A 125,281-nucleotide genomic window follows, 5' to 3' on the forward strand; every position below is an offset into this window, starting at 1 on the left:
GTGTGTAAATACTCAAGTAGGTGACGCATCTGATCTTCGTGTAAATTAACAATAGTTGATAAAGTCGTGTCGTCTAGTAGGAACAAGTGGCAAACATGAGTCTCGTATAGGGATTGCACATAAGAGTAAGTCTCATCAAAACATGGTAAAAATCAACAGGACAAAGTCCATAGTTCAATGAGAAAAAGGTAAGCTAACATCTTCATGATGCAAGTAGTGGAAAACGCACATAAGGATATGACAATCCCAATGTGGGTGCCTAGTAAAAACCTCGTCAGGTTAGTAAAAACCTAGTGGAAAAAATGCTCATGATCTAAGAGAAAAAGAGTACATTAAGGTCAAGCGAGTATACATCAAGACACTCTCTCTCTGAGTTCGACAAAACTCCCTTTGAGAACTACAAGTGTTGCAAATGAGTTAGTTATGCATACCAATGCCTCAGACAAGCTTCTAGAAGGTTGCCTTTGACTGTTACTTCGTGAAAAGGTCGACAAGGTTGTCTTAGGTTGCATATGCTTGACTTTAATCTTTTAATGCTTTCATGAAGTGATGTAGACATAATAAGCTTGTTTTTTACTTTGTTGATGTATCTTTGCTTGGTCTGGACAATACATGCGGCATTGTCTTCCTACATTGTCTTTGGGACTTAACGATGGATGAAAAATCGCAAGTACTTCAAATATACTCAATGAAAAATTGCAGGTACTTCAAATACGCTCAATTAGAGCTCTCAACCATCTCTCTCACGTGTGATCTAGGGAGGTGTAGTAGGCTTGGCATGATTCAAATATTTCGTAACCAACGTCTATTTCGTGGACCTTCAAAATATTACGGTATTCTTAATAGTAATGACATAACCACTTGAGAACGTGCTTTTTGCGGATTTGATAAGTAACCTACATCAGCATACAAAATAGGCAAGCATCGGTCCAATGATCAATGAAGTTTGATCCACTCCAAATGCGTATAGATGAGCCCAAATCCATAACAATGGAAAAAATGTCTTTAATACCAATTTAATGGCGGCGTGTAGGCGCAATGCTCTATCTTTACCAACAAATCGATTACAAATGAGATGTCTTGCCTAAAGCAATGAACTAAGTACAATAAAGTGCCAATTGAACTTAGATATTGAACTTTAGGTTATACAACATCTTCAAGGGTCTCATTTGCATCTAACATATGGGTGATCATAGGTGTACTCAAAGCAACACTTTTAGGTGTAGTTTGACTGGTGGACCATAATATCGTCAGAGCAACGATTGAACTTTAGGTTAATATATAAACAAGTTTTTCCAAGAACCTTCATCTCAAATTCTGATTTAAGTGTGAGGGAATTTTCTCATGCACTTCAGAGTCTTAGTGAGATTTATATCATCGACATAGACTGCAACTCTAAAAATTTGGAATATGACTTCTTAATTAACACGCAATGGCATAGTTTATTCTCATTTCCCAACTGATCAAATAATCACTTAGACGAGTAAACCATATCCACCCAGATTGTTTCAATTCGTAAAATGAACACCTCATTCAAATTGATAGGCTGTTATGTGATCTAGAACTTTTTGAATTAAACCCTATAATTCTTCAATGCTTAGTATCAAGTTCAACATAAATAAAAAGTCCATCACAAAAGAGTGATTGAAACGCAGTACTCACTGGATTGAAGATGTACAACTCTCTTTAGTGTGGTGTTAAGAACATGTTGATAATGTGTTGTGACATACATTTATAGAGAGGGAAATCGATAAAGAGCGAAATGGGTGTGTGATTTCCTCACAAATTGTGCTGGGAGACAGAAAATTGTTTTCCAAAGTAATACAAACTCTAATAGGAAAGATCTTCCTGATCTTATAAGATTACATAGTGTACTAGGATCAGTGTTTTAAAATACTCACCTCGGGCGCACCTAGGCGACATCGGAAGCTAGGAGGGTGGCTTGCCAGCTCTGTTTTGTGGGAGTCGGCGGAAAACTTGCCTAACTTCATCGAGGCACGCCTCAGAGCGTTCGATTGGGCATTAGTTTTGTATAAAAGTTGCCGAAATCTGGAAAAAAAAAATTGTTCAAATCTGGGTTTTGTTTTGAGTTGCAAAGTATTTTGAAGAAGATGAAGAATTTGAGAACTTATTGGCTGATTTTTCTTTTTCTTTTTTAATTTTTTTTTTCAGTTTACTAACCGCTGTAACAACACATTATTTTAATATTCTTTTTTAAGTTTTGTTTTTCATATTATTTTATAGATATTAAAAAAACTAAAGATAAGTATAAAGATAATGTTTTTATATTTTTGGCTGTTTAGCCAAAATAGTATCTGAGATTTGCATAACACATCACTTTGGTTCCTGAGATTGAAAATCAATAGAAATGGTCACTAAGATTGTCCATCATCCATTATTTTGGTCATTCCACTAAAAACTCCCCTAAGTGTGCTAAAGCTCTTTGCCGAAAGTTCAGGAAATTTTCAAAGCTTCATAACTCAATCGTTTCTTAACCAAATTCGACCCATAATATATCAAAATGAAGATAGGAAAAAGTAGAACAAGATTATCTCTATTTGGAAGCCCAATGGTTGCCAAAGATGGCCGGAAAATAGCCTGAAATGTGACTGGTCTGTTGGAAAACTGGAAAACTCGCCGGAAACTAGGTAAACTTTAAATGTTCATAACTTCAATACTCAACAAAATCAAGTGATTCAAAAACGAAAATCATACTTCTCAACGAGATAAAGAGAATGGTACCTTTCTTGATGGCTATTTTGCCATGGTTTCGCCGAAAAACGGCTCGAAAGTGGCTAACTCGAGACCAAGATAGCCACATTCGAGCCGTTTTCCAGTCAAACCACGATGATTCAGCCGTCGAAAAAGGTAACTATAAATCACTCGATTTCGTTGAGTATTGAAGAAGTTATGAATGTTTAAAGTTTACCCAATTTTCAGCGAGTTTTCCTGTGGACTAGTTACCTTTTAGGCTATTTTCCGAATATCTCCGGCAAACATTGGGCTTCCAAATAGGTATAATCTTGTTCTACACTTTCTTATCTTCATTTTGATATATTATGGGTGGAATTTTGTTAAGAAACGATTGAGTTACAAAGCTTTGAAAATTGCCCAGACTTTTGGCCAAGAGCTCTGGGACACTTAACGGAGTTTTTAATGGAAGGACCCAAAACAATGGATGGTGGACAATCTCAGGGATCATTTCTATTGATTTTCAATCTCAGGGACCAAAGTGATATGTTATGCAAATCTCAGGGACCAATTTAGCTAAAAAGCCTATATTTTTTTATATATGCCTAAAAAAAACTTAAAAAATATCTATACATTTTAACGTTATATGTTACCCTTTATTTTTCTTTTCAAGACTCCACATATCCTGTAATACCCTGAAAAGTTAAATATATGAATTAAATATTCATAATTATGAATACGTAGAGAAAATCGAAAATAAATCGATTTATGGTTATGGAAATAGAAGTGGGAAATTATTACAATTAACGTAATTGTAGTATTGAGCTTTTATTTGATTTTTCAAGAATTTATAATAATTGATGTGAGTTAAGTTTTAAATTAAACTAGTTACGAGGTTTAAAGTTTGGAAAATTAATTATCTAAAATCCGTAGCCCTCTCGAGGTCACAATTTATATTTTTTGAAGAGAGCTCGATCTCACGAATGCGTAGGAGTAAACCGTTTGTGAAACGGAGTTATTAACATTTAAAGTTAGGGATATTTTATTAATTTTATTTCATTTTAGAAGGCTCCAGAAAATTGGAGCCAATGTGTTGTGCCACATGTGTGGTTGAGATGGAAAAAAAAAGGGGAATGAACGGCTGTGATGAAAAGAAAAGGTTGGAAATGAGAGAAGAATCGGGAGGGAAAGGAGAGAAAGAGAGAAGCATGGGGAAACCGGGTTTTTCCCCAACCCGTGACCCGACCCGGCCACCTTTGACGATGGCAAAGGTGCCAAAATGACATTCATGTCATTGCCATTCAATCTCCGTCCTAATTTCTTTCTAAAACAATCAAATTTGGGGTTATGTAAAACACTCAAAGAAGGGTGCGTCAGTTTCACCAATTATGAAGGTAACTCCTCCAACTACTACTACTACCAAAACACTCTCCTCAAACCCAGGAACAAAGCTTATGCATTGGTTGGGGCGTCGAAGTTGGTTTGGAGTTAAATCAAGAACACCCAAAAGCAAGGATTCCAGCGATTCGTGGCCAAATTGAGGTATTTCTCGGCCAAATTACACTTGGCCGCCAGTATAAAGTTTGCTCAACTCCTTGGGATCTTCATTTCTGTAATTTTGAGAAATGTTAGACATAGTTGAGTTTTCCGGCGAGTTGGGACGGCCGACTGCCACCCGCTGCAGCGAGTGCGGCGGCGCACGGCCAGGGAGCCGACATTGTGTTTTGATGCAGATTTCGTTATTATAATTATGCTTCTGAGACCTAACTGCTATGGTTTAAATGTCAATACGATTGTGGTATATGTTGAACTAAATGATATATTCGGGTTTGGTTTGCATTTTTGAAAATGTGAACTACGAATGGCTTGATCCCTATTTGGGGTACGTAAGCAATCTAACGAGACGTTAGATGCAACCATAAAATAAGTGAGATTAAATACTTCAAAAATAAATAATTAGAATGAGATTTGATCTATAAAGGAAGGTGGTGACAAAGTGTGAAAAGAAATAGTGCATTTGACATAGAAATTGTGATTGTGGACCATGGATGGAAACAAGACCTATAAGTAAAGAAACACGATAAGTGGGAGCTAATTAATCGAGTTAAATCTTTTGTTGAACGATTGTGATAAGAGAAGAGAGTTTGGGTTAATAACTTGAGTTTTATCCTTATGCTTTGATAATTAAATGTTGGTTATAAATTTATTGTGAGGGTTTGTGTTTAATTGGGATTAATGGTATGTTAACTAAACAAGAGTTTAGTTCGGGCCTATCACCAATATACTTATTTTCCCGAAATAAAACAAATATTTCGGGGTCGGGGCGTGACAAAATGGTATCAGAGCAAATGATCCTACTCTGTAATGTGCAATGTTCTTGAATTCTTGTTGGTATTAATGATGATATGCATTATGGTTGCATGATTTCACAATCTTTGTGAATAAAGTGGCATGCATGTGACATATATATGTGTGAGATACATATATGATTGGCCTTGCGTTGTGGTGCAATTTCCATGGTGGTTATGGAGTTCTTATAGTAGAAATTATTATTGGCATTGCTATTGCATTATTCTCTAAGTTCTTTGTATAATGAGGAAGTTATGTGGTGTGTGTGTGTGTGTGTGTGTATATATCGTGAATTATCACGAAATGAAGTGACTTGGATTGTTATTATGTTATGCATTATGAAAATGTTGAATGTTAAGATGATTATGAGGTGGTGATAAGTAGATGAAGAATTTGTATTATGCCTGGCACTTAAGAAATTTAATTGGGCAAAAAGGCTTGTGGATATAAGGGTGGATACGTAAATTGGGTAAAAAAAAAAAAAGCCCGTGGATATAAGGGTGGATATGTGAGATTGGGCGAGAAAGGCCCGTGAATGTGAAATGGGGCAAAAAAGGCCCGTGAATGTGAGATTGGGCGAGAAAGGCCTGTGAATGTGGAATTGGGCAAGAAAGGCCCGTGAATGTGAAATTGGGCGGAAAAGGCCCGTAGATGTGGAAAAAAAAAAAAGAGAAGAAGAAGAAGAAGAAGAAGAAAAGAAAAAGAAAGTGTAATGTGTATTGGCCAGCTATATTACAATCTTTTCCAACCTACTAGTCATTAATTGAAATAAAAGAAAATGGTGGTAGAATCATTGTGTTGACAATGATAAGTGTGGCTAGAAATTTAAAATGTTTGGCAATGATAATTGTGGTTGGAAATTTGGTATTCATTAAAGTCATGACAATTTATCAAATGAAAATAAAAAGTATATGTTGTGGTTATGGATGAACATGAATGAAAATATGGAATGAAATTTTGAGTTCATTTAATATAAATGTTTTCCAATGAGTTTTTGTGCTTGATGAGGAAAATTTGACGAGAAAAGTTTAAAATTATAAAAATTGATTGGTTTGGTTTGCCATTAATGAATTATGGCGTGAAATTCTAGTATTTTGTTAACCACGATAGTTATGGCTTGAAAGTTGATATTTGATTGTGCCAATATCGTTTATAGTCATAACTTATGGTATTCGTGTTGCCAAAACTAAGTGGGAAGAGAGATTACCAATAATTACGATGTAAATTTTCAAATAGCGAGAATAGATTTTCGTATGAAAATTCATTAGGTGAGAATGGAATCATAAACTGAGGTTATGATTTGGTTATTATAATTTAAAAAGGTGGAAAGACCATGAAGTTTTCTTCATTTATTATTGGTGGATATGAGTAAAATTATGAAATGAAATTTTGAGTTCGTTTAATATGAACGAATTTTCAATTGTGTGAGACGTGAAATTTTATGAATTATGGAAAGAATTGATGGAGAAAGGGTATAATTATAAGTGTGTTGTTTTGGTTGCCATGGGTCATGAGTGGTCATTGTTGGAAATTGATATTGTGAACAAAACTGATGATGAGCATATATTCTCTTGGCTATGTGACTAGTAAGGATTAATTCCGTTGACCGTTAAGGTCATAAAATGTAAATTTCTCTTCTTTGATTGGCGAAATGTAAATAGTATTCTGAAAGTGCAGCTCACTAATTTATTCGAGTTGTGGTTACATTTTGAAACAATTTAAAAGGGAACAAATTGACAGAAGGGAAAAAAAAGGGGGGGGGGGGGGGTGGTGTTGCCATATGCAAGAGTCATCATTGTTGGATTCGATATCAGGAACTGAACAAATGAAGAACACATGTTCTTATAGTTATGCAATCAATAAGGTTTAGTTGTGTTGGCCAATTGAGTTGTGATACATATAAATTATCTTCTTTGGTTAATAGAATGTGAATGGTGCACCAGAAGTGTGAGTCGCTAAATTTTGGAAGAAAAATCGTAGTAACGGCTGAGTATAGCAAATGATGGTGAATGATTTTACAAATGATTGTGATTATTATATTAGTAATTATTTAGCCAATAATGGGTGGCGGCTTGATGTTTGATGTTTATTTTGCCAATGTGTATGGCCAAAATTTTGGATATTCTGTCCTGCTAGTGAATATGGGTATATGGTGTGAATCATTATGATTTTATTCCATACGAATGGAATGGTGGGATTAGTTCTAAATCCCTTTTCGTTATTCGATGGTTGAAATCTCAGGGACAAGATTTATTTTAACTTAGGGGGGGGTGAATGTAATACCCTGAAAATTTAAATATATGAATTAAATATTCATAATTATGAATACGTAGAGAAAATCGAAAATAAATCGATTTATGGTTATGGAAATAGAAGTGGGAAATTATTACAATTAACGTAATTGTAGTATTGAGCTTTTATTTGATTTTTCAAGAATTTATAATAATTGATGTGAGTTAAGTTTTAAATTAAACTAGTTACGAGGTTTAAAGTTTGGAAAATTAATTATCTAAAATCCGTAGCCCTCTCGAGGTCACAATTTATATTTTTTGAAGTGAGCTCGATCTCATGAACACGTAGGTATAAACCGTTCGTGAAACGGAGTTATAACGAAGAAGTTATTAACGTTTAAAGTTAGGGATATTTTAGTAATTTTATATCATTTTAGAAGGCTCCAGAAAATTGGAGCCAATGTGTTGTGCCACATGTGTGGTTGAGATGGAAAAAAAAAAAGGGGGAATGAAAGGCTATGATGAAAAGAAAAGGTTGGAAAGAAAAGAAGAATTGGAGGGAAAAGAGAGAAAGAGAGAAGCATGGGGAAACCGGGTTTTTCCCCAACCCGTGACCTAACCCGGCCACCTTTTGAATTTCCGGTCACCTTTGACGACGGCAAAGGTGCCAAAATGACACTCATGTTGTTGCCATTCAATCTCCCTCCAAATTTCTTTCTAAAACAGTCAAATTTGGGGTTCAATTTTATGTAAAAGCCTCAAAGGAAGGTGCAGTGGTTTCACCAATTATAAAGGTAACTCCTCCAATTACTACTACCAAAACACTCTCCTCAAACCCAGGAACAAAGCCCATGCATTGGTTGGGGCGTCGGAGTTGGTTTGGAGTCAAATCAAGAACACCCAAAAACAAGGATTCCGGCGGTTCGTGGCCAAATTGAACTTGGCCGCCGGTATAAAGTTTGCTCAACTCCTTGAGATCTGGGACAGCCGACCGCCACCCACAGCAGCCGACCGCAAATAGTTGAGTTTTCCGGCGAGCTGGGACAGCCGACCGCCACCCACAGCGGCAGGTGTGACGGCGCACAGCCAGGGAGCTGAGATTGTGTTTTGATGCGAATTTTGTTATTATAATTATGCTTTTGAGACCTAACTGTTGTGGTTTAAATGTCAATACGATTATGGTATATGTTGGACTAAATGAATATATTCGGGTTTGGTTTGCATTTTTGAAAATGTCTACGAATAGCTTGATCCCTATTTAGGGTACGTAGGCAGTCTAACGAGACGTTAGATGCAGCCATAAAATAAGTGAGATTAAATACTTCGAGAATAAAAAATTAGAATGAGATTTGATCTATAAAGGAAGGTGGTGACAAAATGTGAAAAGAAATAGTGCATTTGATATAGAAATTGTGGTTGTGGACCATGGATGGAAACAAGACCTATAAGTAAAGAAACACGATAAGTGAGAGCTAATTAATCGAGGTAAATCTTTTGTTGAACGATTGTGCTAAAAGAAGAGAGTTTGGGTTAATAACTTGAGTTTTATTCTTATGCTTTGATAATTAAATGTTGGTTATAAATTTATTATGAGGGTTCATGAAATTAAAGTGTTTAATTGGGATTAATGGTATGTTAACTAAACAAGAGTTTAGTTTGGGCCTATCACCAATATACTTATTTTCCAAAATAAAACAAATATTTCGGGGTCGGGGTGTGACATATCCCATCTAAATAGTATGTGTGTGTGTATATATAATTATATATATTAAAATATGTTATGCGAGGCTTAACTTCACGCCTCAAGGCTTTCGCTTAGGTGAAGCTATCCATGAAACACCTCACCTACGCTTTTGATGTGAAATATTCTAGCACTCAAATTAAAACCCTATGATTGTAGTATATGAAAGTAGAGATCGTTTTAGGCCGGGGATTAGAAGGGATGCTAATCTACTCTAAACTAACTTAAAAACACAAAACTAAACTTAAAAACACGTAACTAGACTTATATTACTCAAAACAAACTAAAAAGACTCAAAACAACACAAAACATTCAAATAGACTCAAACTAGACTCTAAAGGGTGATTTGGACGAATTCTAACTTAACTTTGACTCAAGACACTTTAAAACATAAATTTGGACATATTCTAACTCAAAGGCACAACCAGGTAAAGGGGGATTGGATTTTGGATGAAATTAAGGTAAAAACAAGTAGATTGTAAAGACTCTAAACAACTTGGACGAAATTGGGTGAAATATGGGTGAATGGCTAGCTAGAGGGTTCATCTCCACACATGACAAATATGCATACAAAACGGTTTCCAGTTATTATTTCTTTAAACCATAAATGACAATACTCCAAGTTAATTGCATCACACAACCAACCATCAGATTTTCCTTATTTCATTGAATTGAATAAATACACATTACAACCAAATTATCTTTCTCAAGTTCCCTATATGAAACGCATGATAGAGATACATATCAAAAGTCATTAAGTTCTATGAAAATCATAAGCATTGACAAGGCATTCATCACTATGAAACACATGAGACTCCTGCCAAGGATTCACTTAACACAATCATGACTAGTGACTTCCACTACTTATGAATATAAGTTCATAACGATTAGGTGAAACTCCCTTATATTCTAGCATCAAATTCATCCATGCAAACTAAGTAGGCCTCCTTAATCAACATACAAGAATAAGTTATCAATCAAGCAGTTAAGCAAATTGCATTCACGATTTATGAAACAATAATAGGATGAAATCAATTCATATCAAATATATGTTCATGGCTTTGAATTTACCTCTAACTAAAACGAATTTAGTTCATCATGTTCGCAAAACAAAGATAATTAAATTTAAACATTGAAAACAAAGAATAGAATACACCTAGAAATGCTCCAACAATCCAACGTTTTGAATGGCAAGCACGACTCCATATGTGGTAAATGGTGTGGTGTGAAATTGTGGTAGAGGGTGGTGGTTTATGAGTGTTGCGGCATCATGTATTTATAGGGTGAAGGGAAGGCATGAAATTGGGCTGAAAAGGAGAGGAATTAGGACTCCAAATCACCAAAGAACAAGGACACTTTCAATCCGATTCCAAGGAGGACAAGGAATGGTCCTTGTGGCAGATTCCAAGCTCAAAACTGCTCCAAAATGCTCCAAATTGCAGTTTCTTGCCAACTTTGTCATTAGAACCTAAAAACACACGAAAATAATTTAAAACACTATAATAAGTAGTAATTAGCTAACTAAATGGAAGGAAACAACATAACTGAGTAGCATAAATATGCTCATATCAGCTTTCGCCTTTTAATACATTGACTAGGATTTATGCAATCACAATTCACACATGTATTGCAATTCCAAGTACTACATGCATATAAGGTAAATTGCCAATTTAGGTATTGAATTATCACTTGAGTGAAAATTAGGTCCCTAAGCTATTTTTTTTTCAGAAAAATTAGTCATTGAATTATAAAAATCTTCCAATTACAACGCTAATATTAATTTCGAAGCTCCCATATTCAATTTTCCGTCAAGTTAAGTAACGTTACTTGCATGTAATACACATTGGAGCGTAGATTGGTAATTTTTCACAAAGAAATAGTGTATGGAGTTAACTTTAAAGGCCAAATTCGACGTTAGATTCACAACTTAAATGAAATGTTAAAGGCTTATTGGCGAGAAAAGATCAGTATTACACTTTAAAGTGTGTCAAGTGACTTAAGTTTAAGAAAAATTGGATAAAATAACTTTGAATATAATAATAGAGATGAAATTAGCAATTTTAATGAATTTAGGGATTTATTTTACTTAAAAAAATAATTTAAAACCTATTTTTATTGAGCTAATAGTTCAGTAGCTTAAATCGGCACTTCACCAAAAAATTATTCAATTCACTAACAATAATTAGAGATTAGAGAGAGGGGCAGCAGCAACGAAAGTACATATCCTGGCTCTCTCCCTCTTCCCGTCCTTTCCGTTCTCTGCTTTCTCCCCTTACTATGTCCTCCGTCCTTCTCTTATCCCTGTTCGAACAACCGCGCGACTGTTACTTCTTGTATCAGCTAACTGACTCCGGAACAGCAGCTCCTGTCGCAAGATTTTCGTTTGAAGGCCGGCCAGAACAACAATTTGTAAGTTAACACAAATTATTGCACTAATTAGCATGAGCGGATTCGTCCACTCTGATCCCGAGGTGTGAATTCGGATGCAAAAACAGCGTGCATTATGGTAAAATTGGTTGCAAATTCGTTTGCTTTAAAGCGGTGCATATCAACCTCTCCTCATCTCTCTGGGAGAATTAATCAAACAGGTAATCTGCATTGTCTATGCTTCCATTTCAGCTTAATTATTTGCAAAACATTTACTTCCCCTTCAAATTTCTGCAACTGGGTTTTCTCTCTTTTTTGTGTTTTTGATTTAGGGTTGATAAGATTATGCTATATATGTGAACAACTTGTATTGCTACATACATACATACATGTGTGTGTGTGTAGTCATATATATCTATTAGCAACTGGGTTTTGATTGAATATACTTAGTGAATGTTGTGTGATTACTTGTTTCTGTGTTGTGATTAAGCAGAAGGTGAGATAGTCAAAATGTTCCAGTTGCCTAGAGCAGCATCTGGGGAAGAGCGAAACTTTCCCATGAGTAGAAACATGTCAAAGAAGGACCCTTCAGTTAGGATGTTGGATGAGAGATTCACAAAGATTTTAAAAATTTTCAAGTGGGGACCTGATGCAGAAAAGGCACTGGAAGTTCTGAAGCTGAGAGTCGATCACCGATTGGTTGTTGCAGTTCTCAAGATTGATGTAGATGTCAATGTTAAGGTTCAGTTTTTCAAGTGGGCTGGGAAGAGAAGGAATTTCCAACACGATTCAACCACGTACATGGCATTGATCCGCTGCTTGGACGAGGCTGGTGCGTTTGGTGAAATGTGGAGAACAATCCAAGAAATGGCTCGGAGTGCACGCATTATTGAGCCAGCTGAGTTATCTGAAATCATAAGAGTCTTGGGCAGGGCTAAGATGGTGAACAAGGCATTATCTGTGTTTTACCAGGTCAAAGGCCACAAGTGCAAACCAACTGCAAATACTTACAACTCCATGATCTTAATGCTGATGCAAGAAGGGCATAATGACAAGGTCCATGAGCTCTACAATGAGATGTGTAACGAGGATAACTGTTTCCCAGACACAGTTACATACAGTGCGCTGATATCCGCATTTGGGAAATTGGGTCGTGATGATTCTGCCATTAGGTTGTTTGATGAGATGAAGGATAATGGTTTACATCCAACTGCAAAGATATACACTACCTTATTGGCAATTTTTTTCAAGTTAAACAAAGTTGAGCAAGCCTTAAGCCTAGCACAGGAGATGAAAAAGAAGGGGTGCCCGCCTACTGTTTTCACTTACACTGAATTGATAAAGGGGCTTGGCAGAGCGGGGAGAGTAGACGATGCTTATGCTATATACAAAAACCTTCTGAGGGAGGGTTGTAAGCCTGATGTTGTGCTCATGAACAATTTGATAAACATCTTGGGAAAGGAAGGTCGTATAGAAGATGCTATTAAGATTTTCAACGAGATGTCATCTTTGCATTGCACACCTAATGTGGTGACTTATAACACTGTAATCAAAGCGTTATTTGAATCCAGAGCTCCAGCTTCTGAGGCAGCTTCATGGTTTGAGAAGATGAAGGTTAATGGCATTGTTCCCAGTTCATTTACCTATTCAATTCTTATTGATGGTTTTTGCAAAACAAATAGAGTAGAGAAAGCTTTGTTGCTTCTCGAAGAGATGGATGAGAAGGGTTTTCCTCCTTGTCCAGCTGCCTATTGCAGCCTGATCAACAGTCTTGGAAAAGCAAAGCGGTACGAAGCTGCAAATGAGTTATTCCAAGAATTGAAAGAAAATTGTGGTCGTTCAAGTGCTAGGGTATATGCTGTGATGATTAAACATTTTGGGAAATGTGGGCGTCTCGATGATGCTGTGGATCTTTTTAACGAGATGAAGAAACTCGGATGCAGTCCAGATGTGTATGCTTATAACGCGCTCATGTCAGGGATGGTGAGGGCTGATATGATAGATGAAGCACATTCCTTGCTTAAAGTCATGGAAGAAAACGGCTGCATTCCTGACCTAAACTCACATAACATTATTTTGAATGGCTTGGCTAGGACGGGTGGCCCAAATCGGGCTTTGGAAATGTTTTCCAAAATGAAGCATTCTAAGATTGAACCAGATGCGGTTACTTATAACACTATTCTTGGTTGTCTAAGCCGAGCTGGTTTGCTTGAAGAGGCTGCAAAGCTGATGAAAGAGATGGATTCAAAAGGTTTTGAATATGATCTCATTACTTACTCGTCAATTCTTGAGGCAGTCGGCAAGGTTGATGACATTCATAAGTCTTCCTCGGGGGGATCTGGTGTGACGTAGTTTCTCTTCTTTTACTAGTAAAATTGATTTTATAATTTAGCGTCAAGGCTCTTGCACTCTACCTACGCACGGTTTTAATGATTGTTTTGGATTTAAGATGGTTGGAGACTTGCTTATAAGAAAAAACATAAAATAAAAAGATGTACTTGTGAAAGGATGCTTTATCAGCTATTCGTATGATTGATTGCTTTTCGTAATTGCATTTGAGCTCATTATTTCATGGTAATCAAATTTTAATCGTTGCTGTTGTATCCCTGCTACTGTGTAATTAACTCACTCATGAAGTGACTAATTCTTCTGCAGGTCATACACCCTATTAAGTGCCAGCTGAACAGCATCACATCCTACAAATTTCTAGTATCGTCGAGGTTGGAACTTGGCTGAAAACGAAAGGAAAAGAAACACGAAATTATAAAGGTGATGCATTGTAGAACTTGCTACTAAACCGAAACTGATAAAGACGGTCCCGGAAGTGATAGAAAACCCCATTCGAATGCTGACTTTGTAAATACGATTAGAACGAGGGTTGCGGTTTGGCTTCGTAGTCTCTGCACAGCCTCACCGAACTTATCCAGGGGCTGGACAAATTCAGTGCTGAAATGCGGTAGCCTTCTAATTGTAGTATATAAAAGGATGTTATAATCTAATGTTCATTTCGCCACCTATTTTTGTAAGGAATAATTCATTCTGATACGTTTTTGATAACTCTGTTTCTTATAACCATACATATCCGCCACCTCATTACTGCTGAACAGGGTAGCGATTTTGACGCTCCTCGTCAAGCCATCTTACATCATAATTTATCGTCTTTGAGATATCTACACTCCTGAAAACAAACATTTGAAAGTGAATTGTTTTGTGTGTCGTTACCAAGGTTCTAAAAAATGTTAAGCGCTATGGCCTAGGCAAATGCTGGCAGGGGGAATCAATATAGAAAATAAACTATCAGAGTATATATAATGGAGCATTATGGCCTAGGCAAATTGTTAATCTTGCCTCTAAATTGAAAAAATAACTTCCAGCCCAAGAAATTTGCCCCGTCAGATTGATGCCTAGACATCTTGCGAGGCCAAACTAGCTCCAGCTCAAGCCTTGAGCGGCGTGAAACCCATATATTAGGCCTCCCTACTTAGCCGATGATGTATACAAGAGGGGAAGAAAACCCTTATTCTATAAAAGAGATCCTTCACCCTCACTTTAAAAGGATGACAAGAACGGAAAACCCTAGCCTCTCTAGCCTCTATTTACAATGTCACCAGCATCTACATAGTGAAACAGACATCTGTGTAAAAGTAACTCCAACTTAGGATGAACCATGATATGTCGTCGTGTTCTTGTGCGAATGAGTGATTTACGATCGGATTTATGCTGATTTTGTGCATCAACAACATTCTTAATCTCTAACCCTTCACCATTAGAACCAAAAAAAGTATTGATAGGCAATATCATCATTTGGAGGGGCTAAATTTTGCCTCTGGCTCCAGCCCTTCCCCAACACATTAGATATGCTCTTAATATGGAACAAAAGGGAAGATCTCTAGAGGCAACACAGTAGTAATTCGAAATTTCTAATTTCTAATACCATATCTGATATAAAATCAACAACTTATTTCCAAAAAGAAATAGAAAGGGGTTAAAGTCTCCCCCAATTGTTACAACAACAGCTAATAGTTATCATAACCAATTAATATTACAGATAGATACCGATATCACCCGCTCGCATTTTCGGCAGAGTTATCATTCTCCTCGTCATCGCCATGCTGTATTTTCGCTATCTCAGCCTGCGCTCTCTCCATAATCTGCCTCTTCTGCAGTTCCAAGTCCCTGTGGAAATCCATCCTCATCTTCTCTAGTTCTGCCATCTGCTTCCTTTTACTATTTTCAATCTTCTCATATATGTCACTGAATTTTTGAATGGAATCAGCAAGCAATCTAAAGGAACCCCGATCATCATTCTCCCTTCCGTACCTTCTCTTCTTGGGTGGTAGCCCATCCGAATCATCATCCCCTCCCTCAGCTGATTCTGAATTCCCTGGACTATCCCGCATCTCATCCAACCCATTTGCTCGGTTCAAATAAACTTTAGGGTTCATGAAAACATACTCCCCTGAGTCCAAGCCACAAGACAGGCCAGCTTGCTGTTGTAGCGATGACATCAACATATCCATCTTTGCGAAGTAAACCCACTTGCTCGTGGCACCACCAGTCTCTGCGAACTTGGCCCTCTCCTTTTTGTACTTTTTCTTTAAGGTATCCAACCGATTGCGGCACTGTGTGTCTGTCCTTTCAATTTTTGACACCTCTGATACTTTCTCTGCAACCTCTTGCCACTCCTCAGAGCGAAGACTCTTTTTTCCACGTTGAAGAAACCGATCACCCCAAGCATCTAGTAACACAAAAGTTTCATGTTCAGTCCAATCTGTAAGCGCATTCCGGCCACCAATTGATTGTTTTGGAGCAGAGGGTGCAGCAGCAGCAGCAGGAGGAGCCGGCAAACGAGGAGCAAATTCATAACTTGAAATCAAACTCTTCAACTTACGCTTCTTAGGGTGCGTTTTCAAATCATCATCATCCAGCCTTCTAACCATCATCTTATTATCCTCTTCATCATCCTCATCATCTTCATCATCACTATCATCCTCGTGATCATCATCCCCAACACCTTTGTGAACAGAAGGAAAACCATTTCGACCATTGTTATCTTCTTCTTCCTCACCCAACTCTTCATCGTCATCAGTCTCATCTTCTTCATCATCATCAGCATAGTCATTACGGACTGGCCTAGGATATGGACCACCACCACGAGCAGGAAGCTTGGGACGTTGTGAAGAACCATAACCCTGCTGGTGATTCCCACCGTACAGGTTAGGAGGATACCTCGCATCATCTTCGGTGTCATCCATTCCCGCACAAACTCAAGATCAACAAACCACAACGAAGAAGATAATCCTGCAAGACCCTAGTTCAAAACCACCGGTTTCTCCGTTGCAAGATTAAACTCCATCCACACCCGTTATTCTTTTTCCCCTCTGGTTTCTTAATCCAACCAACAACTTCTTCTCCTTCATAGGACTAAACTACCTCCAAATCATCATTTCGTTTCGAAAAAAAAAAAACACGAAAACAGCAAACCCCACATCAAAATCTTCCTCAAAACAACCTATTTTCCAATGAAAATCACAATCAGATAATATAACACACTTAGGTCAACAGAATTGGTAAGTAAACCTAAACCCCATCAGCCCTTCAGTTAAAAGTTACCAAATTTATCTTCGTGAACGCATGAATCCAAAAACAAAAAACAAACCCACGATTCAATTTTAAAAATTTCTTGAGCTATCTTGAGCTGAATTCAAATTCCAGGAGTTTCAAAAACAAGAAATGAACGAAACCCTTAGCTCTTACCTCAAAAATCGAAACGTTGCCACAAAATTTGTTGGGTCGAAAGCCAAATTGAAGCTTCCGAAAGAGGTTTAACTCGACATCTGCTCAGAATTTGCAATCAATTGTGTCTCGCATCAGGAAACTGAGATGGGAAGAAGAGAGAGAGATAGAGAGAGGATAAAAGAAGAGGGTCCCTGCATCTGAACGCTGCACGCCTGCTGCCTGGTACGTTATTTTTTCTTCGGTGCAGATGCGTTATTGTTGTTATTCAGGTGGGCTGGACCCTCCGGGTTTGGGCTTCTTTTCCTTCTTACTGAATTTTCGATTTTGACTCATTTGTGATCTGAAAATTTACAAACCAAATAATGTGTTACTAATAGAAAAAAGAGCTTTCAAGTTATTTAATTTACAAAATTTTGTCTATCAATTTAGTTTTCCTAGCATCACATTTTTTTAGTAGTGTGAGATTGGCAACAGATTGGGTTTAACTTTTGTGACATGTTTATGTAGATGTTAGTGCGGCTTTTATTTGTATTAAATTTGCTATTCGGGTTAGTGTTTTTTGTTCGAGTCTCGTGATGAAGTTGGTGCGGTCTATTTTAATGTAATTGACAGATTCATTTTTGTTGCCATTTTTCGTATATTATTTGTTATAGCAGTTACTAACTCTGTAGTTCCTCTCCGAAGCTTGCATTACTTGTATTCAAAGAGTATTACCTTACTAGTTGTGTTGATAGTTTTGTTCACAAAATCTTTCACGTGGCAGATTATGAAGTTATGAAGTTACTAATGGAAAACTCCCAAAATCATTCAAATTGCAAAATATTCTATAATGATATACCTTATGAAAAGAAAATAAAAAAATCCTCTTGATCGGTCGAAAAATGAGTTACTGAGAAAATTAGGTTAAGTGTTCGAGTCCCTTCCTAACACATCCCGACCCGAATGTCCACTAGGACTTTGAATCGAGCTAGTGCTGGCCAATACCTAGAAGGTGATGAAGCCATAAAGTGTAGTGATGTGGAATTGTGAGTAAATTTAAACCTAAAAGTGCCTAAATATAAGAGTGCGCTATGAGCGGGAATGAACTAATTTCATGCGTGATGTTAGAGTATAAGTAAAGTACAGTAAGATAGGATAAGGATTATACCCTCAAAGGTAGCCGCCTATACTGAGATTTGCCTAGAATCCTCGTCAATACAAAAGTTTAACAGCTAAAACCTGAAAGGGCGAACAAATGAGGGTGAGTGGGCCTAAAAATAAAGTTTTAATAAAAACCTTTGAAAATGTTGTAACCCCTCGCCATAAAACATGTATAGTTTTCAAAATATACATACTATGTATAGTATGAAAATACTTACCGTAACCTGCAAAACATAAATAAGGCATGATATCCTAAAATCACAAAATCTCAACAGTAATATAAGTAAAATTAAGTGCTCAACAACCTATGCTAGCACACCAGTCGGAGTCGCCTAATGCGACCTGTACGACTGACCTAGTACTCATCAATCTATGCTAGCACACGAGTCAGAGTCGCCTAATGCGACCCAAAAGTCAACCATCAGTCAAAGATTGACGGTAGGGTACACAACCCTACGTAACTCAATCCGAATGATCCAAACCTCGGATTTCTGATATGTAACTTCTAAAGATCCACATTATACTTATAGAACAACATCATAAAGTTTCGGAACGATCCAACGATCGGATCTTCGCCAATTGCTAAGATTAAGTGGCAGCCTAGATTTACAAACTTAAAAAACCCATCTGGGAAGATCCTTACGTCAGATTCCAGATCCGTCAATTCCTAATATCCTTTAATATATATACTATTACGTATTAAATTTTGATGATGATCCAATGATCGGATCGTCGAATCATACAATAGCCAAGTAACGACCCTTAACAGAAATATAACCAAACAACGAAATTGCGTCAATTAGATGTCTAATATGGAATCGGGGAACAAATTTTAGCCTAGGGAGGTTAAGTGGTGTCTCTGTCCACGCATCGTCGCATGTGATGGCCAGCCGCCCCAACTCGCCAGAAAAATCAATTATTTCCAAAAATTACCAAATTTCACAGAAAATAAGATCTCAATGAGTAGAGCAAGTTTTATACCTGTGGCCAAGTCCAATTTGGCCGAGAAAAGCTCCAATTTGTCTCAAACCCTCCGAAAACCCTAGAAATTGGTGGCTTCGATCAATCACCTTCGGTGCTTTGCCACCCCCAAACTTGATTGGCCTTTGTTCTTGACCTCTTGAAGAGCGTTTTGGTGGTGATAATTGAAGGAAAACGTTTCACAGTTAGAGGATCAACACCTAGACACCCTTGGATCTATTGGTGTTCCATCGCACAATCGAGCTCCAAATCTCATCGGGTTTGGTTGGAAATTGAAGGGAAAGTGGTGGGGAAATGATTTGGCAATGGTGAGGAGCTTTTATTTTCTCAAAAAACGTTGTGAGGGCATCGGAAATGGGTGCCTCCCGAATCAGGTCAAGTGAAAGAAATAGTTCAAGGGGATAGGTTTTTGATTGGGTGCCCCTCCTCTCTCTCCTTTCCCCTCCTTCCTCCTGCTTCTCATTGATCAATCTTCTTCTCTTCTCCCCCGATTGGGCAGCTCTACCCCCTCCTTCCTCCTCTGTTTCTCTTCCTCTCTCATTTGTTCTTCCTTTTCCCCTCATTTCTAACCAAATAATCTTAAAATAATAATATAATAGTTAGGAAAAATATATAAAATAATAAATAGTAATCTTTACAAAAGTACTTTTCAGATTTGTAGTTCTGTAAAACCCCTATCGTAACTCCGGTTTCTATTCAGATTACACTTACACTTTCGTATCATCAAGAATACGGTAAAATAAAAGCTTGTACATGTCACGAAATGACGGTCAACTAAAGTCAACTATCTCGCTTCTAGGGTAGTTTCGTCCTTTCACTCTTCCAAAATTAATAAAATCGTAAAAATAGGGACGAGTTATCACACGTCCATTATAACAGAAAAAAAAAATAAACAAGGAATATCCTTTGAAAAATCTTTACATGCCTCTTGAAGACAACGGGGAAATGAGTGAACCAAAATTAATAGGAGCATGTACTTTAATTGGATCTACTATCACTAGTCATCCAAAGAATCAAAGTCACACAAACACATTTTGTCACATCTCAGATCGGCTCCGTTGTAGCACGATATTGTCCGTTTTGGGCCCCGGCCACGCCCTCACGGTTTTGTTTCTAGGAACTCACACGAACTTCCTAGTGGGTCACCCATCTTGGGAATGCTCTCGCCCGAACTTGCTTAACTTCAGAGTTTTGATAGAATCCAAAGTCAGTGAGTCCCCAAAAGGTCTCGTGCTATATGGAGGTGGACATGTATATATAAGGCACATCACCCCCTATGTTGGTGGATGTGGGACGTTATGACGGCCAACATGCTTCAACCTTCCTAGGTCGGGGTGTCTCACATTTAGTTGATAAAAATACCACTAAACAATAGCATTATGTGTCTTGTCCTTGTAGATAAAATAATTTAGAAATATAAAGGAAGAAGGCTAAAAATGTGAAGTTTTCATAATATCAAAATTGTTCTTCCCTATTAGGATTACCAAAAAAAAAAAAAAAAAAAAAAAAAAACTGTATAAGGTAGTTAATAAGTAAATTAATTTTCACACTATATTTTAATCAAGAACAATAATATCTAAAATGTTGTAAACTTCGTATTAAAGTGTGATTGTGTAAATCCTAGATTAGATTTGATTCTAGTTACCCTTTCTTATTATGACTTGTATTCCTTGAGGATGAAGGATTTCTTCTTTCCCTTATTACTATAAATAAAGGCACTATGTAGGAGGGATAACACACACATTCCCCTACATTCCTACAAACACATTCTCTCTACAATTTCTCTCCCTCTGCCGCCGGCCCTCTTTTTCTCTATCAGATAAAATAGACCATAACACATTATCAACACGCTCCTACAGTTGCGCTTAGGAATCTGGCGATGAAGCTTTCTACATCAAACCAGTTCATCTATATCATCATGCAATCAGGTTCTTCCAAAACAACAATTTTTATCTCGATATTTTTGCAACCCTGATAGCATCAACATTCACCATAAATTGTGTATAACCTAACTTTAGCACAACACATTGGCTACATAAATTGTGTATGCATTATATTCATAATTGTTGAATTATGGGAATTTGATATTGTCATGAATTGCATCAAAGAATTGCTCATGCATTAACTTATATAATATGCATTGAATTGAATTGAAAAAGAAAGAAAAAAAATTGCAAACTGCTAGGGTTCTTCGAACTCATGACCTGAACTGTGCAAGCCGCTAGCAGCCTACGTCAGCCTGGTGAGCCTATCCTAGCAAGGAAACCCAAACTGCAAGCCCAGAACCGAAACGGTGCATTTAAGGCACCATCGTCCCAACCTTCAGCCTGAAGCCCAGGTACTCCCCATTGATTTTTCCAATGAAACACAACTGGCAATCGTGTAATTTGGACGAAACTCATCGTTTTTACCAACGATTTTTTTTCAAAATTCCAAAAGAATTTCATGAGTTTTTATTCGAATTTGATCGAATTCCTTCAGTTTTTCCACCCCCCCCCCAATGTTGAGATTACACCTCCGTTGACAAAATGATTCTCCGATGAACCATGGCTTGCACCGACCATAGAAATACCGTTTGAAGCAAAGCCGTCAACTAGTTTCTACAGATCCCTACACCCAGCACCGTTGGGGTGGCCTGAAGATCACACCTGAGCCCTAACAGGCCTCAGTTTCCATTCGGTCTATTCGCACAACATCCTTATTATTTGGGTCTGCTTGTGCCGAGAGTTTCGATTCACATCACTAGCCCTTTGGGCTTTGGTGATAACCCGACCTGAAAACCAGTTGAGCCTATCTGGGCTTCTGTCGTCTCTCCCATGCGCCGCATCACATAGGATCCCAGCTTCTGCTGGTATATGTATGCATGACGCACTAGATTTCAACTTCGCTGGAGTATCCATGTTCTCGTGTCTGCATCACAGATGATCCATGCCCTTCACGGGCCCTTATTTTGGGCTTGTGCATGCAGCCCACTTACTTTGTGATGTTGGTCCAGCATGCATGCTCGGCCCGAGACTAAACTAGCTCAACATTTGGGCTTAAGATGGGATGCACAACACCTATTTGATTAGCCCATCCGTAGGCTTTGACCTTATTTTGGGTCCTGAGTTTAATTGCCTAATTATTTTAGGCCCAATGAGTTATATATTTTTTCACCACTTTAAATTTGGCCCGAAGTAAAAATATGCCTTGTTTGAAAACCTGAAGTTTTCCTTAAAAACATCACCCATGAAAACTCGAAGTTTTTTTCATGCAAATTTAAACCAATACATGTTTATTAGAACCTGAATGTTCTACTCCTATGTGAATGGATTGATTTTTCTCCATTACACTAACCACATCTTGTCTATCTATTTTGTGATATGAACATGTCGAACTTGAACAAAATCAACTTCACCTTTTTTGAGGTCTCTAGAATGAACTACCTCAAGTGGGTCTAAGATGTGAAGCTCCACCTCACTGCAAAGAACTTGCGTCCCAGCATTGAAGATGAGACAACAGACAACCCGATTGGCGAAACTGAGAAAGTCATTGCTATGATCTTTAACCGAAGACATATTCATGACGCCCTGCAAACCGAGTACGTTGCTGTGGGCAAGTACTATGGGTCACTTTGGCTGATCGTTTTGATCACCAAAAGGACATCTTCTTGCCTGAAGCAAGACATGACTGGCAATATTTACGCTTGCAAGACTTTAAGTCTGTGAATGAATATAATTCTGAAGTTTGTTGAATCCGATCACTTCTCAAGTTTTGTAATGAGACTTTGCCCGAAGATAATTTCCTGGAGAAGACTTATTCGACTTTCTCTGCTACTAATATTGTCCTGCATCAACAATATAGAGCTCAGAAGTTCACTAAGTTTTCAGATTTGATGTCTATTTTACTTTTCGCTAAAAAGGAGAATCAGTTGTTGATGAAAAATCATCAAGCTCAACCTACTGGGGCGACTGCTGTGCCTGAAGCACACTATAGCACGAACCAACTGCCCAAAACGCCAAAAGAGGTGTGGTAGAGGTAGCTAGAAGCCACCCAGTCAAGGTCAACAGAGCCAAGGCTTATCTAAGGGAGGAAACAAAGCCCATAAGCTCCATAACCTCACTCCTAAGGCCCCAAACTTCAAGAATGAGGCAAAGCACCTGAAACCATGGATGCGGATATGTGTTATCGCTATGGTTCAAATGACCATTGGTCCAGTGTTTGCCGAGCTCCCTAGAAGGTTGTATCTGAATATCATTCTCGTCGTAAGAAGTTTAAATCAAACTTTGTGCAAATGGACGAACCAGAAAGTACAAAAATGGAGGTTTCTGACTTTCAAGAGGTTGTTACCCCTATGGAAGATTAGAATCTTAGACATAAACTATTTTTTTAGTTGAAATTGGACATTGCGGCCGAATTAGTGGCTGAACCCGCTTGTGTTTTGGTTAAATTTTGAACAATTTTCCTTTATGTTTGGATTATTTATTGGTGATTTGTTTTTTGGATATTAAGTTTTTAATTAATTACCATCCTTGAATACTTAAAATTATTTTGAATGGATATTTGTTTTTACAACTTTTATGCATGTGACTGATTTAAATTAATTTTTTCATTTTAGGTATGACTAATGAGGAAGTTAGTTGTCTGGCAGATAGTGCAACCACGCACACCTTTTTGAGTGAATGCATCTATTTCACTAACTTCATACCTAAAGATACACCTCTAACAACCTTCTCAGACTCATCCAACCTGATCAAAGGATACGTTAAGACACGTATAATGTTGTCCAATGGTACAATCTTGACCATTGATGAGGTACCCTATTCTCCACATTCTGGAAGAACGTTGTTGAGTTTCAAGGATATTAGAGATAACAATTACCATGTTGAAACCTATGTAGAAAGCATAGTTGAATTTATGTGCATAACTTCCTATGAATATGGCCAGAAGCGTATCCCGAGTGGTCTGTATACTATGATCATACGACCCATAAAATGCAATTATGTGGCCTAGCCCTACCTTTGGGACCGCGCACAAAATTACACTTTGGCATGATCATTTGGGACATCCTGGATGAATAGCGATGTGCCGTATCCTCAAATCATCACACATGCATCCACTAATCCAAAGTTGAGGTTCGATTCAAGGAATCGCATGTCAAACCTGCTCTATGGGAAAACTTATCATTAAGCCTTCTTATGACAAGACTCATTCGAATCCTTCCATTTTTTTACAAATGATTCTGGGGGACATTTGTGGACCTGATTCACCCTCCATGCGGACCATTTAGATACTTTATGGTTTTGGTTGACGTTTCCACACGTTGGTCACACGTGTGCTTGTTGTCCACAAGGAGCACTGCATTCTCCAAACTGTTGGCTCAGGTTATCAAGGTCACGACTCACCATCCTGATTATTTGATCAAATCTATTCGATTGGATAATGCTGGAGAATTCATATCTAAAACTTTTGATGACTATTGCATGTCGGTTGGGGTAGAAGTTGAACATTATGTACCCTATGTTCACACCTAGAACAACCTTGCAGAGGCATTCATTAAGCGCTTATAAATGATTGCTCGATCGTTGGTCATACGTACCGAGCTCCTAATCGTTGCTTGGGGCCATGCAATATTGCATGCAACCATGTTAATTCGCCTGAGGCCTGTTACGACCCAACCATATAGCGCATTTCAGTTGGCTACCGGATACAAACCCGACATATCACATCTAAGCGTTTTTGGTTATGCAGTCTATGTGTCTATTTCACCGTCCTTACGTACAAAAATGGGGCCTCAACGAAGGATGAGAATCTATGTCGAATATGATTCTCCTTTGATATTTCGTTACTTATAACCTTTGACAAACAATCTGTTTACTGCTAATTTTGCAGATTGTCACTTTTATAAGACAGTCTTCTAGTCGTTAAAGGGAGATAAGAACGTCAACATTCTTGAAGAACGACCTGAATTATCGTGGACGACTCCCATTTTGTCTCATTTAGATCCCCGCACCACTTAGTTTGAAACTGAAGTGTAGCGCATATTAGATCTCCAGAGCATAGCTCAGAGCATGCCAGATGTTTTCACCGATCTAGCGCGAGTGACAAGATCACATATTTCAGCTGCGAATGTGCTTACAAAGATGGAAGTACCAAATGTACGACGGACTTCCCTCCTGGAGTTCAGGGACGCCACTTTGGTCAATCCACATACATTAGCAGCTAGCCAATCATCTACCCCTACACATAAGCGTAACATACCTTTTGGTTTATGAGATTCACACCCATAGAAGAGGAAACCCACGACACAGGCACCTGAAAAACCTACCGTGAATCCGACTATCGCTTATTCATTCTATCCAACTCATAAGGAAATTCTAGATTACAGAAGCGTCCTTGAAGAGACGAATCCTCCTCCCAAGAATCATGAGATTTCGATCTATTATGCTAGCTTAGATGATGTGTGGTGTAGAAATGAGATGATCGTCGACGACGCATTAGCATATGCAGTAACTACTGAGATCATGTTGAGCAATGACATTAAACCCTGTTCTATTGATGAATGTTGACATAGAATCGATTGGTCAAACTGGAAATAAGCAATCTAAGTCGAAATTGATTCGCTTGCGAAACGTAAGGTGTTTGGATATGTAGCTCCTACTCTTCCACATGTGAAGCTCGTTAACTACAAGTGGGTTTTCGTTCGGAAGCGTAATGAGAAGAACGAAATTGTGCATTACAAAGCTCATCTTGTTGCACAAGGCTTCTCATAACGCCCCAGGATTAACTATGACGAAACTTATTCACCCATCATGGATGTGATTACTTTTCACTATCTTATCAGTTTGGCAGTTTCCAAAAAATTAAGTATGCAGCTGACGGACATAGTAGCTGTGTATCTCTCTAGAGATCTTGATATGGAAATTTATATGAAAGTTCCGAAGGACTTACATTGACTAGATCAAATATTTCCAAACCCCGGAACATGCTCTTAATTCGGCTGAGGTGTTCACTCTATTGTTTAAAGCAATCTGGAAGAATGTGGTATAATCATCTGAGTGCGTATTTGACTAGTCAGGATATGTGAACAATGAACGATGCCCTTGTGTGTTTATTAAGAAGTCACATTTTGGTTTTGCAATTGTTAAAGTGTATGTCGATGACATGAATCTCATCAAAACTCTTGAAAAGCTCACAAGAACTGCCGCGCACCTGAAGTCGAAATTTGAGATGAAAGATCTAGGAAATACTCGATACTGTCTCGGTCTTGAAATAGAGCACTGTTCGGATGGAATCTTAGTACATCAATCAAACTACATCCATAAGGTGTTGTCTCGTTTTAACGAGGATAAAGCGAAGCCTTCGAGTACTTCTATGGTCGTTCGATCGCTAAATGCAAAACGAGATCCCTTCTATCCGAATAAGGATGATGAAGAGATTTTGGAGTCTGAAGTTCCTTATCTAAGTGCGATTGACGCTTTATTGTACTTAGCTCAATGTGCTACACCCGACATCTCCTTCGCTGTTAAACTTTTGGAAAGATACAGTAAAGCACCAACATGCAAACTTGGACTGGTGTTAAAGACATCCTCCGTTACCTTAAGGGTACTATGGATTTGGGCTTGTTCTATCCCTACGAATCCTTGAGTGATGTCGCACCCCTTGCTTCTCGAGTTGATTCTCGCCTTGTTGGTTATGCCGACACATGATACTTATCTAATCCGCACAAGGCGCGTTCTCAAACGGGTTATGTCTTTATCGTTAAAGGCACCACAATCTCTTGGAGGTCAACTAAATAAACCTTAGTTGTCACTTTGTCTAATCATGATGAAATTCTCGCATTACATGAAGCAACTCAGAATGTTTTTGGTTGAGAGCAGTTGTGGGCCACATTCGAAGCTCCTGCGATCTTTACCCCGTTGTTGATGTCCCTACGACGATCTATGAATACAACGCATCATGCATCCAACAGCTTAAGAAGGGTTACATCAAAGGAGACGACACCAAGCACATTACGCTGAAGTTCTTCTTCTCACATCAACAACAAGAGCATCAGAAGATTGAAGTCACGCAAATCCGTTTACAAGACAATCTAGGCAACCTCTTCACCAAATCACTGTCAAAGACAACATTTCAGAAGCTTGTTCAAGGAATTGGTATGCGTAAACTTTCTAAGTTGTAACATTGCTAGTTTTCTTTGGAATTGTGTCAAACTCAGGGGGAGTATTCTGAAGTATACTTGCTTGATCTTAATGTATTCTTTTCCCCTACAATTAGGAGCATTTTTTTCGTTGGGTTTGTGCTACCTAACTAGGTTTTAACGAAGCTCCCACCTTGGGTTGATCATATCCCTGATGACGCCCCGTAGACATTTCATTTGATTTTGCATTGCTCACGCATTTTTCCTTAGACTATGGATTTTGTCCCTACTCGGATTTTTGCCATAGCCTTAGGGTTTTTTGATAGACTTACTTCCTTATGCAAGTTTCTACCTTATTGAGAATAGCATGTTCCCAGCATCAGTGCTGACGAGTCGACTTCCTCAACTTCTACCTGATGTTGAATCTACCTTGAGTATTTACACACTCAAGGAGGAGTGTTGTAAACTTCGTATTAAAGTGTGATTGTATAAATCCTAGATTATATTTGATTTTAGGTATCCTTTCCTATTATGACTTGTATTCTTGGGGATGAAGGATTTCTTCTCTTCCTTATTACTATAAATAAAGGCATTACGTAGGAGGATAACACACATTCCCCTACATTCCTACAAACACATTCTCTCTACAATCTCTTTCCCTCTACCGCCGACCCTCCCTGTCAGATAAAATAGACCACAACATAAAATAAGTAAAATAAAAAAAAAATAAAAAAGAGCCCATTGCCACACGTAATTTTGAAGTTAAGGTCTTATAAAAACATAAATAATAAAAAAGAATATTCACAATAATAATAAACAAAAGAATGTGGGAGGTTTGGATTCAATGCTCCTGAGTTGGTAAGTATGCTTGACAGATTCCCCATAGAGCTTGGAATGGATAGATAATCGTGGGTTTTCACCGGTTGTTCTCTTTTTTCTTTTTGGAAAAAAAAAAAAACAATGATAATAAAAATAATTAAAAAAATAAAAAAGAGAGGAAACAACCATGAAAGTTGTTTTCTTTAACCGTAAGCCATACGAACACCAACTGAAACTGAAAAATTGAAAAAAAAAAGAAAGAAAAGAAAAGCTCTGCCTCTGAGCGTTCAACACTCTATCCCTTTATCCCAACCGGTGGAGGCAAAGAAATCAATCAACCAAGAAACAAAAGCAACGGGCTTTCTCATGGGGAGCTCTTGCTTTTTGCACTCACCCCTCTCCCTCTCTCCTTTCCCCTCTTCTTCTTCTTCTTCCTCTCACCCCATTTTCCTGTGTTCCTCCTCCAGGAATGCAGATACCAGGAGGAGGACGACGACGTTGCCAATGGCGTCCCTGCGGCAGGAGGACTCAAACGACAGCGTTTGCAGCAGCAGGAGGGCTATTCTGTTTGTGGGCATTTCAGTTCTTCCATTTTTGCAGCTCAGGGGCACTGCTCTTGAAGGCTTGGCCACTAGTAAGTTGAACTTTCATTAGAATGTTGTTTTTAAGGCAAAGAGATTATTGGGTTTGCTGATTGCTTGCCATTGTAATTCTTAGAGATTTGGGTTTGTGGCAAGTTGATCATTGCACTTCAATTGTTTGCCATTGAAAAGATTTGGGTTTGTTGCAAATAGTCTTGAGAAACTTAATAGAATTTGAATGAGTTCTTTTTTCTCCTTATTTTTCTGTTTCAAGTGACTGGTGACTCAAGATTCTGTAAATGCATTAGGGGTTTTGATGGTGCAGTTTAAGTTTAAAGGATGCTAATAAATATTAAAAATTTGATGGTGATTAGGCAATTCTAGAGTGGTTAATTGGTTATGGTATATTTCGTTTTGTACTGCATCAAGTGGGAAGTTTCTACTTGTAAGCATAAGTGATTGTAAGATTTTCCGGTTGTTTAAGGTAATTGTGCATTGCATAGGCATTGATCAGAACAAATCACCTAATACGTGTCATATGGTAGTACAAGAGAGTTTACAAGCTCTTGGGCCCCCGTGCCTTACTAGACAGTTTTGTGCAGAATTTCTAACCATGAGTCATGCCATTTGGTATGAGGGTAGGTCTCACCATGCAATTGGGCTAGATTCCATGGCTGGGGCGACCTATACCAAGTCTGGTTTAGAGTGCGCATTGGTATTATGCACGGGGTATAATTAAGTCACTGAAAGTTGGTGGGTGGTAAATGAGTGTAGAAAGACAGGTAGACGAGGATGTAAGGCATATAAGTGTTGTTGACTGCCTCGTCCCAAATTCCCCATATTGGAACAAAAGGAGTTTGTTTGGATAGTTTATAAGCTCTTGGACACCCTTCCCTTACAAGATGGTTTTGTAGGGGTAATTTCTACCCATCATTCATGACTATCTTTGGATAGTTTATAAGCTCTTGGACACCCTTCCCTTACAAGATGGTTTTGTAGGGGTAAGTTCCACCCATCATTCATGACTTTAAATGCTTAATCAGGAGTAAAGAGAAAATCTGACCCTAATGTTTTAGGTTGTTATAAGTTTATTAGTTAACCTTAATGCCAGGCCAGCTACATAAATTTATTGTCCGATCAGCTGTTCTGCGAGTCAGTTTCTTCTTTAGCAACTCAAAATAGCAGCAGAATTTGGGTAGTCATGTTGGATTTTTAGTTTCTTTGTTCATCATGTTGCCAACCAAACGAAGGGAAAGGGATGCAGACAAGCAGGATTTTAGTAGAGTTCCACAAAACACAGTTCATATCCTTTAAATGCGCAAAGATAGGATGTAGTTGTGGATCTTATTAATTAGGCAATAATATTTCTGATGTAGTTTAGGGTATTACTATTTACTAAACCTTCTCCTTATATATTTTTTATACGAAGATTCTGACTGTGCTGCATTTTTAGTTCTTTTCTTAGCAAGGACTGATATTATAAATTGTTCTCTTTGATAACAAATTTCTGTCTCGTTTCATGTGGTTTATGCGTCAGTTCCTTTATTTTTTTTATTTCAGAAGAAAGTGAGCTAAAGACACGGGAGGAGAGTAAAAACGCAGAGGTATGAATTTGAATGTCTACTAGATTCACTATAAAATCTCTATTTAATAATTTTGCCATAAGGCTTAATGTTCTAAAGTGAGTTATTCATTAAACAGGAAGCACCTCAAACAAATGGAGCAACAAATCCCGTTTTGTCTCTCCTAAATGGCATTGGTATATTCAGTTCTGGTGTTGTCGGTGCACTCTATTTGTTGACTCAGTCGGAAAAGAAAGCCACTGATGCCATCGTCGAATCTGTAAGTCCCTATCCAATACCACAGAAAAAGCTTTTCTTGACATTCTGAGACAACATAGACATACCACAGATGCTGAAGGGAGTCTAGTCCCTTTGAAAAGGAACCTCAAAAAGTACTAAAAGCCTAATGTGTGTCTTTTAATTTGGTTCCCAATCTTGTTTTTGTAAATGCTTCCGTGGAAACAGATCCCCCATCCGGCGCTCCCCTTTTCTTTCCTTGTTTCTCTTATAGAAATGCGAACTAAGCTCAACCAGTTAATGTATGAATCTGAGCTCGGTTAAATCACTCTCCTTTAGTTTTGGTTCTGTTCAAGAAAATACTTTTATATGCTTTGTCTGATATTACCCACATATACTATGGTTGAAATGCACAGATGAAGACCAAGCTGAAAGAAAAGGAAGCTGCTATTGTTTCACTGGGGAAGAGCTATGAATCTAAGCTACTAGGTGAACAGGAAGAACGGAGCAAGCAACTCGCAAAGGCAAAGGAAGAGCAGAATTCCCTAACAAGCCAACTGAGTTCGGCAAAAAGTACAATTGCAAGCTTAAGAAAGGAACTAAATGGTGAGAAGAAATTGATTGAGGAGCTTAAAATTCAAATTGACAGTCTTAAAACCAACCTTTCAAGGGCCGGAGAAGAAAAGGTGGTACTTGAAGAAAATTTGAAGGAAAAGCAAAACTCAATTGAAGTCTTACAGGGAAGGATTGATTTGCTCAATTCAGATATCAAGGATAAAGAAAATAATGTTCAAAGTCTTGGCTCTTCTCTTGTAGCAAAAGATATGGAGTTGAAGGACTTGAAATCTATCTACAATCAAACGAGGGATGAACTAGCCAATACACTTACAGATATTCAAAAATTGAAAGGCGAAGTCCTGAAAAATCAAAAGGAATTGGATTTGAAGAATTTATCTATCGATGAACTGAATGCAACAGTTAGTTCTTTAATTTCTGAGATAGATGATTTGAAGAGGAAGTTTGTTGCTATTCAGGAGGAATACAATAAGCTGAAAACATCCTCCGCTAGAAAGGCAGATTTGGATTCTAAGCTTTTGGGAGAAAAGGAAGAGGAACTTCAGCAGCTAAAGGAAAAGCTTGAACTTGCTCTGAATGACACGAGTAGAAACAAAGAAGTAATTGCTGATTTGACCCGAGAGAGGGAAAACTTAAAGGAAATTCTGGATAAAGAACTGGAAAATGAAAAGAATCTGAAACATGAACTCAATAGTACTCAGGAAGCTCTTGTAAAATCAAGAAGTGAAGCTTCCAATTTGGAAAATCAATTAAAACAGTCAAAAACTTTGTGCACGGAGCTTGAAGCTGAGATCTCTAGGGTTCTGGCCGAGTTTGCTGGGGTCAGGGAATCGCTGCAGAAGAGCCTTGATGAGGCTACCTTAAGTGGTGATGCGGTTGCTGGTGAGCTTGCTGCAGCAAAAGAACTTTTGAAGAAGACAAATGAGGAGCTGCAAGTTCTGTCCCAGGACTTAGCAACTGTTGTGATAAAACGTGATAGCCTGCAGGAGGAATTGGTTGATGTCTATAAAGATGCTGAAAGAGCTTCTAATGATCTAAAAGAAGAAAAACAGCTAGTTTCTTCTTTAAAAAAAGAAGTTAAAGCTCTGGAGAGGCAGATTTCGAAAGATAAGCAGTCTCGTAAGTCTCTTGAAACAGACCTGGAAGGGGCTACCAAAGCACTGGATGAGATGAGCCGAAGTGCGTTGGTACTTTCCCAAGATTTTGAGAGTGCTAATTCTCTAATTTCTAGCCTTGAAGATGAGAAAAAGGTCGTTTACAAGTCCCTTACAGAGCAAAAGATTGTGTCCAAAGAGGCCCGAGAAAACATGGAAGATGTCCGTAATCTTGCCATGAGACTGAGCAAGGAAAGGGTTGGTCTGGAGAAGAGAAGCAAAAAATTGGAAGAGGAATTGGCATCTGCCAAGGGTGAAATATTGTGGCTAAGAAATCAAATAAACTCATCCAAACATCTTGTAAATAATCAGCAACTGCCGGAAAAGGCTGAAGAGCCTGTCACTGTCGCTCCAAGAAAACGTGGTAGGAGGAAAAAGGCTGCCGAGTAAAGGTAGTGAAGTACTTTAATTGTGGTAATCTTCTTTTCCCGATTATTTTGAGTCTTCCTGTACCATCATCCTATGAAGCCAGTTGTTCTTTGGCTCTCTTGTTCTTGGACTTCAAAATTTTTCCCCGATATGAATGCGTTTTCAAGTAGGATGCTGAGGGAGTAGTGAAAAATGATTTGTATGTAACACAGATGTGATCCCTTTTACACACATGTTCAGTGTATAGTATTGATTCTGGAGTTTAGCGGATGTATAGAAGAGTCAATATCCAATATTTTCTTGCAACTTTCTGCATCTCTACTATCTGTATGCTAAATAGATTCTTCTTCCGCACAAGGTTTTCGGATTATCCTCGTTTAACAGGAAAATCCATACACAACCCTACTCATTGGAAGCACGATTTTCTGTTTTTCATTTTTCCTAATGTGAAATCGTTATAAATAACTGTATCAGTAATCCGGCACCAATTTGAATTCATGCAGTGACTGCACACTCGAAAAAATAGTAGTCTAATTCGTGCATGGCTCGAAAATATATATATATATATATCTATAGTCTATTATATACTGATCAATGCCTCAAACCCTAGAAAGTTTACGAACTTTTGCTGCTGCATTGTGATTGTGATGTGGAGATGCTGAATTAAAATCCAGTGGAAATAATGAGATCCACAAATTGAATCATGGGAGGATAAAAGCTGGAATAAGTGCTTTTATTCAAGTGCTTTTGGAGTGATAAGTAAGAAACTAGCTCATCCAAAAAGCACAGACACAGACAGATACCTTCGAGTGGAAGATAAAAAAAAAACAGTTGAAGTGGTTGCGACGCAAAGCAGCACAAAATGCTGTAAGTGTAGCAGCATTTTCCGGAAACCAAAAAATTAAAAAAGGTAAAAAAATGAGAGCTTGAAGCGACCACAGTGGAAGTCAAACGTGCTAATCCAGAAGCGAGTACTTACAAGTGAGATTCGAGGAGCTTTTGACCTGAGGAGGAAGACAAGAACTTTGGCTTTGTTTTACCCTCACCGAGCCCTCATCTCATCTCTCTGTCGAATTCCGGCCAGCCACCGGCCCACCGGCCCACCGCCACACCATACTATCGTCTCTGACTCTCCAGCCTTCCTTCACCACACAGCCACGCCACCACTCTCTCTCGCAATCTCTCTCTCGTGCGATTTTCTCTCACAGACAGAAGACCTCTCGATCCAGCACCGAGTCTCACTCGCACCCCAAAGTAGGTAATTAATTTAGTGTTTTGAAATCTATTTTCTGTTTTGCTTTTGAAATTTAATTTAGGGTTTGGAATTATTTGTATGCGGAGTTCCCTTACTGTGTTGGTCGAATGAATTGGCATGTTTACCATTTGGTTATCTTTTTCTGGTTGATCCCCTTTTTGCCCTTTATTCTTGTCTTGCGTTTGGTAATTGAAATTTGGATATCTGTTGATTTTTGTTTTTGATGTGTTTGGTTAGTGAGAAAATGGTGGGACAGTAGAAGGAAAACAGGTGTTTGGTCATTTGGGTGTGTGCATATATTGAATGAAAGAAATTTGAGAAGGCGGTCCGCTCTTAAAAGAATCCAGATTTTAACATTCAGTTAACTTAATAAGCTGAAAATAAAATGAAAAATGAATCATACAGGGAAGTTAAATTGGGGTGATCACTGTTTGAATTTGCTTCAGTTGTACTTTCTATCTATAGGACAAGGTAATGGATGGATATCCCAGTTTGCCCATATAAACTATTTGGAGGTATGTGTCTGTTTCTTATATACATACGCCCTATCATTCATCTATTTTTTATTTTTTTTATTTTTTTATCATTATTCAGGAACCACTTGAGGAGGTTCATCTGACTTAACATGATGGTAAACTCAGCGCTCCACCAAAGGGCAGAATCCAGCTGTTGAGGCACCAGATAATAAAGTTCCTGCAGAATGCATTAATTATAATAATTGAGTTGCTGCAATATGTTCAGTATTGTTACGCTTGAACTCACAGAATCACTAGCATGTTTTTTCTTTCTGCTGTACAAAACCACCTGCAATCGCACAATGTAGAAAGAAATTATTGCGTTTGGTTCTTCTGATCACAGCATAGTAATTGCAAATCGTACTCAACAATTGAAGTTATTTGCCATTAGCTAAGTTTGCTGCATGACGGTTGTGATAACATCTCATTTTATGTACAAACAAACTTATTTTGTCCCTACATGCTTCTACATTCGCTAAGTTTACTTCTCTCTTGCATTTGCTAGTAGTGTTGGTGCTCATTAAAGCTTATGGCATACACATCCTGTTCATTAAAGTTTGTGTTGTCCTCTCTTTAGGAGCACGGTGGTTGAAGTATAGCACCGACTGCACCACTCCACTCCATTACCCGCTATAATAACAATTGTATTCAGGTCTACTCCAATTGACACTAGGAGGTCTTTCATCTTTGAATAAGGTGAAGTAGACCTTCAATTGAGCTTAAGGAGATTGGTCCTCGGTTTGAATTGAGGCTCTTTAAGGTTAGTACTATATCTTCATTTTGCATTCACATGTTTGTGTTGTTTATGTCGTATGGACATTAGTTAGATATGAATAAATATGAATTCTCTTTATGTTAGTGGTATTGCATTTGAATTGGATGTGTGATTTATTGATTGGAATTTGGATATATGCTGAACTGTGGTTGTGATATATTAATGTGCATTGTTATTTTATTTGTTAGGATGGACGGGTCTAGTAGCCAATCTAGTACACCTATGGTTTCGGTATTAGGAAAACGAAAACAAACCCAACCTAGTGGTACCCTTCAACTAGGCACTCCCTCACCTTAAGATTATTTGGATGATGATTATTATGAAGATTGAAGATTGTTGGGATGTTGATCCGGATGTGGAGGAGGATATTGCATTAGAACAAATAGAAGAAGAGGGGGAAGAGCGGGAAGAGGAAATAGAAGTAGTAGTGAGACAATGGGAGGGTCCTCCTTGGAAAAAGGGCAATAAGAGAAAGGTCCAAGTCTGGCGTGGAACGATGTTAAGAGGGGTAACGATCACCAATAATAATGGGGAGCAATCGTTCATGGCCGAATGCAAGCATTGCAAACTCTTAGTACCAGCACACCCTAGAACTCATGGGACAGCGGGAATTCTTAAGCATTTGAGGAAATTCCCTGGTTCTAGTCTGTTTGAGAATGTGGATCCGAACCAACCTACATTGATAGAAGCGAGGGAAATAATAGGACTAGAATGTGGATGCTAAAATAGGGAAATGCATGCTAAAATGTACCCTAATATGACTTAAGTTGACGAAAAATTAAATAAAATAATAGATTTGAATATAATAGTAGGATGAAATTTCCCAGCTTTTAATGAATTTAGGGACTTATTTTACCCAAAAAATAATAATTTAAGGGCCTAATTTTCACTGGAGTTACAATTCAGAGAATAAATGACTATTTTTATTAAACAAAAAAAAAAAAAAAATGGAATTAACGACTATTTTGATTAAACAAAAACAAGAGTCATATTTTTACAGACACAACTTGTATATAATTTATATATATGTTGTTTGATTAATGTCTATTAAATTCCGCTACTCAAATATAAGTATATGATTAACGATTCTAATTAGCAGTATGACAAAAATAATTATAAGATCGATGTACAATTTGTGCGCTACTTGTCCTGGCACTTAGCAACTCGTAAATATGATCAACTATATATGGCCAACCTACTTGTACAAGCTGTTTTGCTATATGCTTTGGATTATGAGGTTTTTTTTAGTTTGGTCAATTTATGTAAGCATTAGGTGAACAAACTCACAAACACAATTTATTCTCTTATAATCCTACTCTATTGAAATATCCAAATTTAGTTGGTTCCATATTTGCCTATGTTAGGTGGTCTTAGTTAATCTTATATATAAATGGGGTAATCCGTGGCACAACTCCTTTTACACGGTTTTTGACACGGTTTTGTGGAGGCCTCTCTGCAATGTATTTTAACAAAGCGGTATTCTTCTTCATTTGTAAGTGAATTCTTCTTCACTTGTAAGTGAGAGTTTTTAGGTTAGATTCTTGCCAAAGACGAAATTATTAAGTTATCACAGTCAGTCCATGCTCGCTAATTTCTTTAAATTATTAAGTTTCTGTATTTTAATTTCTGTATTTTTGTGTTCTTTTGGTTGATGTGTTCTCAATTCTTTTTTGTCTTTGTGTACAAATGTGTTGTCAAATTTCTCATACTTGAGAAGCGGAATGGTTATCAAGCGGCCGCTACTTGTTTGTGTTTGCTGTGTAGAGTGAGCCATTGAACGATAGGATAGTAATACAAGCATAAGGTAATATCACAGAAGCAACTATATTACAGGAGTCCCACAAATTAACCTTATATTGGTTTTCCTTTAACGATTGTAAAATGACTTCTGTTACCATTTCTGTACACACTTCGGGCTCGTTTTGTACACATGATTGGATTGGATACATGATTGCTGCTACCATTTCTGTACACATGATTGCTGTCTAGTGAGTTGGTAAATGCTTAAACAAATTCAAAATGTTTAGTCCTGGGTTCTATAGTACAAGTTGTGTATGTGTGTGTTTGAAACAATATCCCTAATGAAAGTTATTGCGTTTTTACGCTGGTCTAGTAATGTATCCCGTGCTTCAGGTGTATGATGGGAAGGAAAACAAGGCAATTTCCTAATGAAAGTTATCATATATGCTTCCTTTGTGTGTGAATGTGCTGTAGTATAGTTGAATACAGTTTCCAAGGAACATGTATTTCTTGTCATATTGGAAATGGAAAATAATATAGCAGAGCAGATGATGAAGTTCTGAGTTTTTAGGTATATTTTTGTACCAATGATTCTGCTATTTTGGGGACCATAAAAGAGAGGTTGGTAACTTGGTATTGAGGTCATTCTCTTACGTTTGCTCAAGTTGCCATCAATTTTGCTTTGTTAATTAGATGTAAAAAAGACAGGAGACAGATAAATATAAATATTTCCTGGCCTCCTAGAAGGTTGAATTGGGACGGAAAAAGAGTTAATTCATGTGCTAAATTTGTTTAAAAGTAATGAGGTCATTTGTGTTGTGTTTCTATGATTTTTAAAGAATTTTATCGTTATCTTCGATTCTTTAAATTACTTGTATCTTTTCTCTCTGCATTTCGCGTTGAATTGTAAGACCTTCAAGCTATTTATTAGGGCCAGCTAGCTGAAGTTCTGTTTGAAACTTGAACTATTGTCCATTGTTGATTGAATTTTAAAAATATAAACTGGTGTGTGCCTGTTTTTTCACTGGTGCCCAGAAAAGATCTTCTGGTGGGCGTTCGAATTTGCGGCTGGTTTAATATTGGTTTTCTTTTGTTAATTTGCAGGATCATAACGAAGTTGTTGTTCTGTATTCTAAGAAAAAAATTGAGCTGTCAAAATCAAGGAGATCCTTTAACACAATATCATCTAAGGACTCAAAGATTTCTCATCCAGATTCAGTCCTGGTTACATTACGGGATGTAGAAGATGATGAAAAATTAGACGAAGACGATGAAGAAGTAGAAACATCAGAGTCAGCATCGTACAAAATCTCAACTTCTTCTTCATGTTTCATGCATCGCTTCAGCGTCTCCATCACAACCATCTCTGTTTCCCACAAATTCTCAACCATTTGCTCTCTAAACACCGCCCGGTTCATCAGACCCAAATCATATCACACCTGTCCCGCACTACTAGCAATGAATTTCTTGACTTCTTTGAACACCTTCTTCGACAATGTGCTGGACCTGAACAGTGCAAACAAGTTCATTCCCAAATTGTTACCACGGGCACCTGTCAGTCAGCATTCTTGGCTGCCCGGCTCATAGCTGTTTATGCACGTCTTGGCCTCGTGTTGGATGCAAAGAAAGTTTTTGACACCACCACAGTTGAAGGTACATCAAATGTGCTCATGTGGAATTCAGTCCTTAGAGCTTATGTCTCTCTTGGGTTTTATGTAGAAGCACTCCAACTATATGACAAAATGCGTAAACTGGGGGTTTGGGGAGATGGGTTTACATTTCCTTTGGTTATTAGGGCTTGTGCATTTATATCAAGGCTTAAGTTATCCAGGAGTGTGCATGCTCATGTTATACGTATGGGTTTTCAGAATCATCTTCATGTTGTCAACGACTTGTTGGGAATGTATGGGAAAATTGGTCGGATGGATTGTGCTCGCTGGTTGTTTAATAGAATGGGTGTGAGAAATTATGTTTCATGGAATACTATGGTCTCTAGCTATGCCTTTAATTATGACTGCGATGGTGCTACTGAGATGTTTAGGAGGATGAAGTTAGAAGGGTTTGTGCCGAATCCTGTGACTTGGACGTCATTATTGTCAAGTCATGCTCGTTGTGGCCGCCATGAAGAGACCTTGGAGTTGTTTGGTAGAATGAGGGCAGGTAGGAATTGAAACTACAGCTGAATCGCTTTCTGTGGTGTTATCTGTATGTGCTAATCTGGCTGTGGTTCACAAGGGTAAGATGATTCATGGATATGGTATAAGGGGTGGCTTCCAAGATTACTTGTTTGTGGAAAATGCCCTTATATGTATGTACGGAAAGTGTGGTGATGTAGAAAATGCTCACGAATCATTTTTGGGAATGAAAAGCAAGAACCTTGTCAGTTGGAATGCTTTGATCTCAGCCTATGCTGAATGTGGTTTGTGCGATGAGGCCTTTGCAATATTTTCTCGGCTGAATGAACACCCATTAATGAGACCTAATATCATAAGTTGGAGTGCTGTTATTGGAGGGCTTTCTTCCCAGGGACGAGGAGAGGAGTCTCTAGAACTTTTTCGGCAGGATGCAGAATGCAGGAATAATTGGCAATTCTGTCACCATATCCAGTGTTTTATCTGTTTGTGCCGAACTACCAGCATTGAACCTTGGTAGGGAAATTCATTGTCATGTGGTTAGGGCTTTGATAGATGGTAGCATTTTGGTTAGAAATGGCTTGGTTAACATGTATACGAAGTGTGGAAGTTTTAAGGAAGGGCATCTAGTATTTGAGAGTATTGACAGTAAGGACTTGATAACATGGAACACTATGATTGCTGGATACGGGATGCATGGACTTGGTGAGACTGCTCTAAGAGTTTTTTATCAGATGCTCGACTCGGGATTAAAGCCAGACAAAGTAACATTTGTTTCTGTTCTTTCCGCTTGCAGCCATGACGGGCTAGTCACAGAGGGTTGTCGTCTTTATGATCAGATGATTAGTGTCTACGGTATAGAACCCCAGATGGAGCACTATGCGTGCATGGTTGATCTTCTCGGCCGTGCTGGGTTATTGCAAGAAGGAAGCAAGATTGTGAAAAACATGCCAATGGAACCCAATGCTTGTGTTTTGGGTGCTCTTCTTAATTCTTGTAGGATGCACAAGAATAGTAATATAGCAGAAGAAACTGCGACCAACGTTTTCAGCTTGAACTCTGAAATGACCGGGAGCTACATGCTGCTGTCAAATATGTATGCTGCTAGCAGGGAGATGGGAGGAGTCGGCGAAGGTGAGGATCTCAGCAAAGACAAAGGGTTTGAAGAAGATCCGAGGCCAGAGTTGGATTGAGGTGAAGAATAAGGTTTTTATGTTCTCGGCAGGGGAGACTATGCAAGCAGGGTTGGAGTTGATTCATGGTATCCTTCAAGACTTGGCGCTTCAAATGGAGAGAGAGGGATTCAACACAACAGGCTACAAATGTAAACATATTTTTCCAAATGATAAATTGGATTATGTTATTCTTGGTCAATATATTTATTAACTACTAGTTCTTGTGCACTATAGTACTAGTTTTGACTTTGCTTTAATTGATTGGTACCTTTTTTTTTGGATTAATATTTTCTTGGCTTTTCTTTTTTTTTTGTTGAATAAACGATATTATCTACAGTATGGAGTAAAGAGAAAATCTGACCCTAATGTTTTAGGTTGTTATAAGTTTGTTAGTTAAACTTAATGCCAGGCCGGCAACATAAATTTATTGTCCGATCAGCTGTTCTGCGAGTGAGTTTCTTCTTTTAGCAACTCAAAATAGCAGCAGACTTTGGGTAGTCATGTTGGATTTTTTGTTTCCTTGTTCATCATGTTGCCAACCAAACTAAGGGAAAGGGATGCAGACAAGCAGGATTTTGGTAGAGTTCCACAAAACACAGTTGATATCCTTTAAATGCGCAAAGATAGGATGTAGTTGTGGATATTAATATTAGGCAATAATATTTCTAACGTAGATTAGGGTATCTACTAAACCTGAAGATTCTTACTGTGCTGCATTTTTACTTCTTTTCTCAGCGAGGACTGGTGTTATTATAAATTATTCTCTTTTATAAACAAATTTCCGTCTCGTTTCATGTGGTTTATGCGTCAGTTCCCTTATTTCTTTATTTCAGAAGAAAATGAGGCTAAAGACACCGGAGGAGAGTAAAAACGCAGAGGTATGAAATTTGAATGTCAACTAGATTCACTATAAAATCTCTATTTAATATCTCTTCTTTTTATTTTGTTAAATGGTTGCCATAAGGCTTAATGTTCTAAAGTGAGTTATTCATTAAACAGGAAGAACCTCAAACAAATGGAGCACCAAATCCCGTTTTGTCTCTCCTGAATGGCGTTGGTATATTCAGTTCTGGAAAAGCAAAACTCAATTGAAGTCTTACAGGGAAGGATTGATTTTCTCAATTCAGACATCAAGGATAAAGAAAATAATGTTCAAAGTCCTGGCTCTTCTCTTGTTGCAAAAGATATGGAGTTGAAGGACTTGAAATCTATCTACAATCAAACGAGGGATGAACTAGCCAATACACTTTCTGATATTAAAAAATTGAAAGGTGAAGTCCTGAAAAATCGAAAGGAATTGGATTTGAAGAATTTATCTGTCGATGAACTGAATGCAACAGTTGTTCTTTCATTTCTAAGATAGATGATTCGAAGAGGAAGTTTGTTGCTATTCAGGAAGAGTACAATAAGCTGAAAACATCCTCCGCTAGAAAGGCAGATTTGGATGCTAAGCTTTTGGGAGAAAAGGAAGAGGAACTTCAGCAGCTAAAGGAAAAGCTTGAACTTGCTCTGAATTAAAACAGTCAAAAACTATGTGCACGGAGCTTGAAGCTGAGATCTCTAGAGTTCAGGCGGAGTTTTCTGGGGTCAGGGAATCGCTGCAGAGGAGCCTTGATGAGGCTACCTTAAGTGGTGATGCGGTTGCTGGTGAGCTTGCTGCAGCAAAAGAACTTTTGAAGAAGACAAATGAGGAGCTGCAAGTTCTGTCCCATGAATTAGCAACTGTTGCGACAAACGTGATAGCCTGCAGGAGGAATTGGTGGACGTCTATAAAAATGCCGAAAGAGCTTCTAATAATCTAAAAGAAGAAAAAGAGCTAGTTTCTTCTTTAAAAAAAGAAGTTCAAGCTCTGGAGAAGCAGATTTCGAAAGATAAGCAGTCTCGTAAGTCTCTTGAAACAGACCTGGAAGAGGCTACCAAAGCACTGGATGAGATGGGCTGAAATGCGCTGGTACTTTCCAAGATTTTGAGAGGGCTAATTCTCTAATTTCTAGCCTGGAAGATGAGAAAGAGGTCATTTGCAAGTCCCTTACAGAGCAAAAGGTTGCGTCCAAAGAGGCCCGAGAAAACATGGAGGATATCCGTAATCTTGCCATTAGACTGAGCGAGGAAAGGGATGGTCTGGAGAAGAGAAGCAAAAATTGGAAGAGGAATTGGCATCTGCCAAGGGTGAAATATTGCGGCTAAGAAATCAAATAAACATCGTCCAAAGATCTTGTAAATAATCAGCAACCGCTGGAAAGGGCTGAAGAGCCCGTCACTGTTGCTCCAAGAAAAGGTGGTAGGAGTAAAAAGGCTGCCGAGTAAAGGTAGTGAAGTACTTTAATTGTGGTAATCTTCTTTTCCTGATTATTTTGAGTCTTCCTACCATCGTGCTATGAAACCAGTTGTTTTTTGGCTCTCTTGTTCTTGGACTTCAAAATTTTTCCCTTATATGAATGTATTTTACAAGTAGGATGCTGAGGGAGTAGTGAAAACTGATTTGTATGTAACACAGATATGATCCCTTTTACACACATGTTCAGTGTATAGTATCGATTCTGGAGTTTAGCGGATTTATAGAAGATTCAATATCCAATATTTTCTTGCAACTTTCTGCATCTCTACTGAGTATCTGTATGATATATAGATTGTTCTTCAGCACAAGGTTTTCAGATTATCCTTGTTTAACAGGAAAATCCATACACAACCCTACTCATCGGAAGCACGATTTTCTGTTTTTCATTTTTCCTAATGTGACATCGTTATAAATAACTGTATCAGTAATCGGGCACCAGTTTGAATTCAGGCAGTGACTGCACACTCGAATAAATAGTAGTCTAATTCGTTCATGGCTCGAAAATATATATGCTAGCGATTGCCCGTCCTATTAAGGTGCTACATTTCAGCTATAGACTAGGCAGCTAAATGCCTCAAACCTTAGAAAGTTTACAAACTTTTGCTGCTGCATTGTGATTGTGATGTGGAGATAATGAATTAAAAATCCAGTGGAAATAATTAGATCCACAAATTGAATCATGGGAGGATAAAAGCTGGAATAAGTGCTTTTGTTCAAGTGCTTTTGGAGTGATAAGTAAGAAACTAGCTCATCCAAAAAGCACGCAGACACAGAGTGATACCTTCGAGTGGAAGATATAAAAAAAAAAAAAAAAAGTTGAAGTTGTTGTGACGCAAATCAGCACAAAATGCTGAAGTGCAGCAGCATTTTCCAGAAAACAAAAAATTTAAAAACGAAAAAAATGAGAGCTTGAAGCGACCACAGTGGGAGTCGAACCCACGACCTTTTGATCCGAAGTCAAACGCGCTAATCCACTGCGCTATGCGGTCCTCATGTCAATCAGTAAGTTTTATAATTTAGTTTATCTTAAAGGGATTTTTTTGTTTGGCCCTACCCGTATTAGAGCTAGAAGCGAGTTGACTGGATTCGTGATTATAATTTATTGTTTTAGTTTTAAAAAGCTTTTACATATTGATTAATCAAATGAAAAAAAATGTATAGTATGCCACCATACTTAATTTACATTTTATTACAAGAATTTTCATCATTTTTTTTGAGAAATGTGAGACAAATCATTATGTGAAAATGCTAAAATACATGGTAACATGTGTTTGATTTTGAATACAAGCACATAAGCAATTATATTCCTATTGTAGATAAGTTTCACCTGACGAGTTAAGAGTAGCTGCGCACGACGAGTTTTTATTATTTTTTTATGTGACTTTAGAGTAGGCGTGGTTTGGTATGGGGTTCCAAACTGAAAATAGAATCCCGATCCCAAATTAAAAATTTTCATGAAGGGAATTTGAAGACTAATCTCAAACCAAATTTTCATTCATACCAAGTCATATTGATGTTCCAAAGTTCCAAACTACTTAATTTCATACTTCTATTTCTAATATAGTCTACTATCAAACTACTTCAATTCAATATTCAACATGCATGCAACTACAATAAATATATATATATATATATATATATGGTTCGGTTCGGGATTTCTGAATCATTGAATATGTAATCCTGATTCGCGTACTGAAAAGTTCGGGATTGATTTGGGATTTCAGGGAAAATTTTCCACCCTAAGTTAGAGAATACAAATCATTAGATATGTCTAATAATACACACGTTTTCGTAACTTCAGCTGCACAAACTATGATTTTCCACCAACTCACTAAAAATAATTCAAAGAAGAAATGTAGTACGCATCTATATATAAAACGACATATAAACGAACACAACAAATTCAACAAAACTACAGTACTAGTTTATATGGAAAATCTTGTATAAATCACACCGTACAAGTGCCAATAACAACATGTGCAAACGATATTCTATACTAATTTACAATAAAGGAAGATGAAGAGTTTGAGTTCGAGACACACTAAATTAGAGAAGAAGACCTTAACTACTAAAACAATCCATCGTTTATCCTGATTTCCTAATTTTTCCAATTTTCTAAACTAGAATAATATAATGATAGTGTTATCCATACACTTATTTTTATTTCTTAATCTCTTAATTCCCGACCGTCACGTTGAATGAATTGAAAAAAATCAATAAAAAAAAATTAACAAGTGTAGGAACTAAAAATGATTGTGTGAAATGTAAATAGCACTATTCGTATACAATAGTTGAAAAAGAAAACAACAAAAAAGGAATGGTTACTAATTTTACACTATTTTTAGCTTTCCTCACACATTTTTTTTATTTCTGACTATCAAATAAAATGAAGTAGGTAAATGATAAGAAGATTCTTTAAAATGAGACTTTCTATTGCCTCATTTTTTTTTTTTTTGCACAATGTTATAATGTTAGCACAAGAATGGTGTAAAAAACATGAGATGACAGAGGTTCACGAAGAGAGTCTCATGTTGAGAGAATCTTCTTAACATTTCTCAATAAAATAAACGAAATCAACCCTCATAATTAAATATGAATGTATAAGAAACTAAAAATAGTACAAAAGTAGTACATGTTTCCATTAAAAAAACATAAATTAGAAAATTAGGGACTGTTTTTTTTTTAAGAAAATTAATGAAAATGATTTGAAACTTTGAGTTTCAATAATAAGGATAAAATAAAGGGTAAAGTTAATAGTACTAGAATTAATTTTTTAATGTAAAAATATGATTTTTCGTTAAAGTAAACAGTACCTTGTCTTTTCGTTAAAACTTTTTTTTTTTTTTTTTTTGGCAAAAAAAGAAAAGAAAAAAGGCCAGCACTATCTGGCCTCTGCTTTCTCATGCTCTTGCAAATTGCAATTAGCACAAACGAACGACGAATTTCTTTGTTCGTTTATAAAAAAAACACGAGAGTCCAGAAGAGAAGAAGAAGGCTTTCCTCTGAGAGACTCTGCAATTCCGTCGCCGATCTCTCAACTGTCAGCTTCAAGCTCTTCGTCCTTCTCGATCTAGGTTTTCCAATTCCTCTTCTTTCTATACAATTCCCTTTTGTTCGATTTCAGATTGGATCTTCCAGTACACTTTTAATTTCATACAAGTTCCAATTCGGCCTTAAATTCCCAATTTTCTCGAGAAAATTCTCAGTTTTTTTTGTTATTTCTTTAGTGGGGAAGATCCCATATATTCTGGCTTTGTTGAATTCAGATTATTCATGGGTTTCAACTCGGGGTTCAGTGAAATGAATGTTAGAGTAGAAATCCAGAATTTTGTAAAATCAGGTTGATTGTTTAGGGTTCAAGCTTGTTGATTGAGCATTGGGATTATTGGGAACTCTAATTGTCCTTAAAGTTGCAGACTTGGGTTTAGGTTTAATTTTTTAGAGCAATTGGGAAGTGGGTTATTCATGCTTTTGGAGAAATCATTAGTGGTTTGAGAGTTTGAAGGGCCCCTGGCTGTGTGGGAATTTGATTATTGTAGTAGACAATGTTCTATGGTACATTGGTATGGGACCCTTGGCTCATTGTTGTCCAAATTGTGTGCCTTCAATGTTTATACTATCTCACTCTGGGGTTCTTCTTGTCTATTCTTGTTGGCACTCGCGTGTCTCGAATGAGCCTTGTGTATTTCTTTGACTATGCTACTCTCACTATCTCCACGGTCACTGGGTGGTGTGTCATTGGTTCCTATCTGCTCAGTGCACTTGCAGGGTGAGAATCTCATACTACTACTATTTCCAATTGCATTTTATTTTTATTTTGTCGTGTTTTCCATGTCTGCATCGACATTACATTTATTGTCTGGAACACAATTGATTTTATTTTATGTTTGTAAATGGAACTCTTTAGTCTTGTGTGAATTATGAATTGTGCATATGTTTGTTTGCAGCGCTGGATATCTGCTTCTTCTGATTGAGAGGGCAAAGAAGTGCTTAGATTTTTCAGCCACCCTATACATTGTACATCTCTTTATATGCATCGCTTATGGGGGTTGGCCTTCGTCAATGACATGGTGGGTTGTGAATGTTACTGGAGTTGCAGTGATGGCTTTGCTAGGTGAATATCTCTGCATTAGACGTGAACTGCGTGAGATTCCTATAACACGATATCGTGCAAGTAAGAGTTTTTCCATCCTAAACTAACTAGCTAGATGTACCCAACATAAAGTTGTCATGTTCATTCATCTGGGAAAATTTGGGTTTTTTTAGTAACCCCTTCACATAGACCCAATAGAAACTCACCTTTATTTTTTTTCAAAATTTAGAAAACCAACCTATTTTGGATAAGCAATTTTAAGGCCATTCTATAGTCGAGATGTGGGATGGGTAACAAGATTTTCTTCCAGCATCTTGACTCACACATCGACAATGTCTTGGTTCCTTCAAGTCGGAAACAGTTTTATTTTCCAAAGTTTTTAGAAAAAGGGTTGGTGTATTAATGGACCTATGCAAGTCGGCTAATTTACGAAGAAATCCATAACATTTCTTTTTGGGGTCAATTTTATGTCAAATATGTTGTGTCCATGTGCTCTTTGTGCTATTTTTTATTATATGCTTCAAGAACTTGCAGTTCTTCATTCTTATTTGTTAGTATTTTCATAAAAGATAGTTTTGTTTTTGCCCAGATGAAAAGATATGATAATACTTATGCTCTGCCTTCCTGCTTATTAGATGAGATTATACCTTGTCTGCCATGTGTTTTAAAATTAGTTGTTTACCAATCATGATTTAGACTTCCCATTCATGTATGTCTTTTTGGTTGATCGATGTCAAATGTTGGGCTTGCTGGTAGGTTGATCATACCTTACATCCTAAGAAAGTTCCATTGCTTGCATTAATTAGTAATTTAGGTAATGTTTTGACTGGTCAAAGCTTTATATATAGAATCAAGAACTGGTCAAGTAATTGCATGACTGACTTTTATCCTCTCTTCTCAAATCATTATATCTTCACAATTACTTGGAACTATCTCCATGCAGATGTTTGACTGACGAGAAACTCGACAAGCAAGAACAAACATTCATGTGGGATTATAGTGGCTATTCTTTCGTTGCTGAGGAACTTCTAGATAAAGATTATTAATACCAAATTCAATCTATGATGAGGAGAGAATCTACCATAATGTGTGGAATCTTTTATCTATGACGGTGGCTGTTACGGAGGACAAGTGTAAAGTTTGACACAGTGCATTAAATGATGGGGAGCTTTGAGCAAATGAGACTAGGTATGCATTGTGCTAGGAAATCATAATGTACAATTTTAGGTGGTTTTGAGTAGAGCAACGCCTACTACGTTTCTGATATCATTGTTCTATTTTATTTTCTATAAACATGATACGCCTTGTCAATCTGGTTGCATAATTCTTGTTTGTTACCATTTCTGGTAATTCTTCTGTGTCGTCAGACTTTATTACATAGGATTAGTAAATTGAAATTCCGAGACAGAATGCTTGAACCTGGTAGCACTTGTTCTTTCCCTACGTTCTTTATGTTGATCTTAGGCATGCTTTCTAATTTAGCTAAATCACGAGTTGCAAGCCTAAGAATTTTCTTAATGAGATTAATCGAACAAAAATTCTGCTAGTTTATAAGAAGGCTTAGTGTTAAAAGATGTGTTTTGCTGTCTAGTGTTTTTCCTGGTTGTTGCTTGTATATCTAACTCTTTGTTATCATACTCCACATCTGCTAGTTTTAGGGCCCGTTGGATAACGATTTGGTTTTGAGTTTTTGAACTTGAGATACGAGGAAAGTATGTGAAGACTATAAACCAGAAGCCAAATGGTTATCAAACGGACTTGTAATGTTTAGAGCACGTTGTACATGAGAATTATGTATATTTTTGGTAACATCTGCATTAGGAACCTTTCTCAAGTTTGGAAGCGTGAGCTGTTCTTTGTATCAAGAAATCATAGTAACTAATGGAAAATTGATTTCTCTTACCGAATCGTTGACTTACGACTGGCTGGAAACGTTATAATTAGACGAATTCTATATGTGGTTGCACAAACCTATTGCATTTGCAGCACTGTTCTAAAAATCGTCCTAGGAGGCCACCTAGGTGCTAGGGAATGGAGGGCCAATGCGATTTAGGCCTAAACGTGTAGAAAAATCGAGGAGGGGCTAGGTGGCGGCTAGGTGTGGTGGGTACGTTGGCCAAGCAGTGTCTAGACAGTTCTATTGTTTTTAATTTTTTTTTTTTTTACTAAATAACTTAAAGGGTTTTACGGGTAACCTACGAGAAAGGAACCTGGATTATAAATTAGTAAATTTTCAAATTTAGTTTTCGGTTTTTCTTATTTTTAGTGCATTACTCTGTGATGATTTTTATTTTTAAGAGTGTAACTAGGCACTTATTTATGTTATATAATAAATTTAATTAAATTCATCGAGTCTGCCTAAGCCTCTACCTAGCGTCTTCTAAAACCTTGATTTGCAGACACAAGCTTTTGCTTCCTGATGCGTTCGATGATGCACATTTCATTCAACTTATAATTTGAATAGACAGCCTTACTGCATGTTGTTTTTATTAAGTCGTGGTTCAGGAAGGCTTGCAAAATGTTTTCTCAAGGAATGCTGAAACCTATTCCTTAGCCTCGATTTTTCACGTCGTTCAAGATGAAAAAATTTCAGCATCTAAGTAACACCGTTACGTGGTATTATTGGTTCTCTATTGTTATAACGCATGTGTATTTGCTAATACCTCTAAACGATACATCTGTCATCAAATCATGTTATAATACGTGAATTAGTAGCAGCAATCCAATCTTTCGAGAACTAGATCTCGAACCCTCTCATAGAGATTGGATTAGTGCCACTTAACCAAGCATCTAATTAGTTTTTGGTGTGATTTGACTTATTGTTGAGCTTTACTTCATCATGCAACACAACATTGAAGCTTAAAATAACGCAGAAATTGGACAACAAACTTCAAAATTTCTTAATTCAAAACAAAATGATTCTTTGCCTTGGATTCCCTAGAAAAGTAAATAAAAAAACCGCTGGCCTCGACCGAGCTCTTCCTACCTAGACTACGGAGGAATGCAGAGCTAGTTATACATAAGTCTCTATGCTTCTCCTTCCATTCTCCAACTGAAGCCCTTTGGAGTAGCAAGTCATGGTTGAGCCTTCCAGTCGGATGAAATGTCAGCTACAGCTTCTCCGACTGTAAGATAGAGCCCGTTCAATCCAAACGACTCCAATGTTTCGGATTGTTTTAGCTTTTCCATTACACTTCCAACAGGGTTTGCCAACACAAGCTGCCAGAGTAAACAATCACCAGAAGAACAAAATAAGAAACAATGTCCACAACTACTGAAGTTTCAGAGCACTGAATGAAGTGTTTCGATATAATTCTCACCTGAAGCGATCTTTTCTCCAGCATTTTTCTAAGTTCTGACATCATGTCGGTACCACTAGTGTCTATGGCTGTCACAGCTGAGAAGAAGATGAAAACTATGAGCAAGATGTGGGAAAACATTCGCTACCACATTGTTACATGCTGTTAGTGTTCGAAGACTCAGCAAAGATTTCATAAATGGTGTACCTGTCATGTCCAGAATTACACATTTCAGTGTGCTCTCGTTGCTTGCTTTGATCCTCTCTTCTTCCTCGCAAACCCATCCTAGTATCCTGCACGTAGGAGAACATAAGTCAGATAACGAAAGCAAGAAGGTGATCGTATCTGTATTATCTTTTAACAGTCTGCTGGAAACTTACCTTTCTTGTAGGTACGTCGAATTTGCAAAGTAGATGGGTGCCTCAACTGCTAGTATGAGGAATGAAGGAATCCTTGATGCTTCTCTGTATCTGTTGAGATTGTGATATGTCTGTGTCCCTGGAATGTTCCCTAGAGCCATTGTGTTTGGCCTGGTGACATGAAGAAGAATCTTGAAAATCGATACTCCAACCTGAAATGTACAGTCAAGATGTTAGAGATTGAAAGTTGACAAACGCCATTAACCCGATAGAGACAGTAATCTTAGAAATTAGGAAATTTAGGAAATCTTACCGCAATTGCAAGGCCAAGAGGACGGAAATGAAGAGAACACCGAAGAAGGAGCACATGCAGGCCATGAAGTCGAGTTTGTCAACTTTCCACAACCGGTATGCAGCTTGGTAATCGATGAGTCCGCTCACAGCGGTTATGATAATGGCTGCTAAGATGACATTGGGGGTGTAGTAGAACAATGGCATTAGAAACAGCAGAGTGACAAGCACAGCTGATGCCATAATTATGTTCGAAACTACTGTTTGTGCTCCAGCATTGTAGTTTACCTGCAGATCTAGAGAACGAACCTGAAAGTAAACGAAAATTATGCTTTTAGTTACTGCCTTAATCGCTGGAGTTGGATTGCTTTTAGGTCAAGCAAGAAGGGGAGGATCTTTACCGTGGTAACATAGCATGAAGAGCAAGAACCACAAATGTTCATGATCCCAATAGCCATCATTTCTTTGTTTCCATCAACTTGGTAGTTTTTCAGAGATGCAAATGTTCTTCCTACTGCAACTCCTTCCTGCAATGCAAGAAGGATACGCATGTTTAATAGCTATATGTGAAGGACCTGCCTCGTAAGAAGAAAAACTTCGAAGAGTGTTCCTCCTACGTGACAGTACTGAGTGGCAGAATAGTCCAGTTAAAAGAGAGATGGATCCAATATTTGGGTGACTTACTGTGAGAGACAAAATCCCTGTTATAATGCCAGTTTTAATAGCAAGAGCAAGGTGAGGGCCACCAAAGTATAGCATGTTTGATGAAGGTGGATTGAGACCCTTTGGCAAATGGCCAATCTGTTACATTAAACGTTTAATTTAGTGACAAAATATAATAACAATCTTTATAATCACAGTTTGATGCATGAAGGAACAATGGTTCATTTCATAGGAGTCGAGCAACGTTCATAACTAAAATCGCCAGATCTAGAAGCAAGTACTTACAACTGAGATTCGAGGAGATTTTGAATGGAGAAGGAAGACTAGAAGCGTAGAAATGATAACCGATGTCAATGGAGCTGCTGCTGCAACCCAAAAGAGCTTTGGCTTTGTTTTACCCTGTACCCAAAAAATCATGTATAAAATTCTAATTTGGAGATGATACACACAGACACATAATTGTGGATGATAGAGAGTAGGCTAGAGAAGCTTACAATATGTCTTGTTGTGAATAGAAACACAAGGAAGCAGAAGCCCATTACAATAGTTTGCCAAGACCACTGCGCACGATTAAAATTTTAATATTAGTGACACTAAATTTGTAATAAAGACAATCAAAATTCAAAATTTTCTCTGAAAATGCTTTTGTGTAAAGCGCTTTACTTGGAAATACTTGCGGAGTATAAAATTTTATTAACATTTAAATACTTTTGAGTATTCATTTGAGGGAGGGGTTCGATTCATTTGAAGTTGGAACTCGTGATTCACTGTCAGGGGTGTGTTAGGGTTAAGTTTAAAACATTTAAAATGACATTGTTTTAAGAGATTTCGGTTCGATTTTCGAACCAATGAAACTAAAACCAAACCAATAGGTTTTAGTTTGGTTCGGTGTTCAAGTTCGGTTGGTTTTTCTTCAGTTTGATTTTTTTTCCAACTTCGGTTCGGTGTTGGGTTCAATTTTTTTTCGATTTTTAGTTTTTGAAACCCCCTTACTTGCAAATGCTTTGTAAAGAAACACATATATGTATATATTTTTTTATCTACAATTTTGTCTATTTTAACCAAAAGAACAATATTTTTTAGTATTTATAGACAAGTGGCGTCGATACATATATGAGTCTTGAAATTGATCCAATTGCTTAATTTAAATAATCTAAAACCATTTAGTTAAATAAAAAATATAAATGTATATAAATAAATAAAAATTGAAAAGAACATTACGAAGGTGCTTTTTAGAATGTACAAATTGACCTGAAATTCTCCTCTAACTAATGCAATGAAAACATAGAGCGAACAAGTGACAGATTCTTTAATTAAATCATTGAAAAAGGTAGACACCTGCTTGCTTAAAATAAAAGTATTTGATGGCAACTGGCAAGTATATATCCTTTGGTTATTAAAAAAAAATAATAATAAATAAATAAATAAAGCACCTTTGGTTGATTTTTCTCAAAGCACTAATAACAGTACCAACAAGGCAACAACATATAGCACCTTTGCTTGATTTTTTTATTCATTTATTCCATGATGCTGCTTGCCAATAAATCTCCAACTGTTAACTATACTATAAAAATAAAATTATTTAATTCGGTCGAAATTAAAAAAAAAATGTTTAAAAAGAAAAAAAAATATTCAGTTATTGTTTTTCTAAAATAAATAAATAAATAGTTTAATTTTCTAAACAAAACTTGAGTTGGTTGGTCTTGTAAGAGAAAGTTACCTCTCCTCTGTGGGTGATAACCGAGGACACGACAGAATAAAATTGCATTTTGGTAGTGAAATGAACAATTCCAAGCAACCCTTTGAGCTGTTGCAATATCACAATCACTGAAGCACCCGCCATAAATCCAACCAGAGTTGCCTTTGACAGAAAATCAATTATAAAACCTAACCTGTAAGATCAATCACCCAATTGATCAATTCAGTTAGGGTCATAGAGTCTCTTGTAATTCAGCTAATTAAATTATTATAAACTACACACAAAAATTGTCCCAGTTCAATGCGTCCTGCTGTAATAAAACCCTAGTGCTATTCACTGTTATGTAGTGGATTCCGCTAATAGAAAAAATATTATGATTTTTATATGAACGATAATAAGATATCTAAAGCTGCTTAAAGTTTTGTAAGCTTTTTCTTGTACAATAAAAAGTAATTATTGTCGCTTAGTGTAGCTTAGCGTCGTTTATAATAAAACTAATTGTTTTTTTTTCAGGGAATAAGTGAAGTTATTACGTACCTTAGAATACCCAGAGAAGCCTGAAACAGACCAGCAAAACATGTAGCAGTGAAAGCCAATTTGAGATAAAGAATGGGGTCTTCAGTGCTCGAAACAGCCTCACTTAACATCGATCCCATGACCAAAGATGCTATCGAAACTGGACCAACTGCAAGATGTCTAGAACTCCCTAGCACAGAATATATCAGTGGGGGGACAAAGCTTGAGTCTGCATGGGAATTCCAAATAAAAAAATAAATTAGGCTAGTTATAATTAATTAATTAATTAATTATGTTTTAATTCATGTAAAATAGAAGTTAATTAAGTGTGAAATTGGTACTAACATAGCCCAACAATTGGAGGCAAACTTGCAAGCTTCGCATAACTGATGCCCTGCAATATTAGCAAACAGGTTTTAAATTGAATCACCTAAAAATATTATGCACAACAGAAAAGAAAAGAAAAAACAATACAGTCAAATAACAGATTAATTCCAAAACCAACATTACCATATTTGAAAAGAAAAAATAAATTAAATACAATTCACATGAAGGTTTAAAAAAATGCAGATTAGCATAATATTTAGTAGGAAATCATTTAAAATCCAACTCAATTGGATGAGCATTAGAAGTAATCCAAACCACCATTTAATTAATGTCCTAAATGACAATTAGAATAAATGCACATCACCACAACCTGGTCTTTTTTGTCCAAGTAAATGACGGTTATTGATAAAGATAGTTGGTCATGGCAGCGTGCTAGCTTCTATACACCAAAGTTCATATGGTTTTCTTAAAAATGAGGGAGAGAGAAGCAGACGTGAGCTAGGCTTGTGATCAGGACATGCTCGACCCTTTGCACTGAACTTCAAATCCCAATCCCGGCACGTATAGAGAGAGAGAGAGAGAGAGAGAGAGAGAGAGAGAGAGAGATTACCTGAGGAATTGCAAGGCTGGCAATAGTGAGGCCAGAGATGATATCAGACTTGAGAAGCTTAATATTGTACTCAGGGGCCCACTGGAAAATTGGGAAGAATAACTGGAGACCCAGAAGCAGTTTAGTGAACCAAGTTTGGTTCTTGAATCTGTGAAGTGGGTTGTCTGGGAAAAAGATGTCAGCCAACCTCCGCCGGAGTTTCTGCAGGGTGGTCTGTTTCGGTGGCAAACAAACCCTGTGGATTTCTAGCGGTGGCATTGCTGAATCTGTCGGAATTCTGATGGTGGTTTCATGGTAGGGATGATCTTCCACTCTGTTGGAGTTCACACCCATATCTTCTGCAAAATTGCCCAGCAGCGCCCTCCCCAAAGTTTAATACAAAAGTGCACTACCCTGAAAGTTGAAATAAAATGGCAATGGTGGGTTTGTATTTATAGAGCTTTGGAAATGGGGGAAGAGAGGGGGGCAACGCAAGTTATCATACAGTTTGTGCTTTTCATGCCAAGGGCAGGGCAGTTTGGTCATATCATTTGTGTTTTGATTCAGGGATATATTTACATTATAAAGGTCACCACTAAAAAATTTGAGGATGTCGTCAAATTAGACTTTAAAATTCGTCATTTAATATTATAGTTTAGTAGTATTAAGTGTAAATAATATTTTTTATTTTCAAAATAAATAAATAAATAAAATTCGCCACTTAATACTACAGTTTGTGCTTTTACAATTGCTAGCTTATTGTGAGCTCTCTCATCTTTTAGTGTAGATAATATCGTTTATTCTAAAAATAAATAAATAAAATAAAAGACTCTAAAATTCAGGTGTTTATTAGGATTTTAAAGGACTTTGAAATCATGATGTAATCAAAATAGGATTTAACAAGATTTAATGGGGGTGTAGTCAAATTAAGATTTGGAAGGATCTTAAATGAATTTAGAATCAGGACATAGTCAATTAAGATTTTAAAAGACTTTAAAATCATGCTGTGGTCAAAGTAGGATTTAACAGGTTTAAAGAATACTTCCAAACTTAGGTGTAGTCAATAAGATTTTAAAAGATTACATACAAATATGTAGGTATTCAAAATGTGAAAATTTTGAAATTTTTTTTTTGTAGAATTTAAGACTGAATTTTATACTTAACAAAAGTTATAGAGAATCCTATCTCCATCCTTGGGATTTATTTTCAAGCTTCTCTCTCAACTTTCAAAGTTGACTTCTTTTTCACCACCTTCACCTTCAGTGGCACACCACGAATGGTAACGGCGAGGACGCAAACTTCAGCTCCAACTTCAAGCCAATAAAGAAAAAGAAAAAAGAAAAAAAGCAAGGTCTTTTTTTCCCTTAAACCTGATGCCTCCTTTTTTTTTTTCTTTTTTTTTTTTTCCAATTAGGGTTTTCTCAATTTCCCTCCTTTTTCTTTCTGTAAGGGGTTTCTGACTTCGTTGTTGATTGCAATTTGGCTGTGGCCGACGGCGTTAAATCCCAATTCTTGTTTCTGAGTCGCCGTTGATTGCAATTTGTTGCGTAATTGACGATTTTTTAATCTTTTAAAAATTTATAGTTCAAGGGTTTTTTAGTTGGATAATTTTAGCAGCCAAATGCTGAATTTTGGATTTGGAGTTAGCTCTTGGCAAGGTAATTTATTGGAACAATTTGGGGTATGATAATTGTATTTGGAAATTTGGGATTTGACCAGATTGATGAATTTGAACTTTTTAACAGGATTTGAAATTTTATTAGAATAATTTGATGGTTTCACGTGGATAATCATGATTTAAACGTGGTAATTGGTAAATATTATAAGGTAAATCTTAGTTTACTACCTTCAAATTTCATAGTTTTCAATATTTTATATATAAAGTTTTTTTTCGTCTTAGAGTTTTAATTTTGAAACAGTCTCATATATCTGTTAATTTAGCTATTAAGTCTCTCGTTAATTGACAACGAGACATATGATCGCAAACTCAATCCATCTTCTTCCCAGGACCAAACCAAAATCTACCTCTAATTCCACCAAGATTATCAATTGAAGAAGCTCAATCCCACATCATTGTCCTCAAATTCCACCAAATCCGCTAGCACATGTTATCTAACCTTGTGTTTTTCTCCTCCGGACTCCTCGCTGTCGTCGCCCCCTCCATTTCCTGCAATCTTCTTCCTAAACTTCAAGATCTTGTTTTAGAGCTTCGAGATCTCAGAGTCGATGAGAGACATGTGGAGGTGGACGGTCTTGGACACAACATTGGCGACTTCGAAGGAGAGAATGCTGATGGTCTGCTTCTGGGTTTTGGCGGCGGTGGCACCGACACATGGTGGCTCCTCTGCTTCAGCACTTCGATTCTTTTCTCTCCTCGGGTGGCTCGCGAACCAGACCTGCTCCGGATCAGTTTCAGAGTCAGGTTCCTCAGATTTTGGGACCCCAGAAAGTTTGGATTTTATTTTTTGTAAATAATCGTGGGTGTTTGGTGGGAAGGAAAAGGTTGTGAAGCTGCTGACTCGCAGGAATTCAAAGTTCAATTTTTTAATCGGAAGATTAAGGATTTGGGGGTGTTTGATTTGATTAATGGGTCTTACAGTTCATAGTGTCACCGCCTTGATTTCTTTCTTCTGGTGTTGTCGTAGTCGTCGGTGTTGCTTTTTACTGTCGCAATCGGATCTGCGTTTGGTTTCTCAATCAGACATTCTCTTTCCTGTCGCTTGGAAACTTTGTTCATCTGTTTGGTTGCCGAGAAATTACGAACAAGAAAAGGTGAGACAAAATGTAGAGTAAAACGTAAGTTTCAGTTCTTTGTCTTCTGGGTTAGCTGAATACCTACTTATTAGTGACATTTTAGTTCTGTTTTGTATGATTTCAATTGCCAAATGATGGAATATCCAAGATGTAACCTTTCCCGTTTTGTTTTACTTACATATGTCGGCAAGTGGGACAGTATATGGTTGTTGATATAACCAATCTGTTGACGTTGTTCTTTTTTAGGTTTTTGCAAAGGGTGGAGGTGAAGAGGGTGGAGGTGAAGAGGGTGGAGGAGAGAGAAGGGAGCGGAGCGGAGCAGATGGGTGGGTGCAGAGGAGGAGAGAAGGGAGAGAGCGGATAGGTGGGTGCGGAGGAGAGAAGGGAGAGAGAAGAGAGGGAGAAGGGAGGCAGGGGTTGGGGGAGATGGGGATGACTGGTGAGGTAGGAGACGGATCGGGTTTGCAGGGAAAAAGAAAACCTTTTTTCAATTTTTAATTTTTAATTTTTTAATATTCATTGTGGGTCCATATTGACACGTGGCGTCCAATTAACGGAAAACTTAACAACCAAACTAATGGATGTATAAGACTGTCCCAAAAATAATACTTTAGTATGACTCTGGGACAAAAAACTTCATGTACCAAATATGGAAAACTTAAAAGCCAAACTAATGAATGTATGAGATTGTCTCAAAAATAACACTTTAGTATGACTCTGGGACAAAAAACTTCATGTACCAAATATTGAAAGCCACGTAACTTGAGGATAGTAAATTGAGATTTACCCTATTATCAAACAGCAGTTCCATTGTTATTTAGATTATTATTTTGCATAAGAAACTTTAATAATTTTGGTACAATGTTGCTGCTCACTCAAACATTACATCTGTAAATCCTAAGAAATCCATGAAAGAAGTCTATACAAATCCATTGAAATCTATAACAAAAATTCATATAAATCTGTCAAAATTTATATAGAATTGTAAGTCTATTAACAGATTTAAAAAAGTCTATTAAAATCCTCTAATCCAAATTTACTACACCCCCTAAAAAGTGCATTCAAATTTAGATGTAGTCAATTAGGATTTTAAAAGAATTCATAAAAATCTGTAGGTATTCAACATGTCATAGATTTTGAAGGATTTCATTAAGTAAGAAACTTTGTAGGATTTGAGAGTGAATTTTATGCATAACAAAGGCTATAAAGAATCCCACCTCCACCGCTATGATTTCTTTTCAAGCTTCTCTCTCAAATGACGAAACCAAATTAACATTTCTTAAGCACCAAATACTCTGGGGACCTTTCTTCTTCGTTGTACTCCTGGATCTCACTCTTTCTTAGTCTGCATCTGTTAAAAATGTCAGTTTCTATTTTTTTTTTTCATTTTTTTTTATTTTTTCGGGTGGGGTTTTCTGAAGATTATGGTTTGTATGTTTTTCCCATTTGATTTAAAAAACTGTTTATAAGTAGTATGAGGTTTTGTTGTTTTTTGCTATGCTTGCTCTGGTGCTGTGCTTCTGGAATTGAATGTGCTTCTATAGGTAGTTTCCTATCTCTCTCCCTTTCTCTAGTTGTATTGATTCGTTCTATCGCGTTTTTGAAATCAAGATTTGCATGGGAATGGGAAACCTATGGAACTGAGAGGCCTTCTTACTTTATGTGAATGCTTTGTATAATTGCCCGGAAATAATTTGACAAAAAATAGCATAAGAGAAAGGGAACAAGCTATAGGCCATGATGTGACAATTTGATTAGATTTATGACGTAGTCATATTTATTACAATTTGATTTATTTGACGGTCAATATTCAATGCTGCTTAAATCTATCAAAATTCATGAAAACTGTTATATGAATCTTCTCAAATCCTTCAAAATCCATTGGACTTTGTACAAATCTACACAATCTTAAGAAATCCATCATTCAGAAAAGTTTATTAAAATCTTATGAATCCAAATTGACTACAACCCCTTAATATTAAGACTTATTTTAGTTACATCCCTTGAAATTCTATTTTGATCTCACTTTGTCCTTTGTAACTCAAAAATCACTATTTTACTCCTTGAAACTCGAAATTCATTCCACTTTGACTCGTGGACTCTCTCTTCTCCCTGAAACTATAGGTCGTCTCCAGAAACATATATGAAACTTAACACCCAATAAGACTACGTCATATGTGCAATAAATTTAATTATAAATTTCCATTATGTGTTACCATTTAATAATCAGAAAATATAAAGTTTAAAATAAATTGAAGAGATGAAAAACTTAAAAAAAACAAATTTTGATTAGTTTGGTGTACCCAAATAAAACGCACATAAGAAATTAACATATATAAAGCAATGTGGACAGAAGTTTGAGTTTTACAGAGACGACTTTTAAGTTTCAGGGGGCAAAATGGAATCAAAATCAAGTTCTAGGCGGCAAAGTGGAGTGAATTTTGAGTTTCAGGGAGTAAAACGGCAACTTTTGAGTTACAAGGAACAAAATGAGATTAAAATTGAGTTCCAAGAGACGTAGCTAAAAATAAGTCTAATATTAACTCATATAATACTTTTTTAGTGCATACACATTACATTAAGTGTGCGCTTGATATGCGAAGGGAATTCATGAAAAATAATTTTTCAAGTTTTTTCTTTGAGGATGAGCAATATTATTTACTACTACCATATTTCGAAAAGATATGAACAATGAAAGTAAATATATGGATAATGCTAGGGAGATCAAAATCTTAAACTAAATTTGCAAATAAAATGATGTGTCACCAATAGGAAATAAGCACGTTAATCAACACTTAAGTAATAATCCAATTATCAGCAATCACATTATTTGATTTACAAAATTTAGTTTAAAAATTTGGTCTCCCTAGCATTATCCTATGAAATATAGAGCCAATTTTGTATTTTTATTTCTTACTAGAAATAAAACTGGAAAAGAAATTTGAGCATGAAGGGTTACTATGGTCATAATTGGCTTTTCGGATCAACACGATAACTAATTAGGTCACCCATTAATAACGGGTCCTTAACGAATGTATACACAGGTAACTTGTAGGTAACCCGTTTTGACCCCTTAAGAAAAAATTACTTTGATGATTTAAAGTTAAACTACTAAACAAACTTACTATAAAATACAATGATCATAGTGTATATATTGTCTATTAAATAAGTATTATTGTATTATTATTCTATATAAGTTGAAAACTTTTTTTTTTTTTTAAGTTTTGTTTATTTATGAGGGTTTCTTATTATCATTACTGTGATAGACTGTACTTGACCTGTTGTCCAAAATTCAAATCAACTAGTATAAGTATTAGCATAAACAAAAAGATAGACTTTCAATTTTAGAGTCAATGACCTAACAAAGTTTTTTACTCTCTCTCGCGCAGTCATACTCATGAATTTTTTATCCTCTTAAAGTGAGATTAAAACATTATAAAACATATTAAAAAAATAAAAATATCAAAGTACATTAAAAATACCAAACACATGAAAAAATTAAAATAATTAATTTACAAGTGCAGAAAATGTGAAAAATATGCAAACGCTTGTGATCGCATTCTCTACACTTTGAGATTGGTACATTGTCGTTTGAATTTTTAAAACCTTGCAAACCCACATGAGTAGTATTTTTAGGCGAGTCCAAAACAAAAAAAAAATTATAATAATTAATGTACAGTGTGAAAAATGTGAAAGAATATAAAAATTCTCATGCTTGTATCATTGACACATAGATGATGGTTAACTTCATCGTTTAGATTATTAAAACCCTCCAAACCTCATGAATAATATTTTTTATTTAAGAGCAAAATTAATAAAATTCATAATAATTATTGTAGAAGTGTGAAAAATGTAAAAAATATATGCAATCACTTGTAATGACAAGCTTTACAACTTTTATGAAGAGGTCAACTCCGAAATTCGACACCATAATCCATAAATCTTTGATTTATATTTAACTGTCGATTGTTGTTTATACTTTATTCTCTCACAAAATTTTGTTTTTTTGAAAACATGATCTTTTAATGAATGTAGAAAAACAAACGGTTCAGATGGTTGATATCCCATTCCGATATTTACGGTTAATTAAAATAAGAGTCGATGTTATATAGTTTTTGGAGACTTTATAAACTCCGACAATATTTTCACTGACGGTAAAATTCTGAACATAATATCAACAGTCTGAACTGTTCATCTTCATGCACCCTCTAAAAGATCTTGTTTTCAAAAAAAAAAAAAAAAAAAATTAGAAGAAAAAAAAAATGGTGAGAAGAATGGAGTGTAAATGTAAATGACAATCAACGGTTAAATTTTAATCTATAGGTTATGTGATTATAATGGCGAATTTCGAAGCTGGGCGTTTATGAAAGTTGTAAAGCTTCCCATTACATGCGTTTATGTAATTTTTTTTGTAATTTTTTCACACTTCTACATTAGTTAAAACTTATGTCATCCTTGAAAGACAAATGTATTTTTATGTTTTGAAGTAATATTTACGTGACAATATGCAGTATGTATATATTAATTTAGTATTATGGTTTTCATTTGATTATTTATTGGTTTAAAATATATTTTCTTTAACAGGTAAAAGGTCGAACCATATTACCCAGTTAATATTAACAAGTCGAGTTCGGGTCAGGTCATATTACCCGTTCATTTTAACGGGTGCTACATGACACGACCCGTTAAGATATCGAGTATGAGACAAAAATCACACGAACACGGAAAACACAACACGAATGTCAAGTCTAATTAATTACATTTTTTTTCACAAGCTTGATTTACCAAATATGGGAAAGGAAGTGATTTTCCATTCCCAAGCCTCATTTTCACCGCACAAAACATAGCTAAAAGGGTAGAGATTTGACCTAAGCCACATAGTGAGCCATTCATAATAATATGATTGAAATAGGGTGAGGAATTTGAGTTAAACAACATAATGAGTCAGCTACAATAATTTGGTTTGAAGTCGTCATCTCCAAGAGTTAACTTGAGACCTCTCACTTTCAAATTGAGAAAAATAGCACAAGAGCATACACTAGTAAAAAACAACCTTTGCGCGACGAAACACACATTATCGCGCAAAGTCACTTTGCGAGACGAAATTCAAAACTTCGTCACTTTGTGCGACGAAACAACATCATCATGCAAAGTGACTTTGCATGACGAAATACCAAACTTCGTCATGCAAAATCTTTACAAAAATAAATAAAATAATTTTTTTTTTAAATATTTGCATGACGTAATCCAAATATTTCGTCGCCTAAACCAATTTATTTTCCTTTTTTTGTACGTATAATACTTAAGAAATTGAACGGTATATATATTTATTAAGTAGCTTTAAATTTATTATTTCAGTTCGGATCGGGTTTTTGTTAAAAAAATATATTATTGTAGTTTGGATTGGGTTTTTGTTAGAAAACATATATTTTAAATTGACGATCGAATTAGTTCATTGTAGTCATATAGGGTCAAGGAGTGTAGTTGTTAAAAATCATCAACATTGGAGTTGAAATAACCGTTAAATCGTGATTTTTCATTTATAACCGTCGAAAAGTTTTGTCCCATTACTTGATCTTTGAACGTTTGTGTTTTCCGATTTTTAGCGTATATGATCTCGAAATATATACAAACAAGTTTGACGGTTGGATCATTGATACTAATTTCGTAGAATGCGTATCCATCAGACCAATAGATTCACTAACAATTAAGAGTTTATTTATACTTTCATTAAATATAACATAAGATTTTGTGGTGTCTACTAGTGTAAATATTTTAAATTGAAGATCAAATTCAGTCATTTTATTCATATAGGGTCAGGGAGTGTAACTGTAAAAAGTCATCAAAATTAGAGTTAAAATAACCGTTATTTTTCATTTATAATCGACGAAAAGTTTTGTCCCGTTACTAGATCTCTGAATGTTTGTTTTTTGCGATTTTTTGCGTATGCGATCTTGAAGTATATACAAACAAGTTTGGCGGTTGGATCTTTGAAACTAGTTTTGTAGAATACGTATCCCATCAAAACAATAGATTCACTAACACTTTAAGTTTATTTATACTTTCATTAAGTATAATATCCACTAGTGTAAATATTTTAAATTGAAGATCAAATTCATTCATTATATTCATATAGGGTCAAAGAGTGTAGATGTAAAAAAATCATCAAAATCGGAGTTAAAATAACCGTTAAATCGTGATTTTTCGTTTATAACCGTCGAAAAGTTTTGGCCTGTTACTTGATCTTTGAATGTTTGTTTTTTGCGATTTTTGGCGTATGCGCTCGAAATATATACAAACAAGTTTGACGGTTGGATCATTGAAACTAGTTTTGTGGAATGCATATCCCATCAAAACAATAGATTCACTAATACTTAAGAGTTTATTTATACTTTCATTAAGTAATACATAAGATTTTGTGGTATCCACTAGTGTAAATATTTTTAAATTAAAGATCGAATTCATTCATTGTATTCATATAGGGTCAAGGAGTGTAACTATAAATAATCATCAAAATCGGAGTTAAAATAACCGTTAAATCGTGATTTTTTGTTTATAACCGTCAAAAAGTTTTGTTCCGTTAATTGATATCTGAATGTTTGTTTTTTGTGATTTTTGGCGAATACGATCTCGAAGTATATACAATCATTGAATGGTGTGTGTGTATATATATATATATATATATTATTTATTAAGTAGCTTTAAATTTATTTATTTTGTACGAAACACTTAAGAAATTGAATGGTATATATATTTATTAGTAGCTTTATATTTATTATTGTAATTTGGATCAGATTTTTGTTAGAAAAATATATTATTGTGGGTTTTTATGTAAAAAAAAATTGAATTTGAAGGGAGTAAAGTCACATTTTCAGTAAACTTTATAAATTTTTTTTTAATACAACTTGTGCAACGCCACAATGGGGTGGTTGCGCAAAAACCAATAGTGCGACATCATAATGTAAACATGCATTGCGCAAACCAATTTATTTTTTTATTTAATTTTATATTATAAATTTTAAGATATAGTTGTTTTTATTATTTTTTAAAACTTTGCTCGACGAATATCAATATTCATCGCCTAACCCTTATTTACTTATTTTTATATTTTATATTGGTAAACTAAATTATTTCTTTATTTTTTATTATTTTCTTTGCATGACGAATACACATTTGGTTGCCTAAACCTTATTTATTTTAATTTATTTATATTTTAAATTGTAAAATAAAATAATTTTATTTTTTTTATTATTCATAACAATTATTTTTATAAATATTGCGCTACGAACCAATATTTCGTTGTGCAAAGTCCTCAAATTTGGATGGGAGCAAAAAATGATACGTGAGAGTTTTTAAAAAAAAAAAAATTTAAGACTTTGCGCGACCAACACTTTGTTGTGCAAAACTCTAAAAATTTGGGCAGGCACCAAAAATGGGATGCGGGAATTTTTAATTTTTTTTTTTTAAAGACTTTGCTCGACCAATATTTCGTCGCGCAAACTCGTATCCTTCATTGCGCAAAGTGATACGGTTTTTAAAACCAAAAAAACTCCTCCACCATTTTATCAATGTCTTTCTCTACTCTTACCTCTCATTTCTCTTTCCCTTTCCCCAAATTTGACCATTTCTCTCACACTCACTCCTCTCAATTAATCTCTCATCTCTCTCTTCTCTATCTCTCACTCTCACTCACTCTCTCATCTCTCTCTTCACTATCTCTCACTCTCACTCACCCTCTCATCTCTCTCTCGCTATCTACTCTAATTCTCTCACACTCACTCCTCCCTCTCATTCTTACTCACTCTCAATCTTGCCAAAAGGTATATTCTCCCCAAATTTTAAATTTTTTTTCATTAATATGTGTTTTTGGAGTTAGTTTTGAGTTTGTGCAGGGTTTGGGGTCGAGTATAGGGTGAGGAGTGGAGTTTGGGATCAGATTTGGGGTATACCAATTTTTGGGGAGATTATGCCAATTTTTTTGTTATTATTTTATGTTATTTGAGCATATTTATTTTTTTGTAGGTCGAGACTTTGACGGCTAAAATTGAGGATTATGACGCTATCGAAACATATCCCCCGACACAACCCCCACAATAGACTTGTATTAGGATTTTATTGTTGTACTTTGTTAATTTATGTGTACATTTTGAGTATATTATATATATTGGATAATTTGATCACTATTTTTCATTGTACTTTGATTTTGAATATGTCAATTTAAATTAAAGTAATTAAAAAATAAAATCATACAATTAAATTAAATTAAAAAGTAAAAATTCAAAAAAATTAATATCTCTACTAATTAATAAAGCACTCATTGTCAATCAAAACCATATGAAATTACCAGTTTAACCCTCTAATTAAAACAGAACATGAATAAGAAATATGAGGCTTAAATGTAATTTCACACAACCAAATTTTGTCGTTTTTTTTTTCGAAGTCTTGCCTACATGTAATCCTAACATAGCTCTAATTAAAAAAAAAAAGCCTTCCTACTCCCACATTCTCTATCACTTTGTGTGTGCCCATATGTTAGCAATTAAATTAATATAAGAGAAATAATAAAACAAAAAGTCAAAAACCTTGCGCGACAAAATATTTTGTCACGCAAAAATTAAATTAATTTATTTTAATTAAAAAAAATTTAAAAACAAAAATTAAAAATTTTGAAATGTTTCGTCGCGCAAAGCTTTGTGTGACGAAGAGTAATTTTCGTCGCTCAAACCTTATCATCACGAGCTTTGCAAGATGAACCATGCATGTCCAAACTTTTGTTGCACAAGGTTTTGCACGACAAAATTGTACTTTGCGCAACAAACTTATTTCGTCGCACAAAGTGTTTTTTATAGTGGTGATATTAACTAGCAGTTAAAACTTTTTAATAGTATAAAAATTAGAAACAAAAAGTCCCTCGCATTGTCCTCAATATATAGATCATTAATTTGAACCCTTTAAAAAAATTTGTGGATTTAAAATATGGGCGTAGTGAGTAATAGATTTTTAGATACTGCAAAACTTCATAAAAATTTAAGAGTATTCAACGAGGGCTTTTACAAAGTATACAAAAAAAAGTCTTGTGTTTTTCTAAAATGGATAATACTTGGTACTGGTGCCAGTACTCATTATTAATGTCTTATTGCAGTTTAACTTTTATAAAATACTAGCGTATGCTTCACATTTTGTGTGTGAAAATATTTTTTATTTTTTATTTTAAAATGGGAAGAAGAAAGGGAGAAAAAAGGAATGTAGATTAGAGAGAGAAGTTTTCTTTTTTATATTTTATTTTTTCAAAATTAGAGGATGTTAGGATCACCCTTAGGTGAGGCTTTGAAAAAAAAAATTGTAAAATTTAGTTTGTGTGAATTTACTTTACTGTCCATAGTTTTGTTTTGTGGTAGAAGAAAAATTATCTTTTTACCCTTTTTTGGTTGATAAAAAAGATTTTATTAATGTAGTTAGCATCCAAACATCAACCAAATGAAACTGAAACATCTTCATCCCATACCCTCAACATCTCCCAACTCTCGTCTCCGGCCATGGCTGGTCTCGATGGCTTGAATATCGTGATTATTACAGTCCATTCCTAATTCTATTTTATTTTATGAAGTTGTGAAATTACAAAATTACCTTTAGAAAGGTTAAATAGAATTCCTACGTAGACATTTGAGCTTATTTTAATTAGCGGGCTGGTTCAGTGTATTTATTTATTTTCACTTTTAATTGGTTAAAATAGTGACATAATATATAAAATATTTGTTATGTACTTGAACAACAAAAAAAATACCTTGCATGAGGGATCTTTAGGCTGATGAAAATTGGTATTACAATGCATATCGAATAAGCCAGACATCAATTCATTGAGTATTAGTAGGTGGTAATGTACGAGTGAAAAGTTACCTCAAAGGAATGTAACATTAAGCATGGAGAGCAATCCTTCTAGTGTCGATAGAGTGAGATAACGAGGACGCTGATATGAAGTATTGTCGTTACCCCAATTAATTAACGATAAATCGTTACACCACAATGAAAAACATAGCGTGTTCGACTAATATATGAACTCTTGGGCAACAAATCCTTACTTTGTAATCGACGATGACGTTTATGGTTCCCTCCCCTAACTAAATTTGGCAGCTGTCTAATTTGTTTAGCTACTATACGCACCTCATGCATGAGAGTGAAGTTTGGTTTATGATGTAGATGAATTTTCATGCTTTGCTTAGTCCTTCCTCTCTTTTCTTTTCTTGTAGGACTTGCTCAATCTGTTTGCTTTTAATTTACGTAAGATTCTATGAGATCACGATTATATAGTAGGGTGGACGGATATTTATAGTCGCATTTTTGTTTTATATATCTTTAATTTGTGTTTTGTTATTTCCTTTTTATAATCTTGATTCGATTTGGTAAAGTGTGAAGAAAAAGTTACTAACTTATCTTTCTAATACAATTGAAAACTTTGCACAAAAATCACTTTAACAATTTTATAGGAGAATCATGCTCACCTAAGAACCTACAAATAAAAATAAGAAGAGTGATGCTCACCTAATGACCTAACAACCTCATTTCAATATTCCCCTCGATCACTATTAATGTGGAAAGATAGAACAAAAAGGGGTCTCTTTGATCGTGAATTTCCAATGGGGTTTACCGTTTTATGTTCCTAAATATTTTAAGTTGTGAGTTCTAACTTAATATAATCATGTAACAAATATGAATTCGGTCCTACATGTTCTCATTTTTAAGTCCTTAGATGAGAAGAACTGTAGAGAGTAAATAATTGACAAGACTAGAACTGAAGAGAGTAAATAATTGACAAGACTAACTTATCTTTCTTCCACGAGTATGTGTGGTAAGTTGACAAAACTTTCTGTTTATTTGGTATTCCAATTTCTGCACAATTTTCACATAGAAATTTAAATACTTAATTTAAATTCCGAAATGATTAATTTAACATCTTTAAAAGCACCCTGTTCATCACAAGTACAGTTAACATTTGCTATATATAAAATTATGGGTAAATTACATTTTATCTCCTCAGATTTCGGTGCAATTGCAACCTCATACAACATATTTAAAACATTTCAATCTCATACATTTATTTATTATTTTATTTCAATTTCATACATCCGTTAGAAAATCTGTTAAGTTAACCGTTAAGTGATGACGTGGCAAATATGAGGTCATCATTTATGCTGACGTGGCTGCCAAACGTGTGCCACGTGGCCAAACAATCAATAAAAAATTAAAATTTAATTTGAGTATTAAAATAATTAATTAAAAAAAAAATCACATATCTTCATCTTCCCCACCTGAGCCACCCTCATGCCCACTCGAGCCACCTTTCTCCCATCACCACCCCATCCCCCATCATTTCCACATCTCATTCTCTAACCAAAAATCCCAAATTCCTAATTTTTGTATCTAATTTGATTCGAATTCGCCATTTGCGATTAAACCCTAGATCCCAAATCCAAGTAATGCAATTGGTTGATGGGGTTAAGAGAAACCTTCAGGCCTTAGTCGTCTTTAGAGATGCCCGGAGCCCGAGTCGAGCTTCTCCTTGATCTGCAAAACGGCGTCATCCATGGGCGCAGTGTTAGGGTTAATGGTTGGGTTAGGCTTGAAGGGGTCGGGTTCGAAGATTAGGTGCCAGTAGCCCGAGTCGAGCTCCTCCTCGAATTGCATGGCAGTGAAGTCGCTGAACTCATCCCAGTCTAGCGAGTCATTTAGAGCTGAGTCGGTGGTGCCGATGAGTCATCTGGTGAGGTGGGGGTGTTTAGTTGGTCGTCTTGTGTGAGAACAATGATGAAGGGACGGGCAGAGAGTGAGCAGAGTTGATGGCTGACATAAGAGGCTAGGGTGAAGGGCATCACTTGGAAGAAGAAATCGAGGCAAGGGTTTGAGGTGGTGATGAAGGTGGGGGAAAAATCGGGGGTCTTTGGGTTGCTTGAGGCTTTGCGGATGAGGAAATTGATGGTGGTGGTGCTGTAGGGAGAAGCTTGGTGCGGAAGTGATAGGGGATGGTGGTGGTGTTGGAGGGAGAAGCTTGGTGCGGAAATGATAGGGAAGGGGGTGGTGATGGGGAATGGTGGTGGTGCTGGAAGGAAAAGATTGGTGCAGAAGTGATAGGGGAAGGGGGTGGTGATGGGGGCAGGGTTGGAGACGGGAGAAAGGGTGGCTTGGGTGGGAAGATGAAGAATTTGTATTTTTCTTATTTTTTTAATTAATTATTTTAATATGTTAATATTCAAATTAGATTTTAATTTTTTTTATTAATTGTTTGGCCACATAGCACACATTTGGTAGCCACGTCAGCATAAATGAGGACCTCATATTTGCCACGTTATCACTTAACAGTTAACTTAACATATTTTCTAACAGATTTAAGAAATTGAAATGAAATAATAAATAAATGTATGAGATTGAAATGTTTTAAAGATATTGTATGAGGTTGCAATGGCACCCAAACCTGAGGGGATAAAATGTAATTTACCTTAAAATTATAGTTAGTCATATTCGTTAGAGCAAATATGTATTTTTTTTTCTTTTAAAATGGGGGACAACTGATGGCAAGCCACGGTTATTCACCCCTTTCGGGGGTTTGAAAGACTCACAGAGGCATTTCAGCCCCCTGGCCACAAGAGCAGATATGTATTTGAGTTCGAATCATTCTTCCCTTATTAGTGGTATGTTAACAAAAAAATTGAATTTCATGCGTACATTAAAGGGTTTTTATCACAAATGATCCTTGAAATTTATCCTCACCGTCAAGATGGTTCCTTTAATTAAAAATCAATCAATGTAGTCCCTGAAAATAGGTGTCACAAATCAATGTGGTCCTTCCGTTAGAATTCTGTTAAAAATTCCGTTAAGTATTGGTGTGGCACATAAATGAGCCCCACAAGATTTACGGGTTTTTATCACAAATGGTCCTTGAAATTGACTCACACATCAAGATAGTCTCTGAAATTGACCCACACCATCAAGATGGTTCTTAAAATTGGAAATCGATGAATGTAATCGTTGAAAATAGGTGTCGCAAATCAATATGATCCTTCCGCCACAATTCTTTTGTTATATGTTGATATGAGTTTAATAATTAATTAAAAAAGTTGTCTGAATACATATTTGCATAATAGATTTATTTATTTATTTTTATAGTATGACATACTTTGAATAGAGATCTCTTTCGTAAATTCTCAAAGGCATAAGGCTTAACCAAGGCCTAAGAGGGGGTTTGGAAATAGTTTTCAACCAACAATAGACAGACCTTGAGTCACCAGACCACCATGAAAGCGCCAAACAAGCTCTCTAAGATTAAGCTTGTGAGGATGTTGATGGCCTAAATGTTAACGGTAATGTCCTAGAAGTCATTGTCAATCAGCCCAGCCGTCACCAAAGGTGATCTTGATCTAGGTTCAATTCTATGAAAGATGTCGAAGTGTGTAAAGATAAGTGGAGGTAGAGGAATGTGGACTGGGATCGGAGGTGATTGCGGGACTGGGTTTTTGGGTTCACAACTTTTTATTAACTATTAAATTATTAAACCTATTTGTAATTTTTTTAAATTTAATTAGACTTGTGTAATCCATTTATGTGTCACATTAGCACATAACAGAATTTTTGATAGAATTGTGACTTAAGGACTACATTGATTTGAGGCACTTACTTGAGAGACTACATTGATCAATTTTCAATTTTAGGGACCATTTTGATGTCACAGGTCAATTTTAGGGACCATTTTGATGTTGCAGGTCAATTTCAAGGACCATTTGTGAGAAAAAAGACTTATGAGACCCATTTATGTGCCACATCATCACTTAATGGAATTTTTAACAAAATTGTGACAGAAGGACCATATTGATTTGCGAAACCTATTTTCAGAGACTATATTCATTGATTTTTAATTTCAGGGACCATCTTGATGGTGGGGGTCAATTTTAGGGACCATTTGTGGTAAAAATTCTACATTAAATATAATTATTTGAGTCATTTTAATTTATGATTTCCCCTGCATTTACTGACACATTAAATATAAAAAAAAGTAATGCCAAATTTTCCACATATCTGTATGATATTGGTGATGTGGCAAATGAAACACACAAGTCAATAGGGACTATATTCAATAAGATAAACTCATTAATTAATACATGACATGCATACATCAGACAGTAAATTGATTAATGTGGTCTTCTTATCATTTTTCTAAAAAGAAAATTTCTTTTTTTTTAAATACCTAAAAAATTAGAAATCAGATCAACTAAGGGACTAGTTAATATCATTCTCATTCCTTATTTTCCTTATGGAATTCGTTGAGATGAAACAATTGCAGTTTTATTATAATATTAAGAACTGATACAAAATATAATAAAGGAAATTCAAGGTAACATCCAAGAGGTCCTCAGTTCAAAGAAACTAACAAAACATAAAAGACCAACTTGACAAAACTAGTTGCCACCATACTAGTTGATTTTAGGTCCAAACAGACCCGAAAATAAGCAAATTAAGGAATGCATTTAAGTCTTGAAATCATCTGCACTCAAACTTAGAAGACTAAGATGGCACTCCATAGGCAAAAGAACTTCATTCTAATGAAAAGGAGCACTTCGTGAAATAGCAAGAGACCAGCTGTTATGGAGTTTGTAAATTTAGAATTTGGTAATAGGAAGGAGATAGAGGAGACAGCGGCTAGGGTTTATGTAGTTTTTCCTCCTCCAATTCTTAATAAGTGAATATTTCACAATGTAAATTTATTTATGTAAAAAAATCCCATTATAAATCTCATTTCCATTTCAATTGCTCTCAGATCGAAAGAGACCAGCCAATTGATGCTAAAGTTACACGAGTTGAAGGATTCCAATTTCCTCTGCCAACCTTTTCTCTACTGCACTTTTTTTTTCTCTACTTTGCTATATACTTTCTCGCTTTCTTTTCACCATCAACGTCCAGCGATATAAATTATAGATGTTGAAACAACACAAGAAGAAAAGTTGAAAGAACAAGAACCATCTTCGGTCTTCACAGCATCAACATATAATAATTTACTCTTTTTTTATTAGAGATGATATTATTACACAAAATCACAAATTATGAGGAGGGTTTGAATCCGAAATGTAGTGGGTTGAAGAGGAAGATTCTAACACCAGAGCAATTCGCCATGTGCTAATATATCACTTCCACATTGATTAAATTGTAAAATACTACTAGACACAACACAAGCTCGTCATCTTGTGGTAGTCTTCACCGATTAACCAAGAGATACAGAACAATTATTTTCAGTAAGCCAGCAAACTTTGCAAATATTTAGATACTCTTTTTAAAGTTCAAAAATAAGAAACTAAACCATATTGCATATATGACCTTTCTTAGCTAAATAACCAAACTAGACCCTCATTATTTCTTGGAGGGAAAAGGACTAGTCGAACTCTTATCATAAATATGAAGGTAAACTAAATTGGAGTATAAACCTACACGACTAAAAATGCCATTTCGCATAGAGTGGAGGCAGAAAATGATTTGTGCATGTATCCAGTATCAACATCAATTTGATTAATGCACTAGATGAATAGGGGAAAACTAATCTCATAAAAGGACTCTTATCCATAATAAGAAAAGCTTATTGATGAAATGTACCAATGTGATTAACGTCGTTTTCAATCCTTGCATTTGTACCATTTTCTTATAAGTTAAATTCAACAGAAACTAAAACACATGTATACTTATTAATATGTAAACCCTAAATCCGGAATATTGAAACATTACACGATATATGATTTGTGTGGACTTGTAAATGACATGTCACTCTGTATTACCAATACATGCATCTTTTCAAATATGTTTTGATAAAGGAAGTTGATAACTTTTAGGCTCAGCATAGTCTACCACTAACATTACCGTTATTATCTCATTTTAACCACATCTGTTACTAGGTGTTGAGTTTCTCACAAAAGACTTCGATGTTATTTGGTGTTAAGTATTATTTTTCTGATGTGAGACTGTATTTTCCAACAAAAAGTTGGAAAGGAAAACAATTCGTGACGGATGAACTGACTCATCACCGTATATGGAGCTCTTTTCCTCTAAAACGATTTAATTCTAGCTTTTTGTAAAATAGTTAATTTACAAAACTTAGTTGTACGATCAGTACACTTTCTTCACTAGTTCAACTGGAACGTGTTGGAACTTGGACTTTCTTCGTACTGAAAGTGCCTTGCTTATATATTGACAAAAAACGAAAGTGCTTTGCTGTGTAGGATTGAACTCACAATACAAATTAAGCAGTACCTCTTCTTTGACCGACCAAACGAGTCCATCGTTAGACCTACCATCAATCAAGCTATCTTCATTACTTCTTTACGAAATTAACCCGATAAATCTGTATTTTTAAAGTAATCCTGGCAGCTACTGGCATCGATTAGGAGTTTATAACATTTAAGATATTAATGTGCCTAATTAGTTAAGCACTATACTCAGAAAGGTCGTTTAAACAAATGAGGCCATGATCTTAACAATAATTCCCTCGCTAATTTCAATCCTGAACAGGATCTTTGTCGTTTGAATATATTGCCAACTTGTATTTCTCTACGTAAAGGTAATTAATAGAAAAAAGTGGCTATGGAAATGCTTAATTGAAAAATATCATTGTCGTTCTAGAATTCATCCTTCATTCCACAAATATATACTTAATCTAGGGGATCTACTTTATGCCAAGAAAATAATTTTTGACGAGTCAAAAACTTTCTTTTTATTGGTATATATATTCTAATAGATCCTAGTATAATTTCATGATTCTTCATATTGTGATGGAAGGAAGATAGAATCTTAATCATGATCCCCTACTTATATTTTTGTTCTAATCTATATTGTGCTTTTTGACAAAAAAAAAAAAAAAAAAAAGCCTCATTTCAGGCCTTAAATTATGTAATCCAATATAAATTAATTGGGTAAACCACATTTATACAATATTTCTATTAAAAGTATGGCCTACCAATACAAGTAGGTTCCACCTCTATTACAGAGGTGTTACAAATGTGTGGTCAACCAAATGTGATATCCATAGCATTTTTCAAATTTGTTACACGAAACCCTGAAGACTTTTTATAACTACTTGTTTTTAGTTTTTAGTTCTCATTTTCTGCTACAAATAACGTGAAAGTATGTGTGAGAAAGAAAGACTAAAGAAGGATAGTTTAAAAAATACATATGAAATGTCCCACCAAATGAAAACTGAAAACTGAAAACTTTTTAAATTTGTTTTCACCTCCACCGATCTACCTTCATCATTCTCCATTCCTCAAATCTATATACATTTATTCAACCTCTAGCATAAAAATTAAAAACTCAAAAGAAAAATGAAACGGTTCGACCGGGTCTCTCAAACTCTGAGTAAATTATTTTCAAGAAATAATCTACAGTATGTATGTGCACGTAATTTTTGAGGATTAATGTAGTCAAATTGGAGCTAACCCTTCATCAAATAAATAGGAAAAAAATATAATACTTTCAAGATTTTTTTTTTTTTTTTGGAAATGATAACTTTAAGGACATTAATTATGAGGCTATGTTTTGTGATGAAAATACCTGGCACATAACGTTAACATTATTTTTATTTACGATAATTTATCATGTTGGTTTTAGGTTATATAGTTTATAATTAATATCAACGATTGTATATTATAATTTGAGTGTGGTACTCTTGACACCATATCAGCTTTCGCATAAAAAATTTCTATATCGGGTTGTTGTTAGTAATATGATTTTTTTTTTTTTTTTTTTTTTAAGAAGGAAACTACTATTTACCCTTGAAGAAATTCACCTTGAACTCCTCCGTATCGTAAGAGGTAAAGAAAAAAAAAATTAGTGAAAGATGACTCCTCACATTATGAACCGTGCCACAGAAGAAAAAACAATTGGGAAGATGTGATGAATGGGAGGTGCCTAATCCATATTGTAGCTCAGATCCTCGTTAAGCAGAATCCATAGCTTTGAGTCAAAAGTTTCTGCTGTTGAACGTGCTGTGATTTGCCCTCCCACAACATAATATCTTCCACCACTGATATTATTATTATTATTTTTTGGCCACGAGAATATTTTTGACGTGCAGAAGAATGGAAACGTATTCCCAATAATAATAGGAGTCAGCTAGCACCATGCAGAGAGGGACCGAGAACAGAATCAAATTTCTATACGCGGCGATGTGCAGATGCATTTCGTTGCTTGCCTTCTCATAAATGGACTCCAAAAGTTAAGCATAGCTAACCCACCAAAATGGCATGTCGATTTTTTTCTTTTCCAATTATTACTTTTGTAAGAATATGATATGTGGAGCAACTTTTCGGTGTATTCAGAATAAGATCACACAATGTTATTATTTTATTGAAATTATAATATGTGAATTTGTCTTTTTAGTAATACATTCTAAAGTGAGTGTGTGACATGTCAATGTCATCCATATTTTGTATAATACATAAAATTATATATCACGTAACTTGTATTCCTGATACAAAAAAAATAAAATAAAATTCATCATGTAGTTGTTGAGCAAAGTATTAACATTCACAATTGATGGACCAATTTATACCAGAATTTCCCTAGCTAAATGTGGCACTCTTTGTGGGTCAGTTTCTAGGGTCCTGGCTGAAACACACGTCCATCCCCTTTGATACAAAGAACTGATGCTTTTATTTTGCGTTTTTTTGTTTAGTAGAGAACATATTTTTGACTAATTTGCTAGAGCAAGGAAGGACATGTTGCTTTGGACATATTCAAACGAGCAGAAAATTAAGGTGCCCACAACATATTCACGGACGCACTTTCTGGTCTTGTCTAAAGCAGTTTAATATTTTCCAAGCAATTACAAGTCTTGGAAGCTATATACATGGTGCATGTTTTCTGTACTAGTAATTAAGAGTAAGTAACAAATTGCCTTTGGAATGGTGCTTTTCTTCTTCAACTCAAAGAATTTGGGGTTCGGATTTTTCCTCTTTCTTTAAATAATATAGAGTAGCAACATCACTTGTAATAAAAAATTAATAATTAAGACACACATAAATTCAACACCGTATAAGGACGGATCCATTTAAGGACCTCCGTGGTCTCGAGACCACCCAGAAGCTCGAATAATTAGGTGTGAGAACTTCCAGAGACCACCCAAGTCTGGGCAGTGGAGGGAAAGAGCAGCGGCTGCATAATGTTCTACCTTTCTGCAAACTAGGAGAGAAGAAGAAGAGTAACCTTTTTTACATGGTAACCTAGATCACATGCTACTAGGTCACGTTGAGTATTAAACTAAAGAAACCGGATGGGATTCAATTCCAATGCTAGTGAGACTAAACTTTTAAACAGAATATGCAAACTAAATGATGTTTCACTTATAGGAAATGAGCATGTTTATCAACGTTTAAATAATAATCTAATCATTAATTTCTATGTCATTTAATTTACAAATTTTTATTTATAAATTTAATTTTTCTGACATTACAGGTAAAACCGTGAGCATTAATGTATTGTTTGATAACACCATCCTTATGTCACGTGGAAGGTTGAGAGCCTCACCATTTTTTATTAAAAGAAAAACAAAAAGGCTTCGACTTTCAAAGAAAGTCCACCCCACCCAAATTAACTCCCTAATTTCCACCTCACCCAACTGAAGGCCACCTTCATCAGCACAACACGAATCTCTTTTCCAGTCTTCACATCCCTATCCGTACTCCAAGGTGAATTTGATATTTATATATATTCTATATGTTTGAGAAGTGACTTTTAATAATTGCAAGGAATTAGTAATCTTACTAAAAAATAGTGAAAAAGGATTAAATCGAATTGTTTTTTGTACAAAAAAATATGAATAAAAAGTTATAGTTTATCATTTAATGTTTCTGTTATTTTTATTTAATCTTTTTTAAAGCTTTTATATTGGAATCAACTGATATTAATATTTTGAATTCATCACTGATCGTATGTCATACATCCGCAAGTGCAATGGGAGTCGACACCCATGAATTTACATAATTAAGCTTTGAGAAAGCAGTTGTCCACAACACTAATTCTATAAGAATTGATCCTTGATACTACCAACTCCCACACGCGGTATAAGCAAGGGGACCTATTTCTATTTCTTAGACAATACTTCTAAAATCTAAAAGACGGCCATCTAACAAATTCGTCTGTTGACTTGCTTAACATGCATGCACAATATTACAAGACGGAACCTGAGTCTGAGTGCCGATTTCACGTTGCCAAGAGAGACTTGCATAAGCTTGAACTAATTAAGGAAACAAAGTATATGTACTAGTTGAGTTCTCATGCAACAAACAACGGCCGAGCCAAACGAAAAGAAAAGCTCCACCAAATTATCCAATATACCACAACCACTACATGTGGGTCTAATATTCTTCTCAATACGATCAGTATTATTGCAAAGATAGTGCTAACTGATGACTAGGTGATCTCTATAGCTATTCCACGGGATAAATATGGAAGAACATGATCATGATAGACAAGCTGCTAATGAAGAAGCCCCACACGTCTATGTGATTTTGCTCCATCATTCCATTGCCACTCACTTTCAAGGTAGCTAGAATGATAGATAGTTGATTATTTTATTAGTTGATTGTCAATGTCATTGGTTATCTCATGATCCAATAATGCAGCCATGCCCGTCCTAACGACAGCAACTTGTATGACACGGTTACATTGTTATGGTGGTGTTTCGTGCCAATAATATAAGAGTATATAGAAAGAAACTAACGCATCTCCTTGTAATATTAACATGGGACGCTACCATAGTTATATACCTATATGCCATACAAGTCTTTCTTTGATGATAGTCTCGTGTCAATAATACAAGAGTCTATAGAGAGAAACTAACACATCTCCTTATACTATTGACACGGAACGCTACCATAGTTGTATACCTATGTACGTCATGCAAGTCCTAATCTTCCGCCCTAATACACTGCATTTTGTTCCACTGGTCTGGAACATATAGCTAGGTAGCGGTCAGTTCTTCGTACATACAATATGTAGGGTAGAGATTTTCGGGAAAAAATAAAAGAGTGGTTTGTAAGTTGGAATGCTGTTCCTAATTCTAACAGTAAAGTTTCCGAATTCGAACTTTGAAAATTCTGAATCTGAATATTTCCAGAAAAATTGGAATGGAAATTGGAATGCATTTAGTGATTCTAAGAATTCCGAATTTTCCATCCAAATTTTTTGAAATTTTCCGAACTTATTTCAATAATAACTTCTGAGATATTCTGATTTTTGTAGTTATTTACTCAAATTATATATTTTGTAATTAACTCTTGTATTTTATTATTAGTTTTGGATATATTTTGTTTATTGTTTTAATATTAAACATACATTTATATATTAAAAAGGATAAGCGTACTAGTATACCACATAATTAATTCAATGTATATATATTAAGAAAGAACAATAAATTACATGAACGAAAAAGTTAGAGAATATTCAAAAAATTATAAAATAAATAAAGTTTTTATAATATTAGTTGTACCACATTAGGAAGACCTTAACCGTCTCCGAGTCACTGTAGGGATACTGGTGGTAGAGAAGGGTTCATGGTGAGAGTGGAGGGGAGATGGGGGGTTGAGTTGGTGTTTTTTTTTCTAGTCTTTTGAATTTTAATGTTTATTGACAATAGTAAATTTGATATCGATCAATTCGAAAAAGAAAAAGTTGTCAGATCATGGATGAGTTTATAGGTGGTTTATTGGGTCTAAATATAGGGTTTAGGGTCTAAATAAATTAACTCGTACAAGCGCTTGATTTTTTTTCTTTGAACAAAAGATATTATCTATATGGGATGGAGGAAGAGACTAAGTTTCATAATGAGTTAGCAATAATGTGGTTCTAATTTACCTTTGACGAGAAACGAACCTAAAACCTCTTATTTACTAGTGAAAAAGAATACCACTAAACTGTAATACTAAACGGCTACAAGTGCTTGACTTAGACTCTCTCTAACTCCAACCCCCTAGCCAATTAAACTAGTTGAATTTGTGGGATAATTGAGTACAATGAGAAGTGGCGATGAGTGCAGAGGTTTATTCTTGGAATATCCACTTCCATATTCTGATCTTCCATGGCACACTTCCATGTACTTTTCATGGCTGTAATCATTCTTTGGTCGACTGGTTTTAAATTGTATGGTGTTTAAGTACACAAAAATGGCCCTGGCCTCGGCCCTCCACCCAACTAGGTCAACATGGTGGATCTTGAAGCGTTCATTTCCTACCATAAACACCAAAGTGGTGAAACACTATAATCCTATATATACAGAATCGGATTCAAGATCTATGCTATAACTGCTATACCTAGACCAGTTTCTTGCGTGAAATCAACTGATGGGTATTACTGTACGGACTGGTGGACGATGGAAGTCTCGAGAAAAAAGAAGAACATTTCGATTTTCTGGATTCTTCGATTGGTGGATATTCTTGTTGTACTGGTGGACTTTGAAACGTGATGATTAGAATGAAATGTTGGAATGTGAGGGTGATAGTGAGAGTTACAACCTGTCATATTGTTTCAAATTGGTATGGAAATGTTTTGTTAAAGAGTTTAAAGTTGTCCTAATTAGTTTGGAGTTAAAACATTAAATGAATTCTGATACTTAGTACTCATTGTTGGATTGGAATTGTGTGTCTGTTTCCTACGCTGATTTTAATAGGGAAATCATGAAGATTAGCTCAATATAAGTAGTAGTCACTCCTTCTACAAATTATACGCTCTCTATTGAACCAAAGTCCTATTGTCTAGTTGAGCATTGAGTATTTGCAATAGATGAAGGTGCACTATTTAGAGGTCTACTTTGGCTTCTTCTTCTACTGCTTCAACAGGTTAGTTTGTTATTGTGTTTATCGAATTCTGATTTTAATACTTGTATAAATTTGTGATTCGTTAGCTTAATCGGTTAACTTTCACTTTTAATAAGTTTAGTAATGCATGTAAACCCATGTGGTCTCGAACATTACTTAGGAGCGAGTTAATTATCAATGACAGGAAAAGCCCTAGGGTTTCAAGGACAAAGTTATTTGAGTAATCTATCTATTATATATAAAGCCGAAGGTGTGATGAACAGTGCATCACAGTGGAGATTAGATTTTTGATAGCAAAATTACCAATTTACCCTTGCATAATTTGAAATATGATTTTGGGCAAGTTTTGAATTTTTTTGGCTGAGGTGCATTTTGGTCCAATTATTTTTTTCAAAGCGGGTGACACCAAAGTTTTTGTCTCATGTGTAAAGAATAAAAAATGAAAGGGAAGAGAGAAAATAATAAACAAATGACAAAGTTGATGATGCCCACTTGATATAAAAAATGTCTTTCACATGCGGATAATAATGTGATTGAATAAGTTGTCAAATTATTGTTTTTTTTTATTTTTTATGTAACAAACTATATAATCTACATTAGGGGGAGGGGGTGGGATTAGCCTCACAATGGGCTAGCAATAATGTGATTCGATCAGTTATTGATTAAATATTATTTTTTTTCTATTTTTAAACACGTTCAAAACATTGTAAGAAGCGTGTAATGCTAGTTATAAAAATGGTCTTTCGCACGTGGATAATAATGTGATTAAATTAATTGTCAAATGATTTTTTTTTTTAACAAACGATATTATCTACATTAGGGGAAGGGGGTGAGCTTGACCTCACAATGTCTAGCAATAATGTGATTTAATCAATTGTTTATTAAATATTAATTTCTCAATTCTTAATGTAAATTCTATAAGGACCGATTTTATTATGTGAATTCAGCTGCTTTAACTAGTTTATGAGATGTTACTTCTAGCATGATCTAAAATGATTCATTTACTTCAAATATTTGACTTTCCTTTTGTCAATTTACGCATATAAATACATTTAAAACATGTAAGTCACGTGTAGCATGCCGTGATTCAAAAAATGTTTTTTGCACGTGCGTGAACACATGCATAAAGGCTAGTGTTTATAATGTGAGATCTAACAATACAATTATTACAGGGACAAAGCAGTTCTTTCTTCTTCTTTTTTTGGGTTGTTGATGAAAAAAAAAAAAACAGCTTTCTTTTTACTTATATATAAATATATATTGTGCTAAGTTTCTTCAGCAACGATTGATCTGGTTCTATTTGAGAATTTGTTAGTTGCATTATATTGAAGAAAAAACACCGACATAATCATGAGTTTAAATTGTTAGTGATCAAGAAGATTATGTGGATATTTTTCCACCGGCCTAAGTTAAAAAAATTGCTCTTTTTTGTTCTGCCAAACCAATAGGATATATACAATGATTTTGCAATTTCATAATCAGAGTGCCAACCAAAGTTAGTGGTAGAGTCAAAATTATAGCTTAGAAAGGATCCAAAAGTCTCATCCTAAAACACTTTCTTGATCTAAGAAAACAAAGGATTTGCCATATCCTAAGCTAACCATCATTCAAGTTTGGTATGACGTCGTCCTTGTCATCCTCTTTCTCAACTCAACCCCATGCCTATTATCACAAATCGTAAAATAAAAGTCCTTTTAAGCGGAAGAAGGAAGAAAGAGGAGGGGAATAAAAAACAATAAGTAAGAGACTTCAAGGAATAAAATAAAATTATAAAGCAAAAATAAAAATAAAAATCAGCTCTCTCTCTTACTTCCTCTCTCTCCCTCTTCTGATCACCTTGAGTGTCTTAAAACCCACAATGATGCAAGTTAACTGCATAATAGTTACAAGCCTTAAATTGAACCCAAAGAAAATGCTAGGTGAGGCTCAGAACCATTCTGATCCCTACATGGCTCCCCCTTTGAACAAAGCGACGCATTGCAATGCGGATGGCACTAGTACAAAAACATGTTTGCGCGACGAAAACTTGCGCGACGCAGCTAAATGCGTCGCGCAAAGTATGTTTGCGTGACGTTAAACACAAAACGTCGCGCAAATGGCGTTTGCGCGACTGCACTTTGCGCGACGAAGATTGGCGTCGCGCAAAACAGTATTGCGCGACGTAAATGCCCTTATGTCGCGCAAAACAGTATTGCGCGACGCCAATCTTCGTCGCGCAAAGTGCAGTCGCGCAAACGCCATTTGCGCGACGTTTTGTACGTCCCGCAAGATTTTGGCACTAAAGAAAGTAAGTTTTACCGCTTGTTCTGTTGACTTTGCGTGACGCAGGGCTGCGTGAGTCGCGCAAAACAGCTTTGCGCGACGCACGTGCACTTACGTCGCGCAAAACATCTTTGCGTGACGTATGTGGCATCGCGCAAAACAGCTTTGCGCGACGTATGTGCACGTGCGTCGCGCAAAGCTGTTTTGCGCGACTCACGCAGCCCTGCGTCACGCAAAGTCAACAGAAAAAGCGGTAAAAATACTTTCCCCGAGTATAAATACTTTAAATTGACGATCGAATTAGTTCATTATATTCATATAGGGTCAAGGAGTGTAGCTGTAAAAAATCATCAAAATCGGAGTTAAAACTACCGTTAAATCGTTATTTTTCATTTATAACCGTCGAAAAGTTTTGTCGCGTTACTTGATCTCTAAATGTTTTTTTTTCCTATTTTTGGCGTATGCGATCTTGAAGCATATACAAACAAGTTTGACGGATGGATCGTTGAAACTAGTTCCGTACAATGTGTTTCCCTTTAAAATGGTAGATTTACTAACACTTAGAGTTTATTAATACTTTTATTAACTATAACATAAGATTTTGTGGTATCCACTTGTGTAAATACTTTAAATTGATGATCAAATTAGTTCATTGTATTCATATAGGGTCAAGGAGTGTAGCTGTAAAAAATCATCAAAATTGGAGTTAAAACTACCGTTAAATCGTTATTTTTCATTTATAACCGTCGAAAAGTTTTGTCGCGTTACTTGATCGCTAAATGTTTTTTTTTTCCTATTTTTAGCGTATGCGATCTCGAAGCATATACAAACAAGTTTGACGGTTGGATCGTTGAAACTAGTTTCGTACAATGTGTTTCCCATCAAAATGGTAGATTTACTAACACTTAGAGTTTATTAATACTTTCATTAACTATAACATAAGATTTTGTGGTATCCACTTGTGTAAATACTTTAAATTGATGATCGAATTAGTTCATTGTATTCATATAGGGTCAAGGAGTGTAGCTGTAAAAAATCATCAAAATCGGAGTTAAAACTACCGTTAAATCGTTATTTTTCATTTATAACCGTCGAAAAGTTTTGTCGCGTTACTTGATCTCTAAATGTTTTTTTTTTTCCTATTTTTGGTGTATGCGATCTCGAAGCATATACAAACAAGTTTGACGGATGGATCGTTGAAACTAGTTTCGTACAATGTGTTTCCCTTTAAAATGGTAGATTTACTAACACTTAGAGTTTATTAATACTTTCATTAACTATAACATAAGATTTTGTGGTATCCACTTGTGTAAATACTTTAAATTGATGATCGAATTAGTTCATTGTATTCATATAGGGTCAAGGAGTGTAGCTGTAAAAAATCATCAAAATCGGAGTTAAAACTACCGTTAAATCGTTATTTTTCATTTATAACCGTCGAAAAGTTTTGTCGCGTTACTTGATCTCTAAATGTTTTTTTTTTCCTATTTTTGGCGTATGCGATCTCGAAGCATATACAAACAAGTTTGACGGATGGATCGTTAAAACTAGTTCCGTACAATGTGTTTCCCTTTAAAATGGTAGATTTACTAACACTTAGAGTTTATTAATACTTTTATTAACTATAACATAAGATTTTGTGGTATCCACTTGTGTAAATACTTTAAATTGACGATCGAATTAGTTCATTGTATTCATATAGGGTCAAGGAGTGTAGCTGTAAAAAATCATCAAAATCGGAGTTAAAACTACCGTTAAATCGTTAATTTTCATTTATAACCGTCGAAAAGTTTTGTCGCGTTACTTGATCTCTAAATGTTTTTTTTTTCCTATTTTTGGCGTATGCGATCTCGAAGCATATACAAACAAGTTTGACGGATGGATCGTTGAAACTAGTTCCGTACAATGTGTTTCCCTTTAAAATGGTAGATTTACTAACACTTAGAGTTTATTAATACTTTTATTAACTATAACATAAGATTTTGTGGTATCCACTTGTGTAAATACTTTAAATTGATGATCGAATTAGTTCATTGTATTCATATAGGGTCAAGGAGTGTAGCTGTAAAAAATCATCAAAATTGGAGTTAAAACTACCGTTAAATCGTTATTTTTCATTTATAACCGTCGAAAAGTTTTGTCGCGTTACTTGATCGCTAAATGTTTTTTTTTTCCTATTTTTAGCGTATGCGATCTCGAAGCATATACAAACAAGTTTGACGGTTGGATCGTTGAAACTAGTTTCGTACAATGTGTTTCCCATCAAAATGGTAGATTTACTAACACTTAGAGTTTACGGACATATCCCCTGAGGTCAATTTTGATCTTGACGACATATCCCCTGAGGTCATGGCCTACTTAGAGGATACCTTAGCAAATCGGTACAAACATTGGAAGAACTATCTTCACACGCATTTTAAGCGATGGGATGATCCGGAGTTTGCTCGCCTACATGGTTGCCCAACCGAGCTGCAGGACCGGCCGGAAGATTGGGAGTGGCTCTGCAAACATTTTACGGACCCAAAATTTGTGGTATGTACATAATATTTTAATAATAATTTATTATTGTTTTAGTTATTTTTTTAAGCTTCCTTTATTAATTTATTTTAAATAATCGCACTAACATGTATATTGTGTGTTTAACAGAAGAAATCTATTGCTGGCAAGATAGCTCGGGACTCAAAGACACTTCTCCACCATTCTGGTTCGAAGCCCTTTTCGTATAGGGTTGAGGCACGACGTCAGGTAAAAGTATATTAATTTTGAAATTTTATACAATTTATTTATTATTATTTATTAATAAAATTTTCTTAATGTTTGTTTCTTCAGGAGGGTTCTAAGTTCCCAGAGATCGACATGTTCGAGGACGTTTACGTTCGACCTGGTGATGAGATAGCTAAGCAGCTTCATGTAAGTATATGTAATTGTTATTATTCTTATATGTATGAATCGTTCAAATATTATTTATATTATGTTATTAAACATTATATGTTTTTTCCTTTATTATTATAGGATGCTATGGTGGAACAGCGCACTACTGTTCTCCAAGAAGCAACATCACAACTTTCCCCGGAGACCTTGATCGAGGACGCCACGATACCCGAGGATGCAGGTTTTCAGATCCTGACTAATGTCATGGATCAAAACTTCGGTCGTCGTCCTGGCAAAGTTGTTCGGGGTATGGGAAAAGCGCGAGTTCGTGAGACGGGTGCCTCTTCTTCCAGATCAAACACAGGAGAGGTCAGTGCATTGAAGGAGGAAGTGACAACCCTAAAGGGTCAACTTGCGGTCCAGAGTGAGCAAATGAGGGCCCGGGACAAGCAGATGAGAGCCCAGGGCGAGCAGATTAAGGCCCAGGGCGAGCAGGTGAAGGCCTATGCCGGACACATGAGAGACCTTGTACGAGCCATACAGATGTCCGGCCTCCAAATCTCACTACCAGTACCTGATCTTCCTACACCTTCGACTTCTGAGCCACTTTGCCCTACCGATACCTAGTAGCTTGATGTATCATGCAAACCTAAAAGACTACTTGTAGTTTTTTCTTATTTTTTTGTTTGGACATTTTGTATGTATATTTTCATATATTTATAACTAAATACTTTTCGTTGGTTAATTAATTATCGTTTAGAGTTTAATTAAGATATTTATTAAAAATTAAAAAAATATTTTTTTTGACCAAAAAAAAAAAAAAAAAAAAAGAGGTTTGTGCGACGTAGGTAGAATCTTCGTCGCGCCAACCTCTTTGCGCGACACAAGACTCTACGTCGCGCAAAGTGGCTTTGCGCGACGCACGACCCTACGTCGCGCAAAGTGGCTTAGCGCGACGCACGACCCTACGTCGCGCAAAGCCACTTAGCGCGACGTAGGACCTTACGTCGCTTCAACCTCTTCGCGCGACGCACGACCTTACGTCGCGCAAAGCCACTTCGCGCGACGCACGACTTACGTCGGGCAAATCCACTTCGCGCGAAGAGGTTGGCGCGACGTAGGTAGAATCTTCGTCGCACGAAGTGTTTGCGCGACGTAGGGGATGCGTCGCGCAAAGAGACTTTGCGCGACGTAGTAATACGTCGCGCGAAGCCTTTTTGCGCGACGTAGGGGGAATCTTCGTCGCGCAAACCCCTTCTGTCACTGCCTTGCCGCGACGGTTAGTGCGCGACGAAGGTGCATTGAGCTAAGTTTTGCGCGACGATTTTTGACTTTGCGCGACGCATCCCCTACGTCGCGCAAAGTGTTTTTTGTACTAGTGTGGTCACAACTAGGTATCATATTCATTGGTGCTTATAAATTATAAATACATATACATGGATATATTCTCTCTTCGCGTTGAAGGATCCTCAAGAAATACATACAAGGGAATCTCCAAGTTCCCCTTTGCCTTTTATGTGTCATGTATGTAAGTTAACATAGCATGTGTGTGGCTCTCTGTACACCCTATTTTTGCTCAGCATGCCCTTTTTCTTTATTCATTTGAACCCAGCAAACAAAACAATTTTGAAACTTGGATTTTGTTGTACATATGTAACCACCCCTAATAACAACAAATGACATGCTTGAAAGTTATAGCACGCGACTAACCAACTTAACTTTGATATAACTCATTGAAGACTCCTTGAGCATGCTGACCAGCAGTCATTAGAAAAGCTTGTAAAATAATAACGTGGGTTAGAGTTACTTAAGCGCTTTTGTTTTTTGTTTTCTATAAAAGAAGATGAATGGAAATTCTCCCTCGTTCATTTATTTTTTTCATGAGTGAATAATTAAGATTTAACTAATTGAGATTTAGTTAAATCTCAACCACTTACACGTGAAAAATGTTGTGCGGGTAAGCAAAGAGTTGAATATCAGAGTGCACGATGAACAAACGAATACAAAACTATGATATTATTCAATTAATTGAAATCAAATAAACAAGAGCCAAGACGGCTATATATTGATGGTTACATTGTGACTAACTTGTTATTCATACTAAACTTGATGTTATATAGAACAAAATTTAAGAAAACATAATTTGGATGGGTAAGGCCCACATCCAAAACTAACATGCAAACCCAAACAATTAATTGACTAATTTTTTAACACATGCCACATGACAAGAATTTGCCAACAAGAAGATACGGATGCAGCTTCGCTACACGTACGGGCTAGCGAAGTGAAATAGACTTGACTTAACTTGATTGGTGAACTGGACTTCATTGATTTTGATTCATTCTGAATTGAACTTGGTTGGACTAATTCTGGCGGACTGGCAAACTGATTTCATATCTCGCCGCTGTACGAAAGAGATTTTCATATCCCAATTGCAACAACAGATGAGGAAACAAAAAAATAATAATAATAAAATAAAATAAAATAAAATAAAAACCACTATCACTTGAGTGGTCACAAATTCAAGCATTCAAAGTGATAGTCACAGAAAACTCTGTGGGCCTCAAGGACTTTCAAACAAAAAAACCAACAAACAGCCCATTTCTTTTTCTTCCTTGCCCGTGTGGGCTTCAGACCTCAAAACGCCTTTTTTTTTGCCCTTTTTGTTTTATCCTTTTCTGCTTTTCTGAACTTACAACGCATCATTTTTCATCTCTCGTTTCCCTATTTCATTGATTCAAGTTTTATCAATTTGAATACTTTGATTGAGGGACAAAATATTAAATTTTAAAATTAATTAAAAAATTTAATTATTTTTCCCAAAAATTGGATCTAGTATTCGTATCGTATTTTCCGCGTTCGTGTCGTTTTCATATCATACCGGATATCTTTATGGATCATGTCATGCACATGCAACACCCGTTAAAATGCACGGGTAATATAACCTGATCCGAACTCGACCCGTTAATGTTAACGGGTAATATGATCTGACATGTTAAAGAAAATATGTTTTAAACCAATAAATAATAAAATGAAAAATATAATACTAAATTAGCATATACATGTTAGATCCCACATCGCCCCAGGAATGGATCCTCTATGCCTTATATGTACATTCCCACCTCCAATTAGCACGAGGCTTTTTAGGAGCTCACTGGCTTCGGGTTTCGTAGGAACTCCAAAGTTAAGCGAGTTCGTGCGAGAGCAATCCCAGGATGGGTGACCCACTGGGAAGTTCTCATTTGAGTTCCCAGAAACAAAACCGTGAGGGCGTGACCGGGGCCTAAAGCGGACAATATCGTGCTACGATAGAGTTGATCCGGAGATGTGATGGGGGCCCGGGTGGGGATGTGACATACATATCACATTGTCACATGAATATTACTTCAAAACATAAACACAATTGTCTTTTAAGTAATAAATATTAATTAATGTAGAAGTGTGAAAAAAAAAAATGTATAAACCCTCATAATGACAAGATTTACAAATTTTGTGAAGGGCTCAACTTTGCCACCATAATCACATAAACTAAAGATCGAAATAATCGTTGATTGTCATTTATATTTATGCTCAATTCTTCTTGCCAAATTTTATTTTGTTTCAGATTTTCTTTTTTGAAAACATGATCTTTTAGAGGATGCAGGAAGATAAACAGTTCAGATTATTCATATTATGTTCAGAGTTTTACCATTAATGAAAATATTGATCGAATCGGAGTTTAAAGTCTCTAGAACTATACAACATCATCTCATATTTTTGTTAACTGTAAATATCGGAACATGATATTAACGATCTAAATAGTTCAGTTTTCTACATGCGCTAAAAGATTATGGGAAATCCTTTTATCTGCAATACTGATTAACTTTCTTTTCTTTTCTTTTCTTTTAAATTACTATTATTAGGGGGAGGGAGGAAAGTTCAAACCTACTACAATAATTAGGAAAAATAGGAGTTTCGAACTCGGTACGCATGGATAGAAACTTTGCTTCTTCAAAATATGAAAAATCATTTGTCACCTTGTCAAACTTTAAACTGCAACTTCAAATCTAAAAGGCCTTTATAAGAAGTTTTAAAAACCAGATTAGCATTGTCCAATATACTAAAAGCAAGACCAACATAAAATTTGAATGAGTCTCATAGATAAAATGCATAATCTTTGTCAAAGAAAACCAGAAAAAGTCGTACACATTACATTAGACTGCCTAATAAAAATTGGGGATAGCTAAATGTTGGAAATGTGCCCTAAAACCAATCATATGATGATACTTTATGGACATTTCACATGTTAAACTAATCTAGTTTAATATTAAGGGCAAACATTATTGTTTGAGTCGTCTCATATAAATGTTATATGCTTAAACGATAAGTCCAAGGAATATGTGATTGGAAGAATGCGATCTAAAGAAGTTAGATTCATGAGACCATTCTTTCGTTGACACATCCTAAACGTTCCTGATCATAGGATTGTCAATTGGGCATTGACAGTCCGTTAAGATCAGTACGTGCTATGTCTTCTCCCAGGGAGAGTGACTAGTCTCGAGTCATTGGTGTGTGTGACATCAAGACAAGTACGTAGGTGCTCAATAGAGAATGAGTTCACTAAACACGATCAACGAAGAGTTCTCATATTCATGTCACATGAGAACTCATGGTTGGGATAATGCAAATTAGTCTTTTGACCTGAGGCATCACAGTTGTCTTGTGGTTAGGTCCTTAATCTTTGATTATGTCAAAGTCACTCCATCAGGAGGGTGTCCATGGCATCGTTGGGGTTAAGCCACTTAGCCATGGAGGCAAGTGAATGCGCAACAAGGGATCTCTAACCTTCAAACTGTTTGAGGGAGAATACTCTATGATATGATTAAGAATCTTTGGCCAAAGTATAAATGAGATTTAGGAATGTGTTCCAAATCACATTCAAGGTAATCATATAAGCACAAGACTCACATTGGATAGTAGACATGAATAAACTATCAAACCAAACAATGTGGTCAAGAGTATTGTATTAGAGAAAGACCGTATTGCATTTGTAATCCTAAAACTGAATAGGTTCTCCACCTCTTCTGATTAGCTTGGGTAACCATGACATGCTGCTAGGTGTCAACCATGGTTTGTGGAAGCCCTAAAAGTGTATTATCACTAACGGGAGAATTGAAAGTAAGTTTCAATTCACAATCGATTAGAAAGAGTTTTAATCGCCCACTGCCTCGCTAAAAGGAACCTAATAGATCGTTCACCGAGTAAGGTAGAGTTTGAAGAAACAACGGAGATGAGTAAGAATAATTAAATGGTTTAATTATTTATCTAAGGTTATGATTAATTAATATGTTAATTAATCAAACGAATAAGTTCGTTAAAGACCTCGGGTTAGTTTTGGGCCGCAAGGCCCAATGGGATTTGAATGTCAAGCCCATTAACTCAAGTTGTATGACAACTTGAATAAACAAAGGGCTTGAAAGCCCAATAAACCCTATAGGCTTGCCATGTTAGAAGAATAGGGCTTTTGGTCCATTAGGTCACTTATTTGAAGGGACTATATAAAGGACTTTATAGCCTAAAATTTAAAAATGGTAATTTTTGGGGAAAGGATGAGAACACAAGCTCTCATTTCTCTCTAAAATTTAGGCCACCTTGGAGGGATCATCTAGCAATCAAACTCCTCCAAGGTCACTCATTTCTTCTTCATTATGCCTTGGTGATGAATCATTAGAGGTTCTCAATTTTGGGAACTTGGAGAAACCTTTTCATCCATCCAAATCCATGGATCTAAGATGCAAGGAATGAAGGCCCTCTCTTTGGGTGATTAGCCTTTGCTTATGCAAAGAGGAATCTACAAAGGTATTGATTTCTCAACTCACTTTGTTTTGAGTTGAGTCTTGGTTCACCTATCTACTAGGCTTTGAATTTCATGGGTAAATGTTTTGTTTTAAGTGCATACAAGCATGATTCCGCCTTTAATTGTTAATTGCATGCTATTGATGTTGCTTAAATGAACATGTTTTTCACAAATCTTCCTTCACTAAAAACCTCAATCAACAGAAAAACAAAAAACAAAAAAGGGAATCCTAACCTTGTCCAGTAAAGACAGGACGCAGCCGATGCAACCACTTCTGCCACCATTACCACCTCGCTAGCATCCACAAGGGACAAGGGTAGCTGCCCTAAGAAAATGAACTCTGCGTTGAATTAGACAAGGCATTGCAACACAAAAATTTATCACACTGTTGACCCTAAAAATTACCAAGCCTAGGTGGTGTGTAGGCCGAGTAATTAATAAGCTAACTACATCATTCGGTTGTGTGCGGGGGGTGCCAACTCGTCGGCCGAGTTTGACCAGGGAGTAAAATATGTTGATGTGGCGTTGAGCGCGTTGTTGACTTCTTGATCTTACGACTGTGGCCAAGGAAGGAACACATTTCAGCCTTCGGATTCTAGAGCCTAAAGACAAGGCTGCTAGTTCTGCGAAGTTTAATTTCAAATTTGGCTTTCAATGTGCTGAATGTAGCAACTTGATAACATCTCACTTTGCCGAGAAGGCTGATGAGATAACCTTTACCAACAAGGACTCAGAAATTCTTGTTGACCAAGACTTGGATAAATAACCAGTCGGTTTTGAAGCAGTGCTGTCTATCTAAACTAAAGGTGTTCCTCGATCAGTTGATTCTACGTCTCCAGTCCTGTCTATCCAAACTGAAGATGTTGGCGGTTGCCTTCACAATGTTGTTTATCCAAACTGAAGATCTGTTGGCGAGAAGAAAGAGGGAGAGGAAAAAATCTCAAGGTTGTTGAGAAGTTTTGTGTAGAGCAATTTGTGTGTTGATTTGAAGAGGCTTTCTGTTTTCTACACATCTTATATTTATAGGACTATTATCTTGATGGCCGTCGTGTTGTAAAACTACCGTCAATATCAAAGCTTCCTCCTGCATAACAATCTCATGCAAAACAAATGATTGTTATGCCTTATCACTCACCAACACGACACCACCACGTGCTTATTAATAACATATACCAATTATTAGCATATATCTTTGTGTTGATAAGCATCCCAATTTGAAATATGCCAATAACATGCCTGCATGGCTGACCAACTCCAAGCACACGTGGAGGATACTCCCTGTTGATTCCATCTTGGTATCCCATTTAAACCAGAATATTTGGCATCTTCATCTTTATGCTATGATGCTCTAATCCACCACACGTCTAAATTCCAAGAATCCCAAATCAAATTGAATTGCATTGCTCGCTTTTAAGTTGGAGGTATAATTTGCATCTTATCTAATCTTGTACAAGAAAATATCAAGATAATTCACCATTAAAAGATAACTATTATGATAAAAAATCATAATATTATCCTTTAACAATAATAAAATTATTTTCTCTTTTCTATCTAACGGTGTGGAGCTATGCTCACTCAACGGCCTTGATTTGTCGGACCGATAGTGTAAATTTGGGTCTAAACATACAGGCAACAAGAAAATAGCCCCGACGAGATTTCGCCACCAAAATCACCGTAGGTAGAGAACCACCATATCCAGACCACATTCACATACCCCTAAAAAAACCAAAAACACAAACAATTGAGAAGGAGATGGGGGTAATGTCATATAAAAACCCTCTCTTTGGGCTAAGCTGCAGCACACTTGGCCCTGATATTCCTGCGTGGCAGTCAAGCGAGGGGTAATGAGGGGAGGATCGAGATTTGACGACCAAACTAGTTTTGTCGTTCGTAGTCTTGAGCAAAGGTTATGAGAGGAGTGGTGTGTGGGAAGAAGACGTTTATGCAGGAGATGAAAGATAAAAGGTGTCAGAAGTTGAAGAAAGGCAATTACAAGATACAGATTAGGTTTGTCAAAGACAAAATACAGTGATAAACATCAGGATATTGACTTAAAACGTCAAAAAATGGCAAACGCGTCGGGAAAAAAAGCCATCCACAAATGGCATGGCCTAAGATTCTAGAGGAGAAAGGGTAAAAAGGAAATTGCACAAAAGAAAGGGTTGCCAATGGACCCAAACCTAAGGAAAAGGTCAGCGGCGAGATGATATTTTTGTTCTTCGTGAGAAAGAAAATGAGGGACTGACCCTGCTAGGGTTTATGTGATGTGATAAATGAAAGTGCAAGACTATAATTGAGATTAAGTAAAATATGTAAGATAATAAAGTGCGAGAATGTAAATGACGAGTACTTAAAGATAAGCAAAACAAGAACGAAGTTAAATGTATGAAAAACAATTAAAGTAAAATAACTTTGATTAAAACATAACTGAAATAACAACTTAATTAAAATGTATTTGAACTAAAGCACCAAAAATAAACTTACGACTAGATCTTTGTGATTTCAAATCCACACCAACTCGTGGAGGAAAGAACTACTATATTTCTTTCATTGATGATTGCAGCAAGTACTTTTATGTCTATTTGATTCGTAGTAAAGATGAAGCTTTAAACATGTTTAAGACATTTAAAGCCGAAGTCGAAAATCAACTAGACAAAAGAATAAAAGTCTTAAGATCGGATAGAGGTGGTGAGTACGAATCTAATGACTTTGCAGAATTTTGTTTGACACATGGAATAATACATCAAACAACAGCTTCATATACTCCTCAACAAAATGGAGTGGCTGAATGAAAAATCATACATTGAAGGATATGATTAATTCCATGTTGAACAATTATGGTGCACCACATAATTTATGGGGTGAGGCACTCCTTGCTACAAACACGATTTTGAACCGAATTCCACATAAGAAGACTAATCAATCTCCTTATGAAATCTGGAAAGGTAGGTTATCTACATATAAAACCTTGAAAGTGTGGGGTTGCCTTGCAAAAGTCCAAGTGCCTCTTCCGAAGAGACAAAAACTTGGACCAAAAACAGTGGATTGTGTATTTATTGGTCATGCCAAAAATAGTTCGGCGTATAGATTTTTGGTTCATAAATCTGAAATTGCAGACATTCATATAAATACTATACTTGAATCTACAGAAGCTGAGTTCTTTGAGGAATTTTTTCCTTATAAAGATAGGTTATATGTTTTGAACAAAAGAGTACATGAGGTTACTATAAGAAATGATGACGATAATCATGCTTCAACTTTTAGAGTTCAAAGCTGAGATTTGGAACCACGGAAGAGTAAAAGAGCAAAAATTGCAAAGGATTTTGGTCCTGATTTCCTCACTTTTGTAACCAAAGAAGAGCCTCAAACTTATAAGGCTGCATTAAAATCATCTGAAGCACCTTATTGGAAAGAAGCTATTCAAAGTGAAATAGAATCCATCATGCAAAATAATGCTTGCGAATTGGTTAATTTGCCTCCTGGAAATAAACTAATAGGACACAAATGGATTTTCAAGAGGAAATTTAGACCGGATTGTACCATAGACAAGTATAAAGCTCATTTAGTTGCCAAAGGGTATCGTTAAAAAGAAGGACTTGACTACTTTGACACTTATTCACCAGTAGCTAGAATAACATCTATAAGGTTATTAATAGCTATAACGTCTGTGTACAATCTCGAGATACATCAAATGGATGTTAAGACTGCATTTCTAAATGGTGAATTAGACGAAGAAATATATATGGAACAACTTGAAGGTCTCATTGTCAAATGTCAAGAAAAGAAAGTTTGCAATTTGATTAAGTCATTATATGGACTTAAACAAGCTAAGCAATGACATGAAAAATTCGATCATAATATGATTACGAATGGATTTGTAGTCAATGAAAGTGATAAATGCATTTATGTTAAGCAAACGAAAAATGCTTGTGTTATTGTATGTCTATATGTTGATGACATGCTTATAATGGGAACAAACAAAGATGTGATAAACTCCACAAAGAAAATGCTAAATTCTAGCTTTGATATGAAAGATATGGGATTAGCTGATGTGATTCTTGGAGTTCGTATTGTAAGGAATTCAGATGGGTACGTCCTAACTCAATCACATTATGTTGAAAAGGTTCTAAAAAGGTTTGAACATTATAATTGTAAACCTGCAGTAACTCCTTTTGATCTCATTCATAAACTTACTAAAAACGAAGAAGATAACGTATCTCAATTGGAGTATACCCAAGTTATAGGTTGCTTGAAGTACATTATGAATTGTACAAGACCTAATCTTGCTTATTCAATAAGCCGACTAAGTAGGTATTCAAGTAATCCTGGAAGAGATCATTGGAATGCTTTAATAAGGGTATTAAGATACTTAAAGCATACAATGAACTATGGTTTGCATTGCACTCAATATCCCCCAGTATTAGAAGGATATAGTGATGCAAATTGGATTTCAGGGAGCACAAATAGTAAATCCACAAGTGGATATGTATTTACACTTGGTGGAGCAGCTGTGTCATGGAAATCATCCAAGCAAACATGTATAGCACGTTCAACAATGGAATCAAAGTTTATAGCCTTAGATACAGCTGCTAACAAAGTTGAATGACTTAAACATTTTCTGGAAGATATTCCATTATGGCCTAAGCCTGTGACTGCAATATGTATAAGTTATGACAGCATGGCTGCACAAAGTCGAGCCAAAAACACTGAATATAATGGGAAGTCGAGACATATAAGGCGACGACATAAGACTATTAGACGGCTACTCAAGAATGGAACTATTTCCATTGATTATATTAAATCTAAGGAGAATATTGCTGATCCTTTGACAAAAGGCCTATCCAAGGATCAAGTGGCATTTACATCAAGGGGAATGGGTTTAAAGCCAACTCAATGAGTTATAACTTGACGGAAACCTAACCTAGCTAATTGGAGATCCCATGGTTTTGGTTCAAGAGGCAAACTAGTTGAGGAAAACTCAAAGTAAGAAACACACAATTTTTACTCATTCTTATGATGGAACACAGTGTGTTGCCTGTAAGACGAAGAGGGTGAATAACTATTCTTAATAATGCTAATATCTTATGGTTAAGATGAATAGAACAGGATATTCTTTATTAGCATTACCTATATGAGATTGATGTGGGGTTGCATCTTTAAGAATTGCTATGGCTACAATTCTCTAAAGGTCTTATGAAATCAGGATATCTTCAGGACCAAAATGAACACAAACGTATGAATTGAAGTGTGTCAGGAAGTGATATGTGTGATACTTATTGTTTCGATTTTACTACTAAGAATGATCAGTTCAAGATAATAAATTCACTGCTTCATTAGGTAAAACCGATATGTACTCACTAGAGAAGGTTCAAGTCCAAAAGACACCTATCCCGATGCGTATCATATCTAAGTTCTCTGGAAAAACATTACTAATTTAGCTAGTATCTTATTTTCAATTCAAATGTGGGGTATTGCTAGAGTTTGAATAGAAAATGTGGGGTATTGTTGGAACTTGTGTTTATGTGGGACTCCAAGTCCCACATCGCCCAAACCTTTTTAGAACTTCACCTTTATAAGTGAGCTCACTCACTTATAGTTTGAAATGAATTGGGTCAAAGCCATGTACCTTAGGCCTTAGACTTGGAGGGTTTGGGTGCATATATTAAATGTCAAATATGGGCCTTGGGCCTCTTGGGCTCGGATGGACGAAAAACACAAGTATCGTTTTTACGTTTTTGATTTTTGCATTCAGTTTTTTTCTGAAAGGATAAAATTGATCATATGAACGGTTACAACCGTTCTTAAAGATAAATATGAAGAGTTTTAACTGCTCTATTACGCCATTATATATAAGGTCGTCAGATCAGAAATAGACACAACAATTCCCTCGTATCCTTCATACTTCACAGAGAAACACACAACCAATTCGCCAAGAATCCAAGTTCGAGTGCAAGAACTTGGATTAGATAGTTGTATCCTGCAAGATAGACGTCCATTGAACTGCTACATTGGTGTAGGGATGAATTTCTGTCTTAGGAGATTGCTTCTGCAAGCCTGTATCTTCAAGGAACAAGTCAATGATTTGTGATTTTATATACAATTTCATTAAGTGTTTATATTTTGATATATTGTAGTTGTTGTTGAATTCTTCATTTGAAATAAGACTGTGCAAATTGTTATATATTATACACTTGACATTTGATTGGTTCTAACAATATGATCTTGTATATATACAACTCCCTTCTACTTTTCCTATTTTTTTATTATTAGTCTACTAATGCAAGCCTCTTTTCTAAATTCTATTTTAAAAAAAGATCAAGTTTTATAAAATAAAATAAAAACCAAAACCGTACCAAAACCTAATCAAACAAAACCAAACCGAAAAAAATCGAATCGTAAAAAATCGAAAGAAAATTGAACCGAATTGAATTTTTGGTTCGGTTTTAGTTTTGACAAAAAATTGAACCGAATAAAACCGAACATACCCCCGATGATGGTTTAGAAAAAAAAACTAAATTAAGAAGATTTTAACTTCATGAGTGTTGATTAGCAATGAAATTAGTTTTAGTTTTCGAAGTGTGGGATACTCCAATTTTTGAAGGAAAATCAAATAAATTAAAGTGGGCTGTAATGTGCTAGCACAACATCCATGTCATTGCCACAAGCACACACCCCTCAGGATTTGGATCCCATTCAGATCTTGCGGGTCCTAAGGATCCTCACATTTTAGTTATTGTGTAGTCAGAAATCATTTAATTTTTTTTATTTAAATTTAAATACAAATAGTACCTGACGAAAACTGATCGCACGATATCCGATAAACGATTAGGATATGATAATCCTAGGGCTCTAAAAGTGAAACCGGAGAAGATCCACATCCACGGCTCACACCAAATGAGCTACCACTCGGCAAATTTCCACCGTTGATCAATCCCTTCCCGCGATCAACAACCACCTTTGCGGGCCTAAACCGCGAGCCGGCTTGCCCCACCAGTGGCACTATCGTAAAATAACTCACTCAACCGCAATGCTTTTGGTCGCCCTCGTATTTACAGACAGAGAGCCCTCTTCTCTCTCCATATGCAAAAACACCGAAATCTCTCTCCCTCCCTCCCTCTCCTCCTCTCCCTCTCTGAGCTTGGATCACCTGGATCGCTAGGGTTTCTCCAACTGTGATCTCAGCCGGAGCTCCGCGAAAATGGTGAGTCCTTTGATCTCTTCCGGCTTCCCTGAACGTTGCCCACATTAGACTGCATCTTAGATCTGATTCAAATCCGTTTCGATTTGGTGCCAATTTCTCATTGTTTGACGAACTGCATCAATTTTACTGAGACTGTTACAATTTCTTAGGCTTTGTTTGGTTGCATGGAATTCGACGTTTTCTCAATTCTCCATTTTCGTTTGATTTCGTTTGATTTCGTTTCTCGGCGATCAAACGGCGATCAAACGGGGCACTTTATAACTTGAAATTTATCGAGATCTGTTGTTCAATGTGGTTAAATATCAATTCTGCATTGTTATTTACCGTATCCGTAACCCGGTAGATATCGGAGTTTGTTACTTTGTTTGAGATTTGGTGTTTTGATTTTGCACTGATTGGCTTTCTTTGTTTTTGCAATGTGTTAACAGCCTCTCAGACTGGAAATCAAGGTAATTTTATATCTAATTCCTTTAATCTCGTTCTGATAGGTGGATCCGATTTCGGGTTCTCGATCCTAATAGAGTTGTATTTTGAATTGTGTGGGAAATGGTCTAATATAAATCTTTTGGTTCAGAGAAAACTCGCTCAAAGATCAGAGAGAGTAAAATCTGTGGATCTGCATCCAACAGAACCATGGTAATTGCATTGTCATCTGTATTAATTTAGTATTGTCTTAAATTTGATATTAAAAATGTAATTAGTAACAGATTAGCAAGTCACAAGAGCAATGCCATGCACCTGAGCTCTTCTTCCTGATGTCTCTCATATTTATTTTTTCTTTGTACATCTTACACTATGAGGATGCGCTTGCCACTCAAATTAGGATAGGATCCTTGACATTTTTGTGAAACAATAGGCTATTGATGATTCGTTAGTGGGAGTAGCGGTGCCAACCTAATACTCATTTGGCATAGTCTTTTTCATATTAAAGTGGATCTGGCCTGAATTTTGCATGAGGCAGCACCCGTTGGCTGGGGTGCCATGGCAGTGCTAGTTTCTTTTATTTTTGTTTTCACATTTCGTGATTGTCTGTGTAGTTAATTTTAAATGAGGACTAGTTATAATTTGAATTTTCATTAGAAATGAGTTGTGATGAGCACTTTGGTTCTCCTGCCATTTAGTTAGGATAGGATCCATGTTAATTTGGTGAAACTGTAGTTTTGTGGTTTACCATTAATGTGTTGAATGATAATTTCACTGCAGGATTTTGGCAAGTTTGTATTCAGGGACTGTTTGTATTTGGAACTACCAGACGCAGGTATGATATAGATCTATTCCCACAACTTAGCATTTCCGAAACCAAGTTATACTGTATAATAGTCATCTTTGCTCTTTGTATATCAAGTCATGTTAATGATGATGATGATTGGTCCTTTATCTTGTTGTAATTTTAAGCCATTTCTGAAGTACATGTAAAGCTTGATCTTAAGCGGAATATGCAACTATCTTAGAGTGATTGTTGCGCCATAACAGTTGAACTCGTTGGTCGGTATGAGTAGGTTCATCACTTGTTAAACAAGTCTTTGGGTTTGAACTGAAAGAGATAGAAATGAAGAATTTGAACTTGTACAATTATGAGATCACATATGCACATCCTTAACTGTGTACATGTACTAAAAGCCAAATTAAAGGCAAGGAAGCAATTAGTGATTTACTGATCTTGGACTGTATCATGACATGGTTTGTCTGCTGTTTAGAATTCATTTTGGTTATTATGTACACTGAGCACATGTAGCCACCGGCAGAAACTTTATGGTTACAGTGATCATTTCACAAATCTTCTTCCTAAATGTATTTGATCTACTTTAAAGAAATTTGTTTGTTGTGATTGATACAGTATCTTTTGTGGTATTGTTCTATTCTGCTATGAGAAAAAAGGTAGTGCTATCCACACACCCAATTTTACTTCTCACACCCCTCTCAATTTTCGGTTGTTAGATTGAATGAATTGAACAAGATCAACGGCTAAAAATTAACAAGGGTGTGTGAAGGGTTAAAATGGGTGTGTGAATAGCACTATCCAAAAAAAAAAAATGTTTAGCATCCCTTCCTTGGACAGTTGCCTTAAACTTATAGTGAGCTTTTGATATTTAGGTTTCTTTATTTGGTTCCAGTAAGAATATGCTAACTTGCATTTTTTTGATACTGTTTCAGACCATGGCTAAGTCTTTTGAGGTCACAGAGTTACCAGGTATTTACTTTGCCTGTTTGCAAATATTTGAGCTCAATAGATATTCTTACTGGAATTTTGCTTAGTAATATCATCATCATGCTTTAATGTCTAAGTCACTGGTTTGCAGTTAGATCAGCCAAATTTATCTCACGCAAGCAATGGGTTGTTGCTGGAGCTGATGACATGTTCATTCGTGTATACAATTACAATACAATGGATAAGGTTAAAGTATTTGAGGCACATACAGACTACATTAGATGTGTGGCTGTCCATCCTACACTCCCTTACGTGCTATCATCATCCGATGATATGCTTATCAAGCTCTGGGATTGGGACAAGGGTTGGGTTTGTACTCAGATATTTGAAGGACACTCCCATTATGTTATGCAAGTGACATTCAATCCGAAAGATACCAACACATTTGCAAGTGCATCTCTTGATCGCACCATAAAGGTATGCAGGCATGGTCTGGCCTTCCTTGCTTCCTTGCATATTCTACACTGTTATTGTATAATTGTGCTAATTCTGTTACTGGTTTTTATTTTTCCATATCTTTTTTTTCCCAGATATGGAATCTAGGCTCCCCAGACCCAAATTTTACATTGGATGCCCATCAGAAAGGAGTAAATTGTGTCGATTACTTTACTGGTGGTGATAAGCCTTATCTGATTACTGGATCTGATGATCACACTGCTAAGGTCTACCACAACTTAACCTTTTTCTTCAGTAATTCTTTATTGCATATCTTTGTTATGATTTGGAAAAATTAATGCATAATAATATGGAAACAGGTGTGGGACTATCAAACCAAAAGTTGTGTCCAGACACTTGAAGGCCATACACACAATGTTTCTGCTGTATGTTTCCATCCTGAGCTTCCTATTATAATAACAGGGTCGGAGGATGGAACAGTTCGAATATGGCATTCAACCACTTACAGGTAATTCCTGTTCCATGCAACATTTCTACATCTCACGTCCTAGGATGCTATATACTTTGGTTGAATGTTCAAATTTTTTGCTTTATTTTTTTGAAAAAAAACTTGAAGTTGTTTCAACTTCTTGCATGTTAATATTTTCGAACTAATTCCTCTTTTTTCAAATCATTGAATGGCAAGGCCAATGATAATTGTGTGCTTCATCTACAGGCTTGAGAACACATTGAATTATGGGCTTGAAAGAGTTTGGGCTATTGGATACATGAAGAGTTCAAGGCGGTGAGTTTGGAAATCATAGATACTTGCCCTTTTATTGGACTTATATAAATAGGTGCCCCTTACTTTTTGTTGAAATTTTTATTATTTGCTTGAAGTTTGTGAGAAAATGGACCCAGTTAAGTTCGGTGGTATGTTTTTCAAATTTCAATGCTGCACGTGTATTATCCTTTATGAACTGTACTCAAAATGATTTTGTTCTACTCATAAACTTGGTCAGGGTTGTAATTGGTTATGATGAAGGAACCATTATGGTAAAACTTGGCCGTGAAGTACCTGTTGCAAGTATGGACAATAGTGGAAAGATCATTTGGGCTAAGCATAATGAAATTCAAACTGTGAACATTAAGAGTGTGGGAGCTGATTTTGAGGTCTAAGCGCTTTCAGATCAACCTTTTATCTTTGCTGCCCGCTCCCCTTTCCTCTTTGGTAGTTGACATCAGTCGTTTTATATTTGCTATACTCTATAGGTTACCGATGGAGAGAGATTGCCTTTGGCTGTTAAGGAGTTGGGTACATGCGATCTTTACCCTCAGGTGAGGTTTTCATTTATTCTTATTTTTCAATCGTCTTCTGATTTCATATCTGTTGATTTTTCTGTATCTTTCTCATCTTGTTCTGATGTCGTCAAGTTTATCATGTTATACATTCTTGGTTGAAGCTTCTGTATAAATTTCTTTGTGATCTCAATATTTTTATGCTAATAGTTTCTGCTCCTTTCTTGAGAGCTACATCTTTCAGTTTCAATATTGTCTGCTGCAACCTATCATTTTTTCTTGGGAAGGGAAGATGAGGGGATGTGTCTCCCGACAATCCTGTTTTGAATGGATGGTGATAGACCTTCAAGTCTGCTACTGTAGTTTCCTCATACTGGCTTCTTGTTTCCCGCTTTAAATTGCAGGATGCAAATTTTCCTGTGTATTGGTTATTGTTTGATGTTTTTTCGGTTCGGTGGGTGTGCGTGCAATACATGCTGATTTCTCACTGCTCAATTTTTTGTTTACAGAGCTTAAGGCATAATCCCAATGGGAGGTTTGTTGTTGTTTGTGGAGATGGAGAGTACATTATTTATACTGCTTTAGCCTGGAGAAATCGTTCATTTGGTTCTGCTTTGGAATTTGCTTGGTCAACGGATGGAGAATATGCTGTTAGAGAGAGTACTTCAAAGATTAAGATTTTCACTAAAAACTTCCAGGTTTGTTATTTTTTTAATTTGTCAACATGCATTATGTTTTGTTAAAAGTTCAACTCAGAAAACTTTATTTATTTATTCTTTTTCTTATTTTTGTGTTTCAAAATGTTTATCCTGAATATATTAATAGCTGTCAATTCTTTGCTGCTATTGTAATCCCTTTATACTGCAACTTAGTCATTAATTTCAGCATTTTGGTTGTAGTTGTTGCGGGACCTTAGATATCACCTTAAAACTTATATTACTATGATTGTAGATTTTAATAACTCTCTGTTAGAGAACATGTGTTTTTATTGATGGAAGTGGCATATTTCAGGAGAAGAGGAGTATTCGACCTACATTTTCGGCTGAACATATTTATGGGGGAACTTTATTGGCAATGTGCTCAAATGATTTTATTTGCTTTTATGATTGGGCCGAATGCAGATTGATTCGGCGAATTGATGTAACTGTTAAAGTGAGTCTTCCCTACCTATCTCAAATAGCCTGTAATTGCTGTTTTCATTTTTCTTTAATTATATTTCTTTGAACTTGTCAGAATCTCTATTGGGCTGATAGTGGTGATTTAGTGGCTATTGCCAGTGACACATCATTCTACATTTTGAAATACAATGTAAGCATCTTTGCTAATTGGGTTCTTCGTCCTCCCCCATCATTCATCTTCCATAAAATGGTTTGGAGTAATGGTTTGTGACATTGCATATGATAATGGTGCAGCGGGATGTAGTCTCTTCATACTTAGATAGCGGAAGACCTGTAGATGAACAAGGTGTTGAAGATGCTTTTGAGCTTCTCCATGAAATGAATGAACGTGTCAGGACTGGTTTATGGGTTGGGGATTGTTTCATTTACAACAACTCCTCCTGGAGACTTAATTACTGTGTTGGTGGCGAGGTAACCACAATGTTTCATTTAGACCGACCAATGTACTTGTTGGGTTATCTTGCCAATCAAAGTCGGGTGTATCTGATAGACAAAGAGTTCAAGTGAGTGCTCTTTTGGTTTGTGTTATTGGAAATCATGATGGTCATCTACAACATTAAGCATCTTATATTGTCTTTTTTTTTTTTTTTTTTTTTTTTGTTCTTTTTATATTTAAACTTTGCAGTGTTATGGGGTACACACTACTTCTGAGTTTGATCGAATATAAGACTCTTGTGATGCGTGGAGACATTGAAAGGGCCAATGAAGTTCTGCCGTCAATTCCTAAAGAGCACCATAACAGGTACCTATTAGTGACTTTGGCATAATGGCATCAGATGTCCCCTTATATCTGTGAAATGTTGTATATGTGGCTTGGGAATATAACTGCATTTCAGTCAATAGGATTAGGAAAACAACTGGCGATGAAAGTGTTCCAAATGGATCACAACTCTTTGTATATTTTTTTAATTTTTAATTTATGCCCTTTAATTGGCACTTGGTACTTCTGATACACAAATTTTGCCTCCACCCACTGAAATGAATTTAGTAGTAATATTCTTTGCAGACGTGTGGAAAACTTTGATATTTTGTACTAGTTTACAATTTCAGTAATATGTCTTTCCATACGCTGATTATATAGGACTTGAGTAGAAACTTCCATTGCAATGTTTTTGTACTTTCCAGATTTCAATGGCAAATTTAAATTTCAAATACAATGCTTTGTTGTTATGATCTTAACATGTTTTGTGGTGTTTCCCTTTGAAAGTTTAACTTTCTCTTATGTTTTAATGATCATGGATTGAAATTGAAGTTTGATAAATGGATGACTGCTTCAATCCTAATGGATAATTTCCTGTTCTTGTAGTGTGGCTCGTTTCTTGGAATCACGAGGTATGATAGAGGAAGCACTTGAAGTGGCTACCGATCCTGATTACAGATTTGAACTAGCCATACAGCTTGGTAGATTAGAAATTGCAAAGGTAAGTCCAAGGAGACATAACTTTGATGTTAGGTTTTTATGTGTTGTAGTCGTTAGAATGAATGATATTGTTTATTTCCAAGTGAATATTCATGTTGTTTTTTGCAGGAAATTGCCACTGAGGTGCAAAGTGAGTCTAAATGGAAGCAGTTAGGTGAATTGGCTATGTCTGCTGGAAAGGTATGTTGGTTATTTATTCTTACTCTTTCTGGATAATATGCATATTAATTCCTTAACCACAGCCGCATTTGTCTCGTATCCTATCCCCACCCCACCAATTGTAACTTGCACCTTTTGATTACATCTCTTTGTGTGTATTACATTTTTGCAGTTAGACATGGCCGAGGAATGTTTAAAGTATGCCATGGACTTGAGTGGTTTATTATTGCTCTATTCTTCTCTTGGAGATGCTGAAGGAATATCAAGGCTTGCAGTCCTTGCTAAAGAACAAGGGAAGAACAATGTTGCATTCCTTTGTTTATTCATGTTGGGTCGATTGGAAGAGTGCCTTGAGTTACTGGTGGAAAGGTGATTGCTTATTTGTTCCCTTGAAGTATGACTACACAGAATAATGCAGTAAAAACTAATGATTAATAAAGCATTCTCTTTGCAGCAATCGAATACCTGAGGCTGCTTTGATGGCTCGATCTTATCTTCCAGGCAAGGTTTCCGAGATAGTAACTATTTGGAGAAAAGACCTGAGCAAGGTGACGTTATGAAATTGCTTCGCTTGTCTTATTTTGACGCTCAAGTCTGCAGTTCTTATTTGACTTCAATTGGTGTTAAGAAAAGTAGATATGGCAACTCGTATAGAAAACTCACACCAGTTTGTTGTTAGATACAACAGTTATGATGTGTGGGCATGGCAGTCTTATATCACCTTTTAGAGATATAACGTGGTTGTGACATATAACACTACTTATTTTTCTTTTTATGTTATTTTGTGTTTTTAGAATCTAGAACATTGCTACCAAAAACGTATCTGCAACATTCCCTTTTACATGTATATTCTTTCTCTAGGAAATTTAGGGTTGCAATTCTATCTTTCAAAGTTAAGGAAAAGTTAACTTGCCTCATTTTTTATACACATCTGCAGATACATTCACTAAAATAGTTTTTGTTTTCACGTTTTCTATGTCATTTTTCAAAAAATACTCCTGTGGATTAACTTCGTCCATAGTTGGTTAACTTGGTTTGTTGCAGCTTTGCATGTTTGCATCTGTCTGTTTACATATTTTATGTTGTTATGCTCAAGTATAATTCATTAGATGGCTTCTCAACTTGGCTACTCTACTGAAACGGTACAAGATAACATACATGCATACACACAGAACCACATATGCATGTGCAGATGCATAGTAATTACTTACATATGTAATTGGATTGGATAGTAATTACTACATATGTAATTGGATTGGATGCATACATATGCATCCACTTGCGTGTCCTTGTCTAATAACTTAACTTTGATTCAATGTTAACCTGTAGGTTAATCCGAAAGCTGCTGAGTCTTTAGCTGATCCTGAAGAGTATCCGAATTTGTTCGATGATTGGCAAGTTGCTCTTTCTGTTGAATCAAAAGCTGCAGAGACAAGGTACCTCTGCAAATTCTGTGCATGTGTTTGTGTATGCACTGCTTTATTTCACAGCTGCTTATTCTCACAGCACAGCAGGAGCATTTTTTTTCAAAGCACAGCAATACTAAACCAGCCCTTAGTCATGGTTTATTATATGATATATCATCTTCTATTGAGCTGTATTAATTATTTTCGTTTGATTGTTTTAGGGGTGTCTATCCTCCCGCAGAGGAGTACGTAAACCATGTTGATAAAGCACACATCACCCTTGTGGAGGCTTTCAGGAATATGCAATTGGAGGAAGAGGAGGAGCCTCTTGAAAATGGGGAAGCAAATCATGAGGTATATACAGTGGATGAAAATTTTAGGCCAGTTTGAAATTTCCTTTCGCATGAACAATTTGTTTTATGAATTGGCTTTTTAACTCTAGTGCTTCATTTCCCCTTTCGATCTGTTTTGCTACAGGTTCCTGAACTGAATGGTGAAGAAAATGGGGCACAGGCTACTGAAGAACAGGATGGAGAAGAAGGGAGCCAGGAGGAGGCTGTTGTGGTGGATGCTGATTCTACGGATGGTGCTGAACTCATTAATGGAATGAGGCTGACGAAGAGTGGGGTACGAATAATGAAGGAACCTCGTCAGCCTAAAAAGCTATTGGTTGGGCCAGTGTGAAAATCCAATTTTGTCTCTGGTGATTAATTGATTCTGAAGTGCCATCTCTGACTCCCATTCTGACAACTTTCTGATTCCACTACTTCTACCACCTTCTCTACTAACTATTATTGGATATTATACGTACCTATAATCGACATTATAATTATGTACTTGGGGGTCGCAGCTTATTCTAAGTAGTTACGGTCTTGTTGGAATAACTGCAACCCAAATTTTGAACATTTGACAGCTTACGGTGCCATTACAACATTCTTTTTTTTCTTAGAAACTTAAAGAAAAAGAAGTTTCCACTCTACTTGTTGGTTGGGAGGGGGTTTACACAAGGAGAGAGACTTGGGAATCTAACATCTTTTCAAACCAAATACTCAATAGAATCCAACGCTGAAGAGACAAATTGGATTTTGAGGAGCCTTTTCTTTTTTGACTTAAGTTCTCACGTAAATTGATACTTCCTTTCGCTGTTTTGGCTTTCCCCTGTTTGCTTGTGTTCTATCTGTTCAGGTTGTTTTCTTGCATCCTAATTCTCTCATCTTTTACTGTTTGCAGTGCTTACACCACGTCACTAGGTCCCTATGAAGACTGCTGGTCCAGCTGTATGGATCCTTTAGAGAGGTGAGAAAGGGTTCATATATACTTGGGATATGCCATCAGATTTTATAGTACTCATAGTTTCTTCACATTTTACAGAATAAATTTCTTCACATTTTTATAGTATTCAGGAGCCATTCACGCTGCTCTTTTTCCATGCAAAAGTTAGCTATGAAACTGATATGTTGTAGGAAAATCTAATTTATTCGTATCACTGATCAAGTGTATGAAGATTATTCCAAATCATTCGTACACTTCTGCTGTGTTCCGTACGCATTCTTATTTCTGATGCTTGCGTAAGAATCTAAACAGCTATTTTACTTTGAAATATTTTCATAGCACTTCGTTCATATGAAAAAGCTGTTACATTTAGTTATAATTGTACCGATGTGCCTGGTCATTACGATGATCTCTTTTTTCTATTTCTATTGTTTTTTCCTGATAGGTCTCCTGCAAGGGGCTGACAAAGAGGCGATGTAGCGGATCGGTAGTCTCTGATACCTGGTGGTGTGGCTTGTACCCGAGTTATAGTTTGTCATGGGGCACAACGTAAATTAGTTTCATAGCCGTAGTTAGTTTGCTCTTCCGATTGCACTTTTTAACATATTCTTTGAGGCATCTTCCCGTCATGAAGTTTTTCTCGTGCCATTGTGAATGTAGAAAGAATTGAGCTAGGGATACAAGGTCGTCCATTCAAATTTTAGATATTTGGTTCCCCTTGACTCTTTATTTTTTGCGTGTTTTGGGAATTCTTGAAATGTGAGTTATATTGTAAACCTGTATTCATAAGAGTATATACATTTTTAGCATGATACAACCAACTTCGGCTATTCGCTTCTGTTAGCGTTCTATCCCCGTTTGTATTGAGTAATGTTATTCATACCATGCTTTTATACCACATTTATATATCACTTTAGATGGCATCTGATGTGGACAATCATATCATTTGAAAAATTTGTAAAACCCAAGGAAATGAAGGAGAAAAAACTCTTCGTATTTTACAATCATAATTTAATTAACTAGTTTTTTTTAATTATTAGTTTATTAAATAATTAACTAAATTTAAAAATCTGATTAATTCAAATGATGTGGTTGTCCACATCAAATGTCATCTAAGATGGTATGAAAATATGGTATGAATAGCATTACTCGTTCGTATTAAACCATAATGCTCAATTGATTTTTGTGGTTGTAACAATGAAAACACGGACCATTGTTACGGTTCCCTTGGGGACATCTAACAAGACCGTAACAATGTATGCGTGGTCATTTCTGTGATGGGAAACGATTTTTGCAGTCCACTTTTCTAATTTTGCACGTCCCTCTCTAGTTGCATTGCTTTATTTGAAAACTGCCACTGATTGTAGCTTCTAGTTCCCCCAAAGTTCAGAGTCTTCGCAATTTTGAAGAGGTCTCAAGGTCAAAATCCCTCTTGGTTCTAAGAGGGTGGTTGCCGTCGAGTTTTTGGTCTTTGGGCCGGCGCAGCCAACACAAAGATCGTTTTTGTGAGTAGCGTCGTGTTGGAGGTACTGACGGCATAACTGTTAGTTGATGATGTGTATCAATTATATGCGTGGTCGATTAATACTGTACTGCATTACTCTATAAGACAATAACCTCAATATAGTCAATAAAAATTTCGGTCCTGACTTGGCCAGTTATATATAAGAATAAACTTTACATTTCAATCCCAACGTGAGCCAGTTGTTTACAATCACAAATTCGATATTGTGTCCATTCTTTTATGCAAGATGGCATCTATCGAGGCAAATTTATGACATACAATTTCACCACACCTATAAAGATGCTAATACGATAGGTGATGACTTTCTCTAGTTTAGATTAAAATATGATCTTCTTGTATTTGTAAGTCTAAAAATATGTACGATATGTCACTTAGTACTACGGTCTAGTAGTATTCCTTTTCACTTGTAAGTGAGGTTTTGATTCTCACAAAATACGAATTTGAACTACATTATTGCAAGTCGATTGTGGCTACCACTCTACCTTAGACCATCTCCAACCCTTGGGGATAAAGCTTAAAAATTTTAAGCCATAACCAAAAACTGATTTTCTTCTCGAATAGTTCTGGCTTAAAATTTTGGAAAATACCCCAAAATGAGACAATTTCTTAATCTTGGGACAGAAATAGGACAAACCGGCCATACACACCATGCACAAAACCAAAATTACTAAAATACCCACATATAAATACTAAAAATCATCAGCCCATTGCATTATTGTTCTCATTTGGAAGAGATGGTTGTTGAGAGAGCTCTGGGTTTCTGGGTTGAAATTAGATCTCTGAGCTCTGATTTTGAAGTGAGGGAAGTCCATAGAGAGGCAAGAAGAGTGAGTTGGGTTTTGGGTTGACCTCATATCTCTGATTTCGAGCAAAGGGATAAGAGAGAGAGGTGAGAAGAGTGAGTTGGGTTTTGTACCATATTTTCTGTTTTGGATGGAAAGTTCCATTTTTTCCAGCGACTAAAGCTTTGGCAGGCATAGTAAGGTAGGGTGTTTAGTTCCAAGTTTCTTCATCAAGGATTTATGTAATAAATGGGTTGTTTGTAAGATAAATTAATACTTAGAAGTTAAATTAGGGTTTGTGTTTCATGTTGGGGCGTATGGGTTGTGGAATAAATTTCAAGTTTTGATGTGCTAGAAAACTGGGATGGAACAATTTTTGGTTCAAGTGTCCAATTGCAGAAATTTGTGAAATTTTTTTCCATAATGTGCATTTGGTGTGCATGGCTACATCTTAATATGAGAAGAATGAATCTTCACTAGTTATGATGCACGTATGTTGTGCCCTAGAATTTAGCGAGTATGACCACAACCAAGTTGGTCTCGGGGAAAAACAAAATTAAGAAAAAAAAGAAGCTTAGATGATGTTAAGGATCATGCGTGTCCATGAAATAACAACAACAAGTATCATATTTTCTACGTGCACGATTAAGTGGTGGTTGATATACATAACAAGACTTTTCAAACTATCACTGTAACCTTATATACGTAACAATTATGTTTTAATTGTATCCACTATACCAATATGTTGCCGTTTAAAATTTCTCCCTGCTCTGTGCATATTATGTGCATGTACTGTACATATTATGTGCATTTGGTGTGCATATAGTGTATATGGTGCGTATTTACATCACTGATACTCTTCGCATTAACGTAGTTTACTACTTTTTCCTTTAATTCAGAGGCAGGCCCTCAATACGAAAAAAGCGAACGAGTTCGTGAAACAATTTCCTTTGATTTAGTTGGGTTATTTCATGCCCATTCAAACTGCAACTTTCAAATCCTTGAAATATTTGAACCCAATCAAAGTTGATACCAAATTCAAATTAATGGATCTTCGATTCTTTATATAAAGTTTAGGGTTATTTATCTGATTGCGTCATTTTTCTGATTTTAAAGATAGAGTTGTGAGCTATGAGTTTTTGGGTTGAGCTTAGATTTGTGAGCTTAAGATGCGCATGTTGTGTACATACAATGTATGAGCGAGCTTAATACAAAGAGAGCGAACGAGTATGCGAAACAATTTTGTCCATATCCGTCTCTCTTCCTTCTTTCCACTTTGATTTCTCTCTTTTCCCTTAAATTTATCTCTTCTACAAAAGGCAACTAACCTTTAATATCTTTTTTCATTTGATTGCAGCAAAAGCCAAACCTATTTTAGTGCTTGTAAATTTGGATCGAGAGAGGGAGCAGAGGGAGGGAGAAGACATAACAAAAGAAAACCCACATATAAATTAGAGAAATGATAACAATAAATAAAAGATAAAAATTGAAGGATTTCGGTTTCCTCTAAGAAACACCAAACCAATTACTTCAACTTCAAAAATCCATCAATCAGAAAAGCAAAATTAAGCAAACTCAGTTCACAAAACCTATAAATGAAAGGGTAAAAATCGAAGAAGATGAGTGGGTTATAGAGAGAGCTCTTGTACATATTGGAAATGTAGAGAGAGAGAGAGAGAGAGAGAGAGAGAGAGAGAGAGAGAAGAAGAAAGAGAGTTTGGATGAAGAAGATGGGTGGGTTCGAAAGAGAGAGCTCTTGGATGAAGATGGGTGGGTTAGGTTCTTTGAATTGGAATTGGGTGAGAGAGATTGTCTTTCTTCTTTCTGTTTCTCTCTATACAAAATGAGAAATGAAGGCTGAAATTTTTGGATAATCTATTTACATGGGAGGATAATTTGGTCATTTCAAGGTGTAAGCAAAATCATATTTTTGTCTAATTGTTTTGCATGTCGTATGCATACCTTGTGCATATTTAAAATGTCATATTTCTATCCCAATATTAAAAAACTGTCCCATTTTGGGGTATTTCCCTAAAACTTTAGCTTAAATTATTAAATAATAATTTTAACCTAATTTTGCTTGTCAGTAACTATTTTGAAAATAAAATTTAAGTAGATTATTCTAATTTATTTTTATGAATATTTTAACATATAAATATTTAAATTTCAATAAATAATTAAAAATAAAAAGCTACATAAAGTTTATTAAACTTTTAAAGGTACTGGGCTGACAATATGTAATTGCTGACAAAGATTTATTTGCCCAATAAATTAGAAGAACAAAATAAAAAAGTACATTTCATGTCAAAAGTGAACAATTTCATAAAAATAAAAACAAAACATTTTCAAATAAAAAAATGATTTTGATCATGTTAGCAGATCCACAAACTTTGAACAATGCTTTGTCCATCACTTTGGAATCGTTAATATGATTCTTGAGCACACATCAAGAACTATGTGCAATCGCAAGATTGATCGAGAAGATCATTGCCAGTGGCTCCACCACAACTGGATGCAGAAAAATGCTATATGGATTAAAATTAAAAAAAAAAAAATTGTATGATGACATATTTTAACTTTGCAAGTTAAAAAAAAAAAAAAAAAAAAAGTTCGAGCAAAATGAAATAAAAAACAACAAAACCAAGACCTTCATGGACATGCTGGAGGCCCAATTTCAAATCTCAGGATCAAGGAAGTTGGCACGCTGACCCTAAACACCGCACGTGTCAAAAAGTGACCTCGATTACACGCACAATTAAATCAAAAGGGGAAAGAAAATAAACCCTTCGAATCCAAAGCTTTCCCAAATAAATCTCTGCAATTTAACATTTATATATATAAGCAATTCGAAAACCACAAAAATAAAATCACCCATTTGTCTATGGGTCTCTCTCTCTAGGTTCTGCTTCTGCGTCTCCTTGCCTCCCGGTGAGTCCAAATCCTTGTATTCCCAATTTTTGAATTAGGGTTTGTGCAATTTCAGTTTGATATACTTAATATTTTGGGGTTTCATTTATCATTTCATTTTTTGGGTGATATTTGGGTCTTTCTTCTCGGTGGATTATGTGGCTTCCTTGTGGTTGTTTCGATTTCGATTTGCTATTTTTTTTTATTTTCTATGCGGATTGCGATTTGCATTAGGGTTTCTGTTTTTGGAATTTTCTTGGAAAGTGGATTTTAGCTGTTAGCTCTTGTTTGGTTGCTGAGGAAATTGTTGGTAGCTAAAAGAGTTTGCAAAAAATCATAGAGAATTTTTAATTCGACGCTGTTATTAGATAGGGTTTCCGGTATTTTGAAGCATACTGAACTGTTATTTTCAACCTAGGTTTTGGAATTTTTTGTTCTTTGTGACGACCCAAATAATTGATTAATTCTACATTAGCTGTTTTAATAGTTATACTCTTGCACTTTAATGGAGTTTTGGAGACTCTTTCTTTAGCATTCTTGCGCCCTTGTTACTGTAATAATTTGTGGATGTATTTGATTTGTTTGATGTTTTGTTGTGTTTTCCAAATTTCAATTTCCAACGTTTCATTTGAGGGGTTTGGCTTGGTTTTTTTATATATGTGCAGTTGTAATTCTAGATTTATGCTTTGGGCTCCAGTTATTAGCTTTCGATTTGTTTCGTCCATTGCCTGTATTTATATAATAAAACAATTTTGGATAAGAAAAATGTGTTGTTTTGTAATCACTTATATTTAATATCTTTTGCTTCAAGTTATATGCAAAGAGGAGAAAACTCACTTCTCTGTTATTAAGTTATTGGAATATTTATAAATCGTTAAATCCCGAGTTGTATTGAGCTCTGTTGTTCTGTTGACAAATTGGTTGACTCTTTAGATGACATGGAACTTTTCTTTCCTTTGTTTGTTAGTTTTACTTTAAGATTCTTTATAATCGAAGCTTTCTTTGATTAGACATGATGTATTACAATTCTTGGCGGTCTTATTCAATGCTGTTAGTACATTCTAATTAATTTACCTGTTTAGTTTTATCTACATTTGGTAGTAAATGATTTGTGAGTTTAGTATCTGTGGTTCTATGTTCATCTGGACTCTGAAGAATTACAATTTATGATTATATGCAGATATTGGCTTCCCAAATACTTGATACACCGGCTGGTTAATCCAATTTTTTTATTCATTTGTCAATGGCGGATTCGGAAAATGCCCTTCCACTTAATAAGAAGCGAGCTGCTGGGAGGGAACTGTCTCGGGATAACCCAGGCCTTGATGACGAGGACGATGCTTCTGATGCAGAGATTGGAACTTTCAAGAGGGCCAGTGAGGAGGTGCTGGCCACCAGAAGAATTGTGAAGGTTCGTCGCCAGCAGTGTACATCTGCCCCCGCTTCTAATACTTCCAATCCTTTTGCTGGTATACGCTTAGTTGCCTCCAACAGGAGCAACTGCAGCCCCTGCTGCAGCTAGCACACCACCTGCCAGTGAAACACGAGTTTCAGATGAGGATAATAAGCAGCCAGAAAGCAAGGTTGAACAGGCTGATCAAGCTGCGGATGACTCTGCTGCAGATAAGGAGAATGTTGTGAAGGAGAACAATGAAGTTTCCAGTGAGGCAACGGAACAACCTGAACCATCTGTGGGTGAAAATAAGACAAATGAGGGTGATGCAGTAAATGAGGAAGAGGAAAAGGCTGAAATTGAAGATAAGAAAGATGGAGAAGATAAGAAAGATAACAAAAACTGAAAATGTTGATCCAAGTCCGGAAGGTAACTCGTTGAGCTCATTCCAACAGCTTTCGAGTAGCCAAAATGCCTTCACAAATATCTCTGGAACCGGGTTCTCCACATCCAGTTTTTCATTTGGGCTTATTTCAAAGGATGGGTCTGCATTGGGTACTGGCTCTAGTTCACTTTTTGGATCAAATAATGATCAGCCTTCTGGTATTGGTCTCTTGCGTAATGGAAGTTCTTCAGCTCTTTGGCACATCAGGGCCCTCAGTTGTACCTAAGAGTGATGGTGGTGCCTTCCCGCCAATGCAAGAGATTTCAGTTGAGACTGGGGAAGAAAATGAGAAAGTGGTTTTCACTGCTGATGCTGCGTTGTTTGAATTTATTGATGGAGGCTGGAAGGAACGTGGAAAGGGAGATCTGAAAGTTAATGTATCTGAATCTGAGAAAGCCAGACTTGTGATGAGACTCAAGGGAATTAGGAAGGTAATTCTGAATGCAAGCCTTTACCCAGACATGAAGCTCACGAACATGGAGAAGAAAGGTGTAACATTTGCCTGCATGAACAGTATCGATGAAAAGAAGGATGGGCTTTCCACCTTTGCTTTGAAGTTCAAGGATGGTTCCATAGTCGAGGAATTTCGAGCTGCTGTTACAGCACATAAAGAAAAAGGTAAGGCATTTACAGCTATGAAGACTCCTGAAAATTCTCCCAAGGCATCTGATGATTAAAAGGGTAGCTTAGCTTATGTCAATGCTTGCTGAGTTTCATTTCCTATCGCAACTTTTCCCTGTTGTCGTCCTTGCCCCTTTTTGGGAAGAAAACGAAGTTGTTTTAGAGTCTGGCTGTTCCGAAGCCCTTTTGTAGCGGAGTTATAGAGTCCTGCCCGTTTTGTTTTAGTTTTAATTTCAGTCTAATGTTCGAAAGACCAGTGGTAACTCATTCTGGATAAATCGTATGCGGTTAAATCAGACTGCGTTTGCTCTTTGGGATGTTGACTGTTTGACACAGTTTTACGGTTGGTTGGTCCCTTCATATGCAATATATCTGAAAGACTTATACTGCAGTCTGTCAGATGTTAAAATTTTCTCGGTTAGATTAATAAGTTGTATGAATCAGTTACCTCTTTGGGAAATTATCCAGAAATTTTATTTGGACCAATAATATTTCTTTACACCTTAAACTAATTTAGTGCTGTTATACTCCAAAGTGTTCAGTGCCGACACATACTTGACCGTTTGGATTTGCAAGGATCCTCGGTGCTTGTTTAAACTGTCGGATCAAATCAACTGGTCAAATATGTTTTGGCACTGAGTGCCTGTAGGTATTCACGAGAAATCACTCATTGCAGCTTGTCTGATTCCACTTTAGAATGAAAATATGTTATGGACAAGCTTTTTCTTGCAAAATACTTTGAATACCGTTAAGTACAGTGGTGCTACACATCTTATGAACTATTTTCTTTAGCTTCTTTAGTGATTTCCCTTACCGCTTCCCCTTTCTTGTGATGTTGAAGATCCATGGCTGTCCTTGTCACTTGGTGGCCAAGGAATACATGATCATTCACTATTTAATTTGATATAACAACGAAGAATTAAATGAATATGCTTTTATTGTTTTAATCTCAACACTCAATATCTAATTCAAAGGTAGGTTGCCATAAATCCTTAATGATCAGGTGATCAAGAGAACGAGGACTCTAGTTTATTTTGTTTTGTGAGAATCATGAAATGGTGCCCTTCTATTATATTTTCGAAGATTAATTAGACTATTACTAACGATCAAGAACGTTCATAGGGTAGACATATAAGACCAGGGACGGAGAAGAAATATAATTAATGTGTGTAAGCAATGTCTGGCTGGTCGAAATCAACTGCACAGACGACGGCTTCACGGCGGAGAAGATGAAAGCTGATACCCTATTTCCCATTTTAGAATCGGTTTTACCTCTATTAACATTTATTTCCCGTTTGGGGCTTATTTTTTTGGAGTTGCTTTCGTATTTTTTCTGTAAGTTTTGCGGTTTTATGGTTAAGGTGTAGTGGGAGAAAGCTAATTTAAAGAGTGATGTTAGTTAGCTAGGCTCTCTTCCTGGTATAACTTTGCAATCCTTACCAAGTTATACATTTCTCTGCCTAATTAAAAAGAAATTTATTTGTGTTTTTAATGACCCACTCTTGTAGGTGATCACATGACTCTTCTCTCTTCTTAAAGAAGGTGTTGGCTAAAAAGAGACGAATGCCATTTCAAAATCCAAAATGGCTTCCCCATCCTCGTTTATCTCCCCAAAACCATGGCCACCATGGAAACCTCCAATATTGCCTGTCTCTTGGCACATGTCCATTTAAATCTCTTCCTATGAATAAATTCTCCGTCTAAGAGATTTCTTGAACCAATTCTATATGATCTTCCCAAATTTATCCTTCATACTCATATCCAACCCAACTTGAGGTGCATACACACTAATCACATTGATGAGTTCTTGTCTTATCACAATCTTGATTGCTATAATTCTATCTCTGAGCCTCTTAAGATCTAGAACATCTTGTGTTGGGGCCTTGTCCATAATGATGCTAACACCATTTCTCGTTCTGTTTGTGCTCGAATACCAAAGTTTAAAGCCTGAGTTTTTTAGATCCTTTGTCTTACGACCAACTCACTTAGTTTGTTGGAGGCACATAATACTTATGCTTCTCCTCACCATAACTTCCACTACTTCCATAGGTTTTCTCGTTAAGATTCCTACTTCCTCGTTCTAAACGCATTCTACTCTCTTGAACCTTACCCATGTCCTGCTTATTTGACATCCCCTATTTAGTAAGGTTAAAGTACTTTTTTGTGTGTGTCAAGGGTAAAGTTGATGTGAGCAGATGCTTCCAAACAACTTATGAGTGGAGTTGTTCAAAAAGAAGTTTGTATGGCCCCTTGCTCATTTAACATTGCATCTGGACGCCGATGGAGATACAGTGACCCTTACTCATTTATCACCGTGCCCGGGCCACACAGTGCGTCACTTACGAGTGACGACCTAGTTTTATCGCAATTTGTTTAGGCTTTGTTATCACATGGATTCGACGTAAGAATGTAGTGCTAACTATCGACTACCTATTCCATTATCCGAGTCTGGAACCGGCAATGTAAGAAACTTACACATGCGGAGTTCATTTACTAAATATCTAATAAAGGGAAAATGGTCCAAAGAAGAAGGTGAGAGAGAAAGTTGCTAGTATAAAATAAAATAAAATATGTCACCGCCCATTCATCGGATTCACAAGGCCTAATAAAACGCATTGTGCGTGAGACTCTCTCTCTTTGGTTTCCTATCTTGCAATCTCGTTTGTCACCAGCCTTAGCCTTTGGCTTGGGTGCCGGTGACTATGGTCCAAGTTCCTTGTACTCCTCTTTCCCTCTTTCTCCTAATTCTCTTCTCTCTTTTTCAATTTTTCCCCGAGATTTTTGTTAGCTTCCTTGAGCTTTGTCTCAAATTTTCCATGAGTTTATCTCACTTTTGGGCTTCATGTCCCTTTTCTCCACCCGTCCCTCTTTTCTGGCCGTTCTTTTCCAAACCCAAAACTCCATCTCCCCTCACTTTTCCCCTCTTCCTCCCTTCCCCATAAACAATCCCTACCCATACTTTGCTCTGATCTTCAGACTCCGAGCTGAATATGGTTGCCAGATTTATTTCCCTCCCTCATTGCCCGCGGCCCCCCCCCCCCAAAAAAAAAGGCTTGCCGGATTTCCCTTAAGGCCAAGTGTACTTACTGCTTCGGTCAAAGTAAGGATATTTTACATTCTCCCTTAGCCTCACCTTCTATCCATGTGTTACTGTGTTTGTATATATTCGCAGGGATTAGTGAATGAGATTTGGATTTGGTGGCTATCTTTTGGTTTTGCGACTTTGGTGAAGAAATTTGGATGTGGTGTGCTTCTTCTTGCAGGTTTGGTACTTTTGTGCTGCGATGTCTGGTTCGTTTTCAGCACTCGGTCGTTTTCTCTAGTGTTGCTGCTTTAGTAGTTATTGGTAAGACTTTCGTGGCGGTGAGAGCGGCGGACGCTGCTTTCTACGGCAAAAAAATTAGGGATTTGGATTTCCGTTTTAGTTTTATTTAATTGGGCTGGGCTTTTATGTATCTATGTCCCCCAATATATTTGTGTTATTTTGTCTTCCTTTGCGTTGGCCTGTAACCTGCTATCAAATTAATGAAATTATCTTTTCTTACCAAAAAAAAAAAAAAAAAAAAAGTAGCGGCTTTACTACACCTATATTCAATATTTAATTACTTCTTCAAATACAAGGTTATTCAGACTGTGAGTTCCAGGCCGGAAACTGATCTTATTTTGAAGTACAACGAGATTTATTTTTCACTAATACCAGATAAAATACTAATCAAACCAAACTGTTCTTAGTTCTTTGTTGGCGCGTATGAACTGAGGCAAGCTCCATCACAAGAATTAACGCAAGCGTCTACTTTTTCTCTATCTGAAAAAGAACCAAAATAAAAAAAAAAAAAAAAACAAAGATGAGTATAAGTAATGAATAATCATCGATATCGATCCATGTTGAGAGAGAGAGAGAGAGAAATAATTACTAGGGTTTTCTATTGTGCTGATATTGGAGCACAAGGATGTAGCACAACCAAGGTTGCAGAAGTAGTGTTGGGGGTTTGATTGGGCGTCCAAAGTTGTTAGGAAGCACGATTTCAGGCATCTTGTTGCACATTTGAAAGGATTGTGTGGTGGTCTGGCAACACATACAATAAAGCAGCTCTTATAACAATCTTTAAAATTTGCTTGGCTTTGGCCTATGAAAAATCCCAACATGAAAAGAAATACCACAGCGGACCTAACTCTTTTGCCCTCCATCCTCTTTTGCTAATAACTAATCACTAGTTAGCTATAAAATTATATCACTCAATGCTGAAGGCAAACCTCATATGCCCGTTAAAAGCTTTATATAGGTTGGTGTGTATAGAACATATGGTAGTATGGATAAATATATAAATCGTTCATTAGCATTTATGAATTTTGAATTATATATATAGTATTCACTTAATTATAAAGTAATATGCCAAGTATTTAGACATAATTTTTAGCTGAATGGAGAAGATTTGACAGATGGATTCGTTCAAGTATTTTTCTTTTTTCTTTTTGTCAAATTGAACCAAATTAAATTTCCATATAATAAGGATGGATTTCTTCCATAAAAATTTAGTTTTAAACATCTTACTTATTACAAGAGGTGGATTGCAAAGGTGGTTAAGGTCCTCTTCAATCTAGTGCGTCCGGATTCAAATTCCACACCTCACTTTGTTGTAGATTCGTGTAGAATATCGCTTGTATACAAAAAACATCTTCCTTATATAGTGGTTGTAACTAAGAATGTCTATCTATAATGGTGCTAAAATGATCATCAGATAATGTGTATAACAATATCTATTTAGGTTGGACATGGAGACACGGATGTAGAATTACAGCGCAAGATGCACTGCGTAACAGGAAAATACAACGAGAGAACACACGACAAGGTTTGCTCAAGGTTAAACAAATGAGCCAAGTTGGACAGAAACAAAAAAATATTACAAACAAATGAGTGAAGTTGAACAGAAACAAAAAATATTACAAACCTTGGAGGAGACCGCCTGGTGGACCGAACCAAAACCATGATAGCGCTACTGGAAAAAATAACCAAGGAGACGAACAATATTCGGCCGCTAAAAACAATATTGGTCGCGAAAGCTTTCAAGCAACAAAGAGCTGTCGGGTAAAATTTGTCGCGTCAAATCCGTTGTAAATATCTTGTCCCGACGGATACCAAATTTTGTCAGTTGAAAGACTCTCACCCGACAACAATTGCAACGAAAGTCCGGAGGTAAAAATTGAGTCGACCTTTTTTGACTGAGAAGAATGTTCAGTTGGCGAAATGTCGGTCGTCGAGTAAAACTAATCTTAAATTTCAACAAATTATGTAAATATTAGCCAACGAAAAGTTCGTTGGTTGAGCTTAATATTCCTGACGGTTACTGTCATTGGATTAGTATAAATAAATAAATAAATTAACAAATGACACGTTGCCTCCGTTTTCGTCAGTTTAGTAAATTTGTAACCAACGGAATTGTTCGTTGGGCAAACATTAATTAATTTGTTTAATTTTTTAAAATTTAATTTACTCAAACATTATTGTATTAATTGAGGAAAAAAAAAACATTATTATATTAATATTAAAATATTAAAAACATATATTCAATTAACAGTCCGTAGAATATTAATGAAAGTAAAGAAAAAAAACAACATTTTTAAATTATGAAAATGGCCACATGCCCACTCCCACTGGTCCCTTCTATTTTGAAATTCATCGGCGGATGGTTCAGAGTTTCTTCATAACTTTTCGTAATCAAAATACTTTCAAAATAGACCAACGTAGTAAAACATAATCATTTCATCAAGGTCAATAATGAACTCGGTCTAAAATAGACAAAAAACCAAATGTTAGTTTATTAAAAAAAAAAAAATTAGAAACTACATGTAATAATTAAAATTAATAAAAATATTAAATTAAAAAATAAAACAATTACCGAGAGGTCTTCCATTAGGTCGTGCTTTGCACTGCAGGAGACGTACTTTCATATGTAGGTAGTTGTAAGGCACTTAGTACGTATGAGTGCACTTATCGTGTGATTCAACAATGGTTGAACTTAGGGGATGACAGATGCCCATGTCGTTCGTCATATTCAACCCTTACTCGTCTAGGATAAGGAGTGTTGCACCTAGGCATCTATTTTAAAAAATAAAAAATAGGCAACTTTTCTAAATATATATCATATATTTATAACAAGAATTTATCGTTAATACATTAAAAATAATCTATTGTCCCCCTCTCCAAACTCGCCCATCCACTCCCCTTCCCAATCCTCTTCCCCACCTATCGTCTCCCTTCCCCAACTGTACCCCTCGCCCCCCCTGCGGGTGGTCTCCTACCCGAAACTCGTACCCTTCCCCAACATTCCCCATCCCCAAATATGTTCCTCTCCCAAAACCGGTCCCTCTTACCCACCCATCCCGACATAGCAAAACCCCTTTGTTCCAACCATCTCACTCGTACCTAGCACACTCATACCATCAAAATCTCTCAAGTGGTGAAACAAAATTATCAGAAAACATAGCAATGAAGAACAAACAATTTAATTCTAAATTTAACAACTCCAAAGTTATTGAAAATAAATATCATATACCTTTGTGGGACGGTGAGATGGAGAGATTTGGGAAGAGATGGAGAGATTTGTGAAGAGAAGGAGGAATTTTGGAGAGAGTGAGAGTGAAGCCCTTCATTTTCCAATGCATTGGAGAACTAAAGGGCAATCCACTCTCTGTGAGAAATCCACCTTTCTGTGAGCTTCTTTCTGCTGCTCATTTTTTTCGATAAGCCATTTTCTCTTCTCCTCATTTCTCCTAGATCTGATCTCTCTATCAAACCAGGTTTCTTGTTTTCCCCGTTAACCCTTATATCCCCATATTCTTCTTAGCTCCTGCTTTCCTTACAGTGTTCGGGTCTCCCCCTCCCCACAAATCTCTTCCCCAGATCCCAGTCAAATCATCCACCTCTCCATCTTTTCAACCACTTCATCTTATTAAAATATTTTCTTTTGTGTGTGGAGATCTCTTTCCGAAGCCCATCCCCATACTACCTCATTCTCTTTTCAATTTACTCCATCCCCTCCAACTTTTCAGGGGTAAAAAGATCAAATATACAATCTTTTCCATCCCGTCAATGTCTCCCTCTCCCCTTCTCTCCCATGTGAGGCTTCTCCTTCATCAATGAATGACTCCCTCTCCCTTGCAATAAATCCTCTCTCCTCAGTGAAAGAAAATTGGCCCTCCTGCTAATCGAAGAAAAATTCTTCTTTCGATCTTTGTTGCTGATGCCTCAGTTGTTGATGCAGATGGTTGCGGACTAATAACCCATCTGAATTAATTTGGTAATTCGTCCCAAATTTCTGTATTTTTATGCAATTTTGTTAATCTGTACTTGCAAAATTCTAGGGTTTTCTGGGTATCCTAGCCTTTGATCTGTCAAGTGATAGTGTCGGATTTTTATATGATAGGTATGTGTTCTGTCAACATTTTTAGAGGTGAGGTGCTTGGTACTGGATGATGTTGGCTTTTTGCCTTCTCAATCCGTATTAATTTTAAGCATGAATATAGTTGTATGGAATTCTAGGGATCTGACTACACCAAATTTCATAATAATGTTACTAATTTAATGCAAAACCACAAAATGGAGATTCTTGCAATTTTTTAGCCTAGAGTTAGTGGTACGAGAGCCTTTTTTGTGGTCAAATCGTTGGGTTTTCCTTCATTTGAAATAATAGGATGCTAATGGGTTCTCTAGAAAGTTGTGGCTTCTTTTGGATAACATCAAGGTTTATATTGATATTATTAGAATCACTGATCAATCCATCTCGGCTTGTGTGAAGGGAGCTGTTTTTAACCCTTGGTTGTTTACGTTCATTTATGCTAGCACTTTTATTGCGAAGAAAAGAAAATTGTGGGATTACCTTAATGGTGTAGCTGACTGCCACTAAATGACATGGATGTTAGCAGGGGATTTTAATGAAATGTTAGAGGTGGGTGATAAACTAGGTGGTACTCCTCTTTGTATGATCAAGGACTTTAAATCTTGGGTGGATACAAATAGTCGGTTGAAGTTGGGATATGTTGGTCTTAAATTCACTTGGACTAACAAGAGGACTCTAGAAAGAATTGATAGAGGCTTATATAATATGGCTTGGAGAAACTTATTCCCATAAGCATGTGTTTTCCACTTACCACGTACTAAATCTAATCATTGTTCTATCAAAATCAGTCTTCAATCTACTCATCTCCCCAATCCTCTTGAAAGACCTTTTAGATTTAAGGCTATGTGGCTTAGGCATGACGCATTTGATGAGCATATTGCAGAAAATTGGGGTAATTCTCATGGTTCTACCATGGACAAAACTTGTGCTCTAGTTAAGCCCCTGAAAATATGTCATATTCATGTCTTTGGGCACTTAAAGTAGAAGAAGAAGAAGAAGAAGAAGAAAGAAGCTCCTTAGAGCATCTCCTTAGATGCATTGCTGGTATCCAGAAAGCACTATGTAGAGGCCCAAACAATTTTCTTCTCAATTTGGAGAGGGAATTAATTTCAGAGTTTAACGTAATTTTAAATTAAGGAAGCTATCTTTTGGCATCAAAAGTCTAGATTGAAATGATTACAAGATGACGATCGTAATACCAAATTTTTCTATCTTACCACGATTGTGAAAAGAACGAAAAATAGAATTGAGGGACTAAAGAATGACCAAGGTGAATGGATTGTTGACCCTAATGACTTGAAGAGTCTTGTCATGGAGTACTTTCAAACACTTTTCTCTCATCGGCAATGGTCTAGACATGTTACTTCTTTACTAAACTTTTTTCCTTCTATTAATTTGGATGATATTAGATCACTTAATAGAGAGATTGAGCATGCTAAAGTTAAGGATAGTCTTTTCAGTATTGGAGGTGCTAAAGCACCAGGGTATAGATGGGTTTCTTGCTTGCTTTTATCAAGCTCAATGGGGCAGATGTGCAAGTGATATTGTTGTTATGGTTAAAACAACATTTCAAACTCAGAGATTGCCTTATGGTTTGAACAGTTCGGTCATTGCTCTTGTGCCTAAAATTGAGATCCCTTAAAGAATGCTGAATTTTAGACCAATCAGTCTATGTTGCACTTTTTATAAGGTCATAACTAAGATTATTGTAGCTAGGCTTATGCCTCTTCTTCCTGAATTGATAAGCCCAAATCAAGCTAGTTTTGTGCCTGGCAAACATATAACGGATAATATTCTCATTGCATAAGATATTCTTTATAAGTTTAGAAAGCGAAAGGGTAAGAAAGGTTTTTTGGCTTGGAAAATTGATTTGTCTAAAAGCTTATGATCGCTTAAACTGGAGCTTTATCAATGGTGTGCTCCATGAGATTGGCTTGCCTAAAAGTTTGATTCATCTTATTATGGACTGCATATCCTCTGTTAAATACCAGGTCTATGTTAATGGTGAATTAACTGAGAACTTTACCCTTAGTAATGGTATCAAGCAAGGGGATCCTTTGTCCCCTTATATTTTTGTACTTTGTATTGAGAAGCTATCTCACATTATTACTGATGAAGTCAATTCTGGTCAAGTGGAAACCTGTTATAGCTTCTCAATTTGGTCCCTACATCTCTCACCTTTTTTTTTACGTAGATGATCTTATGCTATTTGCAGATGTAACACCAAAACAAGCTAGGGTGATGAAGAGATGTATTGACAAATTATGCTCAACATCTGGCCAAGTAGTCAACTTTGAGAAATCTATGTTGTATCGTTCTCCTAATACTTGTGCAAATGAGGTTAGAAAAATCAGTGCTATTTGGGGATCTCCTTCATCTGATAATCTTGGACATTATTTGGGGATGCCATTGATCCAATGTAAAGTCTCTAAGTCAACTTACAAGTGTATGATTGATAAAGTTCAGAGTATAATTTCTTATTGGAAGAGTAATGTCCTTTTAATGGTTGGAAGAGCCACCTTAATCCAAGCAATCACCTCTGCAATACCGGTGTATGCTATGCAAACCACTAAGCTCCTGGTTAGTGTTTGCTAGCAATTGGATAAGTTGAACAGAAACTTCTTATTAGGGGACTCTCAGCAGAAAAAGAAAATTCAATTATGTCAATGAAACCTTGTCTACAGAGCCCAAGTGCATTGGAGGTGTGGG

At 36.1% G+C, this 125,281-nt stretch overlaps 9 protein-coding genes, 2 long non-coding RNA genes and 1 other non-coding gene across 16 annotated transcripts; 7 read left to right on the top strand and 5 right to left on the bottom strand.

Annotated features, from left to right (window-relative positions):
• The first annotated feature begins 11,180 nt into the window (after positions 1-11,180).
• LOC125477140 (pentatricopeptide repeat-containing protein At3g16010) lies at positions 11,181-14,472 on the top strand. Its single transcript, XM_048584076.1, has 3 exons — positions 11,181-11,600; positions 11,873-13,720; positions 14,035-14,472. Exons 1-3 carry the CDS (start codon positions 11,516-11,518, stop codon positions 14,049-14,051), a joined length of 1,950 nt encoding a protein of 649 aa, XP_048440033.1. The 5' UTR covers positions 11,181-11,515; the 3' UTR covers positions 14,052-14,472.
• An 814-nt stretch (positions 14,473-15,286) lies between these two features.
• On the bottom strand, positions 15,287-17,350 carry LOC103948843 (trihelix transcription factor ASIL2-like). 3 transcript variants are annotated; one of them, XM_048584048.1, is made up of 2 exons: positions 17,137-17,350; positions 15,287-16,803 (listed from the first exon to the last, which is right to left on the bottom strand). In XM_048584048.1, the coding sequence occupies exon 2, from the start codon at positions 16,632-16,634 to the stop codon at positions 15,441-15,443; it is 1,194 nt and encodes a 397-aa protein (XP_048440005.1). In that variant the 5' UTR covers positions 16,635-16,803; positions 17,137-17,350; the 3' UTR covers positions 15,287-15,440. The 3 variants fall into 3 exon arrangements, with proteins under 3 accessions (XP_048440005.1, XP_048440004.1, XP_048440003.1); XM_048584047.1 differs by having other exon boundaries at positions 15,287-16,812; XM_048584046.1 differs by having other exon boundaries at positions 15,287-16,891.
• Positions 17,351-28,385: 11,035 nt separating this feature from the next.
• Positions 28,386-32,973, top strand: LOC125477053 (MAR-binding filament-like protein 1-1). Of its 2 annotated transcripts, none has more exons than XM_048583818.1 (4): positions 28,386-28,811; positions 30,322-30,362; positions 30,460-30,600; positions 30,974-32,973. In XM_048583818.1, the coding sequence occupies exons 1-4, from the start codon at positions 28,544-28,546 to the stop codon at positions 32,675-32,677; spliced, it is 2,154 nt and encodes a 717-aa protein (XP_048439775.1). In that variant the 5' UTR covers positions 28,386-28,543; the 3' UTR covers positions 32,678-32,973. The 2 variants fall into 2 exon arrangements, with proteins under 2 accessions (XP_048439775.1, XP_048439774.1); XM_048583817.1 differs by having other exon boundaries at positions 28,387-28,811; positions 30,319-30,362.
• Positions 32,974-33,368: 395 nt separating this feature from the next.
• Positions 33,369-33,910, bottom strand: LOC125477055. Its single transcript, XR_007258284.1, has 2 exons — positions 33,636-33,910; positions 33,369-33,521 (listed from the first exon to the last, which is right to left on the bottom strand). It is a non-coding gene; the product is annotated as an uncharacterized LOC125477055 (long non-coding RNA).
• A 45-nt stretch (positions 33,911-33,955) lies between these two features.
• On the top strand, positions 33,956-42,826 carry LOC125477054 (putative pentatricopeptide repeat-containing protein At1g17630). Its single transcript, XM_048583819.1, is given in 6 exon segments — positions 33,956-35,186; positions 38,046-39,109; positions 39,111-39,503; positions 39,505-40,179; positions 40,181-40,397; positions 41,248-42,826. Coding segments are annotated over 5 exon segments (2,130 nt in total). The 5' UTR covers positions 33,956-35,186; positions 38,046-38,266; the 3' UTR covers positions 41,250-42,826.
• Positions 42,827-43,501: 675 nt separating this feature from the next.
• Positions 43,502-43,575, bottom strand: TRNAR-UCG. Its single transcript has one exon. It is a non-coding gene; the product is annotated as a tRNA-Arg (tRNA).
• A 2,556-nt stretch (positions 43,576-46,131) lies between these two features.
• Positions 46,132-48,104, top strand: LOC103931278 (protein SYS1 homolog). The gene is made up of 3 exons (XM_018643508.2): positions 46,132-46,355; positions 46,534-46,760; positions 47,623-48,104. Exons 1-3 carry the CDS (start codon positions 46,132-46,134, stop codon positions 47,628-47,630), a joined length of 459 nt encoding a protein of 152 aa, XP_018499024.1. The 3' UTR covers positions 47,631-48,104.
• Positions 48,105-49,555: 1,451 nt separating this feature from the next.
• On the bottom strand, positions 49,556-54,854 carry LOC103931279 (probable sulfate transporter 3.4). The gene is given in 14 exon segments (XM_048583820.1): positions 49,556-49,898; positions 50,000-50,076; positions 50,186-50,271; positions 50,359-50,549; positions 50,651-50,670; positions 50,673-50,937; positions 51,030-51,155; positions 51,313-51,429; positions 51,577-51,690; positions 51,786-51,851; positions 53,012-53,183; positions 53,528-53,735; positions 53,852-53,900; positions 54,444-54,854. Coding segments are annotated over 14 exon segments (1,968 nt in total). The 5' UTR covers positions 54,777-54,854; the 3' UTR covers positions 49,556-49,754.
• Positions 54,855-56,453: 1,599 nt separating this feature from the next.
• LOC125477057 lies at positions 56,454-57,460 on the bottom strand. The gene is made up of 2 exons (XR_007258286.1): positions 57,355-57,460; positions 56,454-57,159 (listed from the first exon to the last, which is right to left on the bottom strand). It is a non-coding gene; the product is annotated as an uncharacterized LOC125477057 (long non-coding RNA).
• On the top strand, positions 57,009-65,306 carry LOC125477056. Of its 2 annotated transcripts, none has more exons than XM_048583821.1 (2): positions 57,009-57,194; positions 57,423-57,858. In XM_048583821.1, the coding sequence occupies exons 1-2, from the start codon at positions 57,009-57,011 to the stop codon at positions 57,672-57,674; spliced, it is 438 nt and encodes a 145-aa protein (XP_048439778.1). In that variant the 3' UTR covers positions 57,675-57,858. The 2 variants fall into 2 exon arrangements, 1 of the variants encoding a protein (XP_048439778.1); XR_007258285.1 differs by lacking the exon at positions 57,423-57,858 and adding an exon at positions 65,199-65,306 and having other exon boundaries at positions 57,062-57,194.
• A 32,731-nt stretch (positions 65,307-98,037) lies between these two features.
• Positions 98,038-108,323, top strand: LOC103931280 (coatomer subunit beta'-2). The gene is given in 26 exon segments (XM_009340713.3): positions 98,038-98,184; positions 98,613-98,633; positions 98,759-98,820; positions 99,388-99,442; positions 100,339-100,375; positions 100,485-100,810; positions 100,924-101,055; positions 101,149-101,297; positions 101,505-101,573; positions 101,791-101,941; positions 102,041-102,106; positions 102,577-102,765; positions 103,079-103,219; positions 103,301-103,375; positions 103,480-103,748; positions 103,871-103,987; positions 104,552-104,666; positions 104,774-104,845; positions 104,997-105,193; positions 105,279-105,372; positions 106,154-106,260; positions 106,452-106,584; positions 106,708-106,831; positions 106,834-106,857; positions 107,461-107,526; positions 107,948-108,323. Coding segments are annotated over 25 exon segments (2,748 nt in total). The 5' UTR covers positions 98,038-98,181; the 3' UTR covers positions 107,481-107,526; positions 107,948-108,323.
• Positions 108,324-112,577: 4,254 nt separating this feature from the next.
• On the top strand, positions 112,578-115,471 carry LOC103931281 (nuclear pore complex protein NUP50A). Its single transcript, XM_009340714.3, is given in 5 exon segments — positions 112,578-112,737; positions 113,897-114,198; positions 114,200-114,506; positions 114,508-114,744; positions 114,746-115,471. Coding segments are annotated over 4 exon segments (1,269 nt in total). The 5' UTR covers positions 112,578-112,737; positions 113,897-113,959; the 3' UTR covers positions 115,232-115,471.
• Positions 115,472-125,281: the final 9,810 nt, after the last annotated feature.

The sequence above is a fragment of a genome, unplaced genomic scaffold (genome assembly GCF_019419815.1).
Source record: "Pyrus x bretschneideri cultivar Hongxiangsu unplaced genomic scaffold, Pyrus_bretschneideri_v1 Contig20, whole genome shotgun sequence".
In the NCBI taxonomy this organism is placed as follows: Eukaryota; Viridiplantae; Streptophyta; class Magnoliopsida; order Rosales; family Rosaceae; genus Pyrus; species Pyrus x bretschneideri.

Excerpts from the sequence above, each read along its gene's own strand:
- LOC125477140 (XM_048584076.1), top strand. The coding sequence starts at position 11,516 with ATGGTAAAATTGGTTGCAAATTCGTTTGCTTTAAAGCGGTGCATATCA. Across the intron at positions 11,601-11,872 it reads TGGGAGAATTAATCAAACAG|AAGGTGAGATAGTCAAAATG; the intron begins GTAATCTGCATT and ends GTGATTAAGCAG.
- LOC103948843 (XM_048584048.1), bottom strand. The coding sequence starts at position 16,634 with ATGGATGACACCGAAGATGATGCGAGGTATCCTCCTAACCTGTACGGT.
- LOC125477053 (XM_048583817.1), top strand. The coding sequence starts at position 28,544 with ATGGGGAGCTCTTGCTTTTTGCACTCACCCCTCTCCCTCTCTCCTTTC. Across the intron at positions 28,812-30,318 it reads TCTTGAAGGCTTGGCCACTA|AAGAAAGTGAGCTAAAGACA; the intron begins GTAAGTTGAACT and ends TTTTTATTTCAG. Across the intron at positions 30,601-30,973 it reads CTGATGCCATCGTCGAATCT|ATGAAGACCAAGCTGAAAGA; the intron begins GTAAGTCCCTAT and ends TGAAATGCACAG.
- LOC103931278 (XM_018643508.2), top strand. The coding sequence starts at position 46,132 with ATGTTCTATGGTACATTGGTATGGGACCCTTGGCTCATTGTTGTCCAA. Across the intron at positions 46,356-46,533 it reads CTGCTCAGTGCACTTGCAGG|CGCTGGATATCTGCTTCTTC; the intron begins GTGAGAATCTCA and ends GTTTGTTTGCAG.
- LOC125477056 (XM_048583821.1), top strand. The coding sequence starts at position 57,009 with ATGGGTCTTACAGTTCATAGTGTCACCGCCTTGATTTCTTTCTTCTGG. Across the intron at positions 57,195-57,422 it reads GAAATTACGAACAAGAAAAG|GTTTTTGCAAAGGGTGGAGG; the intron begins GTGAGACAAAAT and ends GTTCTTTTTTAG.